The sequence below is a fragment of the Hemiscyllium ocellatum genome, chromosome 3, assembly GCF_020745735.1.
Source record: "Hemiscyllium ocellatum isolate sHemOce1 chromosome 3, sHemOce1.pat.X.cur, whole genome shotgun sequence".
NCBI lineage: Eukaryota > Metazoa > Chordata > Chondrichthyes > Orectolobiformes > Hemiscylliidae > Hemiscyllium > Hemiscyllium ocellatum.
This window is the reverse complement of record NC_083403.1, coordinates 62879431-63006002: the sequence shown is the minus strand read 5'-3', so window position 1 is coordinate 63006002 and position 126572 is coordinate 62879431. Positions and strand designations below refer to the sequence as shown.

The 126572-nt window shown below is 41.9% G+C and overlaps 1 protein-coding gene across 1 annotated transcript; it reads right to left on the bottom strand.

The window, feature by feature from the left end:
* Positions 1-67284: 67284 nt before the first annotated feature.
* On the bottom strand, positions 67285-126369 carry scara3 (scavenger receptor class A, member 3). Its single transcript, XM_060850427.1, has 7 exons — positions 126194-126369; positions 125920-126019; positions 107125-107181; positions 93118-93267; positions 91142-91240; positions 78399-79445; positions 67285-70691 (listed from the first exon to the last, which is right to left on the bottom strand). Exons 2-7 carry the CDS (start codon positions 125924-125926, stop codon positions 70279-70281), a joined length of 1773 nt encoding a protein of 590 aa, XP_060706410.1. The 5' UTR covers positions 125927-126019; positions 126194-126369; the 3' UTR covers positions 67285-70278.
* Between the last annotated feature and the right edge of the window lie 203 nt (positions 126370-126572).

The window sequence follows — 126572 nt, the reverse complement described above, 5'->3', positions numbered from 1 at the left end:
CATATATTTTGTGGGGTGAATTTGAACTTGCAGAGTTAGATTGCACTTTGCTCAAAAACTGCATACATTCATGTAGAACTCTGAGCTCAAAAACTGCATGAATTTATGTAAAACTCTGTTATCTCACTTTTTAGATTAGAATCAATCTAAACATCAGGTCATAGACAGAGAACACAGGGGCTAACACCTTCAACATATTGTCTAGCTATCACCATTGTTAACAGCTATCCCAAGAATGCAACTTTAAAAAAAAGGTTTTGTGATTTACACATGAAAGAAGTGAAACTATCACTGTATTCTAACAGATGAAAGGCTTAACAGACAATCAATTTTTCAATGTAGAATTTCAGTTACATCCCACTGCAAATTTTTGCTATAAATTCTGTGTTACGATCGAGCCCTCCACTATCACCTGATGAAGGAGCATTGCTCCGAAAGCTAGTGTGCTTCCAATTAAACCTGTTGGACTATAACCTGGTGTTGTGTGATTTTTAACTTTGTACACCCCAGTCCAACACCGGCATCTCCAAATCAAGAAAAAGTTAGCTGGCAATATCAAAATAGATTAATAAAGGGTGTTTTTGTCCTTGCACAGAAATTGAGTTTGGGGAATAATAATGGAAAATAATGAGATAGAAGATTAATCAAACAGGTGTTTTGCATATTATGCATATTGCTGAAAATGTGTTGCTGGAAAAGCACAGCAGGTCAGGCAGCATTCAAGGAACAGGAAATTCGACGTTTCGGGCATAAGCCCTTCATCAGGAATAATATTATGCATATTATCTAAATGGTGAGAGAATTCAGAGTTCTGAAAAATAGAGGGATCTGGTTATCCAAGTGAAAGAATTGACAAGGGTTAATATGCATGTCCAGCAAGTCATTACAAAATCAAATCGAATGTTATAATTTATTACAAGGGAATTGAATAGAAAAGTAAGAAAGTATGTTTCAGTTATAATGCACTGCTGACACCACATCTGGAGTACTGCGTGCATTGCTGATCGCTTTCTAATTATGTAAATGTGTTGAAGTATATCAGTAAAGGTTTATTAAACTAACACCTGAAATTGATGAGTTGTCTTGTGAGGAATGGTTGGTCTGCTGGAGTTGAGGGGACGGAAAGGCAACTTGTTTGAAACAAAAAAGATCATGAGGTAATACGGTCTGATTCTCTGCAGTTGAATTCGCAAGAAGTCATCTAGCTTTCAGGCGTTATAGAGTCCAAGAGTCATAGAGTCAGACAGCATGAAAACAGATCCTTTGGTCCAACCAATCCATGCCGAACATAATCCCAAACTAAACTAGTCCCACCTGCCTGCTCCTGGCCCATATCCCTCTGAACCTTTCCTATTCATGTATATATCCAAATGTCTTTTAAACGTTGTAATTGTACCTACCACATCCACAGGAGGTTCACTTTACATGTGAACCACCCTCTGTGTAAAACATTTGCCCCGCAAGTTATTTCTAAATCTCTCTCAAATCACCTTAAAAACGTGCTCCCTAATCTTGAAATCTCCCATCTTTGGGAAAGACAACTATCATTATCTCTACCTATACCTCTCATTATTTTATGAACTTCTACCAGATTGCCTCTCAACCTCCTATGCTCCAGTGAAAAAGTCCCAGCCTATCCAGCCTTTCTGAATAACTCAAAGCTTCCATACCAGGCAATATCCTGGAAAATCTCTTCTGAACCCTCTCCAGCTTGATAATGTGCTTTCTATAACAGGGTGACCAGAATTGGACACTGTATTTCAGAAAAGGCCTCACCAATGTCATGTCCAACCTCAACATGACTTCCAAACTCCTATACTCAAAGGGATGAGCAATAAAAGCAAGTGTGCCAAATGGCTTTTTAACCACCCTGTCTATATATGATGAAACATCAAAGAATTATGTACCTGCACCCCTAGGTCCCTCAGTTCTACAACACAATGCACTATCGTTGTATAAGCCCTATCCTTGTTTGTTGCACCAAATTGCAATACTTTGTATTTATCCAGATTGAATTCCATCTGCCATTTTTCAGGCCATTTACCCATTTGAGCAAGGTCCTTTTGTAATCTTAGAAAACCTTCTTCACTGTTTACTATGCCACCACTTCTAGTGTCATCTGCAAACTTACTAACCATGCCTTTTACATTCATTTGTAACATTTCTTATATCGACATGAAAAGCAGATTAACTTTCTTAACAAAATATGTAAGATAATTACACATTCATGACAAAGTGACACACTATTTATACACTGAGCTAGCTGTAAATGGAAGATTTGTTTCCCGAATTGTGACATTTGTGAACCAATTCTCTTCTACAGCAACCTGAAAGTATTGTGAGTAGAAAAAGCAGAGTTGCTGTTTCGGGTTCAGTGACCTTTCTTCAGAAGGTTCTGAGTCAGCCTTCCTGAGTTTTCCAGTAATTTCTGTTTTTATTTATGAATTTGAGCATCTTTTTGTTTTTTTTTTGGACAGCTTCATGGTTCCAATGCCAGGTTTTTGTTTTTGTTTTTGTTCAAACGTCTGAATTGAAATTGTCATGTCACCACAGCAGGTTTTGACCCCATATTCTCAGCAGAAATGACTAGTCTTGGAATAAATCTCTTGTAACTCAACATTCATTTTTCAAACTTCCCTAAATTGCTGACTCAAACATAAAACAGAGCTGGATTCCTGATGAAGGGCTTTTGCCCGAAATGTCGATTTTCCTGTTCCTCGGATGCTGCCTGAACTGCTGTGCTCTTCCAGCACCACTAATCCAGAATCTGGTTTGCTGCATCTGCAGTCCTTGTTTTTACCTCATAAAACAGAGCTGTCAGTGTCAGCTGATGCTGCAAACAGAAATAAATCTCTTTTTTCATTCTCATTTAGTGCAATGAACAGTGTGGGTTTTGGACTCAACTTGGATTTTGTCAAAATTACCTCCTGGTGTCGTTGGCTCACAAACTCCACCTAAGTAAGGATTTACTGGAAACAGCAGCACAGGCATTACACAATAGAAACTTACTGTAAACCAGTTCCAAATCAACTTGCAGACTTCAAATTATTAACGCAATTGTCCTGTAAATCATGGTCTCGATAATATCAAAGAACACTTTCTTGAATTATTGCTAGTTATACATTAAAATATTACATGCATAGTTCTTTCTTAAAGTATTAATCACAGAATGAGGAAATGCACTTCATTCTCCTTGCCTGGGTTGTCATTCTGATGGACTATAAAAGATTTGTACCACTAACACATACTCCTGTAATAGCCAATAACAATAAAATGGCTTGCCAAAACAAGATCATGGTTCATGTGAATCACCTGCTAACATTCTGCTTGTCATTGGCTTAGACAAAAATACAACCTCATAATTTGTTCCTCCTGTGAAGAGAATGAGCATCATATTTATTTCATTTAAAACTCTGTTAAACTTAGTGACATTACCATAGTTCACAAACGATGAATCATCTGAAGAAATAATCACTGGTTTGGATTTTCCCAAACAGGTCTGAATAAAAGTGTTATTGAAAGAAGTTGATATAAGAAACATAGATCTAAACTGAAGAAGCAAATTGTTTGTACATGGCCTTCATGAATAAACATCTGTGTCAATTAGCAGAAGGAGGATCTTACTGTTCTGTTCCTTTTGCTTTAGTAAAATTGCTACAGATGTGAACTTTGATCATTTAGCTTTTCCTCATTTTTGACTTTTCTCTAACTTAAGAAGAATTGAATAGTTATTTTGCTTTTGTTTTGTGGTATGTTTAATTTATTTTCAGTGTTTGATAATAAACATCATGAGTTTACATATGCAAACCAGAATCTGAGAAGAGTAGGGGTCTGGAGTTTGCCGAATGAGGTGTGCACTCCTTACTTCCTTTAATCTGCCTGTATTCAGACACTTAAACCTACAACAGTTTAAACAGTTTATTGGTAAGTGTTGCAAGTTAAGGATTAGGTATTCTAAATCATTCGACCGACTAAATCCATTCACATAGAAATGGTTAGGGAAAATGTAATGCTGAGTGCGTCAACACTTAAAACAAAATTGAAAGCCAAGGCCTTGAGGCCGGAAGTCTCAGAACTATATCTGAGCTTTATGCTAATTGTTCTAGTTGGCAATATCATAATTACAAAAATTTTATGTACAAAACCTTGCATAAAATGAATACGTGTAATTTCCATTCAGTTCAGGTGCATGAAGACAAACCTGAAAACAAGCATGAAACCAATTCTCCCATTTTCAGACTGTGACCCTAACTTTGTGTGAAAATTGCCTGAATCTTCCACTATAATGTACATACAAGATCAACAGGACTCCTGAAGAAGTAGTGTAAAAGATCATTTTCAGCTACTGGCACCAAAGAAATATCTCCCAGGGAGTCCTTATGCCAGGACTGGGGATGAAGTAGAAAGTAGTATTATGAGGAAAGTTACTCTGTGTGACTAGTTATTGGCCTTATTACTTATTCTGTTCATTCGTGGAAAGTGGCAATCAAAAGATCATGAAGCTACACAGTAAAATCAACAGAAAATTGATCTGGCCTCAATGATGATCCTGGTACAAACATCTCTGACAAATATCTTTGATGATCACTGCACTAGTAAGTCTTGCAGACAGATGCTATTGATACATGGGATGGTGGGACTACGAGCTATCAAGGGCACAATGAGCTACTCTGTGTTACATGATTCTATGCTGCAGAGTGAGGTGAGAAGCTGACATCATCATCTACCTGTGATACACACAAATGCCCATGTAACAGAAAGTTGCCAGCCTCTGACTGGTTAATACCTCTCAGAAGTGACATTCCTGTCTTACTGGAATTGCTTCTGGAAATTTAGTGCTTCTGGAAGTTGCACCTCATTAACTTCACCTGATTTTTGTGAAGTAAGCTGCATCAATTATGCAGAGTGAGCTCTGCCTAATTTGAACCAGCAAGTAGCTGTGAGAAGGAGCACTAAGCTACAGATGTTCTTTCTAGTTTACCAGTGCCTGCCTGGGACAAATCAAGGACGCAGGGCAATCATGTTTCCAAGTAGAGCTTTTGGAGTGCCACTGTGAAAATATTCAGTAAAAGAATTCTAGGATTTACAATACTTCCACCAGAACTTAATTTAAATTATTTGCTACAGTCTACAGAATCATTTATCATATATGATATAAAATTACATCACATTCACAGTACAGACAGAAAAGCTGGTCTTTGCTTGTCCTTATACTCCAGACAAGCTTCATCCCCATTCTAATTTCTTCTCTCCCATGGAGTCACAGTCATACAGCACAGAAATAGACCCTTCAGTCCAACTTGTCCATGCCAACCAGGTTTCTTGAACTGAACTAGCCTGACTTATCTGTATTTGGCCATATCCCTTTAAACGTTTCCTATCCATGTACCTGTTCAAATGTTTTTTAAATGTTATGATTGTACCTGTCTCTATCTTTTCCTCTGGCAGCTCATTAAATATACTTCACTTTCTATGTGAACAAGTTGCCCCTGAGAACCCTTTTAAACTTCTCCCCTCTCACCTTAAACCTATGCCCTCTAATTTTGGGGAAAAGACATTTTCAACTCACCTTACCTCTGTCTCTCATGATTTTATTAGCCTCTATAAGGTCACCCTACAGCCTGCTATGCTCCAAGGAAAAAACATCCCAGCTTATCCAACCTCTCTTTATAACTCAAACTCTCCAGTCTCGGTTACATCCTTGTAAATCTTTTCTGCACTCTTTTCAATTTAATAACATCCTTCCAATAACAGGTTGACCAGAATTGTGTGCAGTACTCTAAAGGTGACCTTATCCCAACTCCTGTACTTAACATTCTCACCAATGAAGGCAAGTGTGCCAAACACCTTCTTCACTGCCCTGTCTATTTGTGATGGTAAAGAACAATGTATCTGCACCCCTAGGCCTCTCTGTTTAACAGCACACCCCAAGGCCCTACCTTAACACCTGCGTCCTTTCCACAAAAAAGTCCCTGAGCGTCCAGTTGCCTGCCACTTCAACACACCACCATGATATCTCAGTCTTGGGCTTGCTGAAGTGCTCCAGCAAAACTCACCATAAACTGGAAGAACAACATCTCGTTTTCCACTAGAGGACCCTGCAGCCTTCAGGACTCAGTATCAAGTTCACTAATTTTAGGGTCTGAACATCTTCCCACATGTCCTTACCCCAAAAACCACACACCAAACCACATGGACTACTCCTACAAACAACCCATTGTCAGCTACTTATGGTCCCCATTAGCAAATACTGATTCTGCCAGGCTCATCATTAGCCATTACTTTGTCTGTCCAACTGTTGTCCTCTCTCTCTCTCTCTCTCTTTTCCCCCTTGGGCTTGATCTCCACCTGTCCTATATTCCTTCCCTCTGCCCCCTCCCCTAGCATGTACCTGTATATCAATTTTTTCTCAACTACAATCAGCTCTGAAAAAGGGTCACTAGACCTGAAACATTAACGCTGCTTTCTCCTCACTGATGCTGCAAAACCTGCTGATTTTCTCCAGCAATTCCTGTATTGATTTTTAGTTTGCAGATGTGGGAACCAATTGTGCTCTCTCTGCTCCACAAGTTTTACTGGAAAGGCAGTTAAATGTCCCTGTCCTGCCTCTATTTAACTGCAGGCTTCGCAAAGCCTGAGAAACTCTGCCACTAGCCTTTAAGATTACTTACAGTGTGGAAACAGGCCCTTCGGCCCAACAAGTCCACACCGACCCGCCGAAGCGCAACCCACCCATACCCCTACATATACCCCTTACCTAACTTTACGGGCAATTTAGCATAGCCAATTCACCTGACCCGCACATCTTTGGACTGTGGGAGGAAACCGGAGCACCCGGAGGAAACCCACGCAGACACGGGGAGAACGTGCAAACTCCACACAGTCAGTCACCTGAGGTGGGAATTGAACCCAGGTCCCCAGCGCTGTGAGGCAGCAGTGCTAACTGGAAACAAAGTAAATTCTTTTGCAGCCTAATATATAAATAAGGAGCCCACTTCAGCAAGTTAGTTATCTGGCCCCCAAAATGCCTCCAGAACAACTGAAAGTTGGATTTGGGTTAGGTTGAAACTTCCATTTTTAAAGATAAATGCTTTGCTCTTCTGACTCTGAGGAGATACAATTACCTTTTTGTAATATGGAGAGCAGAACTGTTCACAGTGCCAAGAGTGGCCCAACCGGGGTTCTCCATTAAAAATAGCATTACCTCCCTGTTTTTGTATTTGCTGCTTCTAGAAATGAAGTCCTGCTTGATTCCTGTAGAAAAAGTCTTTTGTGTTTCTTGTCACTTACTTTACACTGTCGCCTTGAGCTCTCAAAGTGGTTGAGAAGTCCAGGTAAAAGGTGAAGGTGAATAAAAAAGCTGCCAACTCCTCAGAATTGGAAAATATGGGTTGTATCACAATAGTTCACATCAAACATCTGCAAGGAGTGTAATTAATGTGTAAAACATGGAGTGAACCATACAGGGAGGCTGAGTTTACCTTGCCTCTTCAAAGCTGTTTTCCTTTGGCATTGACATTTTTCCAGCGTTTTGCTGAGTTGCTGCTAAAATAACAGCAGGTTAATGCTTTCATCAGTTTTTATTTATTTTTGTTAGGTTAAACACATGTTACCTCTTTGTGAACTCAGGTGGACAAACATGTGTCATAAAGCCAGTTTAGATTCAGTAAGGTTTTTGTTGGCTCTTAGAAGGCTAGATTGGCAAAAACGAAACCATGACAATCAGTACAATTTGGCCCCCACAGCAAAATTTATCTGCAGCTCAGAGTCCTAGACAAATTGATCTCTTTGAGGGTTTTTTTATTTCTTTAAGAGAAACATGGAAGGAACATTTCTTGTGCTCATCACAACAGTAATTTGAGACTTGGCTGTTAGTAAGAAAGTACAGTTTAAAAAGATATATTTGTGTATCTTGTGCTTAACAAGATAGATATAGATATAGATATAGATATAGATATAGATATAGATATAGATATAGAATCCCTACAGTGTGGAAACCGGCCCTTCGGCCCAACAAGTCCACACCAACTCTTCAAAGAGTAGTTGGAGAATGGAATTCATGTGCTACTTTCAAGAAATAGTTTCAGTATCTTCTGTATCTGTTCAACACACTGTAGATTCAAAGTGAAGCTTCCCTCATTTTGTTCCAACAATATGTTTTAATCACTTACACAAAAGAATATCTTTACCAGGCCACCATTCCACTTCTATTTCTTGTGTCAATGATGGTATTTTCCCTCATCTCATGCTAATTGGCATTTTGATGTTAATTTTAATAGAATGCCCAAAATGGAACAAGTGTTTTTTATGTTTCTTGCAGAAATTGATTGGAGTCAAAATCCCACAATGAGAAATAAATCGGTGCACTTGCTTTGCAAACATAAAACAAGTACCTAACCATAAAATATACTGAAACCTTGCAAGTGTACTGTTCACCATAATACTAAAGGCTCAGCACAGACATGCGGTTCTCATGCCTGAAACAGGCATCAAGTTCTTTGCATTTGGATTTATCAGGTATAATCACCTTTGACCACAAGTCCATCAGAAAATGGTCAGCACATAGTAACCTCAAGACTCTGCAGCAAAGGGAGATGGTGGATCCTGTCAGGTGGTTCCCTGAGCAGACTGTCAAAGTTGTTTAATGGAATGCATCTTTGCCAAAATGTAGCTTGGTTGGTGGTGAGAAGGGCACTGCCCGTCAGATCCTTCATGCCCGCCCAATCTCTGTGCACCACTGTACACTGATCTCGAAGCAGTTGCATTAGCAAAGAGACTGTCACATATCTCCTTCCTGGACATCTCCTGTGCTTTTGTCTGGGGTGCAATGGAGTGATTTTTGTCAAGGTTCATTCCAAGCAGCTCATGCTCTTTATGTGGAGTACTGTCTTGCAGCGATCCACAAATTAAGTTGGATGTCCAATATTGAACGGTAGCCTATTCCTGTCAGTTCCTGAAAACAAAAATGCTGAAAATCACAGCGGGTCAGGCAGTATCCATGAAGAGAAAACAAGGTAATGTTTCAAGTCTACATGACACTGTATCTTAGTCCTGTTAGCTCTGACGAAGAGTCATCTAGATTCAAAATGTTAGCTTGCTCTCTCTCCATGGATGCTGTCTGACCCACTGTGATCTCCAGCATTTGTTGTTTTTAGTTGCTTAGTCCTGTTAGTTTCTGACTGTAGTTCACGGTTTTGAGCAGCAGTATCTCTTCAAAATTGAAATATATTTAATCTATACCAACCCCAGTGGTGAAGCTGGTAAAAGCATGAGTGTTGTAGCTCTGAGCAATATGGAATACAAGCTCTCATATCCCCATCCTTACATTGCTGGATTAAAACACTTGTGAGATGAAGGTAGTGACAACCACATATGCTAGTGTGTAGCCTTTTCCTTTTGTGGGTAACTTCTTCGCGTATATTTATACAGAATTTCTAACTGTTTGCAAATGAATGAATTGTATTTTGGTTTCTAATGCCAACTCATTGACTGATGCCAATTATTTTTGGTTAAAATTTGACTGACTGGATGCTTTTTTTATCCTCTTGTTGTTACCAGCCAGTGAGGTAATCCTGAAGATAGCTTTGTCCCTCCTCTGTGATTTGACTGTGAGCCTATCAACAAAACTGGCCCCTACCTTGCTTCGTCCCCTCAGAGCATATCTTTAAAAAGGAACATCTGCTGTGGTTCTCAATATGAACAGTGTCATGTTAAACATTCATTCCATGATGTCTGTGGCCTGTGGCTGTAACTTTCTCTACAAACTCATGTTTTCAATATAACTTAAATGCAACAGACTTTCTATAAGGACAAAAAATAAGAAACCCTAAATAATCCTGGGTATGATCCACAGTCTGTAATGAGTTGACAACAATGAAAGCAGATGTAGTAAAGGTACCACTATTGATCTCAATATCTTGTGACGATGAAGAAAGAATCAGCCTGAGTTGTTTATGATTATTAGCTGAAGGTAGAAATTATGCTTGTGTGAATGTTGGATCAGAGTAGAGTCAGGCTGTGCCCATATGACTGAACAGGAATCTGTCAACATTAGTTTTCCAGCTTTGCACATGAAGAACAACATTAATTACTACAAGGTTTCAGACAGTAGATGTTTATTGTGGAACTATACTTTGGCATAAGTTGGCGTTTCAGTGAATGAAAGGAAATTTTTTAGAATAATGTGATGCCTTAATTTCCACCTCATAGTCCTCACTGCATTTATAAAACTGGTCCTGTCTCAAAAACTAAACCTCCTCTCTCAGAAGGGCCTGGGAGATCCAGTGGACCATGACCCAGGGCTCTTAAGCCTTAAGACTGGATTTGAATTTGGCATTTTCATGTTCCTTTAAAGATTCTGCCCACCAACAATTAATTGTATTGCAGAGTCATGGTTGAAATGATAGCAGATCGCCAAGCACCAACACTGCTATGTCTGCATTCTGCTTGGAGGGAGCAGATACAAGACTCGTGCATTACTCCAATGAACAGACAGGGGGGCAGGAATATCATGTGTGCATGAGAGGATGACAATCTAGACCGGTGAGAAAGTGCTGGTTTGACTGTAAAGGTTGTTGTCTTATTCCAAGTGGAATGGAGCAAGTATAAAATTGGGAAATAGGTATTTCAACTCTTCTGTAGGAAATCGTATGAGAGGTGGTCTTATGATAAATTATGTTTAGTAATGGATGCAAAGCACTGAGACATTCAATAAACGATCAATAAGAGAGGCCATGTTAAAACTATATTTGGCCTTGGTTAAACAACTGGAGCTTTCAGTCTTAGTTGCCTTATTTGGGGGAGGTTGTGGCAGTATCACTAAGATGTAATCAAGAAGCCTAAGCTCAAGTCCTGGGCCTTAGGTTCAAAACCCACCATAGCAGATGGTGAAATCAGAATTAATTTTGAAAAATCTATTGAGTAAATGGTTTTATTAGAATTAGGAAGAATATTAATATTTTGTGCTGATTAATCATCCAACATCAACTGATTAAAATTCAATAACAAAAGGATAAAAATCAATCAAGGATTAACACTCCAGAAAAGGGCTAATTTTAGGAGTCGAGAAGAAGTTGAACTGGAGCAGGTTATTTGGAAATTCACTTGGTAGATTAAATAGCGGATGAAAATGGGAGAATTTCATAAGATTGATGAATAGGGTACAAGCTAAGTACATACCCATGAGAAATAAATACTGGGTATCCACGGTTGGAGTTTCCTGGATAACTAAGGATATTGATGAGAAAATAAGGGAGAAACAGAAGCAATAAGGCTTACTGCAATAAGAATAGCAATGGAAATCAGAAAGAGTATCTCAAATGCAGGAGAGAGGCTAAGGTTAAAATAGGGAATTCTAAGAGAAAGCATAAGGGAATGATGGCAGGTTGTGCTAAAACAAATAATAGAATGTTTGTAGAACATACTAATAGTAAAGGATTAGTAAGGGGTGGTGTGGGGCCCATAAAGAATAAGCAGGGTAAGCTGCTAACTGAAGCGACACTAAAGGAGTAATTTGATTCTGTCTTTTATCAACATAGAAAATGGTATCAATGGGCCAGTTGAAAGTGTGGATACTGGCCAACTGACCAGCATAGTGGTAGATAAAGAAGAAGTGCTAAAAGGCTGTCAGCTCTCCAGGTAAAGAAGTCACCGGGCATGGATAGGATGCATTCTTGATTGCTGAGGTAAGGCAGCAAATCGTTGAACTGTTGACTGAAATTTTTCATGCCTTTCTGAGCATATGATTAGTCACAGAGGACTGCAGGATTACAAATGTGAAATTGTTTTTTAAGAAAGGGCCAAAGGATAATCACTCAGGAAACCACAGATCTCAAGAATGGGAAAACGGATGGAAACCATAATATGGGATAAGGTAAACATACACTTCGAGAAAAATGTTGATATTAGACAGTCAACAGGGCGTGTCAAGGGCAGGGCATGTTTGACATATTTCATTGAGTTCTTTGACGAGGTGACACAGGTAGTGGATGCATGTAGTGCTGTGGATGTTGTACATTTGGACTTTCAGGAAACATTTGATACAGTGTCACATGGCAGGTTGGTTAGCAAATTAGAAATGTTCAAGATTGATGGGTCCTTGGCAGTGTGGATTCAAAGCTGGCCAAAAAATAAGAAACCGAGGGTAGTTAGAGATGGGCATTTCTCAGACTGGAAACAACTTGAAAGTGGTGTTTCACAGGGATCAGGGTTAGGACCCTTGCTTTTTCTAATTTATATAAATGATTTGGAGGTGGATGTTGAGGGCAAAATCTACTAAGCTGGGAAGAATAGCGAATTGTGAGGATGATGCTGAACAACTCCAGAGGGACATTGACAAGTTGGTCAAATGGGTAGACATTTGGCAGATGTATTTCAATGCAGAGAAATGTGGGTAGTGCATTTTATAGAAGAAACACAGAGGGATAGTACAGGCTCTATGATACAATTTTGAGGGGAGTACAGGAGCAGAGGAACTTTGGGGTTCACTTTCATGATTATCTGAGGGTGGCCAGGCATGTTGAAACAGTTGTTAAGAAGGCCTTTAGGATCCTTGGGTTTATACATAGAAGCATGGAGTATAAAAGCAAGAAAGTGATGCTACAGCTCTTTGTGTTCAAATGGAGTATTGTGTTCATATCTGGGCACCTTATTTAAGAAAGGTTGTTAAAGCCCTGGAGAGTGTTTAAAGGAAATTTACTAGAATGATACCAGGAAAGAAGAATTTTAGATACAAGGAAGGATTTAGAGAAAGTTGGCATATTCTTCTTGGAGTAGAGAAGATTGAGAAGTGACCTTATTGAGATGTTCAAAATAATAAACAATTTTGATGAGGTAAACAAAGATATCTGTTTCCACTAGTTGGTATGTCAGTAACTAGGGGTCACAATTTCAAGATTTTCAGCAAGAGAGTTAGGAGTGAAATTAGGAGAAACTCGTTTACTCAGAGAGTTGTTAGGATTTGGAATGCGCTGCCTGGGAGATGAATTGCATAGGACCATTCAAGAGAGAGCTGGATATATATTCAAAAATGCTAAAAGAGCTTCAGAGATAGGACTGGAGATAGGAACCAGCTGGGTGACACTTTTGGGATCCAGTACAGATATGATGCATCGAATAGCATCCTCCTATCCTGTAAAATTCTGTGATTCTATTTCTAAACCATGTTGAGGTATTGGAGCAAATACAGAGAAGAGCTAAATGGCTGATCCCAAAGCCTAAAGGAATGATATAGAAGCACAACTGACTACTTTGGGTTATTTCTCTTATCAAGATAAGACTGAGAGGGGATAGGATATTGAAATTCTGCTGCAGCATTGAAAAAGAATGTTGGCCTTTTATTGCTAGGGGGTTGGAGTTTAGAAATAGGGAAGTCTTTTGTCATAACTGTGGAGGATGTTAGTGAGGCTGCCCCCTGAGCAATGAGTATAGTTTTGGTCTATTTAAGAAAGGATATACTGACATTAAAGACAGTCAAAAGAAATTCAGTAGATTGACATTTCAAGAGTAGATAAATAGGTTTGACATTTATTTGTTGGAGGTTAGAAGAATCTTACTGAGACATGACATTCTAAAGTGGGTTTGACAGGATAGGTATTGAGATGGTTGCACAAGTGAGGGGTATACTTACAGGATAAGATGGTACTAGTTTAAAACCAAGATGGTAAAGAATTTCTTCTGAGGTCGAATGAATGTCTGAAATTCTCTACCCCAGAGAGTTGCAGAGGCTATGTCACTACAAGTATTTAAAGGAGGTGGATAGATTTTTGAAACATGATGGGTTGAGGGCTACGAGGAGTTGGCACGTAAGGAGTTGAGGCCTGGGGCAGGTCAGCTATGTCTTTTGAATGGTGGAACAGACTTGAGGGGCTGTGCGGTCTACTCAATCTGCTGTTTCTTATGTTTGTATATATGATGTAATATTTAAATGGTAAGAACCAGTAGAATCTCAAAATTGATGTTTACAAGTAATAATTTCCTAAAGACAGACCACGTGTGCCAAACCCTGAAGTTTGTTTTTTTGTATCAAGCTGCAAATATTTCCTAATGCCATACTTATGAGCAAAATATTCCTTTTAGAAAGTTCAACAAAGCAGGGAGCACTATTGTCAATGGATAGATTGTCATTTATAGATGAATTTAATTTGAACCAGTCTCATAAAAGCATATGGTTTGCTCTTGTAAAATGTTTTTTATGGCAAACCTTGCCAAATTACTATGGCCTCAATGACTATTTGAACAGTCAATTAAAACTTCTGGCCAACAGCTGCCTCTCTCCTATTTTCACTTATGTGTATTCTTCAGTCTGAAAGGAAATTACTTCAAGACAAAACCCAATAAATTTCCAGTGTGAGGGGAGCCTTGTTTTCAGTTATAGGATATTCTAGAATAGCTAAAAAATGTGGGTACATTCCATTCTCACCAATGGATTGCAGTTGCCTGCTCTTGGGACATATATAAATGCAATAGGAATGGAAAGTTCACTGCAAACCATACCTTCAGACATAAATAACCTTATAAGGCACAGTGAAAATAAAGCTGCAAAACCCTTCAGATTTCCGCTCTGGATCCTTATGGAATAGAAAGTATTGGTATTGGTGCGAAAAAAACAGCTATACTTATAGAAATCAAATCCAACCCAAGATCAAAATCGTATTTCAATGTTTAATTGTCCATCTATGGTAAGTTTTAAAGATTATACATTTTGAGTACAAACATATTGTATAATTGGTTCAATTATTTGGCTGGCTCACAGATTTTGAATTTTGGGTGGAAATGACATAAATTTAGAGCACCTTGGATCTTTAGCAGATTTCAAAATATTTTACAACCAAGTGAGTATCTTTAACTTATAGAAAGCTTTCTACATAGGCAACAATGGCAGTTAATTTAAATTTGCCTCAAATCAGCAAAAAGAATGAATAGCGAATTAATCTGTTTTTAGTGGTGTTCAAGTAGTGAGTTTTTAGTAGTGAGGAAAGATTGTTGCTTTGAGACAAGAAACTCAAAATTGATTGTCAAAGTGTCAAATGCTAAGACACGAAATGGGCAATTACACCTCCAATGCAGTGGACCAGAAACACATGTTCACAAAGAATTGCATTGATAGCCATATTTGTAGTGACAGAAAAGAAGCTTCCTGGGATCACGTCTGAAAGAGATGTTAAGGATTTTGCCTATTTAAATAAGGTGTCAATACTGGCTTGAGACTGGAATATTTGGGTTACCCAGAATGCAGCCACGATTGGGATGGCTGTACTTCAGCAAACAAGACAATATGCACACCGCGAATGATCTGGCATGTTTAAATATAAGACCACTGAGCCCAACAGGTCTGCTCTGCTACTCAATGAGACCATGGCTAATCTAATACTCCTCAACTCTACTTCCCTGTCTTATTCCCATAACTCTTGATTCCCTTACTGATCGAAAATCTATTACATTCTTGAGTATACTTAATGACTTACCCTCTACAACATTGGCGGCACGGTGGCACAGTGGTTAGCACTGCTGTCTCACAGCGCCTGAGACCCGGGTTCAATTCCCGACTCAGGCGACTGACTGTGTGGAGTTTGCACGTTCTCCCCGTGTCTGCGTGGGTTTCCTCCGGGTGCTCCGGTTTCCTCCCACAGTCCAAAGATGTGCGGGTCAGGTGAATTGGCCATGCTAAATTGCCCGTAGTGTTAGGTAAGAGGTAAATGTAGGGGTATGGGTGGGTTGCGCTTCGGCGGGTCGGTGTGGACTTGTTGGGCCAAAGGGCCTGTTTCCACACTGTAAGTAATCTAAAAAAAAACATTGAATGGTGAAATGACTGCACAGATTCTCTGTTCTGGGAGAAAAAAATCCTTTTCATCAGTCATAAATGGTTGGACACTTATTCTAAGACTTAGACCCTTTGGCCTTAGAATCTCCCATTAGGAGTAACAATGTCTCAGCATCTACTCTGTCATGCTCCTAAGAGTCTTGTATGTTTCAACAAGATTGTCTCTCACTCTTCTCAACTCCAATGAGCACAAGCCCAACCCTACTCAACTTATCCTCATAAGAAAATTCCTCCATACCTGGAATGAGCCTACTGAATCTCCTCCTGACTCCCACCAAGCTCAGTATATCTTTCCTTACATAAGCGGACTAAAGCTGTTCACAGCATTTCAGGTGTGTTCTGCTTTGTAAAGTTTTAGCAAGATGTCCTGATTTTTATGTTCCATTCCCTGTGAAATAAAGACCAACAATATATTTGACTCTCTTACTCTCTGTTGAACATAGACGTAATTTTTTTTGTGATTTTGTGCAATTTAAATATTGTGTATAAAATATAATGACCTGGAAGGTACAGGAAGGCTGATCCTTTCTCCAAATGCAAACCTTATGGACTTTGCTGGCCACTGTGCTGAGAAGCATGCACGTACAAACCACTAGATGGTGGGAGCTGGGGAGAGCGCAGGAGAAAGTTACCCTATTTTGCTCTCTTTCCAATCACCACCTGCGCAGAGACATCAATTTGCAAAAAGCCAGTGCCATTTTGCTCTCGTGTTTCATCTGCTCCAGGTCTAACAAAGTAATTTTGCTCCAGGTCTAACAAAGTTACTGCCACATTGCCCTGAAAACTTTATTCTTTTTGTATAACCATCTGTCCCTTGGAATCAATTGTGCAGAAAATCACTTTGGACCACAAATCCATCAGACATTGCTTGCAACATCTTGATGAAAGAGATAGCGGATTTGTTGAATGGATTGCATCGATGCCGTTAACTTTTAAACAAACATCAAGACATAAGTTGGTTGTTGGTGCGTAAGGCTCTCTCTATCAAATTCTTCCTGTGTGTCTGCAGTTCCATAGCCTCAACACATTGCTGATAAAGCAATTGCATTCGGCTTGACTATTTGAGAAGCTTATAGAAAGCACGCTTACATTTAATACATAATTAAGGCCTCTCAAAAATTACTTCAGACAAAAGAGAAGTGGGATGATTTCAGGAATATACAGTTCACAGAGAACCCACAAAAATAGTGAGTCCATTGGAAACATAGAACATAAGAGCAGGATTGGGCTATTTGATTCTTCAAGTCTGCTCTACCATTCCATATGATCTCGGCTGGTCATCCAATTCAGTATCTTGTTCCTGCTTTCTCCCCAAATCTTTTGATCCCTTTAGAATTAAACAGTACATGGAGTGTTGCAGCAATTGATTTGTACATATAAAAGTGGCCACACAAAACAACCAACTAGTTCTTGACCAATTCATTGGATTCAAGTCCATGAAGTAGGGAAAGTCTATGCATAGTGTAGGATGATTTAACCTTGGAAAATGCAACCTTGGGTAAGTGTAAGAAAATATCAAAACTTAGCCAGTCCAAATCAAATCTGCCATGTTAGTTTAAAAGAAATGACACTGAAATGCACTCTCAGACCCTAGTTTGCACTCAGCTTATTCATGCACAAACTTTGTGGATAAATGGATATCATCAGTCTCATCAGCAAATGCCCCATTGTGGGCAGAATCGATAAAAACCTTGCCCACATTATGGGGTATCTCTGGGCAGTTTCTCATCAATATTGATGGGAAGGTCCCTATATTAAATGGCAAACATTACAGGGGTGTTTACAGCTATCACTCTTCAAGATTACAACGACTTAATTACTTATTTCTTGGCAATAATGGTAATTCCAGTATGCTACAAAAACATAAACCTCAACAAGTTAATATTTCATTTGAAAGTTTTAGGTGGATGGAGCTTTTCACTATGCTTGAATTCAAATTGAAAGACACCACCAAATATGCATTCAGATAATTATATGCATAAATATGACTCACTACACATATGGTATCCTTCTTTATTTACTGAATTAAGGAGTTCAAGTGATACTATTATACTCCTATATAGACTTATCAATTCCCCTAGTTTTGCAAAATTTGAAATGATTGCTGTTGGCAGGTGTAAACTGGAGCTGAAATGACAAGAAGCATTGAGCAAATTGATGTATCGCTTTGGACTTCAAATCTATTCATTGAACACTGCACAAATGATGAAGCTACAAACATATACCTGAATTGGAGTGGGAGCTGGCTATTCAGCCCCTCGAATCACTGTAAAAGAACCTTCAATAACAAGGGGCAATGCTGAAAGTGGGACTGAGCAACAGAGCTTGAGCAAGTATGTCAGTGTCTCCACCAGTAGGTGGCAATGATGAGCGGGCAGCTGCAGCAGTCAAATGTGCCCTCTTTGGGGGCGAAAATATGTACGTTTTAGAAAAAGAGGACTCGTGGGAAGAAGGACCAGGGAGATGAAGGACGCTGCAATCCAATGTAGATCACAGACTTCATTCCGTGTAAATATTTCCTTGCTCAATCTTTGTTTCCCTTCATGTTTATAATTATCTTATAACAGTGGAATGCCTACTTCATTATCTTTAGGCTACCCATGTGTTCAACTTTCATTTTATAGAAGAAGTAGACCGTTCAGCCTCTTGAGTATTCTCCACTATTCAATGAGATCATGGCTGACCTAATTGTCATCTCAAACGTGCATTCCTGTCACCCTCAACAAACATCTATCCACCTCTGCCTGAGAGATATTCAAGGACTCTGCTTCCATCACATTTTCGAGAGATAGGTTCCAAAGACTCACAGCCCTCAGAGAAAAGATGTATTGCCTGGTGTCTGTTATATTTGGATGACACCGTATTTTTAAAAAGTAACCCCTAGTTCTAGCTTTTTTTCGTAAAAGGAAACATCCCCTCCACAACCGAAAATAACGTAAAAATAAACAAGTATTTTACCAACTACATAAATAGATAGATAGACAGATAGTTAGAAACTAGATTAGAGTGGTGCTGGAAAAGCACAGCAGGTCAGGCATCATCCGAGGAGCAGGAAAATTGAAGTTTCGGCCAAAAGCCCTTCATCAGGAATAGAGGGAGGGTGCCTGCATAGTGGAGAGATAAATAAGAGGGGGTTGGGGATGGGGAGAAAGTTACATACAATACAATAGGTGAATGGGGTGCGGATGGAGGTGATAGGTCAGAGAGGAGGGTGGAGTGGATAGGTGGAAAGGATGATAGGCGGGTAGGACAGGTCGTGAGAGTGGTGCTGAGCTGGAAGGCTGGAGCTAGGGTGAGGTGGGGGAAGGGGAAATGAGGAAACTGCTGAAATCCACATTGATGCCATGGGGTTGAAGTGTTCCGAGGTAGAAGATGAGGCGTTCTTCCTCCAGGCATCAGGTAATGAGGGAATGGCAGTGGAGGAGGCCCATGACCTGCATGTCCTTGGCAGAGTGGGAGGGGGAGTTGAAATGTTGGGCCACAGGGCAGTGGGGTTGATTGGTGCGGGTGTCCTGGAGATGTTCCCTAATGCACTCTGTTAGGAGGTGTCCAGTCTCCCCAATGTAGAGGAGACCGCAAGAGATCTTCCTTTCCATCTATCCACTCCACCCTCCTCTCTGACCTATCACCTCCACCCCACCCCATTTACCTATTGTACTGTATGCCACTTTCGCCCCACCCCAAACACCACTCCCCCACCCCCCCCCCTCCATTTATCTCTCCACTCTGCAGGCACCCTGCCTCTATTTCTGATGAAGGGCTTTTGCCTGAAACGTCGATTTTCCTGCTCCTCGGATTCTGCCTGACCTGCTGTGCTTTTCCAGCATCACTCTAATCTAGACTCTGGTTTCCAGCTTCTGCAGTCCTTGTTTTTACCTAGATAGTTAGAAACTCCCCAGATAAGTACCCTGTTAAGATCCCACAGGATCTTATATGTTTCAAAGAGTCACCTCTTACTCCAGCGAATGCAAGCCTTGCCCATGTGACTTTTCCTCATAAGACAACACTCTCATTCTCGGTAGTGTTCTCGTATTTTCTCTGAACTACCCCGCAAAATGTTTACATCCCTCTTTGAATATGCTGACCAATACTGTGTACAGATGTAGTCTCTGCAATGCCTTTATAGCTTAAACATAACCTCCCTACTCTCGTTTTCAATTCTTCTTGCAATAAATGATAACATTTTATGAGCTTTCCTAATTGCCTCTCATACCTGTACAACTTCTGTGACTCAAACACAAGCAACCCAGGCCTTCTGGCTTAGGGGTGAGAATGCTACCACCACAACACAAGTGCCCACTATGTGTGAATGCTAATGGTAACCAATGATTATATTCAGCTTTGTTCCCTCTATAGACAGTGACATCAGCGATCAATGATAGACAAGACTGAAGGAACCATCTTCTGGAATGCACCATAAGTGCTAACTTTAGTTGATAGGTGTATTTCATTACTGAAGAATATCCTTTGTGATTAACAAAAGCTGCAACAAAACTAAGGCTTTGGTGTACAAGTGATATCTGAAGGTAGCTCCATCACACACTGAGCTTTGTGAAGATTGCGAAGTCATAAAATGATATTGAAAGTTCTTGGGTTATAGGAAGTGAATACCTGTCTGGAATGATAGCTTTGCCAACTGTCTAGATGTTGATGTGAAAGTACCTCCTTTACTCAAAAAAGGAGGGATACAGAAAGTCAGAAACTACAGGCTCCATCTGTCACTGAGAAGGATGTAGAACTTAGAACATAGAACATAGAACAATACAGCGCAGAACAGGCCCTTCGGCCCTTGATGTTGCGCCGACCTGTGAACTATTCTCAGCTCATCTCCCTACACTATGCCAAAATCATCCATGTGCTTATCTAAGGATTGTTTAAATCTCCCTAATGTGGCTGAGTTGACTACATTAGCAGGCAGGGCATTCCACACCCTTACCACTCTCTGCGTAAAGAACTTTCCTCTGACATCTGTCTTAAATCTATCACCCCTCAATTTGTAGTTGTGCCCTCTCGTATAAGCTGATGTCATTATCCTAGGAAAAAGTATTTCACCGTCTACCCTATCTAATACTTTGATCGTCTTATATGTCTCTATCAAATCCCCCTTAGCCCTCTTCTTTCCAATGAGAACAGACCCAAGTCTCTCAGCCTTTCCTCATAAAACCTTCCCTCCAGACTAGGCAACATCCACTGCACCTTTTCCACATCCTTTCTGTAATGGGGCAACTAGAACTGAACACAATATTCCAAGTGTGGCCGCACCAGCATTTTGTATAGTTGCAGCATGATATTGCGGTTCCAGAACTCAATCCCTCTACCAATTAAATCTAACACACTGCATGCCTTCTTCACAGCACTATCCACCTGGGTGGCAACTTTCAGGGGTCTATGCATATGGACTCCAAGATCCCTCTGCACATCCACACTACCAAGAATCGTCCCATTGACCCAGTATTCTGCCTTCCTGTTATTCTTCCCAAAGTGCATCACCTCACATTTAGCTGCACTGAACTCCATTTGTCACCTCCCAGCCCAATTCTGCATCTTATCCAAGTCCCCCTGCAACCTGTAACATTCTTCCAAGCTATCCACTAGTCCACCAACTTTAGTGTCATCTGCAAATTTACTAATCCATCCATCTATGCCTGCGTCTAAATCATTTATAAAAATGACAAACAGCAGTGGTCCCAAAACAGATCCTTGTGGCACACCACTAGTAACCGGACTCCAGGCTGAATATTTTCCATTAACCACCACTCGCTGCCTTCTTCCAGAAAGCCGGTTTCTAATCCAAACTGCTAAATCATCTTCAATCCCATGCCTCTGCATTTTCTCCATCAGCCTACCACATGGAACCTTATCAAAGGCTTTACTGAAGTCCATGCCCTACCTTCATCTACATGCTTGGTCACCTTCTCAAAAAACTCAATGAGGTTTGTGAGACATGACCTGCCCTTGACAAAATCATGTTGACTATTTGAAATCAAATTGTTGCTTGCTAGATGATTATAAATCTTATCTCTTATAATCCTTTCCAAAACCTCTCTTACTACAGAAGTAAGGCTCACTGGTCTATAATTACCTGGGTCATTTCTGCTGCCCTTCTTAAACAATGGCACAACATTTGCAATCCTCCAGTCATCAGGTACTAAACCTGTAGACAATGTTACAAGCTATTATTATACACATTATGGGCACTTAGATAAGATCAAGGCAATCAGGATGATTCAACATGGTTTAGTGAGTGTTAAATCACGTTTGACCAATCTATTGGAGTTGCTTGTGAAGGGAGCATGTGTGGTCAATTAAGGGGAATCTGTGAACTTATTGTCCTCAGATTTCTAGAAGGCACTTGACAAGATGTCACATCAAAAGTTATTGCGGATAGTAAAAGCTCATGGTATAGGAAATAGCTAATAGGCCTGAATGCAAGGTTGGCTGGCTAACAAGAAGCAAAGGCATAAAGGTATATTTTTGGTTTGGCAAGCTGTGCCACAGGGCTCAGTGCTGGGACTTCAACTGTTGACAATTTATATAAATGACCTAGATGAACAGATGGAGAAAATGTTTGCCAAATTTGTTGAAAATACGAGGGTAGGCATGAAAACTGTGAAAGGGATATAGAGTACAACTAAAAGATAGAGGTAGGTTAAATGAGTGGGCCGAGATGTGCCAAATGGACTAAAATGTGGGGGAATGTGAAATTGTACATTTTGGCAAGAAGTATTTAAAGAAGCACATTATTTAAAATGATGAGAGACTGTAGATCCCTGAGATGCAAACTCCACCCAGACAGTCACCCAAAGCTGGAATTGAACCTGGGTCCGTGGTGCTGTGAGGCAGCAGTGCTAACCACTGAGCCACCCCATTGATTAGCTTAGTTCTAATCAATGTTAGATAGCAATGATTTTTCTGTTTTGCTTAAAATTAATGTATTATGCAGATACTTTTGTTATATCTTCACATTGAACAGTGCTGACTACATACTGATCCAGTTATGTAAAAGATAATGATATCTTCTAAATTCTGTTGATTATTTAATATCTGCCCTGCCTTCTATTTTTGTATTATCTGCAAACGTGGAGCTAAAAACATATATTTAATGCAGTGAAAAATCATTCTAAATTATCATTGTTTTGGTTGTTTCTTCTTCCTTTTTCAGGCATGAACACGAGCTGCTTTTGCAATGCATTGAGAGGACATATTTCCGATTTCATATAAACATGTGCACATCATCCACAATATTTTGAACTTGATGCCACTTGAATAATTTAGAATGAGGAGAGGAAATCAGCACTAAATCATGGCAGTGCTTTGTAATGACAGTTTGGAAATAGAGATCATTCTGTAAAATTAGACATATTAAACTGAACAAATGTGGAAGCAGCTATGGGAATGCAAACTTCACATCTAGTGGTTTTGTAAAATGTAGTCCACCTAACAAGTATACTTTTGACCCAGTTTATTTTGGCAAATTTGGTGTTTTGCAGAATAGAAACAAACACATCCATTCATTTGGTCAAAGCTAAACTCACACCAAGAATGCACCTGAATAGTCTTAAGATATTGATCACAGCTACTTTTCAGTAGTTGCACCTGGACAATTTGCTAAACAATGTGTTTTTTCACTTTTAAACTATAATTATATCCTTTTAGAACATTGGACTAATAGTTGGCTCCCTCTATGAAGTGCATTTTCTTTTTTTAAAACATACAAATTTTCAGAAAACTACATCTGACTATGCCACCTGATGTTGAAAGTGACACTGATATGGTGTTTTTTCCTCGCAAAATGTTCATATCTTAGGATTCAAATTCCAGCCAGCATCAAGGGATTTTCAGCACTTCTCTGTGGGCCTTCGAAAAAAATCAATGCCAAATGTGCAGTATTGTACAGTATCTCACAAATAATAACGTCTGATGTTTTATTTAACTAAAGGTATCTTTATTGTATTTCACAGGCCCTGCTTTGATCTTACCTATTTTTGGTAACACTTTGTCTTTCTTGGCCTGAGAGTGGAGGTTTGCTTTTTGTGCCAGGAAAGACCAATCCCATTGATTCTGACAGATAGTGTGAGACCTGCAGTGATCTCTGACAGAGACTGTTCTTTTCGAGGAAGCCATATCTGTAACAGAAAACATGTTTATGTTTATGAGATAATTGTCCAATTCTGCTCCAAATGGATGAAAAGGTTTGCACAGGAAAGAGCTAAATTTGTTGTAAGCAGCACCAGCAGAAGAGGTTCCTGGCAGCTACAACCAGGAGGAAAATTACCCTTTTAATGAAATTATTTGATTCGAAAAATTTATTCTGGATCTGTCAAGAAATTATATGTGCCAACTATGATAGCAAAATGGACAAGTATATGATGTTGTGGGACATAATAACATCTGGAACATAGGACTCAACAGCAGGAGTAGGCCAACCAGAAGTTTGAGCCAGCTCCATCATTCAAGATCCTGACTAATCTAACTTAGACCTCTGCTCCCTGACTCCCTGACTCCCTTGTCGAACAAAAATTTCTCGAACTCAAGCATTGAATAAATTTAAAGACATAGCATCCACTACCTTCTGGAGGCAAGAATTTTACCTTCTAATGACACTTTGAGAGAAATGACTTCTTGTCAGAAGTGTCTTAAAAGGGATACTTCTTATCCTTAAGTTAGATCTCTTGGGCTCCTTTATAAGCAGGAACATCCTCTCATTGTTTTCTTAGTTCATTCATGGGATGTGGGCGTCACTGGCTAGGTCAGCATTTATTGCCCATCCCTAATTTCCCGGAGGTTAGTTTAAGACTGTGGATCTGGGGTAACATTTAGGCCAGACCAGGTAAGGCAGGTAGTTTCCTTCTCTAAAGGACATTACTGAACCAGATGGACTTTTCCCAACAATTGACGATGGATTCATGGTCATCATTAGACTCTTAATTCCATATTTTTTTAATTGAATTCAAATTCCACCATCTGTTGTGATGCAATTAGAACCTGGGTCTCCAGGACATTATGTAGGTCTCAGGATTAATAAATTAGTAATAATGCCACTAGGCCATCACCTGCCCAGTCCTTCTCTATCCTATATAAACTCTACAACAACTTAGACATTTCTGTGCAATGGCTATGATTGCTACCTTTGCTGTGTACTTCTAGAAGTCAGTGTCACACTTGGACCTTGGAGGCTCACACAGCCAGAAAGAAAATTAGGGAAAACACTGACTTCCCCCCCACCTCCACTGTCTTCTCAGGAAGAGCACCAAAGTTGCAGGGCGATAAGAGGGAAACAAAATCCCCATTTTTCTTTGCTAAAATGGCAATCCTAGTTTTCAAACAGTGTCCCCAAACTCATCCCCAAGAGAAAACATCCTTTCCATGTCCATCTTGGCAAGTTCATTCATGATCTTTTATACTTCAATCAAATCACTGTTCACTGTTCTGAACTCCAGCAAAAACAAGCCCAAGTCTGTCCAAACTTTCCCCTAATACAACCCGCTTAATCCAGGTATAATTTAGTATGAGCAAATAGCTTGAAGAGGAGTAAGGTGGAAAAGAACATTTGTTGTCTATAGCAAGATGAATGTCCCAGATTTAGATCTAAACTTCCAACTTCAACATTGGGGTAAACAGTTTTATCCTTGTGAGTGAATACTCATTGTTTTTCCATTTTCTTCTCATGATTTTGAGCATTATGTTAAGGACTAATGATTCTTTCTGTGGTCAACTATTCAAAGTCCAGAATGTCCTAGTAGGTTTTTTTTCTGGGATATAAAAAGAGCTATTCTGTTAATGTCTGACAGTTAAATGAAAATCTAAAAAGAGCAATATATCAATTTGATACTGTTGAGTCACACGTTGAAGAACAGTGTATTCTACCAGTGTTCTGATTAATGTTTATTTCTAAACCAACATGAGTATAAGAAAACATTACTTAATTGTTTTTGTCCCCCTGATTGTGGGAACTTGCTGTGTGCAAACACACTGCAGTATTCATCTAGATTTATGTAAAAAAATGACTGCACTACAAAAGTATTTAATCAATTTGGAGTTTTTTGAGGGGGATTTTGGGGTAAGGAAAGTTGTTTAGTCATCAAGTTCTTCCTTAAGTAATTAAATTGGTTTTTGACATTGGAAAAAGTAAACCAATTATTTCAGTATGGTATTTCCCAAACATTAAGATTTTCTATTTAGTATTTACTTTAACCTCATGTTGGAAAAGTTTTAAAACTGGAAATATCTCAATGGCACAGTAAGTTGATCAACATCTAAAAGAGGAGAAAGATATGTTAATGGCTTGGATTTACATCAGCAGAGCAGAATCTCGGTGAGTTCGAGATCACATTAAATAACAGAACCGGAGGAACTCTATCAGTCCAACATCCTTGTTCTGACTCTCTAAAAGAGTTACCTGCTGAATTCCCTTGCCTTGCCCGTTCTCTTGCCTTTCACTCCATTTTCACCCAAACGTTTATTCAATTTCACTTTAATAGTTGCAACATTGTTCTTGCTAGATTACTTCAAATCTGTTTTTGTAAAAGTATATTCCAGCTTGAGTGCTGGTCTTAAATGTATGTCCTCAATTGATGGAGCAGAAGATAGGAGGAGAGGCAGGGCAATTCCGACCCTCAAACCTGCTCTGCTCCTTAGTGCAATCATAGCTGATCTCATCTTGGCCTCAACTCCACTTTCCTGCCCACCCTGCACAATCCATTTCTAATGAAAGATGTGTTGTGGTTCTGTTCACCGAGCTGGAAGTTTTTGCTGCAAACGTTTCGTTCCCTGGCTAGGGAACATCATCAGTGCTATTGGAGCCTCCTGTGAAGCGCTGCTTTGATGTTTCTTCCGGTATTTATAGTACAGGGAACGAAACGTTTGCAGCAAAAACTTCCAGCTCGGCGAACAGAACCACAACAACGGACACCCGAGCTACAAATCTTCAACCAGACTTTAAACACTTACGGGCGAAAGATGTGTATATCTACTCCTTTACCTAAAGTCCAACATCCACCATACTCTGGGGGTAGAGAATTCCACAAATTCATAACCATTTGAGAGAATTTTTAATTTCTCCACACTTCTGATTTAATCTGCTATTCCTTATCATAAAACTATGGCTCCTCGTTCTAGATTCCCTCACATGAGCAAACATCTTTTTATGTTGTTATTCTCGTAAAGCATTTTAAGTTCAATTTATAGCAAATGAAGTTCAAAGCAGAGAAGAGTGGAGTGACACATGTTTATGTGCGTAATTCACTGGCAAAACAGGTGGAGAGAGAAGTTAATAAAGCATGCAGTATCTAGGGCTTTATTAAGAGAGTACAAAAACAACGAGGTTACACTGAATTGATACAAGCCACTTGTTAAACCTGAGCTGCAATATAACATTGAGGGTGCAGAAGAAGTTTGTAAAAATGATTCCAGTGACATGAAACTTATGAGGTTATGAAGGTTATGAGGATAGATTTGAGAGGTTGAGACTGTTCATGTTAGAAAGACAGGGGCCCAGAGGAGCTCTTAAATAAGTTTTCAAAATCTTAAAAAGTTTGGATAAAATAAATGGGGAGAAGCTCTTTACATTTTTTATAGAGAGCTGAGTCCACAGTTTTCATCCCAGCAACAATTCTGATCGTGAGGAGCAACACTAGATTCGAATAGAGCTGGCATCTAGCAAAGATTCAGGTTTCCATAATTTATTCTTGACAAAATGAATACCTAATCAACTTTCACAGCCTAAACCACAATGCAGATGCCCTCAATCAAGCTTTACGGCTGCAGCTTTAACGTGAGCCAGAGTGTGGCTCTGGGAGTGACAATGGACAATGATGGTGAGTGGCTGAGCCAGTGCCTCAGGCCACACGATCACTTTTAAAATGAAAAACACTGCAAAGTAGGGAAAGGCAATGTGCAAGCCCAGCGCAAGGCAGAGTGAACCCAGCACAGGATTGGGCAGTGAGGTGTGTGGGTGTGTGTGTGTGTGTGTGTGAGTGAGCTCATTGTATGTGGAGGGGTGGGGGAGAGTGAGCCCAGTGCAGGGGAGAGTGAGCTCGGTGCAGGGAGGGGAGAGTGAGCCCAGTGCAGAGGGAGGAGTGAGCCCAGTGCAGGGGAAGAGTGAGCCCAGTGCAGGGGGGGAGAGTGAGCCCAGTGCAGAGGGAGGAGTGAGCCCAGTGCAGGGGGGGAAGAGTGAGCCCAGTGCAGGGGGGGAGAGTGAGCCCAGTGCAGAGGGAGGATTGAGCCCAGTGAAGGGGGAGAGTGAGCCCAGTGCAGAGGGAGGATTGAGCCCAGTGAAGGGGGAGAGTGAGCCCAGTGCAGAGGGAGGATTGAGTCCAGTGAAGGGGGAGAGTGAGCCCAGTGCAGAGGGAGGAGTGAACACAGTGCAGGGGGGGAGAGTGAGCCCAGTGCAGAGGGGGAGAGTGAGCCCAGTGCAGAGGGAGGAGTGAGCCCAGTGCAGGGGGGGAGAGTGAGCCCAGTGCAGAGGGGGAGAGTGAGCCCAGTGCAGAGGAAGGAGTGAGCCCAGTGCAGGGGGGGAGTGTGAGCCCAGTGCAGGGGGAGGATTGAGCCCAGTGAAGGGGGAGAGTGCGCCCGGTGCGGGGGGGGCGGAGGAGAGTGAGCCCAGTGCAGGGGGAGAGTGAGCACAGTGCATGGGGAGAGTGAGCCCGGTGCGGGGGGGGGGGGGGGAGTGAGCCCAGTGCAGGGGGGGAGAGTGAGCCCGTGCAGAGGGGGAGAGTGAGCCCAGTGCAGGGGGAGAGTGAGCACAGTGCATGGGGAGAGTGAGCCCGGTGCGGGGGGGGGTGTGTGAGCCCAGTGCAGGGGGGGAGAGTGAGCCCGTGCAGAGGGGGAGAGTGAGCCCAGTGCAGGGGGGGAGAGTGAGCCCAGTACAGAGGGAGGAGTGAGCCCAGAGTGGGGAGGGGGTGGGAGAGCCCAGTGCAGGGGGGGAGAGTGAGCCCAGTGCAGGGGGAGAGTGAGCCCAGTGCAGGGGGGGAGAGTGAGCCCAGAGCGGGGAGGGGGTGAGAGAGCCCAGTGCAGGGGGGGAGAGTGAGCCCAGTGCAGGGGGAAAGTGAGCCCAGTGCAGGGGGGGGGGAGAGTGAACCCAGTGCAGAAGGGGGGGGGGGGAGAGTGAGAGCCGTGCGGGGGGTGGGGGTGGAGGTGTTGGGGAGAGTGAGCCCAGTGCAGGGGTAGAGTGAGCCCAGTGCAAGGGGGAGAGTGAGCCCAGTGCAAGGGGGAGAGTGAACCCAGTGCAAGGGGGAGAGTGAGCCCAGTGCAAGGGGGAGAGTGAACCCAGTGCAGGGGGAGAGTGAGCACAGTGCAGGGGGGAGAGTGAGCCCAGTGTAAGGGGGAGAGTGAGCCCAGTGCAGAGGGAGAGTGAGCCCAGTACAGGGGGGGGGGGGGGAGAGTGAGCCCAGTGCAGGGGGGGAGAGTGAGCCCAGTGCAGAGGGAGGAGTGAGTCCAGTGCATGGAAGGGGTGAGTGAGCCCAGTGCAGGGGGGGAGAGTGAGCCCAGTGCAGGGGGGGAGAGTGAGCCCAGTGCAGAGGTAGAGTGAGCCCAGTGCAAGGGGTGCAGAGTGAGCCCAGTGCAGGGGGGGAGAGTGAGCCCAGTGCAGGGGGAGAGTGAACCCAGTGCGGGGAGGGGGTGAGTGAGCCCAGTGCAGGTGGGAGAGTGAACCCAGTGCAGGGGGGGGAGAGTGAACCCAATGCAAGGGTAGAGTGAGCCCAGTGCAGGGAGGGGATGAATGAGCCCAGTGCGAGGAGGTGGTGAGTGAGCCTAGAGCAGGGGGAGAGTGCAAGCCTTGAAGTGATGTCAGCGAGGTACACTGAGCAACAAAAGGTGGCGTCTGAGCAGCAGGAACTTCGACATTTGCTCAGCGTGGCGAGGCAGCCATGGTTCGGAGCCGGCTCTGAACCCATATGTAGGTGCCAAATCTTCTCATTTTCTCTTATTCTTAAACTGTCAAAATGGTCCGAGATCATGGCGACAGAAAATAGCTTTTCAAGGTATTTTATTATATTTCACTGTAAAATACATGTGACAATAAATCATTCATTCATTAAATCTTCCTGCCAAAATTGTGGTTTAAATTCTGGACCTCCCATTCTGATCACTGTCTTAAAAGTTTTATAACGATGATAGTCTGTGAAACTCGATGCTGGTTATCCTTGAAATTACCCTTTTTGCTGCATTATATCTACCCTGCATTGTTCCTGATGCTGCAACTCAATCTAATCTAAATCCAAGATCCGAGCTGCAATATATGCATAATTTTCCAAAATGTGAATTTTATCTAACCTTCTCAAACTCTTGAAGAAGTGACAAACCATTAGTGGAATGTTTATGAAGACAAAACTTGATTTTTCTCCTGTATTCCAAGCATTCTACATAAAGTCATAGATAGCAATCTAACATTACATCCTTCATAAATCAGCTCTGACCAATTATATTCGAAGCATGATATTTTCATGCTCCCAGCAACACAGAAGTCATCACATGCACCTGTAAAATTTGGCTATTAATTTTGCAAATATATGCATTGCTCAGCAGTTAGCATGGTGAACTACTAGTTTGATAATTAATGATAATTATGCATTTATCACACAGAAATAAATAATCCATACCAATAGTAAATTTTTGATTATTAACAAGTTTAAAATGCTGCTTTAAAAATCACTTTTAAATCTGTCATTTTTGTCAGCTTGTGAATGTAAGAATAATGATTAGAAATGATTCTGCAAGCTACACATTTCTTATGAAATTGAACTTAATTCTCAGCTAAAAGGAATTGTTCTTCTCAATTATCCCATATATTTCTTCATGGAGAAAGTGAGGACTGCAGATGCTGGAGGTCAGAATCGAGAGCACAGCAGGTCAACAGCATCCGAGGAGCAGGACGTTTTGGGCAAGACCCCTTCATCAGGAATGAGGCTTGTGAGTCAAGGGGGTGGAGAGATAAATGGGAGGGGGATGTAAGGCAGGGGGAATTAGCTGAGAGTGTGACAGATAGACAGAGGCAGTGGTAATGGTGACAGGTCAGAGAGAAGGATGGAGTGGATAGGTGGGAAGGAGGATGGACAGGTAGGACAGGTCATGAGGGCGGTGCCAAGTTGGAAGGTTGAAACTGGGGTAAGATGGGGGGAGAGGAAATAAGGACTCTGGTGAATTCCACATTGATGCCATGAGGTTGGTGGGTCCCAATGCAGAAGATGAGGTGTACTTCCTCCAGGCATCGGGTGGTTAGGGTGTGGTGATGGAAGAGGCGCAGGACCTTGGGGGATGGGAGGGGTAGTTGAAGTGTTTGGCCATGGGTGATGGGGTTGGTTGGTGCGGGTTTCCTGGAGATGTTCTCTGAAGTGCTCTGCAAGTAGGCTTCCTGTCCCCCCAGTGTAGAGAAGACCACATCAGGAGCAATGGATACAGTAAATGCTATGTGGAAGCGTGCAGATAAAACTCTGATGGATGTGGAAGGCTTCTTTGGGGCCTTGGTCGGAGGTGAGGAATGAGGTGTGGGTGCAGGTTTTGCAATTGTTGTAGGGGAAGGTGCTGGAAGGAGAGGGTGGGTTGATGGGGGGGTGTGGACCTGACAAGAGAGTCATGGAGGGAATGGTCTTTATGGAAAGCGATTAGGGGAGGGGAAGGAAATATAGCTCTGATGGTGGGGTCCATCGTTGGAGGAGTGGAGGATGATGGATGATGTGATGTATGCGGAGGTTGGTGGAGTGGAAGGTGAGGACCGGGGGGGGGGGATTCAGTCCTTGTTGTGGATGGGGTTTGGCGGTGAAGGTGCGGGAAGTGGATGAGATGCGTTGGGTGGCATCGTCAACCACATGGGAGGGGAAATTGCGGTCTTTGAAGAGGGAGGCATCTGGTGGGTTCTATGTTGGAATTGGTCCTTGTGAGAGCAGATGCAGCAGTGGCAAGGAATTGGGAAAACTGGATGGCATTTTTACAGAGGCAACATGGGAGGAGATGTAGTTCAGGTAGCTGTGGGAGTCGGTGGGTTTGTAAAAGAAGACCATGTTGAGTCGGTCACTGTTGATACAGATGGAGAGGTCCAGGAAGTGGAGGGAGATGTCTGAAATGGTCCAGGTGAACTTACAATCAGGGTGAAATATGTTGGTGAAGTTGATGAACTGTTCAACCTCCTCGTGGGAGCACGAGGTGGCGCTGATACAGTCATCAATGTAGCGGAGGCAAAGGTGGGGTAACTGTGGAAGATGGACTGTTCCACGCAACCGACAAAGAGACAGGCATAGCTGGTGTCCATGCCTGTGCCAATGGCTACTGGGATTTTGTCTGGAGGAGGTAGGAGGATTCAAAGGAGAAATTATTGAGGGTGAGGACTAGTTCAGCCAAACGAATGACAGTATCAGTGAAAGGGTACTGGTGGGGATGCCGGGAGAGGAAGATATGAGGGCTTGGGGTCTTCGTCATGGTGGATGGCGGTGCAGAGGGACCGGATGTCCATGGTGAAGATGAGGAATTGGGGGCCAAGGAAACAAAAGTCTTGGAGGAGGTGGAGGGCATTGACCGTGTCCCAAATGTATGTGTGGAGTTCCTGGACCGGGGGGATAGGACAGTATCAAGGTATGCGGAGATGAGATCAGTGGGGCAGGAGGAGGCTGAGACGATGGGTCGGCCGGGATCGATCAGGTTTGTATCCAGTGCTCACCTTCCACCCCACCAACCTCCACACATATCGCATCATCCTCCGCCATTTCCACCACCTACAAAAGGACCCCACCACCAGAGATATATTTCCTTCTCCGCCCCTATCTTCTTTCCGTAACGACCATCCCCTCCGTGACTCTCTTGTCAGGTCCATGCTCCACACCTACCCCCCCCCCCCCCAAACCAACCCACGCCCTCCCGGCACCTTCCCTTGTCACCACAGAAATTGCAAAACCTGCGCCCACACATCCCCCTTCATCTCCGTCCAAGGCCCCAAAGGAGCCTTCCACATCCATCAGAGTTTTACCTGCACTTCCACACGTCATTTACTGTGTCCAATGCTCCTGATGTGGTCTCCACTACACTGGGGAGACAGAGCGCTTCAGAGAACATCTCCTTGACACCTGCACCAACCAGCCCCATCACCCATGGCCAAACACTTCAACTGGCCCTCCCACTCCCCCAAGGTCCTGTGCCTCTTCTATCACCACACCCTAATCACCAATGTCTGGAGAAAGAGCACCTCATCTTCCGCATTGGGACCCACCAACCTCATGGCATCAATGTGAAATTCACCAGTTTCTCATTTCCCCTCCCCCTTCTTATCCCAGTTCCAATCTTCCAACTCGACACCACCCTCATGACCTGTCCTACCTGTCCATCTTTCTTCCCAGCTATCCGCTCCACCCTCTACTCCGATCTGTCACCATTACCCCACCTTTGTCAACCTACTGTAATCTCAGCTACCTTGCCCCCAGCCCCACCCATCCCCCATTCATCTCACCACCCCCTCGACTCACCAGCCTCATTCCTGAAGAAGTGCTCTTGCCCAAAACGTCGATTCTCCTGCTCCTCAGATGCGGCCTGAACTGCTGTGCTTTTCCAGCACCCTACTCACGACATATATTTCTTTGTGTCCATGTCAAGCTAATTGTCATTTCATTGCCAGTATAAAGCAATTTACTAAATGCATTAATAGTGTTGCTCATATCCATCAGTACAGTTGTAAATATTTTAACCACATGGGACTGGGTTATTTGATCATTTATTGTACCTTCAGTGTTTGGTTTTCTTTTGGGCTCTTTATCTTCACCTTCTGACAAGCCATCCTCCACCCTTGGAATGACCAAAGGTCCAGCAAATTCTTCCCTTTCCACTGGGCATGAACATGAAGTCAGCATGAGACAGCAATGACGCCGGCTGGTGAGTTGTCTACCTCTAGGCCTGAGGCCTAAATCATCCTTAGAAACAGACATTTCATCTGGACAACTTCTTTTCTCAATGGAAAGAACTCTCGTACTTAATCTTTAAGTGCTCATAATGTTAAAGTTGTTCCAAAATGAGTTGTTTAAAAGAAGCAAAACTTCTTTTTCAAGTTTGAATGTGTCTGGAGAATTTTTGCCGCTTTGAACTTTTATTTCTGTTTCTGTCAACACTTACTTGCAGACTTCATTATGTCACTGTGTTTACAGTTATATTGCTTCAAAATAATTTATTTTGGATTCTTCACACTTCTGGTTGAAGATCATGCTAGAAATCAAAGCATTGGTGTTGAATGGTCAAATATTTACACACAACCTTATTCAATGCACTTCAGTCATGATTTACAGGGTAAAGTTTTGATTCGGTTTTGGAGCACGTAGTATATTCAGTCTGGATACACTCTCTGGATTTTCTGCACTACATTTGTATTTTCCAGGTTATAGCAAAACACCTTTCTGTTCAGTTGTGATGGGCAGCTGCAGGTCCAATTTCAGTATCTGCAAAAAAAAATTACTTGTAATATTTAGTTGTTTTATCATTGTCACCACTTTATCATGTTGCTTTACTCGAGTAGGAATAACCTAATCCCTACAGTTGTTCAAGGAACTTACAAAGTAACAGTAAGTAAAAGTATATTCCAAGGTAAGCTACAAAGTCACTATAAGGTGCTTATGGTATGGTATAATAATTACATGTTAAAGTACACAACTGAATGACATTCTTTGATTAAACCCTTAGAGTCCCAATAAGGCACTTATGGTACAGTGGTATTGCCCCTACCTCTGAACCAGGAAGCCCAGGTTCAAGTCCCTCCTACTCCAGAGGTGTATCATAATACCTCTGAATAGGCTGATTAGAAAATATCTCTTTGAGTCCCCCCACCTTGTGGCACATTGACAGTTTCCCTACTTTTGAGCCAAGAGATCCAGATTCAACCTATTCTAGAGGCTTCAAATAACATCTCTGAACAGGTTAATCAGAAAATATCTACAATAAGGGGATATATCGCTCCAGTGTCTAACTCCCTGGACCTCTTATTGACATATTGGTAATGTCCTTACATCTAATCAGATTCATATAATTTTTTCATTGACTTGTGGGACATAGGCTTTGCTGGCTCGTCCAGTATTTACTACCTGCCCCAAGTTGTCCTCAAAAAGGTGCCATCCATGTTCTGTGCATGGACTCTGACTGCTCTTAGGGAAGGAATTCCAGGGTTTTGACCCAATGACCGTGAAGGAACAGCAATATATTTCCATGTCAGGATGGTTGAGTGGCTTGGAGGGGAACTTGTGGATGCTGTGTCGTAATGCCAACTATCTATTGCTCTTGTCCTTGTAGATGAAAATGGGTGTGGCTTTAGAAGGTGCTGTCCAAGGATCTTTGGCCAATTTCTTCAATGCACTTTGTAGATAGTACATACTGCTGTTCATGAACATTGGTGCCGGAGTGACTGAATGTTTATGAATGTATCACAAATCAAGCAGGTTACTTTGTCCTGGAAGGTGACAAGCTTCTTGATGTTTATGGAGTTGCAGTCACCCCGGCAGGTAGAGAGCGTTCTATCACACTCCTGATTTGTGCCTTGCAGATGATGGACAGACGAGTCAGACAGCATCCTGATGTCACTGTACTCACAGAATAATCAGTAGCAAAATGCCCCAGCCGCCGTTATCACCATCCTTGGATGTGTTCTGTCCCCCATGCAGGGCAGACCCGGTAGAGGTGACTGCACAGTGTGCACAAACAGGGGGTGGGGGACAGGTTTTCCCCAGCAGTCTTCCACATTGACTCCAGACACCATGGGAAAGGAAACCTCCTGCTGATTACCACGTACCATCCTCCCTTCGCTGATGACTCTGTGCTCCTTCATGTTGAGCAATACTTGCAAGAAGTATTGAAGGAGGTAAGGACCTGTTGGGTACAGGCGCTGTAGTACTGACCAAGACAAAATATTAATTTAAATTTTATAAATGTTCTTTTGAATATTCCCTTTGTTACAGAGACCCTAAAAATGGTGTCTCCTATACATTCAGTTTAATTCAGTTTAATTGGCTTTTCAAGATAATAAAGTTGGAGAACATCTCCATGTATGTGCTCATGTGCATGACCAACTGGTCATGATCTGGTCTGGACAGTGACATATGAAGTGGACGTTATACCTGATTATCTTCTTCGCTTCTATAGTTACATCTGCACCTGCCTTGCCTTGGAAAGTGAGGATGCTGTATTCATGGATATGCTTCAGACCTGGTAGAGCTACTGGGTACCACAGGGGCCGAAATGCATCGGTCCACCACAAAGTGAAAGGGGATCCTGCAGCACTGGCTACAATTCTCTTCCTAGTGACACCGTCACTCAGGCATGCTTTGACCAACATTAATCTGCATTCTGAGAAAGAATGCAACACACTTACATCATAAATCTCTGATTTTCTTTCATTTTTATTTTGCTTTCTTCTCTTTCATGTTGTGTTATTTTTAGATTATGTTCTAACACACACCCGAGGTGCCAGTAGGAGGCACACATAGCTGGTGAAGCTGAAGAGTCAAGAGAAAAGGTTGGTAGAAAGTGACAGGATGCAAGAGGCCAATAATTCTTATTCATTGATCTTCAGTGTAAATTATGAGTCAAATTCAAAATATATTATTGGCAGTAGATCAGAGATATGTGAAAATTGTGATGTAAAGTAGAAAATTTCCACCTTCAATGTACAATTTTGCGCAAATGTATAATTATCACCTTTAAGTGGGTCATAGCTCACCCACTGAATGTTCTTCCTATGGAAGCAACAGGAACATCAAAACACTTCTTGGAAAAAAATTAGAAAACATCACAGCCGAGCAGAATTGCCAAGACCTTTCTTTATTTTGGCTCAAGAAGGAATAACTTCTACTGTGGTCTAGCATGAAATATTGGTTTCGATAAACAATTAAATTATAACCAGTGATACCGAAAGTGTAGGAGCGATGCTACAGATGTTGTTTTTGACACTAATGATGAAACTTTCAAAGTATTAACAAACACTGAGAAAATAGTTGCAGATATAAATCTTGCACCTGAGTATTTTCAGTTTGCCATTTAGGTGACAGGAATTATTAGTAAAAGTTGTACAGTAAAAAATGTATATGTAATTAAAATAAAGTCAAGTAAATTAAAGCAAATGCAAATAAATTCCTTATGAAAGAAAATACTTGTTAAGAAATGTTTTCAAGTATAATGATTTTTGGCTAATTTAGGTATTGTGTTTTGTTATATTGCTGATTAAAATAATTATGTGAAAAGATAATTAAGTGAATTGTGAATGAAATCTGTTAAATATTCTGTTCACATGCCAAGTAGGTGAATATCTCAGCTTATTACTTAATAAAACATTTCTGTTATCTTATTTTTATAACTTTTGACACGTTCATCCCTCTATCTTACATTTTGGACAGCGATACTCCATAGACACTGTCAAACAATGCACAGCAGCCAATCATTGATTAGCCAGCAGCTCTCATCTTTACCTCGGGTACCTGATTCTGAGAATGGCCCACCACTGCCCAGTTAATGGCTTACTGCTGCTTATTTTGAAAGATTTTTCTAAAAGTAGGTGAGGCAGGTAGTTCCTTGGTCAATGGCTAATTAAACAATATCCATTATATGTAGAATTAATCTTGGTTCTGTAGAGAAAATTATAGTCAGACTCCATCCAAATCTCATTTGGATTTCCAGCCTCTTTCAAGCTGGAATCAACTATGACAATCAAGAGTTAGACTTTTAATTGATTTTTGTCAGATCCTTACCCAGGAGTGCCATGGGTATTTACAGTACTCCAAATGCTGCCACAGTTCTGACTGGTGAACGCTGTAGATATTACTAATTGAAAGAAGATTTATGCTGGTTTTTACTGAATCATGTTACAGCAGTCAGTATCTTTCTCAACAAAGCAATTTGGAACATCTTACTCAAGTAAAAGAGAAAATATTGGCCCCACTTAATGTTTTTCAAAGCACTGAAACATTCTTAAGTTCCATTCTAGCACTTGCTATTAATATTATTGTTGCCAACTGACATGATGTCAGTCAGTACAAAACATTGAGCTACAGTTACCTAGAAGTCATGATTTGGAGATGCCGGTGTTGGACTGGGGAGCACAAAGTTAAAAATCACACAATACCAGGTTATAGTCCAACAGGTTTAATTGGAAGCACAAGCTTTTGGAGCAGCGCTCCTTCATCGGGTGATAGTGAAGTCGTGTCGCTCCGAAAGCTAGTGTGCTTCCAATTAAACCTGTTGGACTATAACCTGGTGTTGTGTTACCTAGAAGAACTTTGTACTGGAATTATTGAGAACTCATTGTTGAATTTCCAATGTAAAAGTTCACATTTAAGTTGAACATAGTGCTGCATATAGAACCTCATCTCTGTGGATTGCTACTGTTGTGTTATGGCATTGATTTCAAAACAAGTAGTTCTAAACATTTACATGTTATAAATGCCAGTTTAAAGCTACTGAACTCACTTGGCACCACTTTTTCTGTGTCATGGAGTCAGTATAGTGTGTTCAGTCATTTATGTGTATGTTGTCCAGCACAGTATATTAACATCAGTTAGCACAAAGCCCACTATGTGTAAGGTTGTAAGTGCATCATGGAGACCCCATTCCCAATAATATTGCAGAATTCATGTAACAAATGGATTGCAATGGTTCAAGAATGCTACTCACCATCACGTTCTCAAGAGCAGTAAATGTTGATTCAGTCAATGAAGCCCACATCACAAAAATAAAATTTAAAACTCTTCAAAATGTGTAAATAACTCCAAAGTATGTCATGTTGGCTGGGATGATGGCAGAAAGCAGGTATGACAAATGGCTAATGACACCAAGTGGATGCTAAAGATTGAAAAGATGACAGTAGCATTGCAATTGTGAAAGGTTCCTTTCCTAATAATTGTCCAACTGTCTTATCCCAAGTCAGAGTTGAAGTTACAACTGCAACTAAGATTAAACTGTTATTATCAAAACTAACAGGTACAATCCTATTGGTTCACTTTAAATAAAAGGCAATTTGAAAGCACTGAAGTACAGCCCTGATCTAAAAGAAATTACTCTAAAATGGTTTTACCTGTGTCCAGCTGTCAGTCAATTTACCATTTTCTTTTCTTGAAAAAGGCACAAAAATTACAAAAAAAAGCATACATGACATTCAAGGCATACAAACGTCAACAAAGTCCAAGAGGCAATTGTAATGTTACAGCCGACAGGTCCCTATAGTTGCTAAATTTGACATACAACAACGGCGCCACAGTGGCTCAGCGGTTAGCACTGCTGCCTCACAGCGCCAGGGACCCAAGTTCAATTTCCGCTTCGGGCAACTGTGTGGAGTTTGCACATTCTCCCCATGTCTACGTGGGTTTCCTCCAGGTGCTCCGGTCTCCCCCCGAAGTCCGAAGATGTGCAGGTCAGGTGAATAGAATACACTGCCGAAGCCAAAAGCCAACTTGAGGACACTTCTTCCTACCGCCCCCTCGACCATGACCCCACCCTCCATCACCAAACCATCATCTCCCAGACCATACAGAACCTCATCACCTCTGGATATCTACCACCCACAGCTTCCAACCTCATAGTCTGGGAACTCTGCACTGGCCGGTTCTATCTCCTTCCCAAGACCCACAAGCCTGACCACCCTGGCCGACCCATTGTCTCAGCATGCTCCTGCCCCACTGAACTCATTTCTACCCACCTCGACACTGTCCTATCTCCCCTAGTCCAGGAACTCCCCACATACGTTCGAGAAACCACCCATGCCCTCCACCTCCTCCAAGACTTCCGTTTCCCCAGCCTCCAACGCCTCATCTTCACAATGGACATCCAATCCCTCTAAATCTCCATCCGCCATGACCAGGGCCTCCAAGCCCTCCGTTTCTTCCTCTCCCGACGTCCCCAACAGTACCCTTCCACCGACACTCTCATTCGTTTAGCGGAACTGGTTCTCACACTTAACAATTTCTCCTTCGAATCCTCCCACTTCCTCCAGACCAAAGGGGTAGCCATGGGCACACGTATGGGACCCAGCTATGCCTGTCTCTTTGTTGGCTACATAGAACAGTCGATCGTCCGTAGTTACACCGGCACCACTCCCCACCTCTTCCTCCGCCACATTGATGACTGCATTGGCGCCACCTCGTTGCCCCCGCGAGGAGATTGAGCAATTCATCAACTTCACCAACACATTCCTCCCTGACCTTAAATTTACCTGGACCATCTCTGACACCTCCGTCTCCTTCCTGGACCTCTCCATCTCCATTAATGACGACCGACATTTTTTTACAAACCCACTGACTCCCACAGCTACCTGGATTACACCTCTTCTTACTCTACCTCCTGCAAAAATGCCATCCCGTATTCCCAATTCCTCCGCCTCTGCCGTATCTGCTCCCAGGAGGACCAGTTCCACCACAGAGCACACCAGATGGCCTCCTTCTTTAGATACCACAATTTCCCTTCCCACGTAGTTAAAGATGCCATCCAACGCATCTCGTCCACATCCTGCACCTCCGCCCTCAGACCCCACCCCTCCAACCATAACAAGGACAGAACGCCCCTGGCGCTCACCTTCCACCCTACCAACCTTCACATAAACTAAATCATCCGCCGACATTTTTGCCACCTCCAAACAGACCCCACCACCAGGGATATATTTCCCTCCCCACCCCTTTCCACCTTCCGCAAAGATAGTTCCCTCCGTGACTACCTGGTCAGGTCCACGCCTCCCTACAATCCACACTCCCATCCTGGCACCTTCCCCTGCCACTGCAGGAATTGCAAAACCTGCGCCCACACCTCCTCCCTCACCTCCATCCAAGGCCCTAAAGTAGCCTTCCACATCCATCAAAGTTTTACCTGCACATCCAACAACATAATTTATTGTATCCGTTGCTCCCGATGCGGTCTCCTCTACATTGGATAGACTGGACGCCTCCTAGCAGAGCGTTTTAGGGAACATCTCTGGGACACCCACATCAATCAACCCCACCGCCCTGTGGCCCAACATTTCAACTCCCCCTCACACTCTGTCAAGGACATGGAGGTCCTGGGCCTCCTTCACTGCTGGTCCCTCACCACCAGACACCTGGAAGAAGAATGCCTCATCTTCCACCTCGGAACACTTCAACCCCAGGGCATCAATGTGGACTTCAACAGTTTCCTCATTTCCCCTTCCCCCACCTCACCCTAGCTTCCAGCTCAGCACTGGCCCCATGACTTGTCCTACCTGCCACCTTCTTTTCCACCTATCCACTCCACCCTCCCCCCCCCGACCTATTATCTTCATCCCCTCCCCCACTCACCCATTGTACTCTATGCTACTTTCTCCCCACCCCCACCCTCCTCTCACTTATCTTTCCACCCTTCAGGCTCTCTGCCTGTATTCCTGATGAAGGGCTTTTGCCCGAAATGTCGATTTTCCTGCTCCTCGGATGCTGCCTGACCTGCTGTGCTTTTCCAGCATCACTCTAATCTAGACTTGGTTTTCAGCATCTGCAGTCATTGTTTTTACCTAGGTCAGGTGAATTAGCCACGCCAAATTGCCCATGGTGTTAGGTGGATTAGTCAGGGGTAAATATAAGGGGTGGGGGGGGGGGGGGGGGGTGGGTTTCTCTTCGAAGGGTTGGTGTCAACTTGTTGGGCCGAAGGGCCTGTTTCCACGTTGTAGATAATCTAATCTAATCATTTGCAGCGACAGAAAACCTAAAACCTTTGCTTTCCTTCAAATGATGTACATGAAAAAGAGGAAAGACAATGGCATGCAGGTATTATTGCTGGAATTAATCCAGACGTTCTGGGAATCACAAATCCTGCCATTGTGGAATTTGGAATTAAGAAGGTCATTTAAATGACTGTCTGGAGAAAACCCACCTCTTTTTCACCAATGCCCTTTCGGGAAGGAAGCTGTCACCCTTCCCTGGTCTGGCCTACATGTGACTTCAGACCCACAGTAATACAGTTGACTTTTCGATAATTACCTTCTGGACAATTAGTAATCGGTATTAAATGGTGGTCTTGCCAGTGTTGGCCACATCCTGTGAATGAATGAATAAAAAAAAGAACGGGAGACATGCACTAGATGCCAACATTGACACTGTAGCCAGTGCAGGTATCATCCCTTTATGCATCTTACAGAAGATGGAGTCAGGAAAATGGCACAAAATGGTTCAGTCCACACAAGACAAAAAATGCTTACAAATAGTCCCATTTTCCACACATTGGCACTATCCATCCTAAATGCCAGGGCAGTGAACATGTCAGTCACTAGGTGTGATCTTATGTTCAGGTGGGAGGTACAAACAAGGTTCCTGGTCCCTTATGCTGGGACAGAGATGATGTTGAGGAGTCCTCTTCAGGATAGTCTTCTGCCTACCCAAACAGGCAAAGGACTTGTAAAATTGCCTTGAAATCAGCCTATTCCACTTTCTCCTGCCTCGGGAACCACACTATATGAGATGGAATAAACTAACTCCATGTCCCCAAACTCACAAGTCAAGAATGCACAGCTCATACCTGACACCCAAAGATAAACCAATAAATGATTTAAATTGACAGGAAGAGGGGGCCTGAGTGATCCAACAACATGCTGACCCCTGTGAATAATATGAAGCCTTTTTGAAGCCACCAGGAACATCATTTCAAAAAGAAAATTCTTTCCTGGAATGGGGGTGATGCCAGAAAGGCAAATATTTATTTCCCATTCCTAATTATTCTTGAAATGAGTGACTTGCGTGGCAATTTCAGTGTCCACCTCATTGCTGTAGATATGGAGTCACATGTAGGTCAGACCAGGCAAGGGCGGGTAAAGATCAGATTGCTTTCACTGATGGGTATCAGTGAACATGATGGCCTTTTTTTTTCAGTGATCAATGATCATCATTCTGACATAAGCTTTCAGTTGCTGATTTTATCAACTGAATTTAAATTTCACCAGCTTCCATATTGGAATTTGAACCTATGTCTCCATCTGTCTGGATTGCTAGTTCAGTGACATCACTGCTGTACCTCCCTGTCCCTGAGGGGGTTGATGGCCTGCTGGTACTATGGCAGGGCTATTAATCCAGAGATCTCGGTTATATTCTGCGCCCCTAGATTCAAATCCTGGCATGGTTTGAATTCAGTAAAAGAAACCTGGAATTCAGAGTTTACTGATGACCATTAATGAATTGTCAGGGAAAAATACATCTGATTCGCTGATGTCTTTTAGAGAAGGAAGTTGCCATCCTTACTTGGTCTGGCCGACATGTGACACCAGACCCACAGCAATGTGGTTGACTCTCAACTGCCCTCTGGGCAATTAGGGATGGGCACTAAATGCTGGTCTAGCCAGTGTTGCCCCCATCCTGTGAATGAATGTTTAAAAAATGCGCAAAATCCTGTTACGACTTCCATTATTTTTATTTTTATCATTTTTGGTTTGGAGCTGTGAACTGTTTATCTCCACCCCTTTTCCATTATAATATTGTACACTTCATTTCACTTATTTACTTGTTCTTTTACTTATTCATGGGTGAATTCAATAAATGTAATGGCCAGCCAGTGTTTAAAATGACATTACCAGAAGAAGATGGAACTTTTAAAAACCAAAAATAGGTTTCTCAAAGTTTTCTCAAAAAATTAGCTTCTTAACTGTTGCACAGTTGTGCAATATTTAGAAACCATTCACTTCCAGACATGGGAAAAAGTAACAAATCTTTGGTTGAAAAATATAATTCCAAAATAAATACTAATGAAGTCATTCTTTCTAATGCAATGAAATCTTTGGACTCCAAATCCGGGGATTTCAAAGAGTATTTTTGTTCATGAGGTTACAAAATCTCACAGCAAGTCTGTCTGCTGTGCCATTTTGTGATCTAATGGGAGTCAAATAACTGCGAGATTATTTTGCAGAACTCATATCCAGTTGATGCAGTTAGTAATCAAGAAATGGTCCTTTTCATTTATTTAACCAATACCAATAATTTTAAATTAAAGCATTGCATTTACAAGATAAATGGGTAATAAATTCTAACTGGGAGCTGACAGCTGTTCAGCTATTTTCAGCAAAGTTAATTCATGTTTGTTTAAAAAATGTTAGAAAAGGAGTCTGACTCAAATACTTGCCATAGCTCCAGACACCAAATAAAACTATATTGATGTCAGGTTATTTTTTTTGCTTCTCTAACTTTTCCACTGTTTCTTTCATCTACAGCAAAGTGAAAGCAAGAACTTGTACTAATAGAACATTAAGAAAATTTCCTTGGATTATTTTATTGAGAAAAGTTTGCAAACAGTGAATTTATTTAGTGTCATTCAGTGATATTCACATTAAAGTCAGAAATCAGTCCAGGTGTTAAACTGTCCTGTCAGACTTCACGAGTAAAAGACCATTGTTACTTTTGGTCACATTGTAAAATGGATAATATTGATTCATTAACAAACACAGTGAAAATGCTGGAGAAACTCAGCAAGTGTGGCAACATTTGTGGAGAGAGAAAAATACAGTTAACATTTTACATCTGAGATAACTCTTCTTCAGAACCCTGAGGTTCTCCAGGATTTTCTCATCTGTGTCTAATTTCTAGCAGTACTTTGTTTTGATATTGATTCACTTGTTTGTTATGCATCCCTCTTCAATTCCACAATTACAAAATGCCAACAATCTCTTTGCTCTGATGGTGGAAAGAGCGTTAACACTTCAGAGAGCCTGAGTCTGTCATTCAGGGTCCACATGGATCACATACATGGGCTGTGCATTAAGCGATTGATAACCCTTTTAGGTGGCAACATCACTCTTGCCCCATTTGTGCATTATTGGTCACAAGTCATTTAGCAATTGTTACTGGCACTTTAAGAAATGATGCAATAGCCTCAAAGCATCATGCTCTCTCAGCCTGAACAGGGCTGAAGTTAATTGGTAATCCATTGTCCTGAACATTGCATCGGTGACATATCTGATACAATGATGGCCTACAGATTGTGATGTGTCACAAAGATCTCCTGCTGATCCTTGAAAAGATACCAAGCCACAGAAATTTTAGTCAACCATGATGTTCGAAGCCATAGGCAGCAGATGGCTACTCATCATAATTTGTGGTTACACTGTCTGTAAACATGTCTCAAATAGATGTTACTGCCACCTTAGAGAGACATGCCACTTAAGATGTCAGTGGTTGGATAGGTGCAGGTAATTTGTGTGCTGGCTGTATACCATTCCTCAGGGTAAGTTCGCCTCCTTACCTACATACACTCTTCTCTGAGCTTCCTGGTCTTTCAATGTCACTATGTGACATGAGTGGCTGGACAGCAGTTAGTCAGCCTTCCTTCCTTCATCCTGATTTGCTTCTCAGTTGAGAAGCCTCCACCTGAGTACATCATTTCTTGGCCTCAACTCCCTGTCACTGTTTCAGTCAGCTACTTCCGCTCCTCTTCTCAATCATGAACCATAGAATCCCTACAGTGAGGAAACAGGCCCTTCAGCCCAACAAGTCCACTCCGAACCTCTGAAGAGTAATCTACCCAGACCCATTCCCCTATATTTATCCTGACTAATGCACCTAAACTATACATCCCTGGACACTGGCATGGCCAATTCACCTAACCTGCACACCTTTGGATTGTGGGAAGAAACTGGAGCACCCAGAGGAAACACATGCAGACATGGGGGGAACGTGCAAACTCCACACAGACGTACACCCGAGGCTGGAATCGAACTCAGGTTCCTGGCACTGTGAGGCAGCAGTGCTAACCACTGAGCCACCATGTCACCCATACATTCCAGTTTATTCCCTTTCAGATTAAACCATCAATTGTTCTCCTTCTAAGTGTTCTCATAGTGAGAACGATTCCCTTTCCTCTCAACAAGTCTCCATTGCAACCTGCAGTTCTTCCATGTCCTCTTGTAATTGTATCTCACTTTTGTGTTGACATTGATTTCCATCCCTCCTGTTACACTTTATCTGCGCAGATCATTGGTGAGACCACATATCAAATACTATGTGCAGGTTTGGTCTCCATTTTTAAAGAAGAATGTATATGTGTTTCAGGAAGTTTGGAGGAGATTTGAAAAGTTGACACCTGGAACCAATGGATTTTTTTCTGAGAATAGGCTGGGCTTGCTTTCACTGGAGCTTTGAAGAATGAGGGGTGAGGAGAAAGTGAGGACTGCAGATGCTGGAGATCAGAGCTGAAAATGTGTCGCTGGAAAAGCGCAGCAGGTCAGGCAGCTTCCAAAGAGCAGGGGAATCGATGTTTCAGGCATAAGCCCTTCTTCAGGGCTTTCCTGAAGAAGGGCTTATGCCCAAAACGTCGATTCTCCTGCTCTTTGGATGCTGCCTGACCTGCTGCGCTTTTCCAGCAACACATTTTCAGAATGAGGGGTGAGTTGATCAAAGAGGATTAATTCCTGTTTGGTCTTGACAAAGTGGACATGGAACAGTTTCTATTTGTGGGTGAAGCCTGAACTAAAGAACGCTATTTTAAAATTGTCTGTGTCTCCTGCCACCCCTGAGAAATTCATACTGCATGAAGTTCTACACATGCACCCATTGGGGAAACATCCCATTAGTAAAAACCACGGTGATGTACAAATGGCAAATAAGTATGAGAGGCATATGGAATGAGGTTTTGATTTGATACTTGAGACAATAATAAATTAAATAAAATTGAAAGGTCATCGGGAACCACATGAACACAGGAGATTTCAGGGGTGTCAGCAGGAATTCTTTTTAAATGGGTGGTCCTTTTAGGATCAAGATGAGGAGGAAACATTTTTCTCTCTGAGGATTGTACAAGTTTGAAACTCCATCCCAGAAGACAGTGAGAGTGTTTAAGGCAGAGGCAGCTAGATGCTTGTCCAGCAGGGAATTCAAGGCTTATCAGCATTGGATGGGAATGTAGAATTAAATGTAGAATCAGCCATGATCTTATTGAATGACAAAGCTAGCTTGAGGGATTGAATGGCCTTCTTCTGCTCCTATTTCTTATGTTCGTCTTTACTACAATGTCAGAGATCAGGCCCGACATTTTACAGAGGAACAAGAGGGACTGCTATCTGAATCTTCAAACATGAAATTCTGTCCTAGGTACATTGTATTCCATGTAAGACATCTTAGCCTCTGTCTAGGTGACACCTTCAGTGCTTTGGAGACTCCGATGAAGTGTTGCTGTATAGTATTTTCTGGAATTTGGTTCTGTTCTTGCTGCTTCTGGTTGCCAGTTTCAGTTGTTTGTTGTCATGGTTAGTATATTGGGTCCAGGTTTATGTGCTGGTTGATGGAGTCAGTGGATGAGTGCCATGCTTCTAGAAATTCCTTGGCTGTCCTCTGTTTATCTTGTCCTATGATCATTGTGTTGTCCCAGTCGAATTGCGGTCCTTGTCACCTGGGTGTGTAGATACAGGGGATAGCTGGTCATGGCATTTAGTGTCTAGTTGGTGCACGTGGATGCGGATTGCTAGTTGTCTGCTTGTTTGTCCTATATAGTGTTTCGTGCAGTCTTTGCATGGAATCTTGTAAACTATATTTGTCTTGCACATGATGGGTATCGGGTCTTTTGTCCTGATGAGTTGGTGGCTGAGCATGTCTGTCGGTTTATGGGCTGTCATGAATCCTCATCGTCGGAGTAGTCTGGCTGTCAGTTTTCTTTCTGCCTGTGGAATCTTAGCCTCCAGCGTGACCACTTGTCTGTACCTACTATCAATGATACTCTCTGCTTCACAGATGCTCTTCAGCATCCCGAACGACTGCTCGGCACTGAAACCTGAGACTCTAGGAGCTCCAGACGGACACACTTCCTGCACATGGGCTGCTCTCAGGAACCTTAAATGTGCCTGGTTTCTCATGTAGAGCAGGAGGAACCTTCCACGGCTTCGAGATCTCCTATCATGACTTAACTCTTCTGACTAAAGTTTTATAAGGCTCTTAGAAATCAAATAATACCAATCCATTTAGACTGAATGGACTGCAGATGCTGGAAATCAGAAACAAAAACCAATTGCTGGAGAAACTCAGCAGAGCGGGCAGCATCTGTGGAGAGAAAGCAAAACATTAACTGTTCTTTCTGCCCACAGAAGCTCCCAAACCTGCAGAGCTTTTCTAGCTCCAAATCACTGAAGATGTCACCTCGACAGGGGTCAAGATGTCTGCAAATCAACTTCCCAGCTCGGCGAACATACCGACAATTACAACAACCAGCAGCTAGCCTACAAATCTTTATGCGAATCTTGAAGGCAGAAAGGGAATTGATGACAACCAGACAGAGTAAGAGTACTAGCAGGTAAAGCAGGAAGCCCATGTGGCTCTTCACTAGCAAAACAGATATATCACATTGGCGACTGATGAGGCGAATAGTCTCTCAGGGAAACTAGTAATAGCTAAAATTGTTGCAGTTCAGTTGACTCTGCTGCATGGGGCAGGAAGAGAAATTGATGGAATGTAATAGATATTGGAGACGCGATTGTAAGGGGCATATTTGTGACAGCGAACAAGACTCCAGGATGATATGTTGTCTCACTAGTGCCTGGGTCAAGAATGTTTCAGAGTGGTTAAAGGACATTCTGGAAGGGGAGGGTGTACAGCCATTGATGGTAGTACACATTGGCACCTATGACACAGTTAAAAAAGGATTGAGGTCCTAAAAGTCAAATATAGGACACCAAAAGTAGCAATCTCAAGATTACTAACAGTGCTGTGTTCTAGTCAGAGTAGAAATAGCAGTCTTTAATAGTAGACTACACAGCTGGAAAGATGGTGCAATGGGGAGGGTTTCAGATTTGTGGGACATTGAGACCGGCTCTGGAGATGTTTGGGCCATTACAAACTGAATGGATTACACATTGGGCACCTGATGTTTTAGGACGAGTATTTGCTGGTATGGTTGGGGCAGGAATAAACTAGAATTGCAGGGAGATGATAACCTAAGCAAGGTGACAAGGGAAAGGGGAACAGGGACGTCAATCAAAGAACGAACGATAAAATGCAAAAATAGTAGACAAGGTAAACGAGAGCAAGAGGAAAATAGGGTCATAGTACAAAGAAAAGTTAGGATGTTTAAAAATGGCAAAAAGGCAAGCCTAAAGACGTAGTATTTTAATGTACGAATTATTAGAAACATGGCAGCTGAAATGACAGTGGAAATTGAGGTAAATGGATATAATCTTGTAGCCATGTCTCCCATAATGGCTACAAGGAGATCAGAGTTGGGAATGTAGCATTCAGGGATATTAGAAATTTCAGAAAGACAGGAAGGAAGGAAAGATTTGTGGAGTGGCATTGTTCATGAAATAAGAAACGAAGACCGCTGTTGAGAGATGATCTAGACGTCGATGATATAAACTTCTTTTAGATGGAAATAAGCAAAAGCAAGGGAAAGCAGAAATTGAGATGAGCCATCCCCTAAATAGTAGCTGCACTTTAGGTAAATCAACAAATATAGGAGAACGTAAAAAAAAAGTAATTAAGTTGACTTTGCCAATCTAGTTGGACCGGGAACGTAAGACAACAAATTCACTGAACGCGTTCGGGATTATTTCCTCGAGCAATAGGCCATGGAGCCAACCAGGAAGCAGGCTATCTGGATCTGCTAATGGGTAATGAGGCAGTTTTAATAAATGACTCCTGGGGAGAAGACCACAGGAAGTAATGATAGAATCTGATATGCAGTTTGAGAATGAGGAACTTGGGTCGGAAACAATTTAATATAGGGAACTACAATGAAATGAGAATAGGGTTAGCTAAAGTGGACTTGGCAGATAAATTAGCAGGAAAGACAATAAACGAACAGTAGCAGACATTTTAGGAAGTAATTCATGAATATGTATCTCAGCAAGGACAGAAGTTTCTGAGAGAGGGATAAACAAACCATGGTTAATCAAGAAAGGTAAGGAGAGTTGAAAGGTGAAAGAAAAAACATAAGGAGGCAAAAGTCAGTGATGGTCCTGAAGATAGATAAATTCAGAATTCAGCAAAGGAGGATAAAAAAATCAATAAAGCCAGCATAGTCTTACCAGACCATAGGGCTATTTGTGCATTAAAGACTTATGAGTGGTGGTGCTTTAGGAATGCTTCAGGCGATGGGAGAGGTTGAGAAGGGAAAACTTTCATGGTAACCTCAGCCAGTGCTAAATTTGAATTTAACCCATGCTGTTGACTTCAGTCTGCATCATAAAACCACTGACCAGCTAACTGAGCTAGCTAAGTCACATTTCCATTACTAGAGAAGTAGTACTAGACAAACTAAGAGGTAAAGGCAGATAACTCTCCTAGCCCTGGTGGTTTTAATCTTAGGATTATAAAAGAAATAGTAGCCGAGATAATGGATAAATTGGGTGTGATTTTTCCAAAAATCTTTGGATTCTGGCCAAGTACCAGAGGAATGGAAAATTGCCATGGTGACAGCCTTATTCAAAAGTGGAGGGAAGCAAAAAGTGCTTAACTATCGGCTGATTAACCTAACATCTATTGTTGGAAAAATATCGGAATCAATGATTAAGGAAATAATAGGAGCACATTTAAAAATTGTAATCCAATCAAACAGAGTCAACAGTCATTAGTCCCCATGGTATTTGAGGTGGTATATTGGCATATATATAGAATTAGCTAATGGGCAGGAATCAGTAAGGTGGGGGGGGGGGTATGGGGTTCTTCTTCAGATTTGTGACCAGTGAGATTCCACAGAGATCAGAGATGGGGTCTGTAACAATTTACAAAATATATTAATGACTTGGAGGAAGGAAGTGAATGTACTGCTGCCAAATTTGCAGACAACACAAAAATAGATGGAAAGGCAATAGGGATACAAACAGTTTACACTGAGGATAGGTTAAGTAAGTGGGTAAAAGAAGTATAATGTGGGCAAGTGTGAAGTTGTTCATTTTGGAAGAGAGAATGGGAAAGTGAGACTATATAAATAGTTGTGAATTTTTGGCGGTACCGACCCGGTAGGCTGAAGGCCTCTTCTTACTGTATGATTCTACGGTGCTCAATGAGAACAGAAGACTAGAACATTATTTAAAATGAAAAAGAAACCACAAAAACTGAAACACAAAGGGACTTGGGGATACTTGTAAACAAAACAAAGAAAGCTATCACACAGGTGTACCAGCCAATTGTTAGCCCTTATTTCAAGGGGCTTAGAGCACAAGAGTAGGGAAGTCTTATTGCAAATGTGCAGGGTGCTGGTGAGACCACATCTGGAGTACAGTGAGCAATTTTGGGTCTTTATTTAAAGAAGCCTATAATTTCATTGGAGGCAGTTCAGACAGAAAGTTCACAAAGATGAACCCCAGTATGGAGGGATTTTTTTTATGAGCAAAGGCTATACAGGTTGGAGCACAACTCACCAGAGTTTAGAAGAATGAGATGTAAGCTCATTGAAACATATGGGATTCTTAAGGGACTTGATAGTGTAAATGCTGAGAAGATGTTTCCCCTCATGCGAGAATCTAGGAGCAGAGGGAAAGCCTCATAACAAAGCAGCATCAATTTAAGACTGAGATGAGGAAAGAATTTTTCTCTCAGAAGGTTGTGAGTTGTTGGAACTCCTTTCCACAGAGAGCTGTGGGGACAAAACCTTTGCGTATATTTAAGGCTGAGATAGATAAATTCTTGATCAGTTGGGGAACCAAGGAATAGGTTTGGAAGTGAACGTGAGGAATGTCAGATTAGCCATGAATCTATCAAATAGCAGAACAGACTTGAGGGATCAAATGGTTTACCCATGTTCCTATCTTTTATGGTCCTATTAAAACTCACCATCTTGCGTAGTAGGGCGGTCAAGATCAATCCCATTAGTTGTCTTAATTCTCAGCTCCATTAATGTCCAAATATGTTACATTTTTGAAAGACTCACAAATCCAAGCTGCTTAATTTATAGGAAGTTAAGACCAGGAGAAGTTCCTCCAGCTCCACAAGTCTGCTCTGCCATAGTAGGAAAAAGTGAGGACTGCAGATGCTGGAGATCAGAGCTGAAAAATGTGTTGCTGGAAAAACGCAGCAGGTCAGGCAGCATCAAAGGAGCAAGAGAATCGACGTTTTGGGCATAAGCCCTTCTTCAGGAATGAGGAGGGTGTGCCAAGCAGGCTAAGGTAAAAGATAGGGAGGAGGGACTTGGGGGAGGGATGTTGGGAAGCAGTAGGTGGAAGGAGGTTAAGGTAAGGGTGATAGGCCTGCAATCTTCTTCCTGACCTCTCCACCCCCAGCCCCTCTTCGGCCTATCACCCTCTGCCATAGTAGGCCAAGGGTGATCACCATTTTCACTTACCATCTCCATATCCCTTGAGGCCATCAGCATTTATAAATCTATTGGTCTTCTTTGTGAAAATTGTTAATGACTGAGCTTCCAATGTCATTAAATGTTCAAAAAATATTTTAAAAGTTAGAATTCAAGATGTCATCATAAATTTAACTCCATAAATTTTAAATAATTTCTAACTTTAGATAAATGTGAAGGAAAAAATTATTTATTCATAATTTTCAGTGCACTTCTGCATGTCTGACCATCTTCAGCCACTCATCAATGACCTTCCCTCCATCATAAGGTCAGATGTGGGGATGTTCAGTGATGGTTGCACAATGTACAGCACCATTCATAACTCCGCATATACTGACACAGTCCATGTACAAATGCAACATGACTTGGACAAGATCCAGATATGGACTGAAAAGTCCCTTTTGCCACCTTTTGCGTGACCCTTAGTTCATGGAGATTGCTTAGTTCACTTGAACTCCCTCAAATCTGTAGCTATAAGAAGTTTTGAGTACAGGCTCTGAGGGCTGATTTTAGAAATGGGCTGTTTTAGTTTAAAAAGTCTTGCTGATTTAACACTAAGTTAATCACTTCAGTTATACCTCTCCAGGAGACATTTTGCAGATTCTCATTCCTGTGCTGGAGTACATGATGGCAATTCAATATTTAGGTCAACATGTTCCAGAAGATTTTGGTAAATTCTACACAACAAATATTTCAGTACCAGCTCCTGAATTCACTCTCAGCACCAGAAGTTCAGTGCTGACAGCCCCAGTTGATAAAAACCTGGTGTTAATTGGAAATAGAAGACTCAAGCTACTTCTGATTACAATATCCAATACTTGGCTGCAACATTAACATTAAAATGAGTTATATAAATTCTAAAAGATAGTTTTCAGTTCTTTATTGTGATACTAAAGAATACCATGAATCATGTAATGTTGTCCATTTTTGGTTCTGCTGCCAATCTAAGCCATAGCAACTGTAACCATGCCAGCCCAACAACACTCAAATCAATGCTAACTTCCATGCAGAATATTTTTGTGGAAACGTATTTCAGAAGGAATATGAAAAAGACATTAAGCCCATCCAGCAATTCAACAATTTGTTTTTCCTGCTTTTACCAATATAGAAAAACTGAAAGTACACCATAAAATAAAGGCTAATGAACATATTACTAAAATTCTCTTAGCTCTCTCAGTCGTTCTATTGTTTCTCTCATGCAGTAATGACATTAATGAATCACAAAATTGAGCTGAACTTAAATCAGAACTAGCACATTGCCCTATCAGAGAATAAAGACTTTTCTACAAATCCAATAACAGTAAGGTGACATCTTAGATTTTTAATCATCATTCACAAGGCTAGAAAGCTGCAAAACACCAACTCTTCTCTACTTACATTATCCATCCTGAATTAATTGTTTCATCCAAAATCAAATTGACAGTCTTTTTAAATGAACAGTTGAAAAAAAAAGAAACACTTTGAATTCAGACCTTCTCTATTCTCAGCTTCAGTAAGTAAGGCTGTAATGCACAGTGTATATGATTAACAATCACTGTCACTGTGTTCCAATGGTTTAATCATTAAAGTCTCATAGCCACCATAGAGTTACAGTGCGATTTATTTGCACAGCGATTAAACATTCTTATTCTTCAAGAGGCTGTCTGTAAGAAACACCATTTAGCAAGCCAGAGTTTGTCTTCTTAAAGTATTTTGCTGCTGGGCACAGAAAGATATGCAGCATGGTACCAGGGAAACAATGTGTTTACAGTCACAGGGTTTGATTAAAAAAAATTGTAGTGTCCAAAATAGCAAAGCTGATTTGTTAGTGTCTATCCCTTGCAACTTAGTCAAAAATTCATTACCCCGAAGATATTGCTAAGAAGAAATATATCTAAAAATTTTTCAAGACCTTATTTCTAACAAATATATATTGCAAAAGCAATGAAATGAGTATATTTTTCAGGACGGTTTTTTTTCAGTTTAAACATTATTCTTCAGCAAATGGGATTGCTTTTTACATTGGAGATACAACATGCTTTATGCTGAAATACAAACAGTAACCTGCTATTGCTTAACCTGTATTAAATCAATTGAAACAGGTGCCCATGGCTGTTGGATACATACTAACTTGTGTTATGACAATAGAAACAGTGTTGGTATGGGCATGCCAGTAACTGTAAAAGGCAACTGCATGCCATTATTCAAAATCAATTGTTTCATGTTTGTGTTTCATGTTTGTATTGCAACAAGAGCTCAATGTGTGAAGTGTTGATGACATATTTCGGTCAAGGAAGAGTTTATTTCACTAATGTCTATGGAAGTGCATTTTTTTTAAAAAGTGCACTTTAATGTTATCCTGTTACAGGAAGAAGCCCAGTTTCATGACTGCCCTACTGAAGGTTCTGTTGTGAAGAGAAACACATAAATACATTCAAAAAGGGATAGTTGGCAGGAGGTTGGCATTAGATGATAGAGGAGATGCAAGCACAGTGGGCCAAATGGCCTCCCTTTGTATCGCAGTAATGTTTGTGATTCTGTGAATTCTATTACATCTTTCAGTGAAATAAGGAAATAGATATGAAATAAATTCCAGGTGTTCCAGAAATATCTATAGAGTAATGAGTAAATGAATATGGTAATGATGTAAAGGCGTGTATCATGATGCTACAGTGATATCAGAGGTCAAGAGAAAAGGTATGGAATAGTTTGTGGTGTAAAGATTTGTGGTCACGTTCTCTGGAACCATTTGAATTGCCTTTGGTAGATTCTCTGCCACCGATCCTTTTTAGTTAGGGATTTGACTGCAAGAGAAAAGAAGCCTTGCTTCAATTGGACGGAATGCTGGTGGGACAGCACATGGAACACTGTGTATGTCTCTGTATCCCTTGCCTAAGGAAAGATAAACTTTCTACAAAAGAACTCCAGTAGAGGTCTGATTCCTGGGATGGTGAAATTGGCCCCAAGGAGCAATTGAATCTGGAGTTTATAAGAATGAGACATGGTCTCATGGAAACTTAAAGCAACCTTCATCCTGAAAGGGATAGTCAGAGCTGATGAAGAGAGAATGTTTCCCCTGACTGTAGGGTTCAGAGACAGGACACAAAGTCTCAGAATAAAGGGCTGGACTGAGATGAGCAGAAGCTCCCTCACTCAGAGGGTTGGGCAGTTTTGGACTTCACTAACCAACACACTGTGGAAACTCAGTCGTTAAGCAAGTTCAAGACAGAAAGTGCTAGATTTCTAGCTACTTGCCTAATTTAGGTACCTATGTCTATTTGTGTGAGAAATAAACTTATAACCTCCTGATTTAAATGCAGGATTGCTATCTTGAGCTGAAGTTAATATCTAGATCAAATAATGAGAGACATTTACCCAAATTTCTGCAAGTCTAGCCATGCCTTTTAGTTATGGCTTTACCAACAACACAGTTTTATAAAATATTGATAGATTCATCAATGTTTAGCAGCGGAATGTATGGAAAACTGCAAACATATGCTATTGCAGTAGACAATTAGACCCAATTCACAAAGATGGAGCAGTCTCAAGAGGCTGAATGGCCTACTCCTGCTCCTATACTCCCTCTGAGATCAAGTCGGAAAATATCCTCATGCAGTCTTCAGCAGAAAATAGACTCAATTTTAGAAACATAAAAACGAGGAGCAAAAGTGGACCATTAAGCCCATTGAACCTGCTCTTTAAAACAACATGAACATTGCTGCTCCTCAATGTCAACATCATACTATTGATCTCTCCCCAAAATCCTTTCTGCCTTTAAATTCTATAAATTTACCTATTTTGTTCTTGAAGACACGTAGTGGCATCAATAACCTTTTGTGTTAATGAGGTGATTTACATAAACATTAAGTTTATTACATGATCGTTCACGGTGAGCAAGATTATATCTGCAATGCATGCTTGATGCGTGAGATATCAGGCTAAGCTTCACAATAGATTCTCATTATTACAACTGAAAAGGCCAGCACAGCACTAGTAACAAACACAGAACCAGAAGCAGACCTGGTTAGCTTTTCCCACCTGGGTTAAATTCCTGCTGAATCCTGTAGGTGCAACATGTTGCTTTACTAGAAACATGGTGATCTTTGAGTTCTCAAATACACTTTGTAGTGGATGTTCTCTGACAGCAATGCTACTGTTGAATGTTCTGCTTCCCTTGGAGAGTCGTTAGTTTCCTCAAATTGTGTCAGAGATAATTGTGTACCGAATGATGTAGTGTTATGTTTTGATATTGTAATGAGGGACACTCATGTGGGATCTTTCCATTCTTGCATATATGCCACTTATAAAACATCCAACTAATGTAGTTCCATATTCCATACTTGGCCCATTGTCTTGTATGCTATGGTGCTTCAAGTGATCATCTAAATAATTGTCAAATGTCTTGAGGGTTCTCACCTCTACCAGCCTTTCAAGCAGTAAGTTCCAGATATCCATACCTGGATAAAAGAAATCTTCCTAAAATCCTTTCTAAACCTCCTATCCTTACCGTTAATATATTGATCCCATACTAAGGGGAAAAGTCTCTTTCTTTCTACACAATGTCCCTCATAATTTTGTACAACTCAGTCAGGTCATTCCTCAGCCTTCTCTGTTCCAATGAAAACAACTGCAGCCTAACAAGTCTCGCTTGATAACTGAATTGCTGTTGCCCAGGCAAAATCCTGGTGAATCTCCTATGCACTGTCTCAAATACAAATATAAACTTCCTACAGTGTGCCAACCAGAACTGCACACAGTACTCCAGCTGTGGCCTAACTAATGTTATATACACCCCCATCATGGTGGGCAGCACAGTGGCACAGTGGTTAGCACTGCTGCCTCACAGTGCCAGAGATCCGGCTTCAATTCCCGCCTCAGGCGACTGACTGTGTGGAGTTTGCACGTTCTCCATGTGTCTGCGTGGGTTTCCTCCGGGTGCTCCGGTTTCCTCCCACAGTCCAAAGATGTGCAGGTCAGGTGAATTGCCATGCTAAATTGCCCGTAGTGTTAGGTAAGGGGTAAATGTAGGGATATGGGTGGGTTGCGCTTCGGCGGGTCGGTGTGGACTTGTTGGGCCGAAGGGCCTGTTTCCACACTGTAAGTAATCTAATCTAATCTAATCATAAAGCCATACAATATGGAAACAGGTCATTGGCCCAACATGTCCACACCGACCTTCAAAGGGTAACCCACCCAGATCTATTCCCTTACCCTATTACTCTGCATGTCCTCCACCTAATGCACTCAACCTACACAAATCTAGCATAATCATCTTTCCTGATGAAGGATTTTTGCCCAAAGTGTTGATTCTCCTGCTCCTTGGATGCTGCACTTTTCCAGCACCACACTCTCAACTCTGATCTCCTGCAACTGTGGTTCTCACTTTCTCCGAAATTTAGCATGGCAAATTCATCTAACCTGCATCTTTTTGAATGGTGGGAGGAAACTGGAGCAACCTGAGTAAACCCACATAGACATAAGGAGAGTGTGCAAACTCCACGCAGACAGTCCCCTGAGGCTGGATTCAAACCTGGGTCCCTAGCACGGTGAAGTAGCAGTGTGTACCACTGAGCTACGGTGCTGCCCTGCTCTTGCATTCACTACCTTGACTAATAAAGGTAACAATCCATATGCTTTCTTAACCATCTTATTCACGTGCCCTGTTGCCTCCAATGGTCTATGGACACCATGGGTCTACGACAATGCTGTGGCTTTCAGAGGTGTGTTTTGTCCTTGTTTCTTTTTCAGAGAGACTGGGGGACAGGTAACAAGCAATCTTTGAGATTAACAACTTGTGAGGCCTTGGATGCTTTTTTCAAAAAGTTGGAACAATAGAAGCAGCCTGACTGGGTGTGATCAAGCTCCCACCCACAGAAGCAGTGATTTTAAGTTTAGCTGTCAACAGTTGCTGCTGAAGTCATGAAGAAGTGAAAGCTATTTTTAACCTTCTTGATAACAGCCAAAAACTGGGCTTTCTCTTCCTGGGCTGCAGGATTGCATGTGAAACAAAATCTGCTTTCTGAATTTGCCTATTGCCAAGGGTATGTTTATGGGAAGTTACTAAAATTGCAACAGTTACTTAGTAATAGGTACTGTATCTATTATTTGGCTAAGTTTTCCAATAGAGTTTATTTATACCAAGTTCTTCTTTCTTTTGTCGTATTTTAACAATAGTGTTTGAATAAATTGTGTTTTGCTTAACATCAAGTAGTTTGACCAATCAAATTGCATCTGTAACACAACATCTGTCATTTACCTTTAAAATAAGGGAAAGGTAGGATCTAGACTATCTTCTTAACATATATTTGGAGGGTCTGGTCTGGACCATAACACGTCCCCCTGATCCTCTGTGGGCGGCACGGTGATACAGTGGTTAGCACAGCTGCCTCACAGCGCCTGAGACCCGGGTTCAATTCCCGACTCAGGCGACTGACTGTGTGGAGTTTGCACATTCTCCCCGTGTCTGCGTGGGTTTCCTCCGGGTGCTCCGGTTTCCTCCCACAGTCCAAAGATGGGCAGGCCAGGTGAATTGGCCATGCTAAATTGCCCGTAGTGTTAGGTAGGGGTAAATGTAGGGGTATTGGTGGGTTGCGCTTCGGCGGGTCGGTGTGGACTTGTTGGGCCGAAGGGCCTGTTTCCACACTGTAAGTCTAATCTAATCTAAGTCTCTGTACTTCCTAGTGTACTACTATTCATTGAGTATACCCTTGTTTTATTAGCCCTTTCAAAATGCAAAAACTCACACTGATCAGGATTAAGTTGCATTTGCCATTGTCCTGACCATTTGATAGTCCATCTATATCACCCTGTAGTTTAAGGCTGTCCTGCTAATCATTTCCCACTTAGTGATGAAACCTCTTATATTCATGTGTAAATCACTAATGTACATTACAAATAGCAAGAGACTCAGCACCAAATCCTGAAGTGTGCTACTGAAACGGGCTTCCTGTCACAAAAGCAATATTTGACTATCATTCTCTGCTTCCTAACACTCAGCCAATTAGGAAGCAGAGAATGATAGGCCTCACTGGGTTTCTCAACCGTTCCAGATAAAGACAGGAAGTACCAAAAACTTTCATGTACTTACCCCCACACTCTGGGTTCCTCAACTGTTCCATATATCACCCTCACCTTATCACCCTCACCTTAACCTCCTTCCACCTATCGCATTTCCAACGCCCCTCCCCCAAGTCCCTCCTCCCTACCTTTTATCTTAGCCTGCTTGGCACACTTTCCTCATTCCTGAAGAAGGGCTCATGCCCGAAACATCGAATCGCCTGCTCCTTGGATGCTGCCTGACCTGCTGCGCTTTTCCAGCAACACATTTTCAGCTCTGATCTCCAGCATCTGCAGTCCTCACTTTCTCCACTGACATATAGTTCCCAGGTTTATCGGTTCCACCCTTCTTAAATAATGAAATCACATAAATTATTCCTCTGGCACCAATCTTATGTCTAGCCAGAAAGGAATTTAAAATTCATACCAACAGCCTGGGTTACCTCTCATCTGAGCCTAGGGATTTATCCAATTTTGAAGCAGATAAAATGACCAACTCCTCCTCCCTCTCAATTGTAATTTGTTCAAGTATTTTACAGTATTGCCAGGACTCAAGGATCTGAGAAATACAGAGAGGGTGGACAAACTAAGACTTTAAAAAAGAGCAGCATGGTGGCTCAGTGGTTAGCAATGCTGCATCACAGCACTAGGAACATGGGCTCAATCCCAGCCTTGGGCAACTGTGTCGAGTGTGCACACTCTTCCCGTGTCTGTGTGGGCTTCTTCTGGGTCCTCTGGTTTACTCCCACAATCCAAAGATGTGCAGGTTAGGTGAATTGGTCATGCTAAATTGCCCAGAGTGTTCAGAGATGTGTTGGTTAAGTGCTGTAGTCAGTGTAAATGTCAAGCAATAGGTAAGGGAATGAATCTGGGTGGGTTACTCTTCAGAGGGTCAGTGTGGACTTGTTGAGCCAAATGGCCTATCTGCACACTGTAGGGGTTCTATGAGCCCTACTCTCTGACCCTTTACCAATTTCATTTTTCTCAACTTGTGAATATGTATGCAATTGTTATTTAAAACCTCATGTACATCTTCCGGCTCACAATTTGTCACTTAGGACTTTAATGGATCCCATTATTTCATTGCAGCTTTTGTAGCTAATAATAGTTATAAAGTATCTTTGGATAGTTCTTTATTTTATTCACCAATATTTTTTCATGCTCACCTCTTTGGTTTCCTTATTTCTGTTTTAAGTAAACCTTGCATTTCTTATACACCTCTCAGGTTTCTGGTCTTTCATAACCTTAAATCAATTAAAATGTTGGAGAAACTCAGTCAGTCTGGCAGTATCTGTTGAGAGAAAACAGAGTTAAACATTTCGCAACCAGTAATCCTTTGTTAGAAAGGATGCCCACATAAAGACTTTAGCAGAAGATAAACTCAATTTTAAAAACATAAATGTAGAAACAGGAATAGACCCTTCAGCCTATCAGGTTTGCTCTGCAATTCAACATCAACATGGCTGTTTGTCTATCTCAACATCATTCTCCCGCTCTCTCTCCGTATTCCTTGATACATTTAATCTCTCGAAATGTATCTATTTTTTCTTAAAAACATTCAGTAGCCTTGTGCATTAAGGAGGTGATATAGATGAGCATTAAAGGTTTATTGCATGATAGGGAAAGGCTAGATTTTCTCTGAAATTCATGATTTTCTCGTGAGATATCAGGCTCAACTTAACAGTAGATTCACATTACTGCAACAGAAACATTCGGGCACAGCATTGATAACAAACATAGGATTAGAAGCAGTATTCTGATGTATGGTCATTGGACTCAAAATGTTAACTCTGTATTTCTCTGAGTCGAGATTAGAGTGGTGCTGGAAAAGCACAGCAGGTCAGGCAGATTCTGAGGAGCAGGAAAATTGACGTTTCAAACAAAAGCCCTTCATCAGAAATAGCTTCGATGAAGGGCTTTTGCCCGAAATGTTGATTTTCCTGCTCCTCGGATGCTGCCTGACCTGCTGTGCTTTTCCAGCACCACTCTAATCTAGACTCTGGTTTCCAGTATCTGCATCATTGTTTTTACCTAATTGATTTCTCTGAGTAGATGCTGGCAGACGTACTGTTTTTCTATAGCACTCTCTCTGTTCTTGTTTCAGATATCCAGCATCTGCAGTTTTTTTGTGTTCATTCGATCATAAGTTTCCCTTTTTACCTTACCCAATCTTACATATTCCTCAATATCCCAATGTTCTTTGGATTTTTTAGTTGCATTCTTCTCCTTTACAGGAACATAGTGACCCTGTATTTTCACAATTTCTTTTTTGGAGAACTCCCGCTGCTCCATTGTAAATTTTCCTATAAGTCTGAATCTAACCCAATTTGACTAGATATTACCTTATCATATTAAAATCAGTCTTCCCTCAATTCAAAGCCTTTTTTCTCATTTCTGTGGCCTTTTCTTTAAATCTAACTGAATTATGGTTGCTATCATCAAAATGCCCTCCCACTTGTCCAGTTGGGCTCCCTAAAATAAGCTCCAATGTCGCCTAATATCTTGTAGTCCTTATACATAGAGTCATAGAAATGTACAGTGCGGAAACAGACATTGGTCCAACCCATCCACACCGACCAGATATCCCAACCCAATCTAGTCCCACCTGCCAGCACATGGCCTGTATCCCTCCAAACACTTCCTATTCATATACCCACCTAAATACCTTTTAAATGTTGCAATTGTACCAGCCTCCACTACTTCCTCTGGCATCTCATCCCATACACGTACCACCCTCAGAGTGAAAATGTTGCCCCAAAAGCTCTCTTATTATATATGTAAAGAATTCTGCCCCTTCAAGCCTTTCACGCTTGTCTATCCCAGTTAATATTGGCAAGTTGCTAGTTGCCTCTATCTCTTCCTGACCATTCTGCGTCTATTGTACAGTCCAAACATGTGATTTCCCCATTTTTGTTTTTAATTACACTCATATTACTCCAGCTGATGAGCCTTCAAAGTTATCGACTCTCCTTATTGTAGGAATTAACTCGTTGATCAATCTTGATCAATATTGCAAAGCCATCTCCCTTTCATCCTGACCTGATTTGCCTGAAGATCCTATACCCATAATATTGAGCTGAGTCCTACCCCTCCTTCAACTGTGTCTCTGTGATAGCAATGATGTTATATTCTCATGTGTTAATCAGCACCCTCAACTCATCTGCCTTAATCACAAGATGCTTTGTATTAAAATAAATACTGTCCAACCCAGCCGAGCTCTGACAACTATATACACTCTGCCTGCCAGACTACCTTGGTTTCTCTTCTATATTTGTTTGTGCATCACCACTAATTCACCTCTACTCCATTTCGCATTCCCCTGCCAAATTAGTTTATCCCCTCCATGAACAACTCTAGCAAACCCCAATCCCTCACCCTCCTCCATTCTATCACTGCAAAGATGTTGGTGCCAAGTCTGGCACAAACCCAAATTTGCAGGTCTCCAAGTGAAATCCCCAACACCTGGCAAAGGCCTCAAAGGATATAGCCGCCAGCACAAGTTGTCTCTTGGTGTCCACTGGCAAGTCCTTCACTTCCTCGTCTAACTGCCCACTGTCACTCCAAACATAGGTGGTTTCTCTGTTACTGCTGATGGGTTCTCTAGACCCTGTGTCTGAACTCTCTGACATTTTAGGATTTATTGGGGCAGGTTTGCTCACTCCCCCTGTGTATTTTGGAATTTGGTTCTGGGAGGGCAGTTGGCCAGGTCGAGTGTTTGAAACAATCAAGAATTTGGAGAGATTGTCAAGCCATGGAGACACAATCAGTCAGGTCAGGTGTAATGGGTAGTTAGGGATGTAAATGAGTGGTCAGAAGGTGGTTAAGTGTCATCAGATTATTTGCGGTGCCATTTTATTATTAGGCAAATTAATCAGCGAAGATGTGTTCAGTTGTATATTTAACCAGATGTTGGATTTGATTTCAATCTATCAAACATTTCTTCAGTGTCTATTCAGAGAAGTACCATGGACTATCAGAGTCTTCAACTCAACTCAGACATTCAGGGAGAGTCTGGGGAGGTGGGGAATTGTCCATTGGAAGGCGAAACTTGCTGGATATTTCTCACTGAGGTCCACATGTCAGGATTTCCACTGGGTTCAGATCTTCAGCCATATTTCTGGCCTCCCATGATCCAGGCACAAGAGGATTTGGCCCATGTGCATAAGACAGGATGATACATAACTTGGAGATCATGGTATTCCCATAATAGTACTGCAACTTTCTTATGGAAAGGATGTGCTGTCATACTACCTTGGTAAGTTATAGCAGTGTATCCAAATGACTGGATATGTAGTAACCCCAATTCACCAATAATGGAAGATACTAATCATAAGATACTAATCAATTGAACTGCTTTGTCCTACAATCCAAGCTTCTTGAGTCTTGTTTTGGTTGTATTCTTTCATACAGATAGAGACTATTCAATCAGACTTCTACTTTTGGACTTGTGATTAATTAAGAGACCACAAGGGGAGGGTGAGGCACTCATTGCAAAGTGCTCTGTCCTGCCCTAATAGCCATTATGTTGGATTGGTTGATTCATGTAAGTTCACATGTTCAAGGGTAACTCTCCACCAAGCATTTAGAAGTGGGGGACTCAACAATAGTGATATTATTGAAGGTCAAGAATCTATAACTGAGACTGTGCTTTATCCTGTTTGTGACTGTATTTTCTCTGTCTGGAATGTCCAGAAGGTGAACATGACTGACCACGCATCATCCCAAGCCCAGGTTTTATCTAAATAGCCTCGAGTGCTTCATTATTAGAGTAATTTTAATTGATGGTGTACATGGTTGATTGTGTTAGTTTTATCCCACTTTAGAATTATTATACAAAGTGGATGTCGCTGCTGAAGAGTTGAAGATGAATACTTTCATGTCATGATCTCGTGGGGCTCTATTAATTGACATCCTAAAACCACATTTGTCTTTCTTTGTACACACGCACTGAAAATCCAACAGAACACCGTTATGTAAGAAAGTCACTTATCTGTTACTGGGGAAGGATGAGATTAAAACTAAATTATCATGGGGATAAAATTGCAGTTAAGGAAATAAACTAGCCACATCCTCTAGTCACTTTCAGGCAATTTGATTGCCCAATTTTTTCAATAGTTTTCCCTTTTAATGTCATACAACAAGGTACAATCAAATAATAACTGGCATCCACGGAGTTGGATTATGCAGGGGGAATGTTGGTGAAACTATAATGGCACAGGATTGCACACATGGAAAGAAGTTTTAATGCATAAGATGGAGTCACTGACAAAATAGAAGAGACTATTGTCTGTTTCTTATACTATTGCAGCAAGAATGTCTTCAAACTCATCATGTGCCCCATTTTGCCTTGACTGAGAATCTGGCAGTTTCTTCTCATTATTTGGACCTCAGTGGTGGTGTAGCTGTCTTCACATAGCCCCAATTTTAACTGAAGATATAAATATATTGCATACAGGTGGTTCTCCTATAACACCGTCATTGCGTTCTAGTGAAACCTTGCTTAATGTAAATAATGGGGCCTATTGGAAAAGTGGGGTCGGGGACAGACCAGCAAAGAAATCACTCAAGATCGCTCAACAATCACCCAAAAGTCTAGCGAAGCCTGAATGAAGGTTGAAATCATATTTATTAATGAAACAAAAGTAAGTTTAACTCAGTACATTTTAAAAATGTAATAAAGCTGTACAGCTCTCTGTACAGTATCTCTCATAGAAAGCTGCTCTGTCAGCAGCTGACATCGATGCATGCACAGATGGGCCTGAAGACCGGCGCTGACATTGCCTATGTGCAGAACAGAGAGTTTGGTGCATGCGCACAATGGCATGAAGAGAAGCACCAACCTCATGCATGAGCAGACAGTGGTGCATGCACAGAACAGGAAGAGCGCTGGCACATGCGCAAACCAATCCCCGCTGGAATCGCATTACTGCCAGCAGAGGTAAGTGTTCTCTAAAATACCGTTCCCTAATGTTTCAGCAATGTCACAGCTATGTCGCGCTGCTGAAACTTGTGTTATCTCACAACTACCTGCAAAACAGAAAATAAGAAACAAACTCAAATACCTATGCTAAAGTATTGCCTTGTTCATTTTAGCTCCTTGGACTCATTACAATCCTGCAGCAGAGTGTTTAGCCTGAAAATGACAGGAACAACATGCAGATCAGTAAGACAGGATGATAATTGGGCAGTTGGGGTTTCAGTTAAGACAAAGCAATGGAACTTTAGAGAAGACATAGAAAGACTTGAAAGGGACTACAAATCAAGACAGGTGGTATGAAAGTAGTTCCACACAAGAATAGAAAGAAAGAAGCAAGAATATTGCACCGCCACATTGGGAAGCTTTGGTGGGACCAAACAGAATAAGGATTTTAAAAGAGAGATAAAAGAATTAAAATATTAAATTTGTGTAAAGTTTGGAGGAATCCTCAAGTGGTACTTTTCTGACAGTGAATCGGTTTTTCATCATTACAATTTTAAAGAAGTTAACACCATATTAATTTTAGGGCATAGTTTTTTTTTAGAAAACTCCTTTAATGTGAATAATTTTGCATATTTTAAAAATTCACTTGTGAGGCCTTAGAAACAGTGGATGCATTGGTGGTCATTGTCCAACTTCCTATAGACAATGGAACAGATCTTATAGATTGGAGTGTAGCAAATGTAATCCCGCTTTTTAAGAAGGGAGGCAGAGAGAAATCGGGAATTTCAGACCAGACAGATGGCATGAGCAGTGGGGAAAGTGCTACAGTCCATTATAAAAGACTTAATAGCTGAGCAATGAGAAAATAATGGCAGGAACAGCCAAAGTCAGCATGGATTTACAAAAGGGAAATAATGCTTGTCAAATCTATTGGAATTCAACGAGGATGTAACGAGTAGAGTTGATAAGGGACAGCCAGTGCATGTGGTGGCTTTCGACAAAGTTCCACTTCAGGAATTAGCATGTAAAATTAGAGCACATGAGATTGGGGCTAGTATATAGAAATAAATAGAAACTGGTTAGCAGACAGGAAAACAAAGAGTAGGAATAAACAGGTCTTTTCCTGAATAGCAGGCAGTCACCAGTGAAAGTACGGCAGGGGTCAGTGCTAGGCTCCAGCTATTCACAATATATGTTAATGATTTTAACATAATATCTCTGAAGGTGGGAAGGTGAGCTACGAGGAGTGTGCACAGATACTTCAGTGTGATTTGGGCAAGCTGAGTGAGTGGGCAAATGCAGTATAATGTGGATACATTTGAGTTTATCTACTTTGGGAACAAAAACAAGAAGGCAGATTATCTGGCTGGCTTGAAATCGAAACTGGGTTATGTGCAATGTGATCTGGTTGTCCTCATACGCCATGTAGTGAAGGTAAGAAAAGTATGTGCAGTGGGTGGTTAAGGCAGCAAATGGTATGTTGGCTTTCACAGCAAGAGGATTCGAGTACAGGTGCAAAGATTTCCTGCTGAAAATATAGAGGGCCTCGGTGTGACTACACCTCGAATACTGTATGCAGTTTTGGTGCCCTTATCTAAGGAAAGATGTTCTTGCTGTAGAGGGAGTGCAGTGAATGTTTACCAGGCTGATTCCTGGGATGGCAGGACTGCTGTATGAGGAAAGGTTGAATTAATCAGGGTTATATTCGCTGGAGTTCAGAAGAATGAGGGAGCACCACATAGAAATCCACAAAATTCTAACTGGAAGGACTGTTTCCACACAGTAGGGATTCTATGACAAGGTCAATGCAGGGTAGGCGTTCCCTGTGGCACGGAGTCTAGAACCAGAGGTCACAGTCTAACTCCTAAGGAGAAATTTCTTCATTGATCCAGGGAATGGTGAGCCTGTGGAATTCACTCACACAAGAAGCATTCAAGGCCAAAGAACTAAGATTTCAAGAAGGAGTTGGATATAGCATTTGGTGGTTAAGGGATCGAAGAGTATGGGGAAGGTGGGGGTGGGGGGGGGGGGGGAGATTAGGAACAAGCTATTGAATCGGATGATTAGCCATGCTCATAATGAATAGTGGAGTAGGCTCAAAATGGCCAAATGGCCTACTCTTGCTCCTGTTTTCTACATATCTATTGGATGTGGGCATCGCTGGCTGAGCTAGGACTTTTTGGCTATCCCTAGTTGCCCTTGAGAAGCTGGCAGTGAGCTGCTTTCTTGTTATAAAGTAAGGTAATGGTTTGTTATTACCTCCCATAAGAGAAAACTCTTCACCTTAGTTATCTTATCATTTGATGCTGTACAATAATAGTTATGCACTGCATTTATTAAGCCAGGGCTTCGGCTAACTGGCTATAATTAGAAGTTACAATGTTTACATAGGTTGGATGACAACTACAATAGCATGCAAACCAGCTGCAGTTTTAACACGTTACAAAATTCAGGAAACCAGTTCATTTTTTCCAATTATAATAAAACAATACTCTATTTTCTTGAAAGTATTTCAGATTGTTATACATAATTAAAATATTTTAAACCTTAACGTTTTTACTGTGTCATAGATTTTACTGAAAAGACTAAAAAAAACTGAGCACATGGCCTGCATAAAATCCTTAATTGTGAATGTTTTTGATAGCATTCATTTGAATATGCTGTAAAGGGTATTTTAAAGCAAATAAGTAATTAACAAGTTAAACTGACACACTAGCAAACAATAATACATTTTACATTTAACATAAAATGTAAACATGGCCATTTCCCAGCTTTATAACTTTGCACATATCTTATAGTTACAGTGCAAATCTTAGAGTATGCAATACTTGCAAAACATCATGGTCATAGCAATTGTCTTTGTATTTTTCAGAAGAAAAATGACAAATTAATTAATGCATGCAAAATGAATAACGTATCATTTATTCTTTAGTCTTTCCTAATCCTGAAATATATCAATTATAACTATTGAAATGTGAAAGTGAACATAAACCTTACACCTTCTTAGGTGTAATTTTCTTGTGTTTCTGAATGTTTGAAAATTTCAGCAAATGCAAAAAAAAATGTTGATATCTATCCTGGATACATCACATCTTTGAAATATAAACTGTAATACAAAACCTCTTTTTTCCCTGTGGATTCATTTAATAAACAAATGTTAATTTTTGAAAGAGTCTTTATAGTTGCAAGGATTTCATTATATTTTGTCTCATTTGCTTTCATGATGGGTAAAGGGGTTGCAATGTTGGAAGGTGTTGAACTTTGGTACTCCAAGGTAAATCTCATTTTCTAAAAAACAAAATCCTGAGAAACGTTGACCTGCTTTTGCTCCTATATTTAGTCACACAAATTGCATCAGTGTTAACACACAAAGTGTTACAAGTGCAGAAAAGATTACAATTCTCAATAGATGTGTATTCAATTTATCTAACTATCACTTGCCATCACACAGTAAATGGTTTTATTTCTCACAGCATCTAGGGCAACATAGCTAAGGTTTTATGCATGGGAATGTCAGCCCCCAATTGTTTCTGTTTTGCCTATGTCTGCATGTGGGAAAGTGAGAACTGCAGATGCGGGAGATCAGAGTCGAGAGAGTGGTGCTGCTGTGCTTTTCCAGCACCACACTGTGTTGTATGTGTTTCACTGACTTGGGCTTGGGCAAAATACGACAGCAGTAAAAGCCTGAGGAGAGCTTCAGGTAGCTGCAAGCTGTTTGCTCCATGCATGCTGTCTGGGTTTCCAGCACTGTGATCATGAGAGATGATCAAATGTCTTCTGCAGATTCAAAAAACATGAGGTATACTTGCCCTTTTAAATTCCAATATGCATATTCAGTTTGCATACCAATACGTGTAGGCCCATAGAGAGACTTTACGTATCTAGTGAGTTCTGCTCCAGCCAGAGGTGTTTTAGGATAGACAACCAGTCGGCAGCATTGGCATTGAAATGTGAAGACCAACAACGTGTTGTGCAGATGCTGACTACTGTGTACTCACAACACTTCCTATAATCTATGTAATTACCGGCTGGATTCATTTTCAGCAGAAATTTCAGAACAAACCATTTGTCCAGGAAATGTGGAAAAGTTAACTTTAAGGAATTTACAAGCACTTATTGATGAGAAAATTTATAAAGAGTCAAAATCAGCTGAAAATTAATCAGAAAATATTTCAAAATTGCTGTAGGCCCTACGTTTAAAAGGTGAGTTATTTCTGGCATAACTTAAATTGCAAAATCTCGCATAACAGTCATTTAAAGTTAAGTAAATAGCAGTCTTTAAATAGTATGATCCTGACCACATGGTCATATTATCAAGAATAACAGTTCAATGGTAATAAATTCTAACATGGTGGCAGCAATGAACCTACAACATGTCCCTGAAGGATGCCCTGGTCTGAGCCAAAATTGGAACTCAAGCCACATTAATTTGTGTGAGAGGCTGGCATCTTTTAAAGCTCCACATGGAGCATATTCATTTAAAGCAATGGATAGTAGACCTCTCGCCAATAGTTAGGTTTATGGGGCATGGTTAATCAGAATGAAGTGAAATTGGGGACCGTTTCTGCTTCTCCTGAACCGTAAATGAATTTATTTGTTTTTGCTAAAATTTTGCCTTTTAGAATCAGTCAACAAGTGACCATTTCATAATCTTGAGTGGACTAGACCCAGCTCTTTGACTTCCAATCACTGGATTGAGCAGAAGGGCCCAAGCTTCAAGTCCTTCATTTCTACAAAACACGTTCTAAGTTGCCTCAGGATGCCTGTAAATTGCAAAACTGAATATGAAGACAATGTCCTGCAATCGTGCTTTGTAGGTGGGATGTTGAACAATTATTTTTGTTGCAACTACCTTACGTCTTCGTCTCCTAAAGACAGTGCTTCACAGTGAACTGGATCTCTATGGATTTCCCTGGCTTCAGGTACCTCATTAAGTAATGTTCCATCATGTTACATCTTATATCTGAACAATTCAAATAAGGCAGTTAAAACTGAGCACTGGGATGATTATGACTCTGATCTAGACATTTGATTGTGAGTCTGATCTAGGTCAAAATGAGAAGAAGATTAGTCTCATCCTAGTAGGTACTTTATATAATAATTTGTTAAAGATGGCATATAAACTTGGTGGTAACCTATCACGTGTGACCAGGGAGTCATGTGACAATAGTGTGTACCATATCTGTTTCAGTGAATTAGTTTTAAGATTTCTTGGAAAGTAAGCATAAATCTTGCTGTTTTTCTTTGCGTAATTATGTAACAAACATTCAGGAGGGTGCAACAGATCAAAACAAAACAAAGATGCTTCTGTTCATGGACCTGGTGGTCCTCGAGATCCTGGGGGGCCTGTTTTTCCCATTTCTCCCTTTGGTCCCCGTGGCCCTGGAATTCCAGGATCTCCTTTAGCACCTGATTGCCCTTTGGGCCCACGTGGTCCTGGCTTTCCTTCTGGTCCTGGTGGTCCTCTGTCTCCCTTAGAACCAGCATCTCCTCGTGAGCCAGACTTCCCAAAAGAACCTTTACTTCCTTTAAGACCAGGTGCCCCGATCGGACCTTTTGAACCTTTGTCTCCACGAGCACCCGGAGGTCCATCTAAACCTCGTGCGCCAGACTTTCCTGCGGGACCCTGTTCACCTGTGTCACCTTTTGGTCCGACAGGGCCAACGTTTCCTTTTATTCCTGCCTCCCCTTTGTTTCCTTTTGGTCCTGGCAGACCTGGCAAACCTATGGGGAAAATATAATAAATCTGAATGGATTTTGATAACTTCGATCAGAAAAGTTAATCATTTTGATTAGGATGACTCCATGCATATTTCGGTTGTCCCTGTGGTTTTACACAGCCTGATTCAGAAAATTGCTTGGTAGTTCAAAAGCTGAACCTGTTGCTAAAGAGAGACACAAAGTTGATTCTCTTTAGCTTATCTCCTTACGACTGGGATGCAATAAATTAAATACAATAAGGTAACAATTTACACAGCATTAAAGACTGCTGATTGTCAAAGAAATGTTTGCTGTCAATTTTATCAGATTGATTCATTTCAGACCATACAGGTAAACCCCAACCACTCTGGGCAATTGCCATTTGGAATGCAGCAGCAGTTGGTAGTCTCTATAATCTTTTCCTCATTGAAAAAGATGTAATGTACAGACAAATGAATTTTGCCTACACAGAACAGGGGCCTCTCTGCAAATATATGTGAATTCACGTATGTGCAAATGAATCTCAATCAAGGATGTCATAGCCAATAAGATCCACTGGCCCTGCTTCCAATCACTACAAAACCAATTTTTAATCAGTTTGTGAATCAAATTAGAAAGGCAAGGACAGATTAGAGATAGTCAGACTGACTTTGTGCATGGGAAATCATGTCTCACAAACTTGGTTAGATTCTTTGAAGAGGTGACCAAGACAGTAGATGAAGGCAGACCAGTAGACGTTGTCTACATGGACTTTAACAAGGCCTTTGACACAGTTCTGCATGGTAGACATTTTCGTAAAATTAGGTCACATGGGATCCAAGGAGAGCTAGCCAATTGGATACAAGATTGGCTTGACAGTAAGAGAAAAAGGATGTTGATAAAGGGTTGTTGTTCAGACTAGGGGCCTGTGACCAGCAGTGTGCCACAAAAACTGGTGCTGGGTCCACTGTTGTATGTCATGTGTATAAACAGCTTGGATGAGAATATTGGATGCATGGTTACTAAGTTTGCAGATGACCACCAAAATTGGTGGTATAATGACAGTGAAGAAGGTTATCTCAGAGTACAATGGGATCTTCATCAACTGGAAAAGTGAGCCAAGGAATGGCAGATGGAGCTTAATGCAGATAAATGCAAGATGTTTCATTTTGGTAAGACAAACCAGGGCAGGACTTACACAGTTAATGGAAATGTTGTTGAACACAGGTTCAGGTACATAGTACCTAGGGGTGCAGGTACATAGTTTCTTGAAAGTGACATATAGGTAGACAGGATGGTGAAGAAGGTACTTGCCTTCTTTGGTCAGAGCATGGAATACAGGAGTTGGGACTGATGAGTTAAACTGGAAAGGGTGCAAAAATGATTTACAAGGATATCACCTTGACTGGAAGGTTTGAGTTATAAGGAGAAGCTGGATAGTGTGGAATTTATTTCCCTGAAGCGTAGGAGGTTGAAGGGTGGCTATATAGAAATTTATAAAAACCATGAGGGGCAAGAGACAAGGTGAATAGCCAAGATTTTTTCCCAAGTAGGGGATCCAAAACTAGAGGGTATCACTTTGAGGTGAGGTGGTAAGATTTTGAAGGGACCTGAGGGACAACTTTTTCACACAGAGGAAGTGATAGAGACAAGTAGAGTTACAATATTTAAAAGACATTTAAACAGGTACATGGAAAGGTTTAGAGACATATGGGCCAAAATCAGGCAAATGGGACTGGTTTTGTTTAGGAAACCTGGGTGGCATTGACAGGTTGGACTAAAGGATGTGTTTCCATGCTGTATGACTCAAACCCTCTTTTAGAATTACACACAAACTTAAAAAGGATAAAATTCTGCTTTGGTTCTGGTATCCTTTAGTTACAGTTAAAAATATTATAGAAACTTAAAAACAAGAGGCCTTTTAAAAGCTGACCAGAATGGACCCAAATTGACGTGCAGACATGCTGATATTGGGCCCTTTGACAAAAAAAACCCTCATTTTTAAATGGAGCTAAGGTGTGTGGGCAAGGGGGTACCAAAAATGAAAAATATCTTTTATTGAAAAATCACTTGCTCCCAAGATTTTTGGATAAAAGATTCCTGACCTGCATTTGTCACAGGGATGTCAAAAACAAGGTGATGTGGTGAATTTTCACATTGAACTTTGTTAGAAAATGAACATTGAAGACTATGCAAAAATCAGTAATTTAACAATGACATAATTATCTGTGTGTTTTGATGTCGCTGCAAGTCAGCTTAATTCATCTGACTTCACTTTCCTTCGGGGAACATATTGCTTGCCCACATCTTCATAATGGCTACAGAAAAAGAATGTCTTGCTGGTGTCATGATTGGATTTAGAAAGATAACTTTAATGCATTTCTATAAGTGATTGTTTTCAAAACATATTCAAGTGTCCAACAAAAATGGCTGCTAAATCACATGATTGAACTTAGCAGTAAACTTCCAGAATCTTCTCACAGGTCAACGTCAGCCAGACAACCAAGGCCTACTGTTTCTTCTAATGGGAATGCTAACTACTGTGTTATAAACTGTTACAGACAACTGTCTCCATGGAGGTTAAAATATCTACATAATAGAATTGCATGTTACTCTTATCCTGTAAGATACTTTAATTTCCACATCACCTCCATGATGTACCATAGACAGTTATTTATTTGAATGTAAGATTTTGTCTGGATGGGGTCTGTTACTCCCACCTCCCATGGATGCATGGTAACATGATTCCTACAGTACTGAATCCACTGATTTTTAGCCATTCAATTTTGAAAATGTAAGCAGTTAAGGGGTCAACACTGCCCCATAGAACAACTACTGACCATACTAAGACATCAGATTCCAAGCTCCAAATAAAAAAAAGCATTCTGTCTACAAAAATCAGCCTACATCTTGTACTTGTGTTCTCTGCAAAGAATCAACTTTTTTTCCACCAAAACAGAAGCAGAAGTTCTATTTCAGCAATGTCCCTCACTAGATCTTAAAGAAAATTTTTCAAGAGAAGAAATTGTGTTCGACTCCTGGAACTGATATCTGACCAATCAACCACCCACACAAAGGTTTCACACATCCAACTTTGGACCAGTGCATTCCATCTTAAAAGCAAAAACGTAGAGATAACATCACTCTCCTAGGTAACATTTCAGATGAGTGCAAATACTTTAATCTCTTACTATTAGATACTGACTAGCTCCCATATCTCTCAATCTTTTCAGTTCTCTACCTTTCCCCCCTGTTCTTCCTGAGTAAAACTCACCCACAGAGGTGATGTCTTTGTAAAGGTCAAGCGCTATATTACTATCAAGTCCCTGTCTAAACATGTGCACTCTCCTGCAGCTCCTTGACTTCTTTCGGGATTTCCTTCACTACCTCATACAAGGCGCTTGGTGAGACCACATCTGCAGTACAGTGAGCAGCTTTGGTCACCTTATTTAAGGAAAGATATCACTTCATTGGAGACAATTCAGAGAAGGTTCATGAGGATGATCCTTGGTACGGAGGGACTATCCTATGGGCAAGGCTAAACAGTTTAGGGCACTACTCTGGAATTGAGATGAATGAGGTGCAATCTCATGGAGACATCGAGGATTCTTAAGGCATGTGATAGCCTAACAACATTTATCCTGTTTCTCCTCATGGAAGAGACTAAGACCAGAGGGAATAGTCTCAGAATAAAGGGCTGAAAATTTAATACTGAGATGAGGAAGAATTTCTTCTCTCAGAAAGTTGAGTGTTTTTGGAACTCCTTGCCACAGAAAGCTATGGGACAGGCCATTTATGTATATTTATGGCTGAGATAGATAAATTCTTGATCAGTAAGGGAATCTAGGATTATGGGTAAAGAGCAGGAAAGTGAATGTGAGGAGTGTCAGATCTGCCACAATCCTATTGAATGGCCAAGCAAGTTTGGGGGCCAAACACCTATTTCTGTTCCTATTTCTTATAATCTGATGATATTCCATGACTACTTTGTACTTAAGTCATTGCTAACTGAATAACCTCCTTCTCTTCTCGACTTCTGACTCAATTTTTCTCCTTGCATGTTATACAACCATAGAGTTTGCATAGCACAGAAAGGGGCCATCCAGCCACTTTTATCCATGTCAGTCTTTAAACATCCATTTATTCTAATATCATTTCCCAGCACATGACCCATAGTCATGTAGACTATAGCATTTCAAGTGTTAATCTGAATAGTTCTTAAATGTCTCAAGGTTCCTGTCTCTACCAGCCTTTTAGGCACTGAGTTCCAAATGTCATAATCCTCTGAGTGAAAAACATTTCCTTGTATCACTTCTAAACCTTCTGCTTATTCCCTTAAAACTGTGCCTGTTGTTCTAACCCCTGCATTAAGGGGAAATAGTTTTCCCTATCTAATCTAACTATGCCTCTTTTAACGTGGTACACCTCAGGAAGATCCCCCTCAACCTTCTTTGCTCTAAGGGAAACAACCTCAGCCTATCTGGTCTCTGTTCTTAGCTAAATTGCTACTGCCAAGGCAACACCTTTTATTGCCTGCGAACCTGTTTTTCAGTCTCCCTATAGCATGGACATCCTCCCTGTAATATGGTGATCAGACCTGCACTCAGAACTCCAGCTTTGGCTTACCTAATGCTATATATAGCTCCATGATAACCTCATTGTTCTTATAATCACGCCTGTGTTGTGAAGTAAGCCTAATGTCTGCATTAACTTTACAACAGCATTCTGGACCTTACAAAGGTTTTGCCTTCAGAAGGTGTGGTCAAGGGTCTGACTGTCTCTCAAATGACTTTACAATAATCTGCTTCAATTTGAACAATAACCTTTTCTCTCCAGACTATCAACAAAGTTATGGCTCCACACAAGCCATTCCTCGTTGAGGTTTCTCTCCAATAGTTTCTTAGACAAGTGACCTTACATCAACAATACATCATGATCTCTTAGACCCGTTCTGTCAATCCAGAACTCCATAGGTAGATTAAAAAAATTCTCACTTGACAGCATTGGCTGCAGCCCCCTGCCATGGGCACCACAGCACTTCTCATTCCACCACCATCACCAAACCGTGCTGGGCCCCAAGATACTCCCATTTCTGATCTGACCCTGATCCATCAACTCTTCTGGGTTTCTTCCTCGACAAGTGCAAAAGTGGAGAAAGCACAAGGATTTTTGTTTCCTATGTGGTTATAATAACAGTCCAAGCCGTCACAACAATAGTAGATTTAATTAACCACCATGGAGATTAGCAACTGTTTTACCTGCTACTTTGTTCCAAATAAACTTCCATATTTGATCTAATGTTTCAATGGTGTGACCTTCACATAGACCATACACTTCCTTTCAGAGGCTTCCAGAGTCACCCTATTGGAAAGGTTGGTAGCCTTGTGCTGCAGTCTTGTCTTGGGACTTACTCAGCCCACTTGTTTACACATGCTGTTTGCAACTTAGAAATTTCTGCCAACTGTACTCCTAAATTCCTGCACTTCCTTTGTATGCTTTTTGTGCCAACAAGATGAGTGGAACAATTTTAAATGTATGCTGACAATATTGTGGGAGGTATTTGTCTACATTTATTAAACTTATGGACATTAAGAGGATGGCCATAGGAATGCATGAGTGGAAACGTCAGTTGGCAGTGAGCTTTCACCTGCCAGCTGGGGATCTGCTTCTGCAGAGGAGCTCTACCAGATCCTCAACCAGTCGCTCAATTCCAAGAACACTGCTGGGCCTTCTCCTGGAGCTGGGTTCCTGGGGCTACAAGTCGTATCCAACACGTACCCAACAGGAGCTGCTGGCAATCAGAGCTGGCAGCTCCTGCACTTGACAGTGCCATGTAGGAGGCTGTCCAGAGAACAATCTCAGAGGGCAAGGTCCAAGACAGATTTGAGCAGGTTGGGGCGAGTGTGGTGTCGGGGAGGGGTGGGGGTTCAGGAGTGGAGACTATAAAGGCGAGGAGAGCAGGGCCTTTCAAATGCAAGGGCAATGGGATAGTTCTCAGTGGCCAGTCCTCTTCCTTATGCCCACGCCTTTAATCAGGGACTGAGTGTCTTTGACCAAAGGCCCCCTCGACCAGCCTTCATTCATTTCGCCTCTGGGAATAAGTTGTGTATGGGTCCATTGCAGTAACTTGCTCTTTATTTACTGGTGGGCCTCACCAACTGTCCTTCCCTAGCTGCCCTTGGTCTGAGTGGCTTGTTGGGCCGTTTCAGAAGGCCATTGAAAGTGAACTACATTGTTGCGTGTCTGGAGTCACAGAAGTCAGACTGGATAAGAATGGCAGATTTCCTTCACTGAAGATCTTTAGTGAGACAGATAGGTTTTTTCCTGATCAGCAACCGTTTCATGGTCATTAATAGGTCCTTAACTCCAGATTTTTTTTCACTAAATTCAAATTCCACCATCTGCAGGATTTGAACCTAGGCCCCCAGAACAGCTAAGTTTCCGGATTAAGATTCTAGCAATAGTATCGCCTGGCCCAGTATTGGTAGATGTGGTGATTGTAATGAAGTCAGCCAGTTGGGCCTGATCGAGTAAGTGTTCCCTTTCTTAGTAGGTTTTGCATACTGGAGATGGAAGTCATTTGCAAATGATCAGCATGGAAAAACAATGAAGCCAGAAATGGGAATACATAAAATATCTGTACTTAAAGTAATTGCTTTGAGAAAGGAAAAAATGGAAACAGTAGGACTGGAAGACTCACTTTCCCCTTGTTTTCTCTAAACCACTCAGGGACAATGCATGATGATGTATGGCATGGTATGTCAGTGGTTAGGGCTGCTGCCTCACAGTGCCAGGGACCCAAGTTTGATTCCATCCTTGGGTGCCTGACTGTGTGGAGTTTGCTCATTCTCCATGTGTCAGTGTGAGTTTCTTCCGGGTTCTCCGGTTTCTTCCCACAGTCCAAAGATGTGTACAGTAGGTGGATAAGCCATGGTAAATTGTCCACAGTGTCTGGGTATGTGCAGGCTACATGGGTTAACCATGGGAAATGCAGAGTTGTAGGGATCGGGTAAGGGGATAGGTCTGGGTGGGATGCTCTTCAGAGGGTTGGTGTGGATGCCATGAGCCTAATGGCCTACTCCACACTGTAGAGGTTCTGTGAATGACCAAGCAAAATGGAGATTCATCTGTTCACTGAGAACTTAAATGGAAAGATCAACTAACTAGCTCTAGACTCAAGCTAAACCTTACACCTCAAGAACTCTAAGAACATTTAAACTGTGTTTTTTTTAAAATCTTCCTTCTTGTGTTAGACACTCTCTCCATTGTATATTTCTATCTATCTGTGTTTGTGTGTGTCTTTGATGTCATAGTTTATTATTTTCCTGGAAAGTAATAAAATAAAACCTTGTTATTGGTTCTTGAATTTTGTATTTGTGGTCTAAAATATAGCTGTGGCTACAAAAAAATCAACATCTTTGTTGCAGTCAACTGAGAGGCCTCCTCACCTGGTCATAATAGCTATATGACTCAAATAGCTGAATATGGACTATCAATCAGCCTTTAGCTTTGCCTAATATTTTTATACTGTTAAATAAAAGTGCATAATTTTTCATAAAGTGTCCCTATGATTTTTTTTCCCTCCTGGGTTATTGTGCAACAAATTCATCTCTATTTCCTGGAGACTCCAGGGCAATCCAGGAGGTTTGGTAACTGTATTCTACACTGGCATCTTCAGCCAAAGTGACGACCAAATGTCACACCGTTATACTACATCATTCTGATGTTTGAAAATGATTAAAAGCCACTCACCTCTTAAAATAGTGACATTTTTGATTGCCTCTCCATGTTGTGCATCAACAATTTTCATTTCTTCCATTACAACAGCAAGCTTGCTTATTTCCTCGTCCACTGTTGCTGTTAGGAGATTATACTGCTGTCGTAGCATATCGGTGGCACTCTGAATAACGATCAGGGAATTGTTGAGATGGTAAAGTTCTTCTGAATGTGTTCCAATCCCACTTGAACAAGATGTCCTCACATCGCTGATATACTTTATCATGCTGTGTACATGATTGTTTGTAGCATTGATGTTGGCCAGTATGGTGTTAATTTCAGTTTCATGGGAAATCATTCGCCCCATAATGGTTTCAAACCTCTCAGCTGTCCTGTTTTCATAATACTTTGCATGATAAACAATGTCCTGAATATTTTCTTCATGGTCATCAAGGAAGGTGGAGATATTTTCAAACTGCTCATGCACCACCAGCAGTTGCAAGCTTAAGTCATGCATGACCTCAGCATTTTGAGAGACTCTCTGCAGTGTAGTGACCAGAGTGCTCTGAATACCTTTCACCACATCATTCATCCTGCTCATTGAAGTCTTCAAACTTCCAAAAGCTTTTGAGGAGTTCTGCCAGTCCGCCACTATCTTCCGTAATATTAGCGTTTCCTCATCAGCTTTCCTTTGAATTTCTTCACGCCATAATGTATTCTGGTTGGTGGTGAAGTTAATGTGTTGCACACTAATCCTTATTTTGTACTGGTCCTGGGTCAGTTTCCTCATAAACTCATCAAGTTCCTTTATAAGGCTTTGCAATCCATTTACTTGCACTGAAACACTTTCCACCGTTTGGTTGATCTGTTCAATAGATGTTGAATAATGCATAACCTCCTTATTGATTCGTCTGTTGTCAGTCAAAAGGGTCAAGTGGTTTTGGACAGTCTCATCCAGAGCAGGCTCTTGAGTCAACAGTAACTGCTGTATCTCCTCAAACTCTTTCTGCAAGCCAATGATTTCTTGTGCAAACTGGGAAATGTCGTGGCAAGAAGAACAATTTTTGCTTGTGGATTTTTTATCTGGGGTAACCGGGGAGGGGAAGAGAATAAAAAATATTATATTGCTTTATTCTTTCCCCTGTTGTTTCCCTTATTGGATTTGTCCCTCTGCTAGCTTACCTCCCATAAAGCTTGAAATTCAAATGATTATTTATGTCCTCACGAAGAAGTTAAGAGGAAACGGAGATCTTACAAATAAGTAATTGAGTCTTATGACTCACATTATGATGAAAAACAATAAGTGACTACACTTACAGTGACCTAAAAAAAAAATGGATGGTAAGCATAAATATACATCAACAAGAAATAACCAATACTCACAAAGAAACTAGCAACATGTCCATGGACAGAATAAAAGGTTGATTACTTCCTTTCCAAATAATGTCCACTGCATCTATGTTTGAACAGGTTGATGTAATTTGATGTCTAAGGGCCACATTAAATTATGTACGAGTCAGGACCATCCTTGGAGCTGCTCAGCACCAAATATTTGTTGGAATGAACATAGCTTCATTTATGCACGTAAGCTATTTCTGCCACATTTTTGATAATAAAGTGAGAGCAATTGTGAGCAATATTCCTGATGATACTTTTTTAAAAAATCATTTATCACAACTCAATTTTCCTTTTTGCTCATATCTCCTTCAAATGTTGTTGGAAAAAATAATCAAGTTTTGATTCAGTGTACTTAAATAATTGTGAAGAGAAACTTTTGAAAACTAAACCCTTTCCTTTCTCAGATCGAACCTTGCAATAAGACATGGTTCCAAATGCATGAGCACTCCTCTGATACTTGGCAATTCTTTATAGCCGCTTATTTCTACTTAGATAATTTTTGATAATGTATCCACTAATGGACCAGTTCCTATAAGAAGCCACATCTATTCAAGTACAGCAGATGTCACTGAAGCATAGTAAAATGTAGGAAACCTGTTTGGTAGCTTTCCTCACTTGTCCAATATTTTTAAAATTTAGATCAACCAACTTAGCACGGAAATAAATACGTTAAAGATATACATCTAATGAGCATTAATGTCAATTAATTTAGCTGATTACTTATAAAATAAATGCTCAATGCAGAAAGCATATGTCCCCCTACCAAAAGCAATCCATTGTTTCACTTGACAGTTAATTTCATTCCCAACTACAATAACTTAAAACAAAACCACAATCCATTCAAGAAAGTACTGAAATCCCATGAAAACTGCACTGCGCACACTGAACAGGATTCTTTTCATAATGAAAATATCACATTATAGTTCACAGCATCAGTCCGTGTGCTAATAATAACCAAAAGAAAGAAATGTTACTTTCATTTACGTAGCACCTGTGAAGATAATTCCTCAAAAATTTCATCCAATAAAGTACTTCTAAATTGCAGAAACAGTTATATTATCAAAACATGGCAGCCAACTTATGCACAGCAAGTTCCCAAAAACACAAAAGTGATAATAGATCATCTGTTTTAGTGATGTAATATTTACCAGGAATAGCTTGCCTATTTTTCTTCAAAATAGTTTCACAGGATACCTTACTGCCATCTGGGAAGGCAAACCCAGTCATTGAGTCATAAAGTCATAGCATCCTACAGCATGGAAACAGGCCCTTTGGCCCAAACTAGTCCATGCTGCCATATCCTTCTAAACCTTTCCTATCCATGTGTTTGTCCAAATGCCTTTTAAATATTGTTAACGTACTTGCCTCAACCACTTCCACTGGCAACTCATTCCATATGCAACCATCCTGTGTAAAAATATTGCACCTCAGGTTCCCTTTTATTCTTTCCCCTCTAACCTTAAAATGATGCCCTCTCATCCCTGATTCCCCAACCCTGAGAAAAAGACTAGCTGTATTCACCCTATCCAGGCTTCTCATGATCCTCAACATTCCTATAAGATTTCCCCCATCAGTTTCCTGAGGAAAAAAGTCCTTGCTTGTCTAACTTCTTCCCATAACTCAAACGCTCGAGTCCTGGCAAAATCCTTATAAATTTCTTCTGCACTCTTGCCAGTTTAATAACATCCTTCCTATCGCAAGATGACCAAAACTGAACACAACATTCCAAGTGCAGCCTCACCAATGTCCTGTACAACTACAACATAACTTCTATACTGAATGCCCTGACTGATGAAAGCCAATGTGCCAAAAGCCGCCTTCATTGCCCTGTCTACCTGTGACTCCACTTTCAGAGAACCATGCACCTGAACTCCAAGGTGTGTCTGCTCCACTACACTCCTTAAGGCCCTACCATTCACTATGAAACTCCTACCTTGATTTGACTTTCCAAAATGCAACACTTCATGCTTATCTATATTAAACTCCATTTGCCATTTCTCAGCCCACTTTCATAGCTGACCAAGGTCCTGGTGCAATTTCTGATAATGTTCCTCACTGTCCACAATATCGCCTATTTTAGTGTCATCTACAAGCTTACTAACCATGCTTTGTACATTCTCATCCAAATCATTGATATAGATAACAAAGAGCAAAATGCCCAGCACCAACCCCTACCCCTAATGCACTCCATTAGTCACAGGCCTCCAGTCTGACAAGCATTCTTCCACTATTACCCTCTGCTTCCTATTATCAAGCCAATTGTGTATCCAATTTGCCAGCTTCCCCTGGATTCCATGCACTCTAATCTTCCAGAACAGCCTACTATGTGAAACCTTATCAAATGCCTTAATGAAATTCATTTAGACTACATATACCGACCTGTCTTTGTCAACCTTCCTGGTCACTTCATCAAAGAACTCTAAGAAATTTATGAAGCATGATCTCACACAAAGCCAGTCTTTCATAATACCTTAAATCTCAGAACCTTCTCAAGTAACTTACCTACTACAGATGTTAGGCTTACAGGTCTATATTTCCCAGGTTTTCCTTTCAAACCTTCTTGAATAAGGGCACGACAACTGCTACCCTCCAGACTTCGGGGGCCTCACTCATGGCCAATGATGACAGAAAAATATCAGGCAGCGCCCCACAGTTTCTTGTCTTGCAGTGTTCTTGGATATAACTGGTCAGGACCAGGAGATTTCTTCACCTACATACATTCCAATGCTTCCAACACCTCCTCTACTGCCATATGGACTGTCTCCAAGATGTCACCATTAATTTCCCCAAGTCTTCTTTTCTTTCTCCACAGTGAATCCAGAGAAGAAATATTCATTGATGACCTCATCCATCTCCTGCGGCTCTACATATACATGTCCACTTTGATCCTTGAGGGTTCCTATTCTATCTCTAGTTATTCTTGGCTTAATCCAGAGGTAGAGCTGAAAATGTGTTCCTGGAAAAATGCAGCAGGTCAGGCAGCATTCAAGGAGCAGGAGAATCGATGTTTCGGGCATGAGCCCTTCTTCAGGAATGGTTCCTGAAGAAGGGCTCATGCCCGAAATGTCGATTCTCCTGCTCCTTGGATGCTGCCTGACCTGCTGTACTTTTCCAGCAACACATTTTCAGCTCTGATTTGCAGTCCTCACTTTCTCCTCCTTAATCCAGAGGTAACTTCACAAACAGTATCCCATTCCCTCAATACCACAACATAGTATGTCTAAATTGCTGTGCACCAATTCTGAAGTAGGATGTGAACCCACAATCTTCTTTTAGGGGTAAAAGTCACTTGTAATCGAGCCATAGTGCTCACTTCAGCAGACTCATATAAACTTGAGATGTGCTCTAATCTCCAGGAAAACTGGCACATAATTGTGAGTACAGATTGGCTGCAATTAGTCACAACTTCAATCAACTCAATTAATTTGTTAAGTATTCAATTCAATTGCTCAATACTTAAGTTGCTATGAAGGGTTTTCCAATTGGGTTGCAATTTAACATCAGAAGCCAGTGTTCCAAGCCATAATATGATCATTTAATTTCTGATGTGTTCAGAAGTTGCTTAGTCCATACAAAGATAAATCTGTGGTCTTTTCTACTGGAGGTAAGAGGGAGTGGGAATATCTTTACATCCTTGTCAATCTGAGTAGTCTAAGTGAGAGGATTCTCTAAATTATTGTATTTGGGGATGACATTACTCTCTACACAACGATTCACTTGTTCAGCTGTTCTGAAGCTATTAATTGCTTATTTTTAATATACTATCACAGGTACAGCTGTGATCAGTTGTAGTTAAGAAAGAGTCGGATCTTTCATAAGTCATAATCATCCCAAAGTTCTTTATAGCCAATTAAATAGTTTTAAAGTGTAGTCACTTTAGTAAAGAAGGAAATACAGCAGCTAATTTGTACACTGCAAACTCTCAAACAATAACATTAAGCAATACAGTTCCCTGTTGCTTCTTGCACATTAATGCATTAGCCAATCAGAACTCACTTGCTAACCAATCAGAACCCTTTCCTCCTGTGAACTATGAAATTTGGCATTCTTGCATTTGTCTTGATGTATGTGCAAGGCAAGAAGTGTTGGCAATACTTTGCTCTTTTCAGCAATAAATAGCAACATGATAATGACCAGATAACCTATTACTGCGATGTTGACTGTGGGATAAAAATCTGAAGGCCGGCATAGATTACACCCACTTCAGCACTCTGCTTCAAAATACAGCAAGCTTTGTTCAAACCTGACACTCTTGATAAACTGGCAAAAAAATGATATCCCTCAAATACCATGATCTACTGAGATGTCCAAATATTTATGCTGTAAAAAATTTAAGTGATGTGTATACCCCTGCATTATGTTTTTATTGCTTACTGTGTAATCTTACATTGATTTTAGGAGGTGTGTTGATGTTTTTATATTGATTTTTTGAGGGATGTTGATGTATTGCAGCTTTGCTTGGTTGGGGTTCACTGAGGTTACATGTACCTCTTGGTGATGTGGAAGATTTGATCAGCCAGCACACTCCTCGTCCCATACTTGTCAGTTAATGAAAAGTTTGCTGTAGTTTCATAGGATCTTTCGGCTTATGACTGGAACCTTAATTTGGTATCTCATCCAAGACGGAACTAAACTGTCAGTGTGTACTGTTATATCCAAGTCCTGGAATTGAACTTAAACCACATCTTTCTGGCCTCAGAAACACGAAGGCTAGTAACTGAGCCACAAATAATAAACATCACTATGATCTGTAGACCAATACTGAATGCAGATTGAAACAAATGTTAATTCAAATCCTGCTGTTGCAGTTTGAGGACATGCATCTAGTTTGAAAGGTCAGTTGATCAGCAAAAGTGACCGCGCACATGTCAGATTCATATGAAAACCCAATTGGTTTCCCTTTCAGAAAATACCAGACGGGGTGGAATTTCTTCTCATGAGAAACGTTGGGGAAGGTTGGAGGAAGGGGGCAAATTATCAGACAGGTTGATAATTGCCTCTTTCCTGCCACACACAAATGAAGTGCACTTCAGTGCCGCAAGCATCCTTTGCTACAATTACTTCAGCTCCTGGATGGACAGGAATGAACCAGCCTACCTGCCTGGTGGTTGGGCAATGTAGGTAGGCTGTCAGTTTGGGGAGGGGTCTCTCTCAATCTGCTCTATTTTAGGACAGGGTGTAGCTTTTGAGAGTCACTCACTTGTCTTCATTTCCAAAGTCTTTGTGCTCCGTTTCTCTGTGATCCCCCCCCCACCACAGATCAGATCACTGACTGGCCAATCAGCTGTCTTGCAGACATGTGATGTAGTGTTTTGTGAAAAAAAAGGTAGGCCACAGGCTTCCCTCAATGAACTTTCCTACTCAGGATTTAATTTAAACTGGAAATTTCTGCCCTCACTGTCTATTTGATAATGCCAATATAAAAGGGAGAGGTTTTCCCTTTTTCTCCATTTGGCATCTAATAATCACCAAGGTGTAGATCATCATCTTAAAAGCGCAAGATTACTGCATTAAAAGGGGACCTCTAAATTTACTGCTTATTTAGATTAAATCACGGGGACAATGACGTGGAAGCGCAGAGAGGCAGTCTTCTTCGGACGTTTTAAATCTCAGCTGGTCCTTGTGCTCAGGTAGATTAATGAGAGTTAGAACTGCAGACATGGAACACACCGATGTCAAGCAATACCATTTGTCTTCTTAACAATGAGCTGTAGGACAGTTTCATTTCATTATCGGTAGGTAGCAGCGGTTGTATAGCCTGGCACCAGTCCTTGGGTCAGTTTGTACGTGATGTTGGAGCGTCTTCTATGGCTGCATAACATTTTAAAGCAAATATTATGTCATTCATGTGGTCCATATCATTTTGAATGATATTGGTACCCAGCTTCCTTTTCCTATAGTTTTTACAAAGTTACAATCCTGAGAAAAATCTTTGGAAATTTCTAATATGAGAAAAAGAAATACTTCAGCATTTAAGAAACAAAGAACAAAGAAAATTACAGCACAGGAACGGGCCCTTCAGCCTTCCAAGCTTGCACCGATCCAGATCCTCTATCTAAACCTGCCGCCTATTTTCCAGGGATCTGCATCCCTCTGCTCCCCATCCATTCATGTATCTGTCTAGATACATCTTAAACAACACTCTCGTGTCCGCCTCTACCATCTCTACTGGCAACGTGTTCCAGTTACCCACCACCCTCTATGTAAAGAACTTTCCAAGCATATTTCCCTTAAACTTTTCCCCTCTCACCTTAATGTGAGCCCAGTTAAAATCAGTCAATTTAAAAAAAATCAAATAAACTGCAGATGGTGAAAATCTCAAATAAGAACAGAAAGAATCATAAATTCTCAGCGGGTAAGTAAACTCCTATAGAGAAAGGAAAACTAAGTTAATGGGCTAAATGTTCTCACGCTATTGGAGGCGGATCCACGGGCCAAGCAGGGTTCAAGATCAGGACATTCCCATCGGATAGAGATATCAATGCAAACTTGACCTTTTTGGCTTTCCCAGGGTGACTCGGAAGGTGAGCAGGGTACCCTCTTGGGTCTGTCAGCTAAATAATGGAGACATGTAAAAGTTGAGATTGTTAAGAAGCCAATTACACTTCTTAAAGAATTAAACTCCTTTCGCCTGGAATTTTCCAGTCACGGAACCTGCATCCCAACATGTCAGCCAGGGTCACCCGGTTGAGTGCAGAGTGGGAAAATTTTCTCAGCTGGGAAAGTGTTGGATCAGTCACAGTGAAGTGTCGAGGCACAGCCGAGTGAGAAGCACATCTTTAGTGCACTTCTTCCCAAAGGTTTTCGTTGTCCACCAGGTAATTGCCAACTTCTTGAAAATCACTTCACCTTTCTAGCGCTTTGCTCACAGTCTGCTGCTAACTTTCACCAAGGCAAGGAAGTGACATATGTAGGTTCACCTTCCACATCTCCTGAAGGTGAAGAGTATAGGACACATCACCATCAACAGCTTCACAGTAGCCAAGGCAGAAACACCGTCCTTCACCTCGGTACATGCCCCTCGACAGGTAATCAGCAAAATTCAGGTGGAATTAGCAAGGACCCCCCCTCCACCCCAGGATTGGAAGGCTGAATCCACTCACTCAATATGTCTTACCACCACAGTCTCTGGAGGGTTTGGCTTGCATAACAGGTAACACAAATGTATAAACAGTGGAATTAGAAGTAGCTGTAGGCCATTCAGCCCCTTGAGCCTACTCCATTCAGTAAGAACATGTTCTAACTGTTTTGTTTTGAATTCCACATTCCCATCTAGGAGAAAGTGAGGACTGCAGATGCTGGAGATTAGAGTCGAGAGTGTGTTGCTGGAAAAGCAAAGCAGGTCAGGCAGCATCCAAGGAGCAGGACTATCAATGTTTCGGGCATAAGTCCCTCATCAGGCACAAGGCTTGAGGGCTGGGGCTGAGAGATAAATGGGAAGTAGGCGGTGGGCTTGAGAGAAGGTAGCTGAGAAAATGATAGGTGGATGAAGGTGATAGGTAGGAAGAGGTAGTGATGGACAGGTCAAAAGGGTGGTGCCGAGTTGGAGACTTTGGTCTGGGATAATGTCGGGGAAGGGGAAATGAGGAAGCTAGTGAAATCCACATTTATCATGTTGCAGGGTCCCAAGGCAGAATATGAGGAGTTCTTCTTCCGTTGTTGGATGGTAACAGTTTGGCGGTGGAGGAGGCCCAGAATCTGCATGTCCTTGACGAAGTGTGGGGAAGTTGAAGTGTTCAGCCATGGGGTCGTGAGATTGGCGGGTGCGGGTGCCCCAGAGATCTTCTCTAAAACGATCCGCAAGAAGGTGTCCTGTTTCCCCAATGTAGAGGAGACCACATCAGGTGCAATGGATGCAGTAGATGACTTTAGTGGAGGTACAGGAAAATTTCTGACGGATGTGGAAGGATCCCTTGGGGCCTTGGATGGAGGTGAGGGGTGAGGTGTGGGCGCAGGTTTTGCAATTCCTGTGGTGGCAGGGGAAGATGCCAGGAGCTGAGTGTGGGCTGGTGGGGGGCAAGGACCTGACGAGGGAGTCGCGGAGGGAATGGTCTCTCTGGAACACTGATAGACTGGGGAGAGAAATATACCTTTGGTATGGGGTCCAGTTGGAGGTGGTGGAAGTGGTGCAGGATGATGTGATGTATGCGGAGGTTGGTGGGGTGGAAGGTGAGCACCAGGGGGTTCTCTTGTTGCGTTGGGAGGGGTGGAGCTCAAGGGCGGTAGTGCAAGAAGTGGAGGAGTTACGCTGGAGGGCATCATCAACCACGTGGGAAGGGAAGTTGTGATCTTGGAAGAAGGAGGCCATCTGAGACTTTGAGGTGGAATTGGTCATTCTGGGAACAGATGCGGCGGAGGCAGATGAATTGAGAATAAAGGATGGCATTTGTACATGACGTGGAGGGGAGGAGGTGTAATCTAGGTAGCTATGCGAGTCAGTGGGCTTGAAGTAGATTTCTGTGATTAGTTGATTGCCAGAGATAGTGATGGAGAGGTCCAGGAAGTGAAGGGGTGGGGGTGGGGGGGGGGTGTGGGGTGCTGTCCGAGATGGTCCAGGTGAATTTGAATTTGAGGTCAGGATGGAAGGTGTTGGTAAAGTTGTTGAACTGTTCAACCTCCTCGTGGGAGCACGAGGCGGGGCCAATCACTGTAGCAGAGGTGGGGGGGTGGTGCTAGTACAACTGCGGAAGATGGATTGTTCCATATACCCGACAAACAGGCTGGCATAGCTGGGTCCCATGTGGTGCGTATGGCTACCCTTTTGGTTTGGAGGAAGTGGGAGGATTGGAAGGAGAAGTTGTTGAGGATAAGGACCAATTCAGGCAGGCAGATGAGGATGTCGGTGGAGGGTTACTGGTTGGGATGGTGTGAGAGGAAGAAACGGAAAGCTTGGAGACCTTCGTTGTGGCGGATCAATGCGTACAGAGACTGGATGTCCATGGTGAAGGTGAGGCATTGGGGGCTGGGGTAACGAAAATCTTGGAGGAAGTGAAGGGCTTGGGTGGTGTCCCGAATGTAGGTGGGGAGTTCTTGGACTAAGGGGGACAGGATGGTGTCGAGGTAGGAAGGAATGAGTTCAGTGGGACAGGCACAAGCTGAGACAATGTGTTGACCGGGGCAGTCAGGTTTGTGAATCTTCAGTCTGAGGTAGAATTCCCATATATCATGATAAATTCTGATCCTTCCTGGAGGTAGGTTTGTTCATTGAACTCGAAGGTTCATTTTCAGATGTTTCGTTACTATACTAGGTAACATCTTCAGTGAGCCTCCAGACGAAGCACCGCTGATGATTCCTGCTTTCTACTTATAAGTTTGGGTTTCTTTGGGTTGGTGATATCATTTCCTACGGTGAAGTCATTTCCTACGGTGATGTTATTTCCTGTTTTTTTTCTCAGGGGGTGGTAAATGGGGTGCAAGTCAATGTGTTTGTTGATTGAGCTCCGATTGGAATGTCATGCTTCTAGGAATTCTCGTGCATGTCTCTGTTTGGCTTGTCCAAGGATAGCTGTGCTGTCCCAGTCGAAGTGATGTCCTTCCTTATCTGTATGTAAGGATACTCGTGAGAGGTTCATATAGTTTTTTGGTTAGTTGATGTTAATGTATCCTGTTGGCTACTTTTCTGCCTGTTTGTCCAATGTAGTGTTTGTTACAGTTCTTGCACGGTATTTTGTAAATGACATTAGTTTTGCTTGTTGTCTGTATCGGGTCTTTCAAGTTCGTTAGCTGCTGTTTTAGTGTGTTGGTAGGTTTGCGGGCGACCATGATGCCAAGGGGTCTGAGTAATCTGGCAGTCACTTCCGAGATGTCTTTAATGTAGGGGAGAGTGGCTAAGGTTTCTGGACACATTTTGTCTGTTTGTTTGGGTTTGTTGCTGAGAAATCGGTGGACTGTGTTCACTGGGAACCCATTCTTTTTTAATACACTGTATAGGTGATTTTCCTTTGCTCTGCGTAGTTCTTCTGTGCTGTAGTGTGTGGTGCTCGTTGAAATAATGTTCTGATGCAGCTTCATTTGCGGCTGTTGGGATGATTGCTTCTGTAGTTCAATATTTGGTCCATATGTGTTGTTTTCCTGTAGAATCTGGTTTGAAGTTCCCCATTGGCTGTTCACTTTACTGTGATATCTAGGAATGGCAGTTTATTGTTGTTCTCCTCCTCTTTAGTAAATTTCATTCTTAGGTAACTCTTCAGAGGGTTGGTGTGGACTTGTTGGGCCAAAGGACCTGTATCTACACTGTGGGGACTCTATATTGGCACTGCATTACTAAAGTAAAAAGATTCCATCCAATATTTTAATTGATGACAGTTGCCAGAACTGTTGTAGTTCCAAAGTATAATAGTGCCATGGCCACTTGGTGGGATGGTGCTTCAGTGCTTAACATGTCTGCCTCACATTGCCAGGGACCCGGGTTGAATTCCAGCCTTGGAATGACTGTCTGTGTACAGTTTTGCACATTCTCTACATGACTGTGCAGGTTTCCTCTGGCTGCTTAGAATTCCTCTCTCATTCCAAAGATGTACAGGTTAGATGGTTTGGCCATGCTAAGTTGCCCCACAGTGTTCAGGGATGTGTATGCTAAGTGGATTAGAGCCACGGTTAAGGAGAGGGGGAGGGGGAATGGGTTTGGCTGGGATATTATTCGGAGGGTCAGTGCAGACGCGATATCAGCAGTTAGCAGTCAAGGAGGTAGGCAGGTTTGCTATACAATTCTGTCCCACCTCAATGTCATACTTGGAGCATATGCGAGCAGCATACACACAGCACTTGCATCAAACAAACAGCCATGCCTCAAACTCGAATGAGGGTAAGTCCTCGGTCAAGTCAAAAATGGCAACTATCAGCCAAGGGGTTCACTCAACATCAGTCAAGGCGCTTGGGCACAGTCAGTTAGCTATTGGCTTGGTAAGCAAGCATCCTCTCTTAAGTCAGGACCAAGGAAATGAATGTCAGTTGATTCTCTCTCACATTGGACTGTTTTCTCTCTCAATGAGGTAAAGGGAGGATTGAGTGAGATGAAAGGGCTCGCTGGTATTACTGCAGGTGATTACAATGAGTTGGAGAATCAGACTAGCTTTGAACAAATGGGGCTCCATTGGAGCACAGGGCCCAGTTATTTAGGTGGATTTGGGACAACAGCATGTGAAAACTCACCAGACCTTACAAAAGTCAATGAAAATGATATTTAATCGGTTTCTGGTAATGTCCAGTCCATAGTTATTCTGACATCTATTCAGCAAGTAATGCTCTGAACCATTTAATCAACAAATAGATTAACAGCTTATATCTTTATTAATGTATGGGATACATTAATGGTAACTTCTATTGTGACATTGTGGAAGTTCGGAGCAAACCTGCTGCAGAATGTAAGGAGCGGTACTCACCAAGCGCTTTAATGTTTGTCTGAACAGAACTAATCTTTGTCTCATAGAATGACTGGGCCATGTTGAGATCTTCAGTTATGGAGTCAACCTTTTTGAACACTGTAACAATGCAAGATTCCGTTGTTATATAGGCATAAGATGTAAAAACAGAAGTAGGCTATTCAATCACACAAATAATACCTAAATAGTTCTCATGCCTTTGTGGTCAATTTTATTTATAGCTGAATCATAATAGATCAAATGAAAAGACATTCCACTCTCCTTGGAGAGTGAGGTGTAATGTGAAGCATACGATTTCAGAATGCCCAGCAGCATTCCGATTTCCAGCTACAGAGATAGTGGTCAAGGTTTCCCCAGAGGGAAAAATCAACTTGGGTACAGATGATACTGAACTGTATATCATAACAAACAGAATTAAGGTCCTTACCCTGATTTATTATATCGCTCAATAAATTTTTAAATGGACATGCATCTCCAGAATAGTCAACACATTTAAAATTGCAACAAGTAACTGTTGCACGATTAGACATTGGAAAATTAAGTTTCCCGTTGATTCACAGCACATTTGAAGGGTTGTGTTGTTTTGTTACATTACCTGGTTAATTATGCAAATGAGTGCTTGCTTTTATTCATTGATATGTGTGAGTTTTGTTGGCTTTGCCAGGATTTATTGCTCATCTTTAATTAGCTTTGAGAAGGTATTGCTGAGCTCTGTGCTGCAGGGACACCCACACTGCTGTTAGAGAGTTGCAGAATTCTGATCCAGTAATAGTGAAGGAACAGCAATATAGTTCCAAGTTATGATGGCCTGTCGCTTGGAAGTGAATTAAAATATTTGGATTTCGTGGAAGAGAATTATAATTTGTGGATTCCACCTGGCACTGTAAATGGTGTAACTTTACAACTCCATTCTATAGAAGCTCAACGTCATAAAATGCAAAATACAGGTACGTTTTCTTGAATTTTTCCCCAAACCTTTCTCACATCAACTGAGAAGGGGACAAAGGTAAAATAATAGAAGCAGTGCTTTTGATTCAAGGTAATACGGGCATGATCCAGACTGCTATTGAGATGAGATTTCATCGCCTGATCATTGATCTATTTATGACTGATGTATTGGAACTAAAAATAAACAGAATTCACAAGGAGCGATATTAAACTTCTACTGAATCTTTCTTTAATCAGTTGCACTACTGCCAACACAGGTCAAGAGCTGATGGAGAAGGTGGAAGGAAAATTAACTAGAATGATACCAAAACTAAGAGGTCATACCTACAGAAAAGTGACATGCATCTGGAAAGGTGAAGCTCAAGTAGTGATCTGTGGAGATCTTCAAAATTATAAATTAGATTAGATTAGATTTACAGTGTGGAAACAGGCCCTTCGGCCCAACAAGTCCACACCGACCCGCCGAAGCGCAACCCACCCATACCCCTACATTTACCCCTTACCTAACACTACGGGCAATTTAGCTTGGCCAATTCACCTGACCCGCACATCTTTGGACTGTGGGAGGAAACCGGAACACCCGGAGGAAACCCACGCAGACACGGGGAGAACGTGCAAACTCCACACAGTCAGTCGCCTGAGTCGGGAATTGAACCCGGGTCTACAGGCGCTGTGAGGCAGCAGTGCTAACCACTGTGCCACCGTCCCGCCCAACTTTGGTTAAGTTGTCATGGAAAGGAAAATGCCACTTATCAATAAGACAACAACAAGGGTCTATAAATCCGATAGAGAATTCAGAATAATCTTTTATATCTAGACGTGGAATATCGTGGAATTCACTACCAGGTAGAGTAACAGGCTGACTAGTGTAGATACATCCTAGGAGATACTGTATATTGATGGGGTTAAACAAAGAGAAGATCTGCGTGCTTCATAAATACTGGGGAACATCTCTTCAACTGAACTGCCAATATCTGTGCTAAGTACTTTGTTAACATTGTGTCTAAGAAATAATAGAACCATCTTACCTACAGATGCAAGAACAGCAACAGCTATGATGAGACAACTAAAGAATATGTACAGAACTTTCACAGCCAGACTCAATGACCATGCAGTTTGACATTTGCAACGTCCAGGTCTCGAAGTCCTCTCTACTTCATTTGAAAACAAAATTGCATCTGTAAGTTAAGGTGAAAAAGATTGCAAATGTATTAATAAAACTACATTGTCAGAATTATTGTACGCACTTTTTGTAAAATGCTGTTTAAAACAGCCATTTTGGTTGTCTCCAACTCAAATGAACAATTCTACTTTTTTCTTCGTGCAAACTGAAAAACTTTCATTCGAAAGAGTGACTTACTCAACTTTTTGTTTCATTGGGAGAAGGTTAGACACTAAAGAACACATTTATACTTAATCTAGTTTTGGCATCAAGAATTCTCAAGTCGAAATTAAATGGCTTAAGTGAAATATATTTGCATTGCTCCAGCCCATGACTGCTGACCCACAGGACAAAATAATTCCGATCACATACTGTCAGTTCTCCTATAATGCAGTAATTCTGTTCTCATGCAATCCCGTGTCATAAGAAAATTACGTAATAGCAGCACCATTTTAATTAATGGGACTGGAATTGCACGCTTTAAAGGTGTGCATTATAGAAAATGTCCTCAATTCGTCAATCACGTTCAATGAATTCACATTAACAAAATGCACATTATAGTGGAACAACCTGTATAATGTAAAATCTAAGTTGCACAGTTCAAATAATTTTAAACAACGGTTGGAAATTGGGCAGTAGGACCACAGAAATAGTGTAAATAACTTTGCATTCCCATCCTGACCATTACTGTCACAATTTTCTTTTGGATTTAACATCTGGTGGCTGAAAGAGTAACAAGGAAAATAATATCCATCTAGAGAAACTGGGCGAAAGGGGTTGGGAGGGGTTGCAAAGGAGGGTATTGTGGGTTGAATACTCGGTAACCCATTCACGGGTTTGGGGTCTGCAAAGTGATGGGGCTGGGGGAAGGGGATATGTGGAGGCAGAGGTGACAATTGTGCAAGGGGGGCAGTGTATTCATAAATAAGGCATACAGTAAAGTATAAATAGGAAAGGGGTAAGGCAGGAGAGGGGTCATCCACCGTCAGGAGGACACTGGCATCAAAGTGGGGACAAAGTATGACCAGATCTGGCCTGGTCACTTCACATCCCAGGGTTTGGGTTGGACAGTGGTGGGAAAGACAGAGTTTGGGAAGATGGAAGCTCATGCAGAAGTGCTTGGCGTGCTCCTGGGAGATGCAAAGCCTATGTGGTTCATGGGAAAGGCTTTCAGGAACAGGATGGAGATATTACTGGCCTCACCAACGGCAGAGGCAGAAGGTGAAAACCACTGGCTGAGGAATGTCCTCTGCTGCTTTCCATCGTGCTGCAAATTGAAATAACACAATATGAACAACAATTGCAGTGACCACACCAGGAGTGGGCAAGGTAAGTGTCTCAACCCATGAGGAGGGTGGCTGTAAGACCCATCAAACTGAGACCCATTCGAAGAAATCAACATTATTCACAGACACACTGTACAGGACACAGACCTGTGGGGTCCCTGCATTCGCTCCCTGTATGCTGTACACCTCACTGCACCACAGATCACTGACCACCTCATTCACATCATCACCTTTGTCCCAGAGGCCAGGGAAAGACTAAGGACATTTGACCAAGAGGAGCAACAGTGACAGCAAAACCCATTGCCCTAAATACAACTTGTTTGAGTGCTGCACAGGCACTCAATATAGACATCAATCAATGGTACGTCCAGGATGTGCACAAAGTTAGGGATCATGCTGGCACAGTTACATTCAAAGCTCCATGAAGTCTCAAGCAAACAGCTATAATGCAAAACAAATAACAGTTAAGCAACCGTGTGACTGTGTGATGCCAAAGTGCCCTCAAAAGGTTCTTTCTTTCTTTTCCTCCCACTATATCTCAGAGTTGCATCAGGTTTGCAGCTGGGATGGAGGGATAATACTCACCAGAGGAGCATGTTGGCCTTAAAGGTTTGCACAGGCAGCCCTGACGGCATTTGTATCAGAGGCAAGTGGACCCTCCTCTGCTTGACTTCCAAGGGTCGAAAAGGCCGGCAGAGTGAGGAGGAGAGGGGGCCTGGCTACCCCTGAGGTGTCAGAGAGACTTTTGAGATGGCCTCTGTCTGGTTCATTCTTCAGCGTAGGTGCTTGTGGCACTGCCCTGTCTCTTTGAGAGAAGGAGGCACCTAAATTGTGTGTCAGGTTCCCTGAACCCCTGTTGTGAGGATCAGTGGCTGCAGTGATGGAGCGTAGGTGTGGGCACCTCTCCAGCAAACCTTGACAGCGTTAGGCCTGGTTCTCCATGGCAACATATGATGGCAAACAGTCACAGGCTTGAAACCATTGGGTTTCCATTGTGTAACTGCAGCCTCTGGATTAGTGATTTGGGCGGTTGGGAGAACATGAGTGAGCAAGTGAGAGAAAATGTTTCAGGCAATAGTAAGAGTGACAGAGCAGGAGGCTTGGAGGGAAGACTGCACAGTAGCAGAGGTAGAGTGAGACTGAGGTGGAGAAGAGTGTGGCACTTACCCTGACAGAGCAGGGTACTGTTCTTGTGCACTGCTGACTATTCCTCTAGACTGTAAAAGCCACACTGACACTGGGTGGCACACCAGACCAGGCTGCCAGGATGTGGAGACATCTCCTCCTCTTCTGGACCTTCAGGAAGAGGACCATAAGACACAAGAGCAGGAATAGGAGTCCCGGAGGGTAAGTTGTCTCCCTGGTACCAGAGTCCAGGATGTCGTCGATCGGGTTTACAGGATTCTGAAGGGGGAGGGTGAGCAGCCAGAAATCGTGGTACGTATTGGCACCAATGATATAGCCAGGAAAGGGATTGTGGATCTGAAAAGTGACTACAGAGAGTTAGGTTCGAAGCTGAAGAGCAGGATGAGTATACTAGTGATCTCGGGTTTGCTACTGGTGCCATGAGATAGTGAGGTGAGAACAGTCAGCGAATGCAGCTTAACATGTGGCTGTGAGGCTGGTGCAGAAGGGAGGGCTTCAGATACCTAGAGTATTGGGATACTCTTTGGGAAGGTGGGACCTGCACTGGAGGGACACAACTGTCCTGGGTGGGAGATTTGCTTGTGTGTTCGGGAGGGTTTAAACTAGTTTGGCAGGGGGGTGGGAATCAGAACCACATATCTGAGAGGGGAACAGTTGCAGATGTGGCAGTGACAGGATGCAGTGAACCTATCGGAAAGGTTTCTCACACAATGAAACAAAGGGGTCGGTTAAAGTGTGTCTGCTTTAAAACAAGGAATATCAGAAATAAGAGTGGTGAACTTAGAGCATGGATCAGTACTTGGAGCGCTGATGTTGTGGCCATAACAGAGACGTGGGTTTCATAGGGACAGGAATGGTTGCTTGATGTTCCAGGGTTTAGAGCGTTTAAAAATAATAGGGAGGGCGGAAAAAGAGGAAGGGGTGTAGCATTGCTAATCAGAGAATGCATCACAGCTACAGAAAGAAAGTTGTTGAGGAAGGTTTGTGTACTGAGTCAGTATGGGTGGCAGTTAGGAACAGAAAGGGAACAGCCACCTCACTGGGGGTCTTCTACAGACCCCTAATAGCAGTAAGGAGATTGAAGAACCATTAGGCTGGCAATTTTTGAAAAATGTAGGTGTAGCAGGGTTGTTGTTATGGGTGGCTTCAACTTTCCCAATATTGACTGGAACCTCCTTAGTGCAGATGGTTTGGATGAAGCTGTTTTTGTCAGATGTGTTCAGGAGGGGTTTCCTTACTCAGTATATAGACAGACCGACGAGGGGAGAGGCCATTTTGGATTTGGTGCTCGACAATGACCCAGAACTGATGTCAGATCTCGGGGTGGGAGAACATTTTGGTGACAGCGATTAGAACTGCCTCACATTTACCATAACCTTGAAGAGGGAAAGGAGCAGTTACCAAGGGAAGATATTTAATTGGGGAAAAGAAAATTATGATGCTATCAGACATGAGTTGGGAAGTACAGACTGGGAGCAATTGTTCCACAGAAAGGGCACAGCAGACGTGTGGAGACTGTAAGGAACAGTTGTTGCGACTGATGCATGAATTTGTTCCTCTGAGACAGGTAAGAAGGGGTAAGATTAAGGAACCTTGGATGATGAGAACAGAGGAGCTTCTCGTCAAAAGGAAGAAGGCAGCTTACATAAGATGGAAAAAGCAAAAATCTAGCACAGATTTACAAGATTAGAGGCTTACTAGAAAGGAGCTCAAAAATGGACTGAGGAGAGTCTGGAGGGGGTGTGAAAAACGTTTGGCAAAAAGGATTGGGGAGAACCCAATGCCATTTTACTCATATGTGAAGAATAAAAGAATGATCCAGGAGAAGGTAGGGCTGCTCAGGGATAGCATAGGGAACTTGTGCGTGAAGTCTGAGCAGATAGGGGGAGCCCTAAATGAGTTTTTTGCTTCAGTTTTCACCAAGGAAAGGGACCTTATTGTGAATGAGAACTTTGAGGAGTTGGGATACAGGCTTGAACAGATCGAGATTGATTAAGTTGATGTGCTGGAAATTACAGAGGAGAAAGTGAGGTCTGCAGATGCTGGAGATCAGAGCTGAAAATGTGTTGCTGGAAAAGCGCAGCAGGTCAGGCAGCATCCAAGGAGCAGGAGAATCGACGTTTCAGGCATAAGTTTCTGAAGAAGGGGTCCCACAGAGATCTGTTCTTCGGCCTCTGCCCTTTGTAGTTTTTATAAAAGACTTGGATGATGAGGTTGAGGGGTGGGTTAGTAAATTTGCAGATGATACAAAGGTTGGAGGGGCCGTTGATAGTATTAAGGGCTAACGCAGGCTGCAGCGAGACATACACAGGATGCAGAACTGGGCTGAGAAATGGGAAATGGAGTTCAACCTAGAAAAAATGCGAAGTGATGGATTTTGGAAGGTTGAACTTGAATGCTGAATATAGGATTAAAGACAGGATTCTTGGCAGTGTGGAGGAACAGAGGGATCTTGGTGTTCAAGTACATAAATCCCTCAAAGTTGCCACCCAAGTGGATTGGGTTGTTAAGAAAGCATGTGGTGTTTTGGCTTTCATTAACAGGGAGATCGAGTTTAAGAGCTGCGAGGTTTTGCTACAGCTCTACAAGTCCCTGGTGAGACCACACTTGGAATAATGTGTCCAGTTCTGGCCGCCCTACTATCAGAAAGAACCAGAGGTTTTGGAGAAGGTGTAAAAAGGTTTACCAGGATGCTGCCTGAACTGGAGGGCTTGCCTTATGAAGAAAAGTTGACTAAGCTCGGACTTTTCTCTCTGGACAGGAGGAAGAGAGGTGACCTGATCGAGGTATACCAGATAATGAGAGGAATGGATAGAGTCAATAGCCAAAGACTTTTCCCCAGGGCAGGATTGACTGGCATGAGGGGTCTTAGTTTTAGAGGGGACACTAGAGGAAGGTTCTTTATGCAGAGAGTTGTGAATGTCTGGAATGCATTGCCAGCAGTGGCGGTGAAAGCAGAGTCATGAGGGACATTTAAGCGTCTGCTGGACATGCACATGGATAGCAGTGGATTAAGGGGTGTGTAGGTTAAGTTATTTTATTTTACATTAGGATTAATCCTCGGCACAACATTGTGGGCCAAAGGGCCTGTTCTGTGCTGTACTTTTCTATGTCCTCTGTTCTAAGAAGGGCATGTATCCATTCTTTCTGCTCTGCCATTCAATGAGATCATGTCTGATTTGATCATCTTCAACAACACTTTTCTTCCTTATCGCCATAACCCATGACTCCCTTCCTGATAAATAATGTGCCTATCTCAGCAGAGAATATATATAAAAATCCAGCCTCGGCAATCCTCTGTGGTAAAGAGTTCCACAGATTCACGACCTTCTGAGAGAAAAAAATATTTCCATCTCTGTCTTAAATATGAGGTGGAGATGCTGGTGATGAACTGAGGGTGGGCAAAGTCATAAGTCACAAGATACCAGACTAAAGTTGAACAGGTTTATTTAAAATCACAAACTTTCAGAGTGGTGCTCCCTCTGATTCTGTCTTAAATAGATGACCCTTTCTTCTAAGATATGTCCTCTCGGCCTACTCTTCCAGAAGGAGAAACAATCTCTCCCAGTCAAGCTCTCCCTATCTTGTCAAATCCCCTAAGAATTTTAAACGTTGAAGTAAGGTCTCCTCTGATCTTCTAAACTCCAATGAGTACAAGTCCAATGGGCTCAACATTTCTGTGTTAGATACTCCTCCATATCTAGGATTAACCTTGTGAACTTTCTCCACATTATCTCCAATGCCAGCGTATGATTCCTTACCTAGGAACTGTTCACAGTATCGCAGGTGAGGTTGGATTGCATAGTTTTAATAAGGCGTTAACATTTTCATTGTATTTCCTCTATGAAATTAAGACAACATTCTATTTGCCTTTCCCTTTTACCCACTGACCTTGGAGGTGTGTCAGTGAGCTCGATTGGCTGGATGGCTGGTTTGCAATACTGAGTAATGTTAACAGCATGGGCTCAAGTCCTACCCCAACTGAGGTTACCATGAAGGACTGTCCACTCCTCTCCTCACCTGAGGTGAGGTGACCCTCCGGTTAATCCATCTCCAGTGTTCTCTTTCTAATGAGAGGGTAGCCCACTGGTCTGTTAGGACTTTGGAACCTGGATGCTATCTTTGGTGATTCATGCATGACGACCCCAAACTTCTAGCAGCTTCATTCATTCCTCTCCTTGGAGTCGCCTTGTTCAGTCTATTTCCCGCTTTCACCCATTCCTCACAGCAGTCACCCTTTTCCATGCCAACGCACACAACTGTCTGCCTGTCTCTGGAGTAGAGAAAGTAGAGATTCCTCCCTAACATGCGCCCCCCCCACCACCACCACCACCACCAGCCCTCCACAATTCAGGTACCTTCTTGGACATTGTCACTGTGTGTCCACCTGCTCTACCAGGAAGGTAATCTTGTTCTGGCAGACTGCAGTTGGGAGTGACTTGCCAGGAGAACCTGACCTTCCTGTGTCAATAGAGCTGATCATCGGTCTATTGAGCCTGTGTGGGGACAAGCCTTCCATTCCTTTCAATCGAGATGCTCATCCCAACATCCCTGAGGTGGTGCTTCTGGCTGAGGCAAGGCAGCTGGTACTGCTGCTGCTGCTGTTGGTGGTGGGGATGTTGCTGCTTCTCTTGTCCTTCATCTGCAACAATCTCGAAGTAAAGATCGGGAACTTCCGACACTGAGCCTTGGCAAGGTATAAGTTCTGCCAACATTGATAAGGAGTAGCCAGTTACATCATATCCTGTCATGGTTTAACTGGAACAACCTCGAAAGGAACATTGCATTGTGTGTTACACAGGGGACAAGATGTTAACTTTTCTTTTCAAAGTCAGTGCAGATGTTTTCTTCCTTACATTTCCTGGCAGACATGTGATAGTATTTTAAGAAGAAATCATACAGCTTAATGCGAGGTTCTGCTTTGAGTACATTGCTATAAATCATTTTCCAAAGAAAAGCCAGGTTGGAAGGAACAGCTGTTTTCGATCAGTTTGAAATGAGCTCAGGCACGAAAGCGTTCCCACCTATACTGATTACTGTAGATTTCTGCATAAAATTACTTGAGTTGAAAGAGCTGATGCCAACTACAAAATAACACAATCCTGCGATGAGCGTCGATTTTGTTTTTAGCACAGCCAACAAATTTCGAATGTTTTCAGTGAGGCAGGCCTGTCCAGGAAATACATTTTCCAAGCTGGCACGAACTACTATGACTTTTGCCCATTTCAGGTGCAGGGATTTTATAGACACTGGCTACCTCGATCTGTTTATTGTTGTTTTTGGAACTGGGAAATGACTACAGTAAGTTATGATTCTTATGGTCCAATATGTCAGTAGAAGCTCTTTGAAAGCTGTTTTTAAGAAAACATACCAGCTTCCATCATTGCTTCATAACAAGGCGGCCTATTTTCAAGGTTAACCATTTCCCGGTCAGAAAAAGCAGGTTTTACTTGCAATGTGAACTGACACCCAGGGGCTGGTTTTCCCACAGACTTTGGGATGCTAACATTGGGAGCAAACAGATATTTTGTAGCCACACTTGCTGGTGTATTCTTGCAGCTGGAAGCTTGCTAATTAGATGCCCGATGTCTTATTAAGGACGGAAGGTTGATTCCAGTGGACTCTGAAGCTCAGAATGGTGTGAATTCTTCTAAGGCAGTTCATAATCCATGGCCGTGTGTCAACATGGAGGCCTCTTCAGCAACCAATAGAGAACAGATGCAATTAAGCCATCTGAAGGTATGAGGGCCATTGAGACAGAAGAAAAACCCCTCTATGGGACTGAATATTGCCGCACTCCCTCATAGTGCTCTCGTCACTGTGATGGTCCTCTGAGCAGCCTCAGGGAGGCAACTTGGAATGTCAAGTGAAGGGAGAACACTCTGCTGGCAGGAACCACCTAGACTGGCTGTCCATCTTCATGCTGCTGGCAGCTAATCTCACTTTGCATGACATTGGGAAACTTCTCCAACAATGAGAATGTATGAGGAACCCACATGGCTTCTCACTACACCCACAAACACCATTCCTACTTTGAGCCTGCCAGCAAAGACCCACACAATCTAGTTTCCAGGCTATTGTAAAGGAGGAATATGTGGTGAAAATGACAAGAAAGCCTGTACAAGGGTTCTCATTTGGATACAACTGCTTGCATGCAATCTGAGCTATGTAACATTATTGTTGCAAACTTGTAAGGGGGACAAAAACAGGTTTCCAAACAAGTGGCAATTACTGATGTGGAGCCAGCGTGACAGATTCAGCACCAGGGAAATGCTGCAGTGTTCTATCAATAATTTCAGGTCTGGTTTTGATTTTCAAAGGTCTGAATTGTAATTGTTCCTAAACCACGTTTGCAGCTGTGTCATGCCACCTGAGATGACGCAATCCCTAAAATAACAACTGTCCAGAAATGGCTGAGAACTAGGCCCGGAATGCTGGGGAGGGCAAAAAATGGCCCTGAGGCTATAATTCAATCAAGGCCTCCAGAAGTGTCAGTTTTCCATTCCAGGTTCACATAGTGGAAATCTTATTGGATGGGTGCTACAGAGACACCAATTTAAATCCAACATGACAACAAGAGGAATTTAAACTCCACTAACTAAAATTTGAAATAAAACGCCAGACTCATAAATAATTGTTATGAAACCACTAGATTGTCATAAAACCCATCTGATAAACTAATATTCTTTAGAGAATCTGACACCCTCACCCTATTGGCCCAAACATAACTGAAAGCCCACAGAAATGTAGTTGTCTTTACCGCACACTGCAGTGGCCTAGCATACCACTTAATTGTAGGTGACTCCTGCTCAAGAGCATTTAAGAATGGTCAATAAGTGTTGGTCTTGCCAGTAATGCTCACATTCTAAGAATGAATTAAAAAATACAATGCTAGGCTAACAGCAACCCTGTAAATGTTGTGATTTATTCTAAAAGAAATCTGTCATTCTCACCTGGTTTGGCTTACATATGACTACAAACCCACAGAAATGTGGTGGACTCTTAACTGTTCTGCGGGTGATTAGCGATGAGCAATAAATGTTGGGCAAGGCAGTGATATTTATGTCCTCTCAGTGAATAATAAAAAATAAATTTAGGGAAGGGTGTATTCAAGCAGCCCTTGTTAAACCTGCAATAAACTCCTGGGGTCTGGACAGTGACATGACTAACTTTCACCTGTGCCAAATCTAGTTCGCTGCCTGACCAATGGAACTTATACTGAGATGGTTTCTACCTTAGGAATGCAGTAAAGCAAGGTAATTAATTATCACATGATCAGTTATCTTTCTATTACTACCTCAGAGCTTCCTGAGGGGACAAACTGTAATGCTCTATTCTACAGAGGAACCTTGATTATCCAAACGAGACAGACAGGCACTGTTTCATTCAAATAAGTGATTATTCGGTTAATTGATTTCCTCTGGGGCTTGGAGTTTTCTGTGAAGTCTGCTCCCTGTTCAGGAGACTAGTCAGCAGCATACTATGAGCACGCCCCCGTCAGCACCCGCACTCTCCCCAACCCTGCCCCCATCCCCTGCCTGCTCCCAACCTCGTCCACCCTCTCCTCGCACAACTCCGCCCACCCAACCTAATCCGCCCCCACCCCTCTCTCCCAACCTATCACCTCCCGAACCTCATCCACCCCCACCCCACTCTCCCAACCCAGAACCCTCACAACCTCATCCGCCCCCACCCGAACCCTCCCAACCCATCACCCCCCCAATCTCATCCGCCCCCAGCCCACCCCCTCCCAACCCGTCACTCCCCAACCTCATCCGCCCCTCCCAACCCACCACCCCTCAAACTCATCCGCCCCCACCCTGCTCCGGCCCCAACCCGTCAACCCCCAACCTCATCTGTCCCCTCCCCAACCTGTCACCCCCAACCTCATCCACCCCCTACCCCGCCCCGTCCCAACCCGTCACCCCCCCACCTCATCCGCCCCGCCCCACCCCAATCCGTCACTCCCCAACCTCATCCGCCCCCACCCCGCCCTCCCAACCTGTCATCCCCCAACCTCATCTGCCCCCCACCCTGCCCCCCAACCCATCACCCTCCCAACCTCATCCCCGCCCACCCCATCCCCCCAACCCATCACCTTCCCAACCTCATCCGCCCCCTCCCCTCTCTCCCAACCCGCCACCTCCCCAACCTCATCCACCCATCAATAGGCTTCAATCTGCAATTTGAAAGGGAGAGGGTACAATCGGAAGGGACAATATTTCAGTTGAATAAAGGGAACTATGGGCTATGAGGAAGGAGCTGGCCAAAGTTCAATGGTGCAATACCTTAGCAGGGATGACCATGGAGGAAGAATGGCAGATATTTCTGTGTATAATGCAGAAGGTGCAGGATCAGTTCATTCCTAAAAAGAAGAAAGATTCTAGGAGGAGGCATGGGTGGCCGTGGCTGATGAGGGAAGTTAAGTTAAAAGAGACAAAGTATAACATAGCAAAGATAAGTGGGAAAACGGAGGACTGGAAGCTTTTCAAGAACAACAGAGGATTACTAAGAAGGAAATACGCAGAGAAAAAAAATGAGGTACGAAGGTAAATTGGCTAAAAATATAAAGGAGGATAGTAACAGCTTTTTTAGGTATGTGAAAGGCAAAAAAATGGTTAAGACTAAAATTGGGCCCTTGAAGACAGAAACAGGGGAATATATTATGGGAACAAAGAAATGGCAGAAGAATTGAATTGCTACTTCTGATCTGTGTTCACAGGGGAAGACACAAGCAATCTCCCTGAGGTAACAGTGGCTGAAGGACCTGAACTGAAGGGAATTTATATTTGCCAGGAATTGGTGTTGGAGAGACTGTTAGGTCTGAAGGTTGATAAGTCCCCAGGGCCTGATGGTCTACATCCCAGGGTACTGAAGGAGGTGGCTCGAGAAATCGTGGATGCGTTGGTGATTATTTTCCAGAGTTCGATAGATTCGGGATCAGTTCCTGCGGATTGGAGTGTGGCTAATGTTGTACCACTTTTTAAGAAAGGTGGGAGAGAGAAAGCAGGAAATTATAGACCAGTTAGTCTGGCGTCAGTGGTGGGAAAGATGCTGAAGTCTATTATAAAGGATGAAATTATGACACATCTGGATAGTAGTAACAGGATAGGTCAGAGTCAGCATGGATTTATGAAGGGGAAAATTATGCTTGAATAATCTTTTGGAATTTTTAGAAGATGTAACTCTGGAGATGGACGAGGGAGATCCAGTAGATGTAGTGTACGTGGACTTTCAGAAAGCTTTTGATAAAGTCCCACATCGGAGGTTAGTGAGCAAAATTAGGGCACGTGGTATTGGGGCAAAGTACTAACTTGGATTGAAAGGTGGTTGGCTGATAGGAAACGAAGAGTAGTGATAAACGGCTCCATTTCGGAATGGCAGGCAGTGACTAGTGGGGTACCGCAGGGATCAGTGCTGGGACCGCAGCTTTTTACAATATATATTAATGATATAGAAGGTGGTATTAGTAATTACGTTAGCAAATTTGCTGATGATACTAAGCAGGGTGAAATATGAGGAGGATGTTAGGAGATTACAGGGTGACCTGGACAGGTTAGGTGAGTGGTCAGATGCATGGCAGATGCAGTTTAATGTGGATAAATATATGGTTATCCACTTTGGTGGCAAGAGCAGGAAGGCAGATTACTGCCTAAATGGAATCAATTTAGGTAATGGCGCAGAACAAAGAGATCTGGGTGTTCTTGTACACCAGTCAATGAAGGTAAGCATGCAGGTACAGCAGGTAGTGAAGAAGGCTAATAGCATGCTGGCCTTCATAACAAGAAGGATTGAGTACAGAAGCAAAGATGTTCTTCTGCAACTGTACAGGGCCCTGGTGAGATCATACCTGGAGTATTGTGTGCAGTTTTGGTCTCCAAATTTGAGGAAAGACATTCTGGCTATTGAGGGAGTGCAGTGTAGGTTCACGAGGTCAATTCCTAGAATGGCGGGACTACCTTACGCTGAAAGACTGGAGCGACTGGGCTTGTATACCCTTGAATTAGAAGACTGAGAGGGGATATGATTGAGACATATAAGATTATTAAAGGATTGGACACTCTGGAGGCAGGAAACATGTTTCCGCTGATGGGTGAGTGCCGAACCAGAGGACACAGCTTAAAAGTATGGGGTAGACCATTTAGGACAGAGATGAGGAGAAACCTCTTCACCCAGAGAGTGGTGGCTGTGTGGAATGCTCTGCCCCAGAGGGCATTGGAGGCCCAGTCTCTGGATTCATTTAAGAAAGAGTTGGAGAGAGCTCTCAAGGATAGTGGAATCAAGGGTTATGGAGATAAGGCAGGAAGAGGATACTAATTAACGATGATCAGCCATCCCGCCCTCCCAACCCGTCGCCCCCACCCCGACACTCCCCCAACCTCATCCGCCCCCTCCCCGCCCTCCCAACCTGTCACCTCACCAACCTCATCTGGCGCCATCCCACCCTCCCAACTCTGTGTGCTCCCTCGAACCCATCTGTCCCCCCAACCCTGTCCGCCCCCACCCGTCCCCAAGACTGTCTGCTCCCATCCCGACCCGAATCCTGCACCCCCGTCCACTGACCGAACGGCTGACCCACTCCCCTCCCTGTCTCCGGGGCAGCCTGACTGAACATCAACGATAAGACTGCTGCTGCCTTTGTGGGGTAACACACACACACACACACACACACACACACACACACACACACACACACACACACACACACACACATCTTGACAAGTTCCTCCTTTGCTCTGTACAGGACAATATTGAAGAGATTATCTGTGGAAGGGGGGGGGGGTTTATTGTTCACCCCTACGTAGGACTCCAGGGAAAGTGGGGGGGGAGAGAGAGAGAGACAGAGAGAGAGAGACAGAGAGAGAGAGAGATACGGCAGGAGGTCAGTCATTTAGAGACGGTGCCTGGACTATCCAGGACTGTTCTAGACAGCATTTCAGTGAGCTGAGTTCGTTTTTATCACTGTACTATAAACAAAAGACGCAATCAGGGTTGAAAAGCTCTTTGACGTAATGTTTCTATCGGGATCTTGAGATCCTCTTCGGATAATCTGAAATTCTGCTAACTGATATTCAGATAATCGAGATTCCTCTGTATACCTTTTGCACTTTGTGGGCATTGGATCCTTCTTGTTGAGTGGCAAAGTCTTTGCCAATTTCCAATACCTCAGTAGGCAGTTACTGGTCACCTTTGTGACATTGATATAGATCTGGACTACCATGCCATAAGTACCAGTTATTCCAACCCGAGGGTTGAGTAAATGGTTTAACAAAGGAGCAAATGGAAGTTAAATCCACCTGCGCTCCCCAGACTCTTAAAAGGGTCGGTTGCATTCACCAATTATTTAACTTAATTCTGCCACTTCATAAACTTAAACTATGAAAGTTACAATATCATTCTGAAAGAAATGGAAACTATAACGAAAAAAAACTTTTACAAACCACTTTGTTCACATCTGAATGAATGCATTTCTTCTTCTTCTCCAGAGAAGTTGTTGTCTAAAATGCAAACATATAAAAAATAAAAACCATGTAAATGTTGAAAGTCTACATTAAACGCAGCAAATACTGAAAATGTTCAGCAGTTCTGACAGCATCCAAAGAGGGAAGAGTTGATGTTTCCAATTAATGACACTTCCTGAGAACTTCCTGAGAACTTCCGAGTATTCCTGTTGATTCCTAATTGTATTTTCTACATTACATCTGTCATAAGCAAACTTGTTCTTTCTAATGTGAATTTCCACCTCCTTTGTCATCCAGGGAACTCAGTATTTGTTTGCCATTTCTTTTTTGTTAGGGAAAAGATACCTTAAGCGCACTTGAATTATTTTGAAGCCGGCTCATTATTTGGCTACAGTTACTCCCGCCAATCGTTTATTCCAATGAATCCTACTCAGCTCTGTTCTTACCCCATTAAAGTCAGCTTTTCATCAAATGATTGCTGCTTCTTACACTACCAATATCTCAGTCTATATTTGGGTAATTGAAGTCCCCCATTATAGCTATACTATAATGTTGGCATTTCTCTATAATTTCCCTGCAGATTTGTTCCTCTACATTCTTTCCACTGGTTGATTGTCTACAGACTACACCAAGCAATGTATTTGCACTTTTTATTCTGTACCTCCATCCAATGCTGTACTCGAACCCTCTGAAACATCTTCCTTTTCAACACTGCAATGTCCTTCTTAACCAGTACACCTACCCCTCCTCTTCTTCTTCCATTTCTCATCCTTCCCGAATTGCTAATATCCAGGAATACTTAACACCCAGTCACCATCACCATGACTGCCACAACATCATTATTCCATATTCTGTAACTTTCCAACCATATTTACTATACTCTGTGTACTTACACAGAAAACGGTAAAGTCACTTTGTTTTTTCTTTCATTGGAGAGAGACAACTGGTGGTGGTTTGACACCTCGAGCAAGGCTGCATTTGAGAAGGTAGGACCTTCTGTCTGGGAATTGAACTTGCGCCAGCCTACTGAGCTAGCCAACCCCAATTTACATACATGCACAATTAGTCTGTTTTGAACTTCATTTCTTTTTTCCCTACTCAGCCCTCAGACCCCACCCCTCCAACCATAACAAGGACAGAACGCCCTTGGTACTCAATTTCCATCCTACAAACCTTCGTATAAACCAAATCATCTGCCGACATTTCCGCCACCTCCAAAAAGACCCCACCACCAGGGATATATTTCCCTCCCCACCCCTTTCCGCTTTCCGCAAAGACCATTCCCTCTGTGACTACCTGGTCAGGTCCATGCTCCTCTACAACCCACCCTCCCATCCTGGCACTTTCCCCTGCCACCGCAGGAACGGTAAAACCTGTGCCCACACCTCCTCCCTCACCTCTATACAAGGCCCTAAAGGAGCCTTCCACATCCATCAAAGTTTTACCTGCACATCCACTAATATCATTTATTGTATCCGTTGCTCCCGATCTTGTCTCCTGTACATTGGGGAGACTGGGCACCTCCTAGCAGAGCGCTTTAGGGAACATCTCCGGGACACCCGCACCAATCAACCACACCGCCCCGTGGCCCAACATTTCAACTCCCCCTCCCACTCTGCCGAGGACATGGAGGTCCTGGGCCTCCTTCACCGCCGCTCCCTCACCACCAGACAGCTGGAGGAAGAACGCCTCACCTTCCGCCTCAGAACACTTCAACCCCAGGGCATCAATGTGGACTTCAACAGTTTTCTAATTTCCCCTTCCCCCACCTCACCCTAGTTCCAAACTTCCAGCTCAGCACTGTCCCCATGACTTGTCCGGACTTGTCCTACCTGCCTATCTTCTTTTCCACCTATCCACTCCACCCTCTCCTCCCTGACCTATCACTTTCATCCCCTCCCCCACTGTACTCTATGCTACTTTCTCCCGACCCCCACCCTCCTCTACCTTATCTCTCTACGCTTCAGGCTCACTGCCTTTATTCCTGATGAAGGGCTTTTGCCCGAAACGTCGATTTCGCTGCACTTTGGATGCTGCCTGGACTGCTGTGCTCTTCCAACACCACGAATCCAGAATCTGGTTTCCAGCATCTGCAGTCATTGTTTTTACCTCCTCAAGCTTACTCTATCCCTCGCTAAGATCATGGCTGACTTGGTTTGACCTTAACTCCACATGAGCCTTGACTCCTTTTCAATCAACAATCTGTCTATCATGAATATATTCATTGACTCCATCTCCAAATAGTAACGAACCTCAAAGAAGAAATTCCTCCTCATCTCCATCTTAACTGAGAGGACCCTTCTTTTTAAACTGTGTCCCCTGTTTTAGATTGTCCCATGGCAGAAAGATCCTTTCAGCATTAACCCTGTCAAATCCCCTCAGAATCTTAGATGTTTCGATAAGATTATCTCATTCTTCTGAACTTCAAAGAGTTTAAGCACAACCCAGACAACCTTTTCTCTGAAGTACTTCCAATATAACTGTGGCTTAAGTGAGGAAGTCCTTAAGTTGGCCATAACTGTATATTGTACTTATGATTTGGAGCTGCCGGTGTTGGACTGGGGGTGTACAAAGTTAAAAATCACACAACACCAGGTTATAGTCCAACAGGTTTAATTGGAAGCACTAGCTTTCGGAGCGCCGCTCCTTCATCAGGTGGTTGTGGAGTACACAATTGTAAGACGCAGAATTTATAACAAGAGTTTACAGTGTGATAAAACTGAAATTATACATTGAAAAATATCTTGATTGTTTTGTTGAGTCTTTAATCTGTTAGAACACCAAAGTAGTTTCACTTCTTTCATATGCAAATCACAAAACTTCTTTTTAAAAAGTTACATTCTCAGGTTAACTGTAACAATTGGTGTCAGCCAAATAAAATGCTGAAGGTGTTAGCTCCCTGTGTTCTCTGTCTGTGCCATAATGTTTAGACTGATTCTAATCTAAAAAGTGAGTTAACAAATTCTTACACAGATATATGCTCAGTTTTTGAGCAAAATACAATGTAACTCTGAAAGTATAAATTCACCCCATAAACGTATATGTATATGTGTGTGTGTGTGTGTCTGGCGTGGGGGGTTGTGAGTGTGAGAAAGAGTGTATATGTGGGTGTATGTGAGTGTAGAGTGTCTAAGTCTATGAGAGGGTGCATGTGTGAGTGTGAGGGTGTGTGTCTGCAGGAGTATGTGTGTATGTATTTGTGTTTGGAGTGGGAGGTTGTGAGAGTGTGTGTGTGTGAGAGAGTGTAAAGTGGTGTAAGCCTGTGACAGGATGCATGTGAAAGCGTGGGAGTGCCAGTGTCTGTATGAGTGTGTATGAGTGTCTGTGTGTATGTCTATATATATGTGTGTGTCTGTGTGTGTATAGAAGTGCGTGTGTGTTCGTGTGTGTATGTGTATAGTGCAATGGTAGTCACCTGTAGTGTGATATGAACCCAAGGTCCCAATTGAGGCCCTCCCAATGGATACGGAATTTAGCTACCAGCCTCTGCTTGGCCACTTTTCCCTGCTGCCTGTCCCCAACATAGTTGGGGAACACTTCAGCAATCCAGGACATTCAACCTCGGACCTTTGGGTGACCATCCAACAAGACGGACTTCGAGACAGGCAGCAGCGAAAAGTGGCCGTGCAGAGGCTGATAGCTAAATTCCGTACCCATAGAGCGGGCCTCAACCAGGACCTTAGGTTCATGTCACACTACAGGTGACCACCATTGCACTATACACACACACACACACACACACACACACACACATATACATTTATGGGGTGTATTTGTACTTGCAGACTTGACTTGTACTTTGCTCAAAAACTGCATGAATCCAGGTAAGACTCTGATCTCACTTTTTAGATTAGAATCAGTCTAAGCATTATGGCATAGACCGAGAACACAGGGGGTTAACACCTTCAACATATTATCTGGCTGATACCAATTGTTACAGTTAACCTGAGAATGTAACTTTTTTAAAAAAAGTTTTGTGATTTACATATGAAAGAAGTGAAACCATCATGGTATTCGAACAGATGAAAGACTCAACAAACAATCAAGGTATTTTTCAATGTATAATTTCAGTTATATCACACTGTAAACTTTTGCTATCAATTCTGCGCCTTATAATTGTATTCTCCACAACCACGTGACGAAGGAGCGGCGCTCCGAAAGCTAGTGCTTCCAATTAATGCTGTACTTAGGTCTCATAGTACAGTCTCACCAATGCTGTGTATAATTGCAGTGATATGGCTTGATGAATATGTAGATAAGCAGTGATACAACTGTGACCTTAACAGTCATGAGTTAGTGTTCTATGAAGAAGTTGGAATCTGTACCGCTCAAAGCCTCTGTTCCTTGGCCTCCCATCATGTACAGTGCAACATAGACAGGCTTAGTGTGAGTGTGTGCACTGAAAGATGGCTGGAATCCAACCTTGACTAAGAAGGATCCTGTTGGCCGCCAGGTTCTCACTCTATGCATCTGTCTCTACATAGTCAGGGCAATCAGCGATTTTCCAAGCTCTTCCTGGAATTGTTATTCTTTCATGAGAGGCCTGCCAGCATTTAGTTGTCTTTGAACTGAATAACTTGTGAGGCCATTTCAAAGGGTAGTTAAGAGGCCAGGTTTAGGGAAGAACACGTTAAGGCTGGCAGATTCCCAAAAGGATATGACTGAACCAGTTGGGTTTTTATAGCAATCAGTGATCATATCATGGTCACCATTAGGGCAACATAGTGACTCAGTGGTTAGCACTGCTGCCTCACGCTTCAGGTACCTGGGTTCGATTCCAGCCTCGAGCTACTGTCTGTGTGTGCAGTTTACACTTTCTCCCTGTGTCTGCATGGTTTTCCTCCAAGGGCTCCAGTTTCCTCCCACAGTCCAAGATGTGCAGGTTAGGGTGGATTGGCCATGGGAAATGCAGGGTTATAGGGGGTTGGGTCTGGTTGGAATGCTCTTCGGAGGGTTGATATGGACTTGATGGGATGAATGGCCTGCTTCCACTGTATAAGGATTCTTTGTTCACATTGTAAAACTATTCCTATGGAATTTGGCCTGAGCTTGCATTAAGACCCGAACAACCTACAATAGAATACAATGAAACAATAACAAGACTCCTATTTTTATACTTCATGGTCCTTGCAATGAAGGCCAACATTCTATTTGCATTCATAATTACTTGCTGTACCTACAACGCTAACATTTTGTGAATCATGTGCAAGGACAACCAGATCCATTTGTATCACAGCATTCTGTATCTCTCCATTAAAGTAATACTTTCCTTTACAATTCTTCCTGCCAGTTTGGACAGTCTCACATTTTCCCCATACACTATCTGCCAATTTTTGAACACTCACTTAACCCATCTATACCTTTTTTCAGACTTATATCCTTCTCACAACTTCCTCTCCAACTCATCTTTTTTATAACTAACAAATTTAGCTACAATATATTTAGCTACAGTTATTTAATTCAGTAAATAAATGAATGCCAATGACAATTGTCATTACATTGAACACTTATCCAGGCAACTGCTAAAGTTGGTCAGATGTTGGTGCTTCACTGATTCACTTATTCCATCATGAAAATGCTTACATCAAATTCAGTATCAGTAAGTCTTTGAGTTGATCAGTGTTACTTTCCCAACAGTACACGAGACACTGAATGCACTTATGTCACCCTGTGCAGAACAGGGGGCACATTTTTAAGGTGAGAGGAGAGAGATTTTAAAAAAAGACACAAGGGGCATTTTTGTTTAAACATTGAGGGTGGTTCCCAAGTGGGATGAACTTCCTGAGGAAATGGTAGATGTGAGTACAATTACAACATTTAAAAGACATTTGGGTAAGTACACGAATAAGCAAGATTTGGAGGGTTATGGGCCAAAAGCACATGGGACAAGTTTAGTTTGGGATTGTGTTCGGCATAGACTGGTTGGACCAAGGGGTCCATTTCCATGCTGCATAACTCTAAATAAAAACAGAACTGAAATTAATCCTATTAACAAATAACCAGTATTTGAGCATCAATGTGGAGAATAGTACAAGCCCAATCTCATTTTTGCAGAAGCTTACACAATATTTTTATTTTAGGATAAATTTTAGTCTGTTCCCATTTTCAAAACAGCTCCTACTGCAAGGACTTAGGCCACTCACATCCAACAGCAGAACATGCATTCAGTATGTACACATTCCTCAGATAACTGGGAACATTTAGCTTGACTATTTTGGGTAAGCTATGAACTTAAGAACATCCCCCTGGTGCAGATGAGGCCTGCCATCAAATCCTGCAGATAGTCATTAAAACAAAGTATGATCACTAGCCAAGTACTTCCTTCTTTGTCCTGTTATCATCCAGCTGTTAAAATTGTTGAGTACAGCAGTGAGAACCCTGCAAGTGTCTCTCCACAGCAGGGGTAAGGAACTGGCTCAGAAATCTCTGGTGCAAGGATATTCATTATAATTCTAGTGAGTTGAAATAGGCAGAAAAATGCTGAGTGTCTTGAACTCACAGCCTCTTCACACTAGAGAATTGAGGAGTGTTATACTATTGTGGTTTATGTCGCTGCAGATGTCACTGGTATTGCTATGACAATACGCTTTGTGTAAGCAACAGAACTTTGTTTGATATGTGAGCCCGAGTACTGCATTAAGGCCAATACTCAGGTGGAAGCAGGCCTCAGAAAATGCCTGGTCATGTGACAAGATACAGTTTTGAACTGTATCATACCTGAGTTCCTTCTACGAACTCACTCAAGATTCAAGTACCTAGATGAGTGCTTGAAGTGTGCAGTGAATGTGCTGCAGGATACTGTGAATTATGGTTATATTGGTCAATACCAACTCCCAGCACTTTGTGTTTCTCTGTGAAGAGGACAAACTTTGACAGGAGTATAACTTCAACTGACCAAAGACATGCAATGCTGTCAGTCGCTGCTGCCTTCTGCGCACTTGCCTACATAAATGTCATTCAGTAGGACATTGTAAAGTGTAAGCATTTCAAGTGTCATCAGCTTAGTGGCGTTCTCTCTTTGCTTATGATTCTGAATATGGCATCCTTAAAGAGTATGCAACCATTCACAATGAATTGAACAACACTTTGTCTTATTGGTTAGAATCGTGTTTACAGATTACAAGGGTATATTGCATGGAACAAGTAAAGAATGATCTTCTTGCTGGGCATACTGGTCAGGGTGGTGATGATTAACATCCAGGGATCAGCATCATAAAGCACCTTCTTTCCAGTGTCAGGGAAAAAAATAGGTAGCATATACTATGTTACTGCTGGCACATTGTGGAGGACCTGGTGGTGGGAGTAGTCACGACTAGCTGACAATAACAATAAGATCAGCAGCAGATAAGGATCCCAAAGCACTTCTTGCTAGACATTGGATCTAAATCTCAGATGGACTATATACTGACTGACTGAAAGCCCTGCTTCCTAATTCTCACTGTGTATTGGTTGCTGATCTCCTGCTGGCCTAAGAATATTTCTGAAGCGTGATTTATGGCAGCATAAAATAACTCAAAAATGTAAATCAAACACATTCTATTGTGCACCAGGCTCAGCATCACACCCCAGCTACATCAAACACAAAAAAAGTTACCTGAATAGTGTCCCACTTTTACAATGTGCAGGGACTACAGCACATTTTCTTGCAATGTTTAGCAACTACTATACATCACTCAGACATTACTTTACAGGTGTTGTGTATTTTTAAAGAAATTAAAGAAATTGATCACTCTGCAATTACTAAAAAGGCCAAGGGTACAGCCATGACACTTCTTAGGCAAATTCTCACGATTGAGGATGAATTTCTTCCACTCCAAAGTGGATCCTGAAGTAAACAGTTCACCCTGCTATGTGGTAGTGTGGAGGTCAGGGTGGGGGAAGATGGGAGTCCCATGAGTCAGTAGGATTTTGCAATTTTAGGGAAATTTTGACAATATCCTTGAAGCATTTTCTCTGCCCTCATGTCAGACACTTGTCATGACAAAGCTCTATGTAGAGCACTTACTTGAGGAGTTTTCGGTCAGGCAAACAGAAAATGTGGCCCAGTCATTACAGCAGATTAACCACAACCAGTGCCTTAATGGTGGAAATGTCAGCCTGAGAGGAGAAATTGATATAGGAGTGCTTATCCTGCCACTGAATTTGTGGGATTTTGCCAATGCATCACTGTTAAGATTTCTCTGGGCACCTGAGCTGTCTGCTATTCATTGTTCACATCTCCACTATATCCAGAGCTGCATACACACTCTGTAGCTGATGAGCTTGGAGTTGGTTTTGAGGTCTTACTCATCAAACATTTCCCTTTGTGCTCTAATACAAGTACTGCAGATGCTGGAGACCTTTAGTGAAAAAAAGGCAAGTGTAGGAGAAGCTCAGTAAGTCTTGCAGCATCTGTGAAGAGAAAAATAGATTTAACTTCTTGAGTTCAGTATGATTCTTCTTCAGAACTCACATGTGCTTTAAGTCATTTACTGACTGACTCAATTAATCCATTCAGAAACATCATGTGCAGAACTCCAATTTGAAATTAGGAAAAATAATTATTCATTAGATACAATTTATCTCTTTCTTACTAATTAAAAACTTTTGAGAAAACTGAAACTCAATTTTGCAACTCTGGCAAAACAAAAATTGACCCAGGCTGCAGATTATTTTAAATTTTCCAATGGCAGTCTTTCCCACTATTCTGGGTAGAGAGTGGCACTCAGAGCTCAGCTTGTAGCAACCCACTTATAACAAGGAACAGGAACAGGAATTCCGGAGTAACAGCTGCTCTTAAAAGGCTGGAAATTGCCTTTAAAGAGAAAGCTGTGACGTCCGTAGAAACATATGGCAACATTGCTCCTTTGATGTTGAGGAGTTGCAGTTGTGTTGCAGAGGGTACACCAAAGGAGGACAGTGTTATTTGAAACTGAAACATTTTCCTCCACTAAAAGGCTGCACAGAAGGAAGAAACTGACTTTGAGTTTCTGCAAGTGTTTCATATCTGGCTTCACATAGAAGGTCTGATGGTTCCAGAATTGAGACAGAACTGTTCCACAATTATTCATATTCTTACCTTGGGGTTCCATCAAGCATGACCTGCACTTCAGTTCCAAACCTCAGAAGGTACAATATCAAACAATGCACATACAACTTTAATGTACCAAAGGTACATTTCCTAAAATTAGAGATGTCAACTGACAAACTACAAACATTTGCTAAGATTATTATGAGATTTCTTAGTATAATCAGCATCATGGAAGCAAAGCTTGCGTCTGCTCTCCGATCTGCTGATCTTTCCTTATAAAAAATCAATTTCAGCCATTTGCATTATATCCCCAACGTTTCCGTGAGAATTAGTGACAATTTTCATTCAATTTCCTATTGATTTCAATTTGGTAAGGACTCCAGGATGTTACATTTGATCAACTGTTACCTTGAAATCATTACAATCAATCAATCAATCAGTCTGACTTCCCTTTGAATTCTGCTCTTTTGTCCATGTTTGTCCAAGGCCTTCATGAAGTTAGAGACTGAATGGCTCAGGCAGAACCCAAACTGAGCTTCAGTGAGCAGGTTATTACTGAGCATGTCCTGCTCGATGATACTGTTGATGACGCCTTCCAAGAAGCAATCATTAGCAAGAATGGATTCGTCCCACTTTGTCTGACCAAGGACATCACATGATCGGGTAATTCCACTGGATAGTGGTGGTGGCAAAACATGGTGAGAGATGTGATTATTTCAAGAACAATCTTCATTATTATTGTTGGCTCATTATCAGGACACATAGCCTTTACTGTGTCTAGTACCTCAAGCTGTTTAATGATATAAAAGGAGTAAATCAAATTGGCTGAAGAATGGTGTCTATGTTCTGTAATGTTGGGGACCTCAAGAAGACGCTGTGATGGATCATCCACTCTGGGTGAAAAGGATGCAAATGCTTCAACCTGGTCTCTTGTATTATTGTCCTTACCCTCTCAAGATGGATGGGAATGTTTATGGTATCTGCTGCTTCTGTTAGTTCCATAAATTGTCTACTACCATCCACAACTAGTTTTGGCAGGACTGTTACTTAAATCAGATCTATTGGTTGTGGGATTGCATTCCAATGCTAAATATTGATGAATCTACCAATATTTTATAACTTGGAGATGCCGGTGTTGGACTGGGGTGTACAAAGTTAAAAATCACACAACACCAGATTATTGGAAGCACACCAATTAAACCTGTCGGACTATAACCTGGTGTTTTGTGATTTTTAATATATTATAAAACTGTGTTGTTGGTAAAACCATCACTAAAAGGAATGGCTAGGCTTGCAGAAGTTTGGGTAAATGTCTCTCATAATTTGATCTAGATATTAACTTCAGCTCAAGACAGCAAACCTGCATTTAAATCATGAGGTTATAAGTTCACTTCTCACAGTTTCTCTTTTGCAGTACTGAAGAAGTTCTAATACAGGCACAATCATCTTTACACAATGCTGGCAGTCTACAGCTACCCTTCGTGATTCCTTTCAATTGGCTCAGACATGTTACCAACTTTACTGAGGGGAAACTGGGCATCCTAGTGGATGGGCCTACATGTGATCACTGACCATGAAGAATGCCCTGAGATACTGGTGACAAATGGAGAGCCAAAGGAGCAACCAGCAAGCTGGAGTCACCAAGTAACTGCTTTGATTTTCATATCTGGAATGGTTGGTGTTTAGTTTCTGCCTGGCAGATGGGAGAATGGGAAAGCATATCAATGAGGCGAAATGACAGAATAATGAAGATATCATGACAAGTAGGTGCATGCAAATAGGTCTCTCGCCACTCACTGGTGATAATCTCATCCCACTGTTCAGCATCTGGTTAGAAAAGGGAACTTTTTGCTCTTGATGTCAAGAAGTTCCTCATGGCAATCTCCAGTGATTCTTCTGACTTTCTCACCAATGCCTACATTGTTCAGGGCTAAGAAGATTCTGCCTATGGAATCTTATCTCTTGTCTGTGCAGAGGTGATTGGTTCTTTATTAGCACCTACTACTGTTCTTTACTAATTAAAATGCTTATTAAAATCAGGATCGTAGATGCAGACCCCCATCATTCCAAGGCGAGTGCACTACAGAGTGGTTTTTGAGCAAATCTCAGCAAGGGATTGCAGCCTTGGGCAAAAAGCTGGTGAATAACATTCCAGTGGATCACAGAATAAGTCTGAATTGCCTATGTTTAATTTTAATTTGTATTAGCATAATTGTAGTTTGAACAAAATGAGAAAATTAAAAGCATGATTTTTGAATAATGCTGGCAGTGACAAACCACACCAGATAACTGCACATATTGGAAAGTTGTAGGCATCTTGCCATTAGTCTATGGAAAATTCAGTTCTTGTATTTCTGTGCTTTTCCTTTGATTTACATAAAATTGTTTTTTCTGTAAGATACCAAGCTTTACGCTTCTTTTAAAATTGTGTATGTTTAAAAATTCTGCATATAGTTCAACCAAGGTATCACTGGAATGAGTTGTGTTGAACATGAAATGATTTTAAGCCACAATACAGCTTTAATTTGAAATCTGGATTGCATTTCCAGCTCCAAGAAAAATCTCCTCTGAACCAGATATCTGGTAACAATATTAGCAAAGCTTTAACTGATTGCTAAATTACTCCAAATACTTTCTTTCTTCATTTCTGCCCTATCCCTTGCAGATGGCAGAAATTCCTGTTAGCACACAATATTTGATTCTGAAGTTCTACTGGGGTCCTATGTTTCAGGAATGAGCTAGAAAATTAAAAATAGCACTTATTTGCCAAATTTGCTTCATGTTCTCTTCACCATATATCATTCCTGCTTAAAATGGCAGGCAATTAGAGCCTTGTTAACAGTAAATAAGGATTTTCCCAGTCACTTCCAGTTTCCTGATGCAATGGGGTAGTGTGGAGCCAGAAGTGATTGGGAGGGGGTAGCTTTGAAGCTTTTACTACCTGGAGGGAGTCAACTAGCAATAAGCTGGGTGACGGTCGCAAGACAACTACATGTCTTCCCTGTCTGACATGGATGAGTCCAGGTAAAGGCCATCCTGTGGAGGAAATTCCAAGATATTCTGCCACCACCTTCCTGCCACTTTGAAAGCATTTTGAAAGCCCACTTTCCACCTTTAAGTGGACATGGAATGTGCCTCCTTGCCACCAGTCTAAATTCCAGTGAGTGACTGTTAGCCTATGGGTCAGATCAAGACTGAGAAACAATCTGGCCTTCTACCTCCTGCCCTCAAATTGAAAATTCAGACCAAGACTACAGAATTACACCAATGACTGTATAGGTATTGACTGATTAATGTTACCAATTGCAGCATGTTGAAAGGTCAAATTAGTTTGTGACAATGGCTTTTCATTTGAGGATGTGTAAATAAATCTAGTTCTATATTTGCTGTGTGCTGTTGATCATGCGTTAGTTTCGGTATAACAAATAACAGAAAGGTGATGACGTGGAAGCAGGTGGGCAGCATAGTGGCTCAGTGGTTAGCAATGCTGCCCCATTACACAAGGGACCTGGGTTCAATTCCACCTTTGGGCAACTATCTGTGTCGAGTTTGCACATTCCCATGTCTGCACAGGTTTCCTCTTGATGCTCCGGTTTCCTCCCACAGTCCAAGGATTAGCTGGGCATGCTAAAATTGCCCATTGTGTGTGTTAGGCATGGGAATTGCAGGGTTACAGAGATGGGATGGGTCTGGGTGGTATGCTCTTTGGAGGGTCAGATTGTACTTGATGGGCCAAAGGGCCTACTTCCAGTTTCATGATGTTAATTTATTTGAAAGAGGAAGACTGACAAAAGGGGGCACAGGTTCATAGTTCCTTGAAAGTGGAATCACAGGCAGGCAGGATAGTGAAGAACCTGTTTGGCATGCTTGCCTTTAATTGCCAACACATTGTGTACAAGAGTTGGGAGGTCATGTTGCAGCTGTACTGGACATTTGGCCACTTTTGGAATACTGTGTTCAATTCTGGTCTCACTGCTATAGGAAAGATGTGAAACTTGAAAGGGCTCAGAAAAGATTTGCAAGGACACTGTCAAGATTGGAGGGCTTGAGCTATATGGGGAGGTTGAATAGGATGGGACTATTTTCCCTGAAGTGTCAGAGGCTGAGGGGTGACCTTATTGAGGTTTATTAAACTATAAAACTCACGGTTACGGTGAATAGCCAAGGCTTTTTCCCCAGGGTAGGGGAGTCCAAAACCAGAGGACGTAGGTTTAACATGAGAGAGGAAAGATTTAAAAAAGACCTAATGGGCAACATTTTCACGCAGAGAGTTGTGCATGTATGGAATGTGCTGCCAGAGGAGATGGTGGAGGCTGATATGATTACAACATTCAGAAGGCATCTGGATGGGCACATGAATAGGCAGGATTTAGAGGGATAACAGCCAAATGCTGGCAGATGAGACTAGAATAATTCAGGATATCTGGTCAGCATGGACAAGCTGGACTGAAGGGTTTGTTTCTGTGCTATACATCCCTTAGTCTCTATGGGAGCACGATAAACCTCTTATGTTCAAATTCTTCCTTTTGTCTCAAATGAAAGACAGAAAGGGATTGAATGATTTTCAGCATTGTAGAGCCCAATAAAAAGCTGCCAAGTGCTGCTGGTAGTTTTTTATGATCACACTTAACACAGTCAGAAATGTTGAGAAAGTAGAATTAGGTTAATAGAAATAAAAAGGAGATTCTGGACAGTAAGAGAAAGCAGCCAATTAGATTGAAAGTATATTGAGATGAAGGAGAAAAAAAGTTACTATTTTCATTCTTTCTTGCTAAATGATAATATTTTATTAACAACATACTAGTGATAAGATATTTTAAAAACTTTTAAATCAATCCATTGCTCATACTGTATATGATTTGATTGTGATTACAGTCAAAGTAGCAACCCAACCTAAATTTTCAGGTATCATTAACATTAGTTTAATCATGGACATTCTAGAAACATACATATATGTTAAAATATAAAATAGTACATGTACAAATGTTATTCAAGTGAGGAGTAAGTGTAAGAAAGACTAGATCTCAAGCATTTTATTGTATTTCCCTCACTGTTGACAAGCGTAAATAAAGTGTGCTCAATAACAGTTGTCTGCAGTTGAGCATGCATTAGTCTTAGTTGTTATGTATTGCACTATCAGCTCAGCTATCAGCTCAGCTTTTCAGATACACAGTCAGTGAGTACTGGTAGTGGTTTTATGACTGAAAGAGCATTAGCACCAAATTCATCCTTGTCCTCACCAAAATTCACAAGTTACAGGTTGGGACCCTGTAATTGCAGAAACCATGCCAATGTAGTGGGAACTCTATATTTCCTGCATACAGTTGTAGATCAAAGGTTCGACAAGAAATTGTACCCTCAATTGCTACCTCAAATTTGTAGTTGATGTAACCTGGGTTCAGGATCTTGAAACAGTGGAACAGCTGCACTCATTCAGTCCTTCAAGCTTGTTTGGTCATTCAAATAGATCACATTGGATCTGCATCCTAACAGCAGTGATCCACCTTAATGTCATAGCACTCCATACTCAGACCTCTCAAATATTAATGTTGATCTCTCTCTCTCTCTCTCTCTCTGCACCTTCTCTGTGGCTGTAATACTGTATTCTATAAGGAGAAAGTGAGGACTGCAGATGCTGGAGATCAGAGCTGAAAATGTGTTGCTGGAAAAGAGCAGCAGGTCTGGCAGCATCCAAGGAGCAGGAGAATCGATGTTTCGGGCATGACCCTTCCTGAAGAAGGGCTCATGCCCGAAATGTCGATTCTCCTGCTCCTTGGATGCTGCCTGATCTGCTGTGCTTTTCCAGCAACACATTTTCAGCTACTGTATTCTATACTCTGTTCTGCTCCCCCATGCACTTTGTGTGGTACAATCTGCCTGCATAGCATGCAAAACAACATGTTTTATTGTATCTCCATACATGTGACAACAATAAACCAAGCTCATGCTCGAGTGGCACGGTGGCTCAGTGGTTAGCACTGCTGTCGCACAGCACCAGGGGCTTGGGTTCGATACCCGCCTCGGGTGGCTGTGTGGAGTTTGTACATTCTCCCTGTGCCTGCATGGGTTTTCTCCAGTTTCCTCCCACGATCCAAAGATGTGCAGGTTAGGTGAATTGGCCATGCTAAATTGCCCGTAGTGGTAGGGGGTAGGTTCTGGGTGGGTTACTCTTCAGAGGGTTGGTGTGGACTTATTGGGTCAAAGGGCCTGTTTCCATTCTGTAGAGAATCTAATCCAATCCTGCTTAGATAATTGATTTTACATTATTAATTGATGTAGCATCTATTGCTGTTGGTGGAAATGAGTTCCACATACTTACTATCCTACACAAAATGATCTGCTTTCCTAAATGATAAAGCTCTGATTTTTAAGGAAAAATCCAAAAACTGGGGTCGTAAAAGTAAACAGAGAAAACTACAAAGGTACAAAATGCAAGTTTACTGGGGTGGATTGGGGAAACGCTGGTGATAGCTAATATTTGATGAATTTATGCATTGTTTACAACAAACACACATTGCTTTAAAGCACAAAAATTCAACAGGAAAGGTGAAACACCCCTAGCTAACAAATATACTTGAAGAATATATTCGGTCGAAGGAGAAAGCTGATCAAGTTACCAAAATGTAATAAGCCTGAGGATTAGGAACAGATTAGAATTTGTCAAAAGATGATCAACAATTTGGTACAGAAAAGGAGATTAGAATATGAACATAAACTAAGAAGGAGCCTTTATAAAGACAATAGGCTTTGAAAAAGGAAAAGATTATCAAAAGCACATATTGGGCACAGGAAATTTTAGGGAATAAGGAAATGGCAAGAAGCTAAATAATTACTGTGTCTATTGTTGTGGAGGAGATATAAGATATCTCAGAAATAATGGATCTAAGACACTAATGCGAAGGAATTAGTATTTGTAAGAAACTGGCATTGGAGGAATTAATAACAGTGAAAGTTCTCAAATCCTAGGGACCTGACAATCTACATCCTAGAGTGTTGATGGAGGTGGCCACAGAGATGGTGGATGTATTGATTAGATTAGATTACTTACAGTGTGGAAACAGGCCCTTCGGCCCAACAAGTCCACACCGACCCGCCGAAGCGCATCCCACCCATACCCCTTACCTTACACTACGGGCAATTTAGCATGGCCAATTCACCTGACCCGCACATCTTTGGACTGTGGGAGGAAACCGGAGCACCCGGAGGAAACCCACGCAGACACAGGGAGAATGTGCAAACTCCACACAGTCAGTCGCCTGAGGCGGGAATTGAACCCAGGTCCCTGGCGCTGTGAGGCAGCAGTGCTAACCACTGTGCCACCGTGCCGCCCCGTATTAGCGATCATGTTTCAAAATTCTATCGGTTCAGGACTATGTCTGAAGATTGAAAGGTTGCAAATGTAACTGCGCTATTTAAACAATGGAAGAACAGAAAAAACCTCCAGACCTCTTCGCCTGATATTGGCCGTTGGGAAAGAACTTGATTCTATAATAAAGGATGTGATAAATGGACACTTAAATAATACTTTGATTAGACTGGGCCAACATAGATTTACAAAGAGGACGTCACATTTGACAAATCTGTTTGAACATGTATCTGACTGAGTAGATAAGGGGAAACCAAGAGATGTAGTATGTTTGTGTTTTCAGATGACTTTCTACAAAGGACTCACAAGAAGTTAGTAAGTAAAGTTAGAGCTCATGAGATGTGAGTGAGTGTACTGGCACAGACTGAGGAAAAGTGACCAGAAAGAAAACAAACAGTAGGAATAAATAGGTCATTTTCATGTCAGTAGGCTCTAAGGTCCTAGTGAGGTGTTGCACGGATTAGTACTTGAGCCACAGCTTTACCTACTCTACATCAATGATATATGTCAGAAGCAAACATAATGTATCCAAGTTTGTGGATAACACAAAGTAGGTGGGCATGTGTTACATAAGGATGTTGCAAAGAGGTTTCAATTGGTTTTGGTCAAGCTGGGTGAATGGGCAAGAATATGGCATCCAAAGTGGATGCGTGCAAGATTTATCATGTTGGTAAGAGGAATAGAAGTGAGCAGAGTATTTGTTAAATGGTATGAGCTTGAGAAATATTCACATTTAAAAATACCTGAGTTTCCTCGTTCACAAGTCACTTAAAGCATGTATGTGCAATAAGCAATTAGGAAAGCAAATGGCATATTGACCTTTATATCATGAGTACAGGATTCAATTGTATAGAGCCTTCATGAGGCTCCCTTCTGGAGAAGGATGTGGAGTTTTTGTCCTCTACTAATGAAGGATATGCTTGCCATAGAGGGAATGCATGGAGGTTCGCTTGACTAATCTCTGGAATGACTAGGTTGTCCTATGAGAAGAGAGACTGAAGAACTTGGGCCTCTATTTTCTAGAATTAAGAAGACTGAGAGTTCATTACACTGAAACTTGAAGCACTGATAAAGTGATAGACAAAGTAGAGGCAGAAAGGATGTTTCCACTGGCTGATGGGTGCTCTAGAACCAAAGGTCACAATCTTCAAATAATAGTTATGCCATTTATTACTGAAGTGAGAGGGAACTTCTCCACTCAGATATTGGTAAATCTTTAGAATTATCTGTCCTAGAGAGCTTTGATAGTTCAATGTTCAAGATTGAAATAGATGAAATTCTAGGGATTAATTGGACAAAGGACCATGGAGTATTATGGGGACAGTGCAGGAAGACAGTGGAGGTAGATGATCAGCCATGATATAGAAAAGCAGAGGACAGTATGGCCTACTCCTGCTCTTGTGTTCTTATTCTCCCACCAGCAGAAATTGTTTATTTCTGCCTATCCTGAAAATTATGTTCAAAATTCTAAAATCCTTAATCAAACTACTCTTTAATGCCAGAGAACACAAGCCTTACTGAACTTCCTGAGAGTGTAAATGAAGTATAATTATGGCTTTCAAAAAAGGCTTTAGAAAAGCACCTGAAACGGAAAACAAAACTCTGAGAGGCAGGGATACACATGAAGGAGTAGGGTTAAATGATTTTCCCTCCAAACAGCTGGCCCACACACAGCAGGCCAAATGGCCACTCTCTGTACTGTAACCATTCAATGATTCAAGTTGATGTAATCTCTCCTTGTAATGTAACTCTTAAACTCCTGATACCCTGGTGCACCTAAAATGCATTCTTTCCCAGAACAATCCCAGGGTGGGATGCCAAGAACTGGAGACAGTGCTCCAGCTGTGATCTAAGCAAGGCTTTACCTAGCTTTATCTAGCTGCAGCTGTATGTTCTACCCTTCTGGTTATTAAAGGCTATCTATTCCACTAGTTATTGAGATTAAAATGACACATTCACTTGACAGTGAATATCCTTTGAGGGGAATGCTCCATTCTCAATGCTATTCACAAATATATATGTATAGAATGTTTGAACAAGTACAAACTGATATTGCACCAAAAAATTACATGACAAATAATCTTGTTTCACAATAGCAGTGTACTACAGTAGAAATTGTTCTGAAAATTGTTAACACAATCCCATGGCAACAATGATGTCAAAAATGGTAACAATCAAATTTAATCCAATATTCTGAAGCAAGCACTTGGCCACTCTAAAAGGTCCTGGGCTATACTTGCTACAAGAATGAGCGCGTAGAGAAATGCACATAAAATATACACTTATGCCTTTTAATGCTGACTGCATTAAGAGAGTTGCAGAGATGGAAAACAAGTAACGAAAAAAAAACTGGGCACACAAACTTTTCAGCAAAAGGAAACGGAGATAAAGTACTAACCTTTCATGTTCTGTTATTGTATTCTATCTGCAATAAACGCCTGTTGCATCGCACCATGAAAACAAAACCTTCCTTGGAAAGTTAGCCAGACAAGAACTTCCTGTAATTCAATAAACGTTTCAGATAATGTTGAAATGAACACAAGCACAGAAAGACGCAGACATGCAATTAGCTGCAAAAAAATGTCTGATGTATAGATTTAATTATGATCGTTTTATTTATATTTTAAAAATTACAGACGATTTTTTTTTCAAAGCACGTCATGATTACATACCCAGCTTTCGGCTAACTTTCCTTCATGAAAACATGTCTGAGAAACGCAGACTGCAACTCAAAACTTGCACTAATCTTACTTGTTCTGGAGCCTGAATAAACATCCTCACTTTTAAAAGAAAGCTGGACGTTTTTTTGCCCAGGCGACATGTTTCACGTTTGGAGAACCGTGACCTGAGCTCATTTTACCCAAATATTTCCAGGGAAGCAGCAGGGTAACCGCAGTTGGGAGATGCAAATGGTAAACAACTAGGGTTTTTAAAAAAATCACTTTATGGTGACAAATATGCAGATCAGAGCTCTTAAAAGTGTAAAAAATTTCGTTCAAAGTTCCCTTTAGTCTACTTGGAAAGAAACGTCTAGCAACATACAAAGTGTAA

Excerpts from the sequence above, each read along its gene's own strand:
- scara3 (XM_060850427.1), bottom strand. Across the intron at positions 93,268-107,124 it reads ATTCAGATGTGAACAAAGTG|ATGCAATTTTGTTTTCAAAT; the intron begins GTTTGTAAAAGT and ends CTTAACTTACAG. Across the intron at positions 70,692-78,398 it reads AAATGTCACTATTTTAAGAG|GTTTGCCAGGTCTGCCAGGA; the intron begins GTGAGTGGCTTT and ends TTTTCCCCATAG.